This window comes from Pan paniscus, chromosome 12 (assembly GCF_029289425.2).
Source record: "Pan paniscus chromosome 12, NHGRI_mPanPan1-v2.0_pri, whole genome shotgun sequence".
NCBI lineage: Eukaryota > Metazoa > Chordata > Mammalia > Primates > Hominidae > Pan > Pan paniscus.
Genome location: NC_073261.2, coordinates 25,842,985 through 25,964,880, shown reverse-complemented (window position 1 = coordinate 25,964,880; position 121,896 = coordinate 25,842,985). Strand labels below are relative to the sequence as shown.

General features: G+C 41.4%; 1 protein-coding gene and 1 pseudogene across 6 annotated transcripts; one reads left to right on the top strand and one right to left on the bottom strand.

Annotated features, from left to right (window-relative positions):
• Positions 1-329: 329 nt before the first annotated feature.
• On the top strand, positions 330-81,211 carry LOC129397124 (ranBP2-like and GRIP domain-containing protein 4). 6 transcript variants are annotated; one of them, XM_063594707.1, is made up of 26 exons: positions 338-1,168; positions 7,395-7,480; positions 12,599-12,842; positions 17,864-18,203; positions 25,303-25,370; positions 26,951-27,062; positions 27,506-27,658; positions 31,710-31,940; positions 32,286-32,431; positions 37,009-37,204; positions 43,261-43,348; positions 45,482-45,691; positions 47,807-47,988; positions 48,072-48,247; positions 48,416-48,539; positions 49,463-49,621; positions 49,888-50,025; positions 50,288-50,434; positions 51,379-51,558; positions 51,645-51,728; positions 54,888-55,023; positions 58,570-58,664; positions 59,388-61,611; positions 68,650-68,789; positions 71,342-71,543; positions 79,386-81,211. In XM_063594707.1, exons 4-26 carry the CDS (start codon positions 18,129-18,131, stop codon positions 79,418-79,420), a joined length of 5,301 nt encoding a protein of 1,766 aa, XP_063450777.1. In that variant the 5' UTR covers positions 338-1,168; positions 7,395-7,480; positions 12,599-12,842; positions 17,864-18,128; the 3' UTR covers positions 79,421-81,211. The 6 variants fall into 6 exon arrangements, with proteins under 6 accessions (XP_054963498.1, XP_063450777.1, XP_054963496.1 ...); XM_055107521.2 differs by lacking the exon at positions 12,599-12,842; XM_055107523.2 differs by lacking the exons at positions 12,599-12,842; positions 68,650-68,789; positions 71,342-71,543; positions 79,386-81,211 and adding an exon at positions 61,951-64,879 and having other exon boundaries at positions 330-1,168.
• Positions 81,212-98,906: 17,695 nt separating this feature from the next.
• On the bottom strand, positions 98,907-99,394 carry LOC129397127 (cilia- and flagella-associated protein 144-like; annotated as a pseudogene).
• Positions 99,395-121,896: the final 22,502 nt, after the last annotated feature.

Below are 121,896 nucleotides of genomic sequence, written 5' to 3'. Positions count from 1 at the left end.
CAGAAAGGGTGTTGAATTTTGTCAGATGCTTTTATTTGCATTTATTGAAATAATTACATATTTTTATTTATTATGTGGTGAATTATCTTGATTGGGTAAAAAGAATTAAAATCATTGTCTCATTAAACATTTTGCCTGTCGGCCATGGGTTTCCCTTTTCCTTTTGTTAAATAACAGTTCTGCCACAAAATAAAAATCTAGAAACACACATTCCCCTTTGGCCTCCTTAAAAAAAATTAAAACTTCAACAATTGCACCCCTCTCTATTACTTCCCTATAGTGAACTCCCATCCTTCTGGGAAAGCAAAAAGCCTGGGGCGCATTTGTGTACTTGAGACGCGGAGCCCCTCTCACCTTCGGCATCCCCCGGGGACCCCTCTTCCACCCTCAGCCCTCCCCTCCTCTTCCTCTGAAGAGCGGGGCGGCCGCTGCGGCCAGCGGTCCTCCCTCCTGGCATCCTCTGCTGTGAACCGCGGCCTGCAGGGTGCTTGCGAGCGGCCCGGGCGCGCCCCCTTCCGGCCCCGCAGGTCACCCGGCTACGGCCCGGGTTTTCCCGGGACCCGCGCCGCGCGGCTGGGGAGGAAGCACCAGACGCCTGGGGCCCACGCCGTCCGCGGGAAAAGGGCAAGGCGCTGGGTTTTCCAGCAGCAACCTTTGGACCCCGCGATCCAGTAGCTCCGGTAACTCCACGCGGGGCGTCTGGGTGGAGGAGCCGGTCCTGGAGCACGGCTGCGAGGAGCACCCGGACCGGAGGGTCCCCAGACCGGGCCCCCGAGTCAGGGAGGATTCTACGCCAGGGAGCGCCCCAGACTGAGAGCGCCCCAGACCGCTACACTCCCGGACCCGGAGCTTCGCCCGACCGCGGGCAGTGCCCACCTGCAGCCTCCACTGGCCGGGGTTAGCAGCCAGGAGCTGCCAGACGCCTGACATTCTTCTTTCTGTTCCTACTTTTTTTCCTTCTTCTTTTTTTCTTTTCTTTTTTTTTTTTTTGTAGCCCTCTCTGGGTGCCTTATCTCTTTAATCACACCTCTCTTTCACTTTCCACGGTAGTCAGGAGGCGGAGATCGCTGCTTCTCACCTACTTTCTGAACTTGGCCTCCGCAGTCGCGACCTGGCGTGAAGGAGGAGCTGCCGCCCCCGCCCCAGCCTCGGGGACGCCTCTCTGAAGGTAAGGGTGGGCTCCGCTGCCACCCGCATCCCCTCCCCACCCCCCAGAGGAAGGGAAGACCACCATCCGGGGAGGGATTCTCAAATCAAGATCAATTAAGAGAGAGAGAGAGAGATAGTGTGTGTGTGAATACGTGTGAATAATTGATGAGACAGCATCCTGTCTTTCTCTGAAAGTATAGTTTTAGAAATTAAGACATCCCCAATTATTTTCTGGAGAGGTGAGAACGACTGAAATAAATGATAACAATAGTTGTCATTTTTTAAGTGCTTACTGTGTGCCTGACACTGTAGAAAATTTTTAGATATCTTATTTTCACATAATCCTCCTAAGGGCCACATGAAGTAGGAACTATTATTATGCTTTAATAAAAGGGAGGAGGAATTCCGTCATTTACCCAAGAGTGTCCAGCTACTAAGTAGTAGATCCCAGACCCACACCTACAGTTTTTCTGATTCCAGAGCCTTTATCTTTTTTCTGCCCAGCCTTGGGAAGTTAAAATGCCCAGCACGTTGCATCGTAGTTATCAGACAAATTAATGAGGTGTCAATTGCAGCCAGATACAGAGATCCAAGATTTTTGTATTCATTTCACTGACTTCCCTTGCTTCATTCTCAAGACCCTTTGCAAATACTGATTTTGTGTCATACACAGTGCTGCTATTGGGAGCACACCTGTCAACCTCAGGGCCTTGGATGGGCTAGGAGGGGTAAATTTGGGGAATTGGGTTTGTGCAGGTTCTGGGGACGGTGTTTTCCCTCTCCCTGCACAAATATACATCCAAAGGCTGAGAACTGAGGCTAAGGCCTAGGAATGCGGATTGAAAAGGCGGGGTCTAAATCCCAGCACTTGGGAGGCTGAGGTGGGCGGATCATGGGGTCAGGAGATCGAGACCATCCTGGCTAACATGGTGAAACCCCGTCTCTACTAAAAATACGGAAAATTAGCCAGGCATGGTGGCATGCATCTGTAATCCCAGCTATTCGGGAGGCTGAGGCAGGGGAATCCCTTGAACCTGGGAGGCAGAGGTTGCAGTGAGCGGAGATTGTGCCACTGCACTCCAGCCTGGGCGACAGAGCGAGACTCTATCTCAAAAAAAAAAAAAAAAAAAAAAAGAAAAAGAAAAAAGAAAAAAAAGAAAAGGCAGGGTCCCTGCCTTCAGGGACCTCACCAGAGAGTGGCAGCTAGTCCAGGAGTGATGGAAACACCTGCAGAGTGATGGAGACGGGCTTGGACATAGGCATGTGCCATTTGGGGCTGTTGCAGTTGGAGAGCTTCCTTGAGAAGGCAAATACTGAGCCAAGTTGAAAGGACTCTAGGGACCTGGCATCTGGGAGAAGTGGGGAGGGTGGCCCAGGTAGCACAGGCATAGGCAGATTTGGGGGGAAGCATAAGGCTAACAACAGACACTTGTGTGACAAGGACTATGAGGTGGCATTGATTTTCTTGGCCTTACAGATGAGAAGCCAGATTCCACACAAATTATTTTGTTTGTTAGAGTTTAAGCGTGTGTGTATGTTATGCCCCAAGATCATTTTCTCCTCTTTGCATTTGGTTGTTTTATCATCTCACAGGCTGAGTAAAACGACTATGCATGGAACACTGTAGAAGAAAAATTATATTAAAAAAAAACTGGTGTTATGATTTTCATCCAGGCATTTTGTCTCAGGAGTTGCTCGATTGTATGTGTTGCTAATGAGTGATTTATATTGAGGCATCTACATTGATTCATGTGTGTCCTTGTGAATAGCTGTAATCTGAGGCTGGCCATTTCACTTCCTCAAATCTCAGGTTCCTCATTAGAAAGAGCTTTGAAATGGCTCTTTCCCTGTACATTATGTGTTTCTGTGAATTACTTTTAGAGAAAGGTCAGTTTCTCAGGGTGGGACCCATAAACAAGGGCAACTGGGCAGAGCCAGGGGTTCAGGTGACTGTTTGGACCCTCTGGAAGGGCTTTTTACTGTGCTGCCTTGGGAGACAGAGTGGTCAGCTTGGAACTGACCTTAAGCCTAGGTCACCCAATTTTTGCAGGAAACTTTTTTTTTTCATTTAGAGAAAACTTCATGCCTTTGGGTGATTAGGTAAGTTTGTGACTATTCGTTATGTGTGTGTACACACACGTACGTACATATGTACATGCACAAATATTTAATATGTCTTAGACACATCAAATATATGCATTTAAGATGTATTAAATGTACTTTCCTAAGAATACAAATAAGTGCCCTACGTCGGCGGCTCCCTACCTGACTGTACGTTAGAGTAACCTGCGGAGTTCTGAGGACTCAAGATGCCCAGTCTGTCCTCCAGACCACTGGGTGGAGCCCGGGCATCATTATTTTTTTCCAAACTTGGGTGAGAGCTGGTGGCCTAGACTTCACATTAGTTGCTAAAACATACTTTCCAAGATATCATGCTTTAAAAAGCATTTCAAAAGTAGATTATGCAGATGTGCCAATGGATCAGATGATCACCTGGATTCAAAATTATGTATATTTTATGGATATAATTCATTCAATAATTCAGCAAATAACAAAGAAACAAGCAGACATAAAGTGAAAATATGACAGTGATAAGTGCTATGAATAGAAAAACTAAACACGGGAGGGTAGAGGAACATTGGTGTGTGTGAGCATGTGTGTGTGTGTGTGTGCATGTGCGTGTTTGCATTTGTAAAAGCATGCTGTGCTAGACTTGCAGTAGAGTGCTCAGGGAGGACCTGTACATTATAAGCTAGTGTCAGCAAACCGTAGGGGAAATACAGGATTATTTAATTAACAATAGAGAAGTAATTAGTAGGTATTTGAGGAAAGTAAGTTTAGTTACTCCCTATCTTCATGTCAGTCAAGAAAATTAATTGTTGGTGGATGAAAAAAGTGAAATATAAAAACAAAACAAAACAATACTGAGCCATAAAAATGAAGAAACTACGTAAGCATCTATTTGACCACCAACAGGAAAGTATATTCTACACTTAAAAGCAATGAAAATATCTCAAAGCAAAAGAATGATCGGTTTGACTACATCCATATAAAATTTGTCATATATTAGCATAACAAAAGAGAGAAAGTAAACAAGTTAGACAAACATCTGAGAACTGGACAAAAGACATAAAGAGATGGTTCATAAACATGAAAATAAAATGGCTGATAATAAGTGATTAATATTTGCCTCATTTATACCCAAAGAAATGCAAATTCAGAAAACAATGAGCTACCATTTTTCCATTTTGGCTGTCTAATTACATTTTAAAAGTAAAGCTGCTCAGTGTGCTTCTGGGTGTGGTCGATAGATGCTGTCTTGTGCTATTGAGTGAGAGAATATGAATATTGCAACATTTCTGGAATGCAGTTTGTCAGCATGCATCTGTCAGGTTTCAATGTAGTCTTCAACTCAATCACTGTACTGCCATCGAGTAACATCCAGGAAATAATAAGAAATGTAGACAAATAATAATAGCTAACATTTAAGTGGTATTACCATTCACCAGACACTTGGAATAGTAACTCATTTAACTTTCACATCAGCTCCAGGAGATGGTATTATTATTATCCCCTTCTATAGATAAGAAAATTGAGGCACAGAACAGGCAAGTCAGTTGCCCACAGTCGGTTAGCTGGTAGAGGGTAGAATGGAGATTCAAATCCACCCAGGCTGCCACCTGAGCCCATGCTGCAAAAAAGCTGAGCCATTCTGCCTTACCTGTGAAGACGGTCATGTGATTATCTCATAATACATCTGGTAAATGATAATATATCCACATGAAGTAATATTAGGTGGCAATTAGAATGGTTTTAACAAAGAGTTTTGTGACACAGGAAAAATGCTCATTATGTAATATTAGGTGGAAATGCAGGATATGCAATCATTTAAACACCTTTTTTTTTTTTTTGAGAAGGAGTCTTGCTCTGTCGCCCAGGCTGGAGTGCAGTGATGAGATCTCAGCTCACTGCAAGCTCCGCCTCCCGGATTCACACCATTCTCCTGCCTCATCCTCCCTAGTAGCTGGGACTACAGGTGCCTGCCAACATGCCTGGCTAATTTTTTGTATTTTTAGTAGAGACGGGGTTTCACCATGTTAGTCAGGATGGTCTCAGTCTCCTGACTCATGATCCGCCCATCTCAGCCTCCCAAAGTGCTGGGATTACAGGCATGAGCCACTGTGCCCGGCCAAACATCTTAATTATGTGACAACATTTATAAAAAGTACAAGAAAACATGCTAAAATATTATACATGTTGAGATTATTTTCTTCGTTCAGTTTTTGTTTTGTAAATCTCCTACATTGAGTGTAAATTGCTTTAGAAATCAGAAAAACTTTAAAAAGAAAGAAACTTAAGAGTTATAGAAAAGCAAAAATATTGATGTTAAACATAACAATTAAAAACCCTTAAAATTCTTACATGTGAGACATTTAATATTTATATTCTTCTATGCCTATTTTATTAATACTTGCTAGAGTATCTGTTACATTTATCAGAATAGCTCTTTTTCTGGAAATGAATTCATTATTTAATATAACCTTTATCTCTTAAATTCACACATAAAACTTAAGTACATTAAAAATTTTACATACACACATCCACATTTGCAGAATGGTGTGCAAATACCAGCTAATTTTTGTGTACTGAGATCTTAATATGTTTCATATTGAGACTCAGAGTTAACTTGTCAGTTTGCTGAACCATCTCCTGATAACTTTGTCTGTTGGTAGATATTGAATTTTTTTTAAAAGTGGTGCTTTTTATAAGGTTACGTCAGTCTTAATCAGAGTGACATAAAGGAAATAACATTTTTTATTCTATCCAAGATAAAAGAATAGGCAGAGTTAATAATAAAATGTGTGTGGAGGTAGCGGGGGAGGTTTCAAACCATAGAACCGGTCTAATTTGATTATGCACAGTTGGTACTTTCCATTCATACTTGTTTCTTTGGCCTTTACTTTATTGATTATTATCTCTTGGAAATTCCACCAAATATTTGGTGATTTTTCCATAAGGATGTATGTGAATGGTTTGGCAGCTTAGCCATTAAGCTTTATCCTGGATTCAGGCATTGACAACCCTGTTTTTAGGATGGAAGATGAGTAGTTGTTGGTGAGAGGGGCATTATTCTGAGCTGAGAAGCTGCCATGCACTCAGGAAGTCTCCATAAGCCTTAGATGGTTTAATCACTCAATAATTCCAGAAGCAGGCCTTCTTATCATCTCCATTTTGGTAATGACCAAACAGGCTCTAAGACTTGCTCAAGTTTTGCACAGCTTGTCAGGACTCAAACTGGAGTGGCAGCCCAGGTTTGTGTGTTTCCGAAACCAGACTCTGCCATCAGGCTGTGCTCCCTGCACTCAGGATGGTAAACAAGGGATATGGTGTTGTTTATGCAGTATTTAGACTCTGAATGGTCTCCACTGTGGGGGATCCTTCCTCCACTGGGCTCTTAAAGTTGTAATCAGAAGTCCGAATGCTAGGTTGTAGTAGGATCAAAGTTCAATGCAGATCTTAGTTCCACTGGGTCACAGTCAATGTAAAGGAGGGGTCTGGACTGTAGGAGACTGTCACTTCATCTCTCCATTTCCCTAAAGTAAACTCATATGGGCAGCCACAGACACACGCAAACACAGGCATACACACCTATGCCTCAGTGACACATGTTAGTGAGTGCTGGCCATGTGCTAGGCATCGTGCTGGATTTTAGTGATACAGTGAAGAGCAAAATAGACTTAGTGCCTAGAATTATGAAACCTACATTCTGAAGGAGGAAGATGGATTTTTAAAAATTCAACCCTAAATGAAGATCTCATTACAATTCAGGAACGTTTTGATGTGAAAACACACACACACTCTGTTACATGGGCAGAACTGCCATACATAGCTCAGCATGTCACAGATTGTTTATCCATAGAATGGTAATATTTGTAGCAGTACTATTGTTCTGAACTTTGGCCTTGGAAGCAGGATTTAGTAGACCAGGCCTGAAATTCTTCAGACTCTGTTGTATCAGAGAAATAAATTATTGGGGATTTCTTCCAGAAGCAAAACTTCATTTGAAATTTTATTAATTTTATATGGCTGAAAGTTCTGAGAATTGGTTACTATATTAAGGATTATAAAAATCTTCTAGGTTGTTTTTTTAAAAATCTGTGTGCCAGAAGATTTTTAAACCTTCATAAGATAGGCACGCTTTTGTTTGAAAGCTTTGGCTGAATCTGTTTTATTCTGTTTTCCAGAGAAGGCATTTGAAGCAGAATCCAAACCATGAATTGTAGAGAATTACTCTTGACCCTTTGGGTGCTTATATCTGTAAGCACTGCAGGTAAGTGACCTTATACATATTCTCAAACATATTTCATGAGTAATTGAGGAAGAATGTCAAAGTTTTTTTTTTTTTATGTGGTGGCTACTGAAGATGCTGAATTTATTCAGAAAAGAAAAGATTCTGCAGTCTGAGTTCATGTAGTGAGAGCAGAGTGAAAAACTTGCATCTTGAAATAAATTACATTTGTCTGAGGTGAAAATTTATTTCATGTTATTTGAAACTGAGGAGGTGGCAGCCATCTTTATTATTGGGTTTTAGGAAGTTTGAAACACACTTTCTCCTTCCTGAGAGGGAGGCAAAGATTCATCTCATTATTTAGGTAATAATGAGAAAAGTAAATGACAAATATATTAGACAGCTTAAAAAAATTAGAGTGAGACGGAATATACAACAAAGAGACTGGCTAGACCAAGGAGCTCAAGTAGGCTTCATAGTAGATGTCAAATACCAATTTTAACTTATTAGCAGTGATTGCCTAGAGTTGTTTTTTTTTTTTAATTGAGAAGGATTCTGAGACTTCATTCTTTAGCATTCCATGATTGAACAGCAAGGCATTCCTTAGGCTTTGGGGGAGAAAGTGGGAGCACAAATATTAATTTGCCTTGATCTATTATCTAGGAGAGGGAAACACATGGGCTCATTTCCCTACTTTGATAATTACTGCTGAAGAGATAGCTGAATTAAGCTTTTGGTACTTTCAAATAACACAGGTCCAATCTCAGGGTATATTTACTTACGTGAATCCATTTATTATTGAGATCCCTGCAATAGAACCCTACCCAGATGATAAAAGAATGAGGTAGATCTTCATTTTTTTATATGTAATGATCTGTCAGAAACAAGTGAGTGGAAAAGCAAGGTACAGGAAAGTGTGTCATGAGTTCCATGTCCTGTGGACATACACTAATAGCCTTACTCCTCATTATAATGAGAGCATGTTTCAGGCACAGAAACAGCCATGCAGCCAGTTGTGCAAAGTTGCCAAGCTCCCAGCTGCCTGCCCTGGAGAGCACTTTTCATGAATGTTTCACTCTAGGGAGACATGACAATGTTCTACATGTAGGATTCACTGAACCTAGTTGAGTTTAAGTGACAAAATGCTATGATTGTCCAAACTCAAGACAGTTTCAAACACAGACTTTATTCCAAAGGGCATTTGTTGTTGGCACTGCTGGGTTCTTATACTGTGTTTATGGAACAATAGGAGTGCCTATTTTGGCACTTGGAACTCCACAAACCTTGAATTCCACTTATTTATCCCATCAAGAACCATTTCCAACAAGCATTATGGTAATCAACAAAGCCTCTAATGGTAAACCATGATTAGATATCCAAAGCTTCTAGCTGCCTGAGGAGGGGGGTGGTGTGGACTTTCAATTATCAACCTCCTACCTCTGGAGAGTGTGTAATTCACATTAAGTTTCTTCAAATGATAATATTTCCAGAGAGCACATGTCCATCCAAACACAGTCATATGTGTTTATAGAAGCTTTTTAAGACAAGCATAAACCTGAAAACCTAGAAATAAGCCAATATCCAATAGACATTTGTTTAATAAACCAAATCCCCAACATGCATCCTTTTATAAAATGGATAAATTGTGAAATGGTAACACGATTAGATACTACATTACAATGAGAAAAGACCACATCACTGCTACAGCATGAATGCATTTATAACAATCATGTCGAAATAACACAGACATAAAGGAGCACATATTGTATGGCCTATGCACTTTATTATATTAACTCTAAAACAGGAAAATAAATGAACTGTTAATGACTCACCAGGGTTTTGCATGTCAATTGAAGCTGACACCCACATATACACATGTATCACACCTTCTATGTTGAAGTGTTAGTATAAAATAGAGATTGTATTGCAACCAGAAAACATGAAGTTGGTGCTCCTTAACTCTTGTGTTTTGTGGTATATTCAACATCCATGTTTTCAAAGAATGTGTATTAGTCCATTCTCATGCTGCTAATAAAGGCATACTTGAGACTGGGTAATTTATAAAGGAAAGAGACTTTATTGATTCACAGTTCTGTATGGCTGGGGAGGCCTCAGAAAACTTACAATCATAGTGGAAGGGGAAGAAAACATATCCTTCTTCACATGGTGGCATCAAGGAGAAGGCTGAGCAAAATGGGGAAAAGCCCCTTATAAAAACATCAGATCTTATGAGAACTCACTCACTATCAGGAGCACAGCATGAGGGTAATCACCTCCATGATTAAATTACCTTCCACCAGGTCCCTCCTATGACACATGGGGCTTATGGGAACTACAATTCAAGATGATTTGGGTTGGGGTAGAGCCAAATCATATCATTCCACCCCTGGCCTCTCCCAAATCTCATGCTCTCACATTTCAAAACACAATCATGCCCTTCTAACAGTCCCCCAAAGTCTTCACTCATTCTAGCATTAACTCTAAAATCCAAGTCCAAAGTCTCATCTGAGACAAGGCAGGTCCCTTCCTATGAGTCAGTAAATTCAAGAGCAATTTAGTTACTTCCTAGATACAATGGGAGTACAGGCATTGAGTAAATACACCCCTTCCAAATGGGAGAAATTGACTAAAACAAAGGGGCTACTGGCCCCATGCAAGTTCTAAATTTAATAGGGCAGTCATTAAACCTTAAAGTTCCAAAATAGTCTCCTTCAACTCCATGTCTCATATCCAGGTCACGCTGCTGCAAGAGGTAGGATCCCATGGCCTTGGGCAGCTACGCTCCTGTGGCTTTGCAGGGTACATCTTCCTTCCTGGTTTCTTTCATGGGCTGGTGTTGAGTTTCTGGGCTTTTTCAAGTGCGTGGTGCAAGCTGTCAGTGAATCTATCATCCTGGGGCCTGGAGGATGGTGGCTGTCTTCTCTTAACTCCACTAGCTGTACTCCAATGGGGACTCTGTATGGGAGCCCCAACACCACATTTCCCTTCCACACTACCCTAGCAAAGATTCTACATGAGGGTTCCACCCCTGCAGCAAACTTTTGCCTGGACATCCAGCGTTTCCATACATCCTCTGAAACCTAGGCGTAGGTTCCCAAACCTCAATTCTTGACTTTTGTGCACCTGCAGCCTCAACACCTTGTGGAAGCTGCCAAGGTTTGGGGCTTGCACCCTCTGAAGCCACAGCCTGACCTGGTATCTTGGCCTGTTTTAGCAATGGCTGGAGGGGTAGGATGCAGGGCACCACGTCCCTAGGCTGCACACAGAAGGGGACCCTGGGCCCATCCCAGGAAATCATTTTTTTCTCTTAGGCCTCTGGGCCTGTGATGGGAGGGTCTGCCATGAAGATCTCTGACATACCCTAGAGGCATTTTTCCCATTGTCTTGGCAATTAACATTTGGGTCCTCATTTCTTATGCAAATTTCTGCAACCAGCTTTAATTCCATGCTCCCCATTCCAGCGAACATGGATTTTTCTCTCCTACCACATTCTCAAGCTGTGAATTTTCCAAACTCTTATGCTCTGTCACCTCTTGAATGATTTGCTCTTTAGAAATTTCTTCTTCCAGATAATCATCTCTCAAGTTCAAAGTTCCATAGATCTCTAGGACAAGGGCAAAATGCAACTAATCTCTTCGCTAAAACATAACAAGAGTCACTTTTGCTCCAGCTCCCCAAAAGTTCCTCATCTCCATCTGAGACCACCTCAGCCTGGACTTTATTGTCCATAACATTATCAGCATTTTGGTCAAAGCCATTTAACAAGTCTTTAGGAAGTTCCAAACTTTTCCATATTTTTTTAATCTTCTTCAAACTGTTCCAACTGTTCCAAACTGCCCTCCAAACTGTTCCAACCTCTGCCTGTATGCAGTTCCAAAGTCACTTCCACATTTTGTGTATCTTTACAGTAGCACCCACTTCTGGTACCAATTTACTGTATTAGTCCATTCTTACACTGCTAATAAAGGCATACCTGAGACCAGGTAATTTATAAAGGAGAAAGATTTAATGGACTCAGTTCTGCAGGGCTGGGGAGGCCTCAGGAAACTTACAAAAGGGGGAAAAGCCCCTTACAAAACCATCAGATCTCATGAGAACTCACTCACTATCATGAGAACAGCATGAGGGTGACTGCCCCCATGATTAAATTCAAGATGAGGTTTGAATGGGGACACAGCCAAACCATATCAGAATACTTCTATCACATCACTTCCTCTTTATGTTGTGGTTAACAATTTTGAGTTAAAACCAGACTGCTGCTTTGAGAAACAAACCCTGACTATAGAGAGGGCATTTTGTCCATGTCCTAAGGGAAATGTTTCGTTCAATTTAAATACTCTCATCCTCAAAATGCGGTAAAAGTGCACCCGAGAGTCACTGGAAGGTAGATTATGAGAAAGACCCATTAATGCTGAACTTGAAGTACCACAAGTGCAGAAAGAGGGGAAGGAGCACCTATCCTGTGTAGACGATGGTTCAGATATATTTCCAAAGCCAGAGAATCTGGGTCAATTGAGAAAGAGGGAAAGTGACAGATATGCAAATTTGGATTGATATTATATTAATGAATTCTTGATTATCCACATGGTGACCTACAGTAATAATAAATGTACACACACTGTAAGTTACATAGGCACACCTTTAACCATCCCCACACTTGCCAGGGAATGTTAGATAGGCAGGGTGAATGCAAGGTAAGTGAGATTTCTGATGGTGCAGAGGAAGAACGCCAAGGTTGCTAGGTTTCTTGTTTTCTTTTCTACTGAGACTCCTCAGCAGGGTATATTTTGAGGTAGGTATGGCAGCACTGTGACTTCTGTGGCTTTCCCTGTGAAGAAGTTGTAATGTGTAATATTTTCTTCTAAGAGGTGACACAATTATCAGTCTTCTAGCTACGGTTGGTTAAGTTCTGATACCTTTCTGTTCGGGAGAAACTGTCAGAAGTTGTGTTTTCATCTATGTTCTGAAAGTGCCTTATCCTTTCTAGTGTTGGAAAGATTGATGCAAAAATAAAGAACCCACAGGAAATTGACACCGAGATTTCTCAGGACTTTCTTGCTAACCTTGCTTCTTCACCTAACGCATTAGGAGACCAAAAAAAGTTACCTTTGTCATTTTGGTTTTTGTTTTTATTTATTTTACTTTACTAATCTTTTGAAGAATCTTGTACTTCACGTCCCCACATTACTGTGGTTGAAGGGGAACTTTTCTATCTGAAACATTGCTCGTGTTCACTTGCACATGAGATTGAAACAACCACCAAAAGCTGGTACAAAAGCAGTGGATCACAGGAACATGTGGAGCTGAACCCAAGGAGTTCCTCGAGAATTGCTTTGCATGATTGTGTTTTGGAGTTTTGGCCAGTTGAGTTGAATGACACAGGATCTTACTTTTTCCAAATGGAGTGAGTAACCCTTTCTTTTCAAAATGTATTTCACAGCCCTCTTGTCCTTTGTTCAGCAACTCAAATATGCAGTAATCTGAAAGGTCAGATAATCAGCACATCTTTTTCTTTCCTACTCTTCCTATGACATGAAATACATTCTTTGTTATGGAACAAAATAAGTTTATCTCTCTCTGCTTATTTTCTTAGTGATCTTAATGAAAGGAGATTACTTTGATAGGATTTCCTTTTAGGGGATCCTTACCAATGACAAGTGACGATTGCATGAAAGTCAGTTTTAAAATTCAGCTGCTCATGTTGTCTACATGCCCCCAGTCAAATGAAATCAGCAGCTCGGACTTCACGATAATATTAATGTGTTGTGAATGGGGCAGTGTCAGCTTCCTGGGTGGCATCCTTGGTGGGGAGCAGGGATGGGGTTGATGCAGACACACACTAGTCCAGTCTGCAGGGGCTCACTGGGAGCCAGGTGGCAGTGCTAGTGGAGGAAGTGTGTGTCTGGCAGCCAACCGCAACCCACAGCTGGCGGCAGTGAGAGAGGGCAACACGGAAGGGCTTTGCATTTTACTCATGAGGTGGCCCTAGATTGTGCCAGGATACTCGAAATTGGGTTGCATAACTTCCATGAAATGAGCACAGCCAACTGAAAGCATCACCCACACTTACCGAACACGTTTCTTTTTAGATGTACCTACCTACATATGTAGGTAGTTTTATAGAGACTTGAGACTGACCTGTAAGAAATAGCTCAGGGCCAGCTGAAGGTGATGGTGTGTAGATTTCATATGTAGCAGATTTCTTTTAGAAGCACTTCTAGAGTGAGTCCTGATCATTATCAACCATGCTGTTGAGAGCAGAGTGAGCTACCACTGTGAAACCTTGGTAGCACTTCTGTGGTTTTGCACCAAATCAGGTCATTTTTGTTTGTTTTTATACATAGGAACTCCCAGTCATCAGAAAAAAATTAAATAAATCTTTTGATAAAAACCAATACATTTTTAGATGACCTTTTAAGAGTGATAATTACAGAAATGGGTCACAACTGGGATTTTTCATAACAAGCTAAGGAAGAATGAATACTCACAAATGGGGTAAAGGAAAAAGAACAACAAACACCGCCCCCCCCCCCCACCACAAACTTCCAACTCCTGATTGAATGAAGGCACAATTTAAAGGAATAAGGTATTCTGGACAGGCCTGAGAGAGCACGTTGAGAGGAACAGCCAGGCATCTATGATCATCACTTGGAGATAACAGAAGCAAATGGCATTGGCCATCTTTCTGATATGGGTAGTAGAGAATACAGCAACAATGGAAGCAAGAGATTGAGGCAGGATGTCAGAGAGAGGTGTGGAGAGGCAGGGTAGCAGATAGGAGATGCTAAGAAAAACGAGGTGTCCCAGAGTGGATATTGGAGACTGATCACTATGAGAGTAAAGTGATGAGGAGAGAAGCAGCTTTGACAATGGCCTTGAAAATAAATGGGATTCTACATGGAAGCAGGTTGTTTTAGACACCCAGGAGCATAGAAGATACAGACATATTCAAATATAGCATAATTAGTAAGCAGTATTTACTGCAGATGTGTGTGTATACACATATGTGTTCTAACTTAGGTGTGTAACCCTTTGTAGTTTGATGTGGGATCTATCAGTGAACAGACTTTACACCTGAAAATTTCCCATTAGAACAGTAATTCTTTAATTTTTAGGAGTACATTGCTAATAATCAAATGCCACTGAGGACTGATAATTTAATCCTGCAGTGAAAATCACTTTATCCCACCAAATTTTAAGAAAGAAATCAACTAAGAAGGAAGGGGATACAAAAGGGATAGTTTTCAATGATAGAGATGAAGAAATGAAGGTAGAGGGAAATGTACACACAGAAATCTAATAAACCAATCCTAGGCTGACAGGCAGCAAGTTCAGCTTGGTGAGCAGCCTCGGAAGTGGGGGCTGGTGTTTATCCCCTGGTGTGTGTGGACAAAAATGAGTGGTTTTCATAACCAGGATGGGCTGGGCCTGCAGCAGGAAAGTGTGGTCACAGCTTTGGGTCAGTTGGCCTCAGTGTTAACCCCAGCCTTGGAGCTCCTGGATGGCAGGTGCAGTGTGTTGTTGATTGTTTCAGTGTTCCCAGCGCAGTGTCCTGCACATGGAGTGTCATCAGTCCTCTAGTATTTATTGAGTGTTAGGAATTGAGGATTACAGAGGTAGAGAACAATGTAGTCTGAAAAAATGGGGATATTCATGTACCCTATTCCTTTTAAGCAACAAGTCATAGAGATCCAGAAATCTCTATCTCTCCAATTCATTGAGGTCAAAGCTGGGGAGACATTACAAAAACACACTTGAGAAGAAGGTGCTGCCAATGGGATCCTGAATCCATTTCAAGGGCCAGGTAGCTCTATCATGTCCCATGGCCATGGACCCTCTGCCTATAACTGTGACAACAGCCTGCCACATTCTCCAGTCATGGCCAATGTTTTATAAATTCATGCCCAAGGTGAAGGGGCCAGATTCATTGGATTGTGAAAGTGTAGAATTGTGCAGAGCACTTCTGGCCTCTGGGGCCAAATAGATGTGCATTTGTACCCTGGCCCCATCTTGTAGCAAGTGTGTGGCCTGAGTGAGTTGTTTAACCTGTCTGAGATTTAGCATTCTCATCTGAGCCTAAGGAAAATAGTCATCTCCCTTGCATGTACATAGTCTAATACCTGGAACTCAGTAAGTGTTAGTCTTTTCTTCCTTCTATCCTATTGTAGACCTAAAGGGGAACTGGAAGAGCCTAAGGTGGGCACAAATGTGTCAGGCATAGAGGATAACTTAAAAACACGTGTCTGCTGTATTTAGCAAATAAATCTATACATCACAGGTGCAGTGGAAGCAAACATGAAATTTGAAACATTTTCTCTTTAAAAACTTCATTTAAAAAATACTGTATTGTTTTCCAATTCCAGATCACCTTTTATTGTTGTTGTTGTTGTTGTTTTGAGATGGAATTTCGCTCTTGTTACCCAGGCTGGAGTGCGATGGCGCGATCTCCACTCACTGCAACCTCCGCCTCCTGCCTCAGCTTCCCGAGTAGCTGGAATTACCGCACCCAGCTAATTTTTGTAGTTTTAGTAGAGACGGAGTTTCACCACATTGGCCAGGCTGGTCTCAAACTCCTGACCTCAGGTGATCCACCTGCCTTGGCCTCCCAAAGTGCTGGGATTACAGATGTGAGCCACTGCACCTGGCCTAGTGATAGTCCTGATCACTAATTTCTGATCAGGAGTAACAACTATAAAATCTATTCACACTCACTTTTAGTCAGTAAGGCATTTAAAGAGCTAATTCAATTACACTTAGGGCAGCGACTCCAGACTTTGGTTTATTCAACAGTAAAAGAAGGGGATTGGAACAAGTTGCCTTGAGAAACAAAACCTAATGCATATATACACATATTTAGAAAACAACATCAGGAGTTTATAGACCTTTTGAAACCAAAGCCACCCTCCCATCCTGGGCCAAGACTCTCTGAACTTATCCATCAGTGAAGATCACTGAGGGTAATTGCTGAGAGAGAGTTAATCAGTGAAGCAACCCCATTAACCTGTCTATAAACCCCAGAGCTCATTCTTGAGCTGCTCCTGCATAGATCTGGTCCTGTTCAACCCACCAAAGATTGACAGCTGAACTGAGAGACCATCACCCACAGACACAACTGGCCACTGGGTGGTGCACAAGTCAGACAGAACTGAATAGTCCTGTGAAGACTTTGGACACTGAACTGACTTTGGAACCAGACTGCAGAATGGAGGGGTGGGAACTTGTGGCTTGAACCTAATCAGGTAGATTGCCTGGCCAAAATGAAAATACCTATCATCTCCATAGGATTTAATTTCATTCAATGATTTTTTTTTTTTTTTAGTAAATTTGCAATGTTTTACAGCCTTCCCCAAAATCTAATTCCAAAATATCTCTATCACCCCAATGAGAGACTCCATTCACATTGGCAGTCACATGCACTCCCGGATTTCCCCTCCGCCCAGCCCTTGGCAATCACTAGTCTACTTTCTGTGTCTTTGAGTGTGCCTACTCTGGATATTTCATATAAATGAAATGATATATGAGGTTTTGTGATTGGCACCTTTCATTTAGAAGAATGTTTTCAAGGCTGATTCATGTTGTAGTATGCATTGGTACTTCATTATTTTTTATGCAAAAGTAATATTCTATTGTATGGCTATACCACATTTTTCTTTGAGACAGAGATCTCACTATGTCGCCCAGGCTGGAGTTTAGTGGCTCTTCACAGGCCTGATCACAGCTCCTGCATGGATCAAGGAGCATCACTGCAGCTGCAAACTGCAGCTTCAAACTCTCCGGCTCAAGTGACCCTCCTGCTTCAACCTCCCCAGTAGCTGGGACTACAGGCACGTGTGTCTGTGCCCAATAATACCACATTTTAAAAATCCATCTTCAGTAGATGGAAATTTGGATTGTTTCCACCTTTTACTAATAAAAATAGTACTGCTATAAACATTCATGTATAGGTTTTCTTTTGTTTTTGTTTTTTCTTTTTTTGTAGAGATGGGGGTCTCACTGTGTTGCCCAGGCTGATCTCAAATTCCTGGACTCAAGTGATCCTCCCATCAAAAACTCCCAAAGTGCTGGGATTACAGGCGTGAGCCACCATGCCTGGGCTGTATACAAGTTTTTGTGTAGACATGTTTACATCCAATTAATGAACACGGGATGTCTTTCCATTGATTTAGCTCCTCTTTAATTTCTTTCAACAGTGTTGTGTAGTTTCCAGTCTACAAGTCTTACACGTTTGGGTTAAATTTATTCATAATTATTTTATTATTTTTTATAATATTATAAATGGAATTGTTTACTTAATTTTACTTGAATTGTTCCTTGCTAGTGTATAAGTAGACAACTCATTTTTTTAAATTGACCTTGTATGGTACAATCTCTTTGAACTCATTTATTATCACTGATAGTTTAGGTCTTTTTTTTTTTTTTTTTGAGGTTTCATTAAGGTTTTCTATACATAAGATCATGTCAAGACACCCTCAGACCACAGGGGGCTGCCAAGAGCCCTGCCGAGTGCAGCTCCAGCGCCCACGTCGCCAAGGATACACAGTGCTGAGGCAGAACGCAAGTTCGTCACAGTGGTTCTCCAACGGCTACACCGCTGTGTCACTGGCTTGTAGGCGCTTTCCTCTTGGAAGTGGCGACTGCTGCCGGGCTGAGCGGTGCTCTCACGCGTCTCAGGAGCCAGGTTGGTGGCGCGATGACGCGCAGCAACGCCGATGTGGAGCCGTACGTCTCCTCCTCGTTGCTGGGCTGCAACCCGTCGCCTCCAGAGGTGAGTGGATCTGGAAGAGACCGACGGCCCCGACCCGGCCGGGCGATGGGGCGGCGGCGGCGGCGGCCCCGACCCGGCAGGGCGATCCGGCGGCGGCGGCGGCGGCGGCCCCGACCCGGCAGGGCGATCGGGCGGCGGCGGCTGCGGCCCCGACCCGGCAGGGCGATCGGGCGGCGGCGGTGGTAGCGGCCCCGACCCGGCAGGGCGATCGGGCGGCGGCGGCGGCGGCGGCGGGCCCCGACCCGGCAGGGCGATCGGGCGGCGGCGGCGGCGGCCCCGACCCGGCCGGGCGATCGGGCGGCGGCGGCGGCCCCGACCCGGCAGGGCGATCGGGCGGCGGCTGCGGCCCCGACCCGGCCGGGCGATCGGGCGGCGGCAGCCTCCATGGTTCAGGCGTCATGGTTCCCGACGGGCGCTGCTCCCTGGCGAGCTCTGTTGAGGCGCCGGCCGGCTAGCGCAGTCCTGTGGGCGGCCTGGCGCTTGCAAGCGCAGGAAGAGTCCTGGGGGGACCGCGGTGGGCGGGAGACTGTTGGCGCCGGCGCTTCCTCTTTCTCCCGGCTTGTTCCCGACGGGAACGTGGCGGGATCGTGGCTCACTGCAGCGTTGACGTCCTGGGCTCAATCCGTCCTCCCACCTTAGCCTCCTGGGTAGCTGAGACTACAGGCATGCCAGCTACAGGCATGCACCACCATGCCCGGCTTTTTTCTTTAATGTAGAGATGGGGTCTTACCATGTTACCCAGGCTGGTCTCCAACTCCTGGGCTCAAGTGATCCTCCCGCCTTGGCCCCAAGTGCTGAGATTACAGGTGTGAGCCACTCTGCTCAGCCTGATTTTTTTTTTTTTTAAACAAGCTTAAAAAAAAAAAAAAAAAAGCAACCTTAGAGCCTTTCTGAGATTCTTAGTGGGGACCTTGGCTTCCAAAAGATTAAAAACCACTGGTCTAGACAGAAGTTAGAATGTTCTTTCAACTACATAACTTTTACATTAAATAAAGTGGAGTGGTAGCAAAATTTTGAGGATTGGTTATTATGATCACCTCTCTTACACTTACAGAGTCTTCCCCCCCCCAAATTTAAAGTCATTTACATTAGAACCTGGGGATTTCAGCGGAATATGGATTAACTAGTGAGTAACTTTGGAACATGTGAAGCTATTCTGTGAAGTTAGGTTTGAGTGAAATGACAAAACAGGGTGCTTTGGATAGAAGGTAAAGAATGGAGGGAGAAGAGGCAGTGGCTGTGAAGAATATAAAGAGGTTAGTATTCTCCCCCAGTTTGGCAGAGGCTGGCCATCTGTGAACTGCCCATGCTTTCTAGAATGTCTGAGTTTTGGAGTGTGATGATGTGTCTGTATATCATATCTTTCTAGTCTTCCATTGTGCTTTCATTTGTTAGTCTTCTCTTGTTTTGCCATTTTTCTACTCCCTCACATGTGCTTTTGCCCTTCTTAAAAATATTCTTCGTCTGTAATCCGAGCACTTTGGGAGGCCGAGAGACCAGCCTGACCAATATGGTGAAAATCCGTCTCTATTAAAAATACAAAATTAGCCGGGCGTGGTGGCAGCGCCTGTAGTCCCACCTACTCGGTAGGCTGAGACAGGAGAGTTGCTTGAACCCTGGAGGCAGAGGTTGTGGTGAGCAGAGATTGCGCCACTGCACTCCAGCCTGTGTGACAGAGCGAGACTCTGTCTCCAAAAAAGAAAAAAAGAAAAAATATATAATTCTTTCTCTAGTTTTTCTTTTTCCAGATGGCTTCTGTTTAGTTTTTCTATGTTCTGTCAAGTTGGTTTCTTATTCTGCAGCTGATTCCTACTTCTCAAAGGCTACTTGACAGCTCTTATTTTTATTTATTTGTTTTTTAGAATAGGGTCTTGCTGTGTTGCCCAGGCTGCCATCAAATTTTTGGGCATAAATGATCCTCCTACCTCTGTTTCCTGAGTACTTAGGACTACAGGCAGGCACCTTTGACAGCTGTTAGTTGTTTTTTTCTGCCCTTTACATCTATACTTCATACTTCTGAGTAACACACGTATATACTTTTGTTATTTTTAATTTCCTTTCTCCCATTTTAGACATTTTCTTTTCTTTTCTTTTCTTTTTGAGACGGAGTCTCGCTCTGTCATCCAGGCTGGAGTGCAGTGGCGCGATCTCGGCTCACTGCAAACTTTGCCTCCCGGGTTCACGCCATTCTCCTGCCCCAGCCTGTAGCTGGGACTATGGGCACCCGCCACAACACCCGGCTAATTTTTTAGTATTTTTAGTAGAGACGGGGTTTCACCGTGTTAGCCAGGATAGTCTCGATCTCCTGACCTCATGATCCGCCCGCCTCAGCCTCCCAAAGTGCCGGAGTTACAGGCGTGAGCCACCGCGCCGGGCCCCATTTTAGACATTCTGTACTGGCTATTATGCTCCTCCAAAACTGTCCTCAGACACTTTGGTTTGCCCCTCATTCTTTCAGTACTGTTATTGCAGTTTTTGTTTAAATGAATATTTAACATTTATATAAATATAAGGTAAATATTTTTGCATTTGAATTGCCCTTGTTGTGCAGTTTTGTTTTTCCTGGATTGAATAATTGCTTTATTTTTTGGTTTGCTTGTATGTTGTGTTACTACTTGCTTACTTAAACTCAGCAATTTACACCCTCAAATGTGGTCAAACTGGTCACATAATCCCATCAGTTGCAGCTTAAAACATTGATTGATTGATTGATTGTCTGTCTACCTGGAATACCCTTACTAACTGACTTCTCCAACCAGGATTGGTTTTTCTTCCTCTTTGCTACACAGCTGTGCTCTTGGGACTTCCCTGTATCATCAGTTTGAGAATTCCCTTCATCTTTTTTCTGAGTTAGACCCTTTGTTTCTTGTATCTCATGTCCTCTTCATTTACTTTGTTTGGGTGTAGCATAGTCTCACTTGCTTTGAGGAAAAGTGGATGAGAGGTTTTTTTGTTTGTTTTTGTTTTGGGACAGAGTCTTGCTCTGTTGCCCAGGCTGGAGTGCAGTGGCATGGTCTCAGCTCACCGCAACCTCCGCCTCCCGGGTTCAAGCAATTCTCCTGCCTCAGCCTCCCGAGTAGCGGGATTACAGGTGTGCACCACCACGCCCGGCTAATTTTTTCTATTTTTAGTAGAGATGGGATTTCACCATACTGTTCAGGCTGGTCTGGAAACTAATGGTATGTCTTTAAAACGTCTTTACTTAATTTGGTTGATCATTTGGTTATCGAATTCTGAGTTTGAAATATTTTTTTTCACAATTTTGAAAGCATTGCTTCATTTTCTAGAAGTTCTGTTGTTAGGAGTCCGATGAGATTCTTGTTCTTGGTAACTTAAAGGTTTTCTGGAAGTGTCCTTTCAATTGGGAAACTCATTTCTTTCAGTTCTGTAGCATTTCTTGTATTATTTCTTTGACCATTTCTTACCCTTTTTTTAATGATGTTTACCTGAAAGCTGGAGTTTCTCTAATTTTTCTCTTATTCTCCTCTTTTGTTTGTTCTGCCTTTTGAGAGATTTCCTTACCCTTATGTTCCCGGGGAAGAAGATTGGGGAACTCATGGTTCAGTATCTAGACTTTTCCTCATTGTCCTGTATAATCACGGCCCTCACCCTTGTTGGGACTCCACAGATTTGGAGCTGATCAGATGGGTTTGTTGAGAACAGCAGCTTTTTTGGAGGATTTTAGGGGGAGGGAGATTCATTTGACTGTGCAAGATGGGTGACAGAGCAAGACTCCGTTTGAATTAAAAAAAAAGAGAAATTTAGAACTGCATAATGAAAAAGTAGGCCACAAACATTAAGTTTTGGACAATTACAATTACATCTCTATCTTACTGTGCAAGATAGCGATGATGTGGCATCTCTTAGGGTCTTACTGTTCCTGTTTTGAGCCCTGCATCAGTTCTTGATATTTGGCAGCTTAAGTGAATTCAGGTATTTGCTTATAGTGACATCTGCTGTCATGTAAAGAAGTACTGCTTGAATCAGATATTGTCCTGTTTACATAACATGGGCTGTGCTCCTTCCTAGCTGTGTATCTTTAAACAAGACATTTACCTGATTGAGCTTCAGTTCCCTTGTAAAGTGAGCAGGTTAGAGGCAAAAGATCATATAGAAGAATAATTTGTAAAGTTGTTTAATTATCTTAAGATTGTCTACTTTAATAACATAGTTGGAAGCAAAGAAGGTAATGGAATTATTTTTCTATTATGTTTTGGCATTGTACCTTGAATCTATTTCTTCATTTTGAAAAGGGGGAACTGGCCGGGCTCGGTGGCTGACGCCTGTAATCCCAGCACTTTGGGAGGCGGAGGAAGTCAGATCACAAGGTTGAGAGATCGACACCATCTTGGCCAACATGGTGAAACCCCATCTCTACTAAAAATACAAAAATTAGCTGGGCATGGTGGCGTTGCCTGTAGTCCCAGCTTGTACCTGGGACACAGAGGTTGCAGTGAGCTGAGATCGAGCCACCGCACTCCAGCCTGGCGACAGAGCAAGACTCCATCTCAAAAAAAAAAAAAAAAAAAAAAGGAAGGGGGGAACAAGCCTTGTTCCTTTATGTGCTGTCCGGACTGTTGTGTATTATTTTTGTTAAGATTGCTATAGTTCTTTTTTTTTTGAGACGGAGTCTTGCTCTGTCGCCAGTGCTGGGATTGCAGGTGTTAGCCTGGCATTGAGCAACGTTTTGTAATTTAAGCATACAAGTCTCTCACCTCCTTGTTTACATTTATTCCCAGGCATTTTTTTCTTTTAGATGCGATTGTAAATGGAATTGCTTTCTTAATTTCCTTTTCTGATTGTTCGTTGCTGGTACAGTAGTCCCTTCTTATCCACGGTATTGCCTTACGTGGTTTTACTTACCTGCGTCACCCGTGGTCCAAAAATATTGAATGGAAGATTATATAAATAAACATTTCATGAGTTTTAAATTGCAAACAGTTCTGAATAACATGATAAAAATCTCACGGCCTCCTGCTCCGTCCTACCCAGGACACGAGTCATCCCTTTGTCCAACATATTCATGCTGTATGTGCTCGCCACCCGCTAGTTACATACTAGCCGTCTCAGTTATCAGATCAGTTGTTGGAGTATTGCAGTGCTTGTGTTCAAGTAACCCTTATTTTATTTAAAATGGCACCAAAGAGCAAGAGTAGCGATGCTGGCAGTTCACATATGCCAGAGAGAAGCCATATAGTGCTTCCTTTAAGTGAAGAGGTGAGTTTTTGACTTAGGAAAGAAAAAAGATCATATACTGGAGTTGCTAAGATCTATGGTAAGAACAAATCTTTTGTCCATGAAATTGTGAAGAAGGAAAAAGAAATTTGTGCTAGTTTTGTTGTGACACCCCAAACTGCAAAAGTTACAGCCACAGTGTGTGATAAGTGCTTAGTTGAGATGGACAAGACATTAAATTTGTGGGTGGGGGACACAAACAGGAAACATGTTTCGATTGATGGCAACCTGGTTTGGTACTATTCATCGTTTTGGACATTCACTGGGGTCTTGGAATTTCAAAAATAAGATGTTTGAGTAGCTGTATACTCTTTATCACATGGATGGAACATACTCTGGTTGTATCAGCATTTTTTTTTTGGGGGGGGGGATGGACTCATTCTGTTGCCCACGATGGAGTGCAGTGGTGCGATCTTGGCCCACTGCAGCCTCTGCCTCCCGGGTTCAAGCGATTCTTTGCCTCAGCCTCCCAAGCAGCGGGGATTACAGGCGTGTGCCACCATGCCCAGCTAATTTTTGTATTTTTAGTAGAAAGGAGGTTTCTGTATGTTGGCCAGGCTGGTCTCGAACTCTTGGCTTCAAGTGATCCACCTGCCTCAGTCTCCGAAAGTGCTGGGATTACAGGTGTGAGCCACCGCACCCAGCCTGGTGTGCATCAGCATTTTGGACTTTGGAGTTTATGTAACCAAGGAGCCAGGCTGTGGACCTCATTTATTACTTGAAGAATTCAATATTTATTTCTGCCTTTTTGACTCCTTGACTGTAAAATACTGATCTGATCTGTAGAGAGAACAGTACATGGACCAGGGAATCCTCAGTGCCTTAATAGATCCTAAGTACTTACTTATTCTTTCCCATAGAGGCTTACACATGGTAGGAGAAGAGATTTCTGGAATACCTTTCCCCCCCAAAGAAAGCTGGTTTCTTTTGTTTGTTAAGTGAGAGAGTGGTACCACAGGGTTTCCAAGATTTCCAAGGCTGATGAAAATTCTTAACTTCTGTTGTCTGCTTGTCTTTCTTTCTTGAATTTATTTTTTGTATGTTATGTATTTATTATTTAGAGAGAGGATCTCCCTGTGTCACCCAGGCTGGAGTGCAGTGTCACAGTCATAACTCATGGCAGTGTCAACCTCCTGGGCTCAAGTGATTCTCCTTCCTTGGCCTCCTGAGTAGCTAGGAACACAGGCATGCTCCACTATGCCTGGCTATTTTTTTCCCCCTGGAGACAGGATCTTGTTGTGTTGCACAGGCTGGTTTCAAACTCTTGGCCTCAAAGCTAGCCTCCCACCTTGGTCTCTGAAAGTGCTAGAATTAAATAGCATTAAAGTTGTGACCAACTGCACCCAGCTTATTTATGATGATGATGATGATGATGTTTGGGAGATTGGAGTCTCTGTCACCCAGGTTGGAGTGCAATGGCACGATCTCAGCTCACTGCAACCTCTGGCTCACTGCAACCTCCACCTCCTGGGTTCAACTGATTCTCGTGCCTTAGCCTCCCGAGTAGCTGGGATTACAGGCACCCCCCATCATGCCTGGCTAATTTTTCTATTTTTGTAGAGACGGGGTTTCACCATGTTAGCCAGGCTAGTCTCAAACTCCTGACCTCAGGTGATCTGCCCACTTCGGCCTCCCAAAGTGCTGGGATTACAGGCATGAGCCGCTGCACCCAGCTCTATTTTTTGTTTTGTGATAGGAAATTATAAAACATGGAATTATGCTTTTGTCAGGCTTTAAAAAAAACTTTTAAGTGAATGAAAATGGCGTATTTGAACATAAACTTAGGACAGATTTTTACTACTTTTGAAAAAATGTTGGAAAATATTTCTGTATGAAACGTAAAACAACTTTTAATTTTTTTTAGAAGTCAATGAGAGAATTCTATTTTGCAAAGCTGCATTATGAAGCTAAAGAATATGATCTTGCTAAAAAGTAAGTACAAACTGTAACATGTATTCTTTTTTTTAAAATCAATGCCTTTTCTCATTTTCTTCTTTGAAATAGGTAAAAATATGTTCTTAGTAGTTCTTCCTAAGTGTATTCTGGAATAAGGGATTTATCACTCAGACTGATGCTAAGGACCAGCCTAGATTCCATTGAGATTGAAACTGCAATTAGTGTTTTCTGCATGCTGCTGCTTTATACCAAGGGCAAGAAATTGTTTGGCTTAAAACACTTTTTCTAAAAATTGTCTTCTGTTGGAGTAAAAGAGGACCATGCCTATATCTTAATTTGTTTTTGGTTAGATATCTGATACCTTAATCAGATGGAAAATAGCAATGAATAAAAAATTAAACTGTAATTGTAAGGCAGGAGAATAGCTTGTATAAAAGATCTTTAATTGACACAATATGTGATGCTGTAAGGCTCTATCCTAGGGATAAGAAGCTTGGTGATTCTGATTTCCTGACTGGGAGTGGATTAAAGCAGGAAATTAAGAGGGAGGCAGGCTTTTTTTTTTTTTTTTTACGCAGTATCTGTCTCTCTTGCTCAGGCTGGAGTGCAGCAGCTGGCTCCATCTTTGCTCACTGTAACCTCTGCCTTCTGGGCTCAAGAGATCTTCCCACCTCAGCGCCCCAAGTAGCTGGGGATACAGATGCGCACCACCACGTGGACCTGGCTGAGGTTTGCATTTTTTGGTAGAGACAGGTGTCACTATGTTGCCCAGGCTAGTCTTGAACTTCTGAGCACAGCAGTCTGCCTGCCTCGGCCTCCCATAGTGTTGGGACTACAGGTGTGTGTTACTGCTCCCAGCTGGGAGGCAGACTTTTAAAGGCATCCAAAGGAAGTTGGAAATGCTGGTAAGAAAGGAAAATGGTGGTACATAAATTATGTAACTAGCAGCACTGTGACTGTTAACTCTTGTACCTTTTTACTGTGAGACTTTAATCCCTTAGTTTGGGTCTGGCCTAATTTCTCTGATCGTAATACTGTCAAGGAACCTAGAGGATATTTACTTATTTTAGTTGTTACTTGATTTGAGAAATGGAAATTTCCTGCATTTGGTACTGTAATTAGTAATTTTTCTTCTGTTCGATTTTAGCTGGATATAGTACTGTTAGAAATTACTTTCTTGCTTAAAGGGTAAATGTATTTCCCTTTGTTTGGGAAATTGTTGCTGTTTAGTATTTTGCATTATGATAACTTTAAAAATGTTTATTATAATCACTTCTAATTTATTGGCAAAACTGTTAGTGCTTTATTAAAATGTGATCAGGAAGAAAAAGCAATTGATATGTTCATTTATTATGTGTGGATAACACTGGAGAAAAATTTGGTAAATGTGACATTTAATGGTAAAACGAGTATGTGGTCAACTCTATGTACATGTTTTTAAGTATTACCCATTTCTTTCTATGAATACTTTTGAGTTATCTGTATGAATAGTGGTAGTTTTGAGTAACAATATAAACGAGTTTAGTGGTTGCTTTGGTTTAAGATGTATTCTTCGGTTAGCATTTAAAAGTACAGTTCTAAGTTTAATTTACTTTTGTATTATTTTTAAAAAACAGATGCATATGTACTTACATTGATGTGCAACAGTGGGATCCCAGAGCTCACAGATTTCTGGGTCTTCTTTATGAATTGGAAGAAAACACAGAGAAAGCCGTTGAATGTTACAGGGTAAGTTATAGGATTCAAATATAGCCTTTGCATAGCCAAACACATGATGCCCAGATAAATTTATATAAGTAAGTCAAATATATTTTATGAATATCATAAAACAGGCATTGGTATCATAGTACAATTATGTGACACAGCTTGGAACAGATTTAGAATTGTTTAACACCTATAAATTGTAAGTCTAACACGGTCAGAAATGGTGTTCTTTTGTGTTTTTTGTATTCAAATGACACAAATATAATTTTTATTTGATTCATTTCTAGAAAATTCCAAGACACTTTTATTTTAACACCTTTGAAGTAACATGTTTTCTCTAGAAGTAGAATTTTTTAAGGGTTGGAGTGATAATTTTTAACCTTTATCTATAAGTATATAAGTATATATACTCCTACTTACATACATACAATTTATTTACTAATCTTTAATTTCTTTTCTGATATTAGCGTTCAATGGAATTAAACCCAACACAAAAAGATCTTGTGTTGAAGATTGCAGAATTGCTTTGTAAAAATGATGTTACTAATGGAAGAGCAAAATACTGGGTTGAAAGAGCAAGTAAACATTTCCCAGGAAGTCCTGCAATTTATAAACTAAAGGTAAACAAACAAAACATAAAGGGAGAAAACTTAAGACATAACCATTTCTAATATTTGGAGTTTAAATTACTTTTCAATAGCAAACCTTAAGCCCAGGTGTTTGTGTTTCCTTTAACATTTTTCTTTTAAAAAGTGTATTAAAACCTTTCTGAGCATCTACTGTCTTATTAGGCATTGTTATACTTTATAAGTGACATCTCATTTACCCTTCTGGAATAATTAATATTTTAGGGATTTTACAGTTTAGTAGCTGTAAACTAAGTAGAGCTAAGATTTACATTAAGTTCTGTCTGGTATACAATTTTTGCTTCATTAAGTGAAAATTACCTACAGGATGACAATTTAGGGATATTTTAAAGAAGTGTTTTCTAATAACTATTGTCTGAAAGTGGAAGGGATTGTATTTTGAGATAGTAAGGTTTTCAAGCAAAAGATAAAAGGTGGTTTCTCTAGTATATAAGACGTAATTACTAAAAATGGTAGGAAGTTCTTGCTAGTGTGTTGACTGGTCCTGATATTCTTTATAGAGTAAAATATAGTTTACTAAGCAACTGTTCTGGAGAAAATCTACACAAATATGTTTGGCAAACATTTAAAATGTATATTGTAATGTTTTATATATTAATGTATACTTTATTGTGTATGTACAATATAAAATTATAAATGTATATTTGCCTTTAGCTTCCTCCTACCCCCATTATATATGTTTCTGATAGAAATTTAAAGAAATTTAATTTTGAAATAATTATAGAGTTTTTTCACAGGAAGTTGCAAAGATTGCACAGAAAGATCCTATATGCTACTTCATTTTCCCCCAATGCTTATACAGTTTGAGCATTTAAAATCCGAAATCCTAAATGCTCCAAAATCTGAAATTTTTTGAGCGCTGACATGATGCTCAAAGAAATGCTCATTGGAAAATTTTGGATTTCAGATTTTCAGATTTGGGGTGCTCTACCTGCTAAGTATCCTGCAAATATTCCAAAGTCTGAAAAAGTTCAAAATCTGAAATACTTCTGGTCTCAAGCATTTTGGATAAGGGATACTCAATCTGTTTAACCCGACCAAAGCACAATATCAAAATCGGGAATTTTGACATTGGTACAATGTGTATGTATAGTTTTTCTTTCATTTTAACATGTGTAGATTCATACCACCACTGCCGTCAAGATACAGAACTACTCTATTACCACAGAGATCTTCCTCATGCTGCCCCTTTTGTAGTCACGCTATTTACTTCTCTTCACTATGCCTGACCTCTGGCAACCATTAATCTGTTCTCCATCTTTATACTTTGGTGATTTCAAAATGTTATGTAAATGTCATCATGAAATGTGTGACTTTTTTTTTCTTTTTTCATTGTTTTTGAGACAGAGTCTCGCTCTGTTGCCCAGGTTGGAGTTCACTGGCGCAATCTCGGCTGACTGCCACCTCCGCCTCCCAGGTGCAAGCGATTCTCCTGCCTCGGCCTTCCGGGTAGCTGGGACTACAGGCACATTTTACCATGTCCCGCTTATTTTTGTATTTTTAGTAGAAACGGAGTTTCACCATGTTGGCCTGCCTGGTCTCGAACTCCTGACCTCATGTGATCTGCCCACCCCAGCCTCCCAAAGTGCTAGGATTACAGGCGTGAGCCACCGCGGCCAGCCAAGCATGTGACCTTTTGAGGTTGGCTTGTTCAGTCAGCATAATACCATTTGTGATCCATATTAAGTTTTGTATATCCATAGTTGGTTCCTTTACTTTTGAGTAGTATTTCATGGTCCACAATTTAACCATTCAGTTTTTTTATTTTTATTTTTTTGAGACAAGAGTCTTGCTCTGTCACCCATGCTGGAGTGCAGTGGTGCTATCTCGGCTCACTGCAACTTCTGCCTCCCGGGTTCTCAGGTGATCCACCCACTTTGGCCTCCCAGAGTGCTGGGATTACAGGTGTGAGCCACTGTGCCCAGCCTTAACCATTCACTTTTGAGGGGCATTTTGGTTATTTCTAGGTTTTGGCTATTGTTCAACTGCTATGAACAATCATGTACAGATTTTTGAAGCTGAAAAAGCATTGAAGATGCTTCCAAAGATAAATATTACTGATAAGTTTTTCTCCCCAGTAATAAGCAGCTGGATTTTAAATATTAGTCTAAAACGTGAGGTCTAATTGTGCAGATTTCTTTACTCTCTTAGGTGTTATGCCTCAAACATAACTCCCCTATTGGGCGTGGCAATCCAGTTAATCTGGTGTCAGTAGTGTTAAAGAACATATGTAATGGCAGGAGATTCTTTTCTTGCAGTGTAACAAGTTAGATACTTTGAAGCATTCTTTAAAGATTTTCTTTAATAACTTGAAGGCACTGTTACACCTTTCCTGTATCAGATTTTTTTTTTTTTTGGAATTGAAATCCATGAGATTTATAACTGTCATGCAAAGTAATTCCATTTCTCCTAAAATTTAAGGCTTGCTAAGGTAAACAGTTTCTGACATTTGTTTAATGAATGAGAGTATTACTGTTGAGAAGGCTTTTTCTCTCAAGTATGAGATAGAACTTTTTAAAAGCACTCATAGTGGTTTTTAAAAAAATGTTTAACATAGAGTCAAAGACTAGGGCTTTTGCAATAGGGAGAGACCAGGGTATCATCCATCTCATCCAGAAGAGGAGAAATTGATAAAGGAGAGAGGGGAATGAAATACAGAGTACTAATGGGCAGCTTGGTCTTGAGAGCTGGGGAAAGACGAGTTTAAGTAGGTAAGGTAAAATGGAATTTATATGTGATAGCATCAGGTTTCTCAGTGAAGGATGAATCTAGGTTATAAGTTGAAAGTGAGGGTCAAAGGAAGGTATGGGGAAGTTGAGGAAATAGGAGGAGGTGTGAAGTGTCAGGGAGTGGAGAAAGTGAGTCTGTTAGTACTAAAATGGTATTTTGTTTTAGGCAGCACCAGTTTGATGGTTGAGATAATGCAAATGAAATCAGTTAGCTTGGGGTTATGATTTCCCAAATCTAAGCACACAGAAACCAGTTGGGAGGGTTCTTCTGAGGAAAAGAGGGAATTAGTTGGAGGGCTCTGTAAGCAAACAGTAATTATGGATATAAGGGATTATAGCATTTTTTGCCTGACAGAAGAAAGTGTGTGTATTTATATGTGTTTACAGGTGTTTAAAACTTGATGATGTTATTGTCTTGAAGGGAACTTGTCATATGGTGGAGAAGTATATTTCTGAAAGTAAGGGTATGTAGGCCCTCAGTGAGGTGGAAGAATAAGAAGGGTGGTATGGTGGTTTCGGTGGTATGACCAAAATGCAGATTTTGAAGACCTGTGTCAGTGGCAAGTGGATGGTTGAGGTTGGAGTAGAGGATAACATCACTGGAGATGAGGTGATTAAGGAACTGAGTAGTCAGCCTGGGCAACACGGCAAGACCCCATCTCTACAGAATGTTAAAAAAAATTAGCCGGGCATGGTGGTGCATGCCTATGGTCCTAGCTTCTTGAGAGGCTGATAGAAGAGCATCGCGAATGAGAAGCGAGTGGCCACTTCCTCTCCTTGTATGTAAGTTCAGAGAGAAAAAGCCATCATGGTAGTGGGGGTTGTCCTGAGATGATACTGTCTTCATTTAAGGTCAGGAGGTGATGACAGTGCTTTGAGATGATGATGAAGGTAACAGAACAGTGGGAGGAGAGGGGATGTGGGATTGAGTCAGATTTAAGGAGATACAGAGCAGTTTGAGCATAAGGACCTTGTTGCTGAGGATTGACTGGGGAGGTCTAGGCTTCTGGTGGTGACTCAGACAGACAGGGATGTGTGGCAATAGTCCTCGTAGTCTCTGAAGAGAGTATGAGCTACTGCAGTAATCACAGATGCTTTTCTTCACATACAGTTCTTGAGGCTTAGTTTCTGGGTTGTAAGCAATCTCAGAAGGGATGAATAAGGTATATAGGATGGTGTTTTTGGTGGCATCATCATAAAACTAGACATAGTGGAATGGTGCTCTTTGGGAGCATGACTTGTTTAAAATTGCACAAGTGTTACTCTAATAATTTTTCTTTTTCCCCTCTAAATAGGAACAGCTTCTAGTTTGTGAAGGTGAAGATGGATGGAGTAAACTTTTTGACTTGATTCAGTCAGAACTTCATGTAAGACCTGATGACGTCCATGTGAACATCCGGCTAGTGGAGTTGTATCACTCAAAGAAAAGATTGAAGGATGCTGTGGCCCACTGCCATGAGGCAGAGAGGAACATAGCTTTGCGTTCAAGTTTAGAGTGGAATTCGTGTGTTGTACAGACCCTTAAGGTAGATAAAAGCTACTGGGTCTTTACATTTCTATGTAGGCAATTAGCATACATCTTTTTGTACTAAAGCAGCAGTGCCCCGCAGGACTTAAATTTCTTTTATTTAGGTAGAACAGTTATAAAATGAAATTTTTACCAGGATCAGCTAAATTTATAATGGGAAAATTGGGGAGATAACTATGATAAATGTATATATTTTTGGTGTTTTCATTTATAAGGTTGATGTAAAAATCAATGTAGTTTCACAAACGTGGTTGGAGTGAGAAAAGGAATTTATAGGCATAAAATGGTTAATTTCTTAACACCTGATTAAGTTTTGTAACTTACTATTCATTCCACAAAATAGGAATATCTGGAGTCTTTACAGTGTTTGGAGTCTGATAAAAGTGACTGGCGAGCAACCAATGCAGACTTACTGCTGGCCTATGCTAATCTTATGCTTCTTACGCTTTCCACTAGAGATGTGCAGGAAAGTAGAGAATTACTGGAAAGGTGCGTTGACTTTGAGGAGAATGCTTTAGTATAAATTGCAGTTTTTCTTTTTGCAGTAAGTTCATTGCTCTAAACTTCTTTACTGAATCATTATTTCTATAATGTACCTAGGAGTTATAGTTAATACAGTGAACCACTAGGAGGCAATCTTATTTTTCTTCTTTTACGGGGAAGTTCTAATTGGTTTTATATGACTTTCCTTTTTAGAGAACTCTTATAGTTCAAGCTTGATTAAAATTAGCCTTATGGTTAAATACTCAGTTTTGTCATAGTCAAGCTTAAAATGAATGTTCTAACTGCTATTTCATATTTTATTTTTTTATAATAGTATAATCTTGAGTGAAAATTAAAGTTCATCTGTCATCAGATGGCTAGGTTCACATGTACTAGTATAAGCACTTAGCATCACTGGTATTTCAGAAAATACTGTTTTAGCTAAGAAACAAAATAACTCAACTATGTGATTTACCTTTTTTCCTAAATTTTGATTTTGAAAACCAGTGTCTCCATTTTGAAAATAAATTCCATTGAACAAAAACATCACTTGGATTTGTATAAAGATGTTAGTTTAGAGCAGGGGTTGATTAGAACTTGTGGGCCAAATATGGCCCCTGCCTAATTTTGTTAATATTTATTGGAATACAGCATGCCTCTGTTTATGTATTGTCTGTGGCTGCTTACATACTAAAGGGTTGGAGTTGAGTGGTTGCAGCAGAGATTGTATGCCTGTAAAGCCAGATTAGTATTCTCCTCCTTTTTGTAGAAAAAGTTTACTGATTGCTAGTTTAGGCTGTCCATTTGTTTGGAAGTTAATTTATTTCCCCATCTGGTATAAGGAAAGAAGTTCATTTCACTGAGTGCAGGGAGTAGGTAATTTTCTTGAAAAAGTACATAGTGTCCTAAATTGGTAGGGTAAGAGCAGTATCTAAAAGAACTAACATAACTTTAAGATTATTTTAGAAAACATGTAGGATGTTTTATTTTGTGTTCTTTGTATACTCAAATTTTTTGGTCACAAGTTCCTTTTACATTTTTCTTAAGGACATCAAAGATCTTTGTTTGTGGGTTCCTTTTTTTCTTCTTTCTTTCTTTCTTTCTTTTTTTTTTTTTTTTGAGATGGAGTCTTGCTCTGTCACCAGGCTGGAGTGCAGTGGCACGACCTTGGCTCACTGTAACCTCTGCCTCCCGGGTTCAGGCGATTCTCCTGCCTCAGCCTCCTGAGTAGCTGGGACCACAGGCACACACCACCACGCCCAGCTAATTTTTGTATTTTTAGTAGAGATGGGGTTCAGGATGGTCTCAATCTCTCTTTTTTTTTTTTTTTTTTTTGAGACTGAGTCTTGCTCTCGCCGGGTTGGCATGCAGTGGTGCAGTCTCGGCTCACTGCAACCTCTGCCTCCTGGGTTCAAGTGATTCTCTTGTCTCTGCCTCCTGAATAGGTGGGACTACAGGTGCCCGACACCACACCTGGCTAATTTTTTTTTTTTTTTTGAGACAGTCTCGCTCTGTCACCCAGCCGGGAGTACAGTGGCACAATCTCGGCTCACTGCAAGCTTCACAATTTCCTCTCAATGCTCTGAATAAGAGCTTATCCTCCTGCCTTAGGTTGTTCCCCACCAGGAAGCCCCAGGAGGGCCCTGAGGACAGCCCTTGGCCCTCAGAGGGGGAGGCTCAGGAGGGGAGATGACCATGGGGATGGAGTCACTCAGGGGAGAATCTGGACCATGAGTGGGTGACTTGGGGGCCTGAGGGGAGGACCCTGAGGAAGATAAAAAGCTGGTGCCACCCTAGGCAGTTTCACAGTGTGGCTTAGGGCTGTGGGTGACAGATGGTTTGTCAGATCAGTTAATCAGGCCTCATGGGCCCTTTGTTATCCCCCTTGTGAACCTCCCAGGTTCACGCCATTCTTCTGCCTCAGCCTCCTGAGTAGCTGGGACTACAGGCGCCCACCACCACGCTCGGCTAATTTTTTTTTAGTTTTAGTAGAGACGGAGTGTCACCGTGTTAGCCAGGATGGTCTTGATCTGACCTCGTGATCTGCCCTCCTCGGCCTCCCAAAGTGTTGGGATTACAGGCGTGAGCCACCGTGCCCAGCCCACACCTGGCTAATTTTTGTATTTTTAGTAGAAACAGGGTTTCATCATGTTGGCCAGGATGGTCTCGATCTTTTTTTTTTGAGACGGAGTCTCGCTCTGTTGCCCAGGCTGGAGTGCAGTGGTGCCATCTCGGCTCACTGCAAGCTCTGTCTCCAGGGTTCACGCCATTCTCTTGCCTCAGCCTCCCGAGTAGCTGGGCCTACAGGTGCCCGCCACCACACCCAGCTAATTTTTTGTATTTTTAGTAGAGATGGGGTTTCACTGTGTTAGCCAGGATGGTCTTGATATCCTGACCTTGTGATCCGCCCACCTCAGCCTCCCAAAGTGCTGGGATTACAGGCATGAGCCACCGCGCCCGGCTGGTCTTGATCTCTTGACCTCTTGATCCGTCTACCTTGGCCTCCCAAAGTACTGGAAGGTCTCAATCTCTTGACCTCGTGATCCACCTGCCTTGGCCTTCCAAAGTGCTGGGATTGCAGGTCTGAGCCACTGCACCCAGCCGTATGTGGGTTATTTCTGTCAGTGTTTATTACATTAGAAATTAAAACAAATAAAAAATGTAATCCATTAAAAATGTAATAAGCCCTATTGTGTGTTAATAATAATAGCTTTTTTTTTTTTTTTTTTTTTTTTTGAGACAGAGTTTTGCTCTTGTTGCCCAGGCTAGAGTGCAACAGTGTGATCTCGGATCACTGCAACCTCTGCTTCCCAGGTTCAAGCGATTCTCCTGCCTCAGCCTCCCAAGTAGCTGGAATTACAGGTGCCCACACCACGCCTGGCTAATTTTTTGTATTTTTAGTAGAGATGGGGTTTCACCATGTTGGCTAGGCTGGTCTTGAACTCCTGACCTCAGGTGATCCACCTGCCTCGGCCTCCCAAAGTGCTGGAATTACATGTGTGAGCCACCACGCAGGGCCAATAATAGCATTTTTTATGAAAAATAATTATTTTCCAACAGCAAAAAAGTAGTCAGAAAAGTGTCATTGTTTTTGCATTTTTGTAAATCTTTTTAATGTCTCGCTTAATAGAACATAGCTAGATTCTCATTTACTTCCTCCTTCAGTCTGTAAAATTATTATGTCATGAAGCCTCTAGAAAACTCAGGTCAGCGGGGCGCGGTGGCTCAGGCCTGTAATCCCAGCACTTTGGGAGGCCAAGGCGGGTGGATCACGAAGTCAGGAGATCGAGACCATCCCAGCTAACAATGGTGAAACCTTGTCTCTACTAAAAGTACAAAAAATTAGCCGGGCACGTTGGTATGCGCCTATAGTCCCAGCTGCTCGGGAGGCTGAGGCAGAAGAATCGCTTGAACCTGGGAGTCAGAGGTTGCAGTAAGCCAAGATTGTGCCACTGCACTCCAGCCTTGTGACAGAGTGAGATTCTGTCTCCAAAAACAAAAACAAAAAAACTCAGCTCTACATACATAAGAAAATGAGTATGTAATATATAAATTTTTTTTGGTACTATTGTAAAAGTAATTTTAACTTCATGGATCCCCTGAAGGGGTTTTTGAGCACCCTCAGAGATCTTTAGACCTCACTTGCTCTGGTTGCTTTATTGTAAGCCACTTTAAAATCATGCTTCACGTTTAAGTGTTTGCTTTTTGCTTTTAGTTTTCTTCCAAAGTGAGGATTTGGAGAAACATTAGGATTTAGAAGAACTAATTTAGAATATAGATTACAAATAATAGGCCAGGCATAGTGGCTCATGCCTGTAATCCCAGCACATTGGTAAGCTGAGGCGGGCAGATCGTGAGGTCAGGAGTTCGAGACCAGCCTGGCCAACATAGTGAAACCCTGTCTCTACTAAAAATATAAAAAAAGTTTAGCGGGGCATGGTGGCAGGTGCCTGTAATCCCAGCTACTCAGGAGGCTGAGTCAGGAGAATCACTTGAACCTGGGAAGTGGAGGTTGCAGTGAGCTTAGATCGTGCCATTGCACTCCAGCCCAGGCGATAGTGAGAGACTCCATCTAAAAAAAAAAAAAAGACAATTTATTTAACGCTGTAATGATCTATATAGTAAAAAGAGCAATTACTGTATTGATACTCAAATACCTGTCAGTTATTTACTTATAATTTGGAAATGGTATGTCTAATTTGAGAAATTACAACTGTTAATTAAATAATGAAATTATATGATCAGGAAGAAACTATAAAATAGTCTCCCAACTTTATCCTTGTTTATTTTGAAATGTGCACCTATAATCACTAATCTTATATTTATCCTGTGATTGGAGGGCTGGAAATAACTGGGAATAAGACATCATTTGAGAGGTTAAGCATGAAGTATAGGAAGTAGGCAGGATAAAAATAAGCATTAGATGATTCATAGTTTATAACATGGGGAATAAGAATTATTAGAAGTTGAATGTGGAAGATGAAGCTTGAAATAAAATTTTTATTTTGTTTTGAATTAAATGAACCATGATTATTCACAGTGCAGTAAGTGTGTATCATCTGTTTGATATTTTCATATTACAGTTTTGATAGTGCTCTTCAGTCTGCGAAATCTTCTTTGGGTGGAAATGATGAACTGTCAGCTACTTTCTTAGAAATGAAAGGACATTTCTACATGCATGCAGGTTCTCTGCTCTTGAAGATGGGTCAGCATGGTAATAATGTTCAATGGCGAGCTCTTTCTGAGCTGGCTGCATTGTGCTATCTCATAGCATTTCAGGTAAGTCTTCCACTTGTAGGAGCAATTGACATTTCACGGAGTCTTGATGTGTTTTAAATGAAGGTGTGCTCTGGTATGTAATGACAATATGTGAACAAACCTGTGGAATTAAAGTTAAAATGAAATAGTCAATTTGATACAGTGGAAAATAACTAAGCATACACAATACTGGTGAGGCTGGTGAAACAGGGATGTTGAATGCACTCTTGTCGAAAGCCTGCATTGCCATGATTTGTTTGTAGACAAATTTGAAGAGTTTGATCTTTTTACTCTGCCATTTTTGGGAACATGATAAAGATGTAATCTCGTATTATGGGTAAAGCTTGATTCAAAAAGATGTGTTACTTGGACAAAATCCTAATAAGTAGACGTAGGGCAATGGCTTTATAGCCTATGATAGAAGAATATGATTGCAATTTAACATGTTAATTGAAACACATGTATATAACATTTATGACTGTATTGTGTATATGTAACAGTATATCTATTAATCTTTGAAAACATAAAACCTTTTCTTATTTTTTATTTTTTTATTTTTTTTGAGACCAAGTCTCTCTCTGTCGCCAGGCTGGAGTGCAGTGGCGTGATCTCGGCTCACTGCAGCCTCCACCTCCTGGGTTCAAGTGATTCTTCTGCCTCAGCCTCCTGAGTAGCTGGGACTACAGGCCCGTGCTACCAAGCCCAGCTAATTTTTTGTATTTTTAATAGAGATGGGGTTTCACCATGTTGGCCAGGATGGTCGCAATCTCTTGACCTCGTGATCTACCTGCCTTGGTCTCCCAAAGTGCTGGGATTACAGGCGCGAGGCACTGCGCCTGGCGCGCCTGGCCTTTTTTTTTTTTTTTTTTGAGACGGAGTCTTGCTCTGTCACCCAGGCTGGAGTGCAGTGGCACGATCTCAGCTCGCTGCAAGCTCCACCTCCCGAGTTCACACCATTTTCCTGCCTCAGCCTCCTGAGTAGCTGGGACTACAGGCACCTGCCACCACGCCTGGCTAATTTTTTTTTGTACTTTTAGTAGAGACGGGGTTTCACCGTGTTAGCCAGGATGGTCTCAATCTCCTGACCTAGTCATCCACCTGCCTCGGCCTCCCAAAGTCCTGGGATTTACAGGCATGAGCCACCATGCCTGGCCTTTTTTTTTTTTTTTTTTTTTTTTTTTTTTTTTTTAATGAGCTTGCATAACTTTTGAAAGGAAAAGAAATAAGCAGTCTTCCAAAAAAGCATTAAACCAGGCTTAGAAAAATGATTAATTTTAGAGAAGGATTTTTTGCTTGGGGAGGGAAAAAAAAGGATTAATTACTTTTAGAGAAGGCCCCTCCTTCTAATATAAATCTTTTTTTTCTTTTTGAGATGGGGTTTTGCTCTTGTTGCCCAGGCTGGAGTGCAATGGCGCCATCTGGCTCACTGCAATCTCCGCCTCCCGGGTTCAAGCGATTGTCCTGCTTCAGCCTCCCGAGTAGCTGGGATTACAGGCACACACCACCACGCCCATCTAATTTTGTATTTTTAGTAGAGACGGGGTTTCTCCATGTTGGTCAGGCTGGTCTTGAGCTCCTGAACTCAGGTGATCTGTGCGTCTCGGCCTCTCAAAGTGCTGGGATTACAGGCAGTGAGCCAGCATGCCCTGCCTAATATAAATCTTTTTATTTTTATTTGAGACAGAGTCTCGCTCTGTCACCAGGCTGGAGTGCAGTGGCGCAATCTCAGCTCACTGCGACCTGTGTCTCCTGGGTTCAAGTGATTCTCCTGCTTCAGCCTGTCACGTATCTGGGATTACAGGCACACACCACCATGCCTGGCTAATTTTTTGTATTTTTTAATAGAGATGGGGTTTCACCATGTTAGCCAGGATGGTCTCGATCTTCTGACCTCGTGATCCACCCGACTCGGCCTCTCAAAGTCCTGGGATTACAGGCATGAGCCATCGAGCCCGGCCTGTAAATCTTTTAAAAACACCGTTGATAGACAGTTTACATGTTAAGTGCTAATATTTGCTCAGTAGAAACTTCCGTGTTCATAAGGAATGGATTAGTGAAAATTGATGGATTTAGTGAGGTTCACTAGGTAATACAAACATTAAAAGGTTCTTATATAAATTCTCAAGTAACTGATAGTTCTTATTTTTATTTATTTTATTATTATTTTTGAGACGGAGTCTCACTCTGATGCCCAGGCTGGAAGCACAGTGGCACGACCTCGGCTCACTGCAAGCTCCGCCTCCTGGGTTCACGCCATTCTCCTGCCTCAGCCTCCCGAGTAGCTGGGACTACAGGCACCCACCACCACGCCTGGCTAATTTTTTTGTATTTTCAGTAGAGATAGGGTTTCACCGTGTTAGCCAGGATGGTCTCGATCTCCTGACCTCATGATCCGCCCACCTTGGCCTCCCAAAGTGCTGGCATTACAGGCGTGAGCCACTGCGCCCTGCCAATAGTTCTTATTTTTAATGGAAACTTTAAAATTTATCTGTCTGTGTGTCTATTAGAGTCTTGCTGTGTCACTCAGGCTGGAGTGCAGTTGCGTAATCGTAGCTCACCGTAACATTGAACTGGGCTCAAGCTTCCCAGAGTGCTGGGATTATAGGTGTGAGCTACTGCGCACAGCCTAAAATTTTTTGATATGTGGTTTTGGGAGGCAGAGTCTCACTCTTGCTCTGGCTGGAGTGCAGTGGCATGATCATAGCTCACTGCATCCTCGAACTCCTGGGCTCAAGTGATCCTCTCCTGCTTCAGCCTCAGCTCAGTAGCTGGGACTACAGGTGCCTGCCACCGTGCCTGGCTACATTGTTAAATTTTTTGTAAAGACAAGGTCTTGCTATGTTTCCCAGGCTGGTTGGTCTTGAACTCCTGGCTTCAAGTGATCCTTCTGCCTTGCCCTCCCAAAGTGCTGGGATTACAGGTATGAGCCACCACACCTGACTGTGAACTTTTAATCATAAAAAGTTAGTTTCCCTCTTAATCCATTCACTCAGGTCTCCTTTCCTAGATGACAGCTAGTGTTAGGAGTTTCTTGGGTTCAGAAATATTTTTTGCATATGCAAATGTGCAATACATTCTTTCTCTGCTTTTAAAAAATATTGTGCCTCAATGTGGGTGTGCTTTACCTATTGCCAGATGCCTTGCTTTTCTAAATGTTTCTTCATTGTCCCACTTCAGCACAGAGATACCTACCTCAGTCTTTATTAACTACCACATATTTCTGTAGAATGCATATATAATAGAAACATCTTAGATGCTTGTATTTTATTTGATCAGTTTATTTTAAAGCTTAATGATCAAATGATTATAAGCATAAAATGTAGGTTATGTGCTGGCATTTGGTATGTAAGAATTGGCTAACTTTTATGGCAAGATTTTCAGACTCTTAATCAGAGGAATACTGTGGTTCTAGTAAGTGCATCTGCATTGCAGCTAGGAAGTTAACAAAGTATCTTGAAACCTTTTAGTTAAGATGAGGAAATAGCCAGGCACGGTGGCTCATGCCTATAATCTTAGCACTTTGGGAGGCTGAGGGGGGCGGATCACTTGAGGTCAGGAGTTTGAGACCATCCTGACCAACATGGTCAAACCCCATCTCTACTAAAAATACAAAAATTAGCCACGCACGGTGGCGGGTGCCTGTAGTCCCAGCTACTTGAGAGGCCGAGACAGGAGAATTGCTTGAAACCAGGAGGCGGAGGTTGCAGTGAGCCGAGATCGTGCCACTGCAGCACTCCAGCCTGGTGACAGAGCGAGACTCCATCTCAAAAAAAAAAAAAAAAAAGGAAATAGTGAATTGAGATGATTTGATTGAGTGGATTCACAACTAATTAACTGGTCACAGATTCAACTGTTGAATAATTTTGTAAAAGAGGCCAGGTTTATGAATTGAGGTCAGTTTCAAAACAAAAAGAATGATGTCAACATTTTGTTTCTTATTTTGTGTGCTCTTTTCAACATATAGATGACAAACTGACATGATGTTTGGAAAACTTGTGAGTAAAAGGATAGGCGATACGAATATTTCTAAAATTCAAAATCAGAAGCTTTTAGGTTCATAAATCATATATTTTGAAAAATGAGCATGTTTGGAAAGAATTATATATACATGGTTTAAAATTCTGGCGGCTCTTAAGAATATGCTATGAAGACTCCTTTCTGTTCCCTAGTTATTTACTTTCTCCACCCCCAAAGAAACTAATGTTATTGCTTTCTTGTGTGTTCTTCAGGAAATGTTTTATGCATCTCCAAGTAAACACACATATATCCCCTGTCTTTAAAAGAAGGAGGAAAACATTTGAACATTGCATTTACTTTATTTCCATTAACTGTATCTTGGAGATGTTTCCATGTCTGTATATATAAAGGGCATTCTCATTAGTTTGGATGCTTGCATATTATTCCATTGTATGGATGTACTGTAGTTTTGGAGTTTTTAAAACCAGGGTCCTAAAGCCAGGACATTAGCTTGCTTTTACTTTTTTTTTTAATGCTACTTCAAGTAATTTAGCAATGATTAACTTGTGCCATGAATTCCTGAAAGAATTGCAGTATCAAAGTATATCTGTGCATTTATAATTTTTAGAGCTGTTGCCAAATATCTAACCCTAAAGAGGTTGTATCAAATTACATTTCCACCACCAATTAAGAAAGTGGTGATAGAATTAAAAGCCGATGCTCTAGTCACCCATATAGTTACTTTTGGCATGTTTCTAGTAAGCGGGCATTGCCTATGACTGGACGTTTTCAGTGATGGACATTCATTACTTTTCAAGATAGCCCAGTGCATCTTTAGGTGGTTTGGCTCTTGGTACTTCCTTATATAGAATAAAAATATTCTTCAAGCCTTCTACCTGTTGGTCTTGTTTCTTCTTTTGATGATTTCTTTTATAAAATAATTTTAATATTTGAAGGCAGCTGTCACGTCTTCCCTTCGCCATTCTATTCATCATGCTTTTTTTTTCCCCATAGGTTATTGCATTAGGATCTCTTTAATTTCCTGGTTGTCCCATTTATTCTAGTGCTATCCCCTATTATCCATACTCTGAAAATGTGTTATCTACAATGTGGCATTTCCAAGTGTCATTTCACCTGTACTTTTTAAAGTAGGGTGTCATATCTACTCAAATAGGACAACATCTGCTGTTGTCCTATTTATGCAGGGTAGAAAAGTAATGTAATTAAATTTTCCATTTCTCTGAATGTAACATGAATGTGCTTTTAGTAGAAACTAATTTCTCAGAGCTGCTCTGTGTATGCTTTTTTTTTTTTCTTTTTTTGGAGATAGGGTCTCACTCTGCCGCCCAAGCTGGAGCACAGTGGCATGATCATGGCTCACTGCAGCCTTGACCTCCTGGATTTAAGTGATCCTCCTGCCTCAGCCTCCTGAGTAGCTGGGACCACAGGTGTGTGCCACCACGCCTGGCTAATTAAAAAAAAACTTTTTTTAGAGATAGGGTCTCACCGTGTTGTTCAGGCTGGTCTTGAACTCTGGGCTCAAGTGATCCCCCCACCTTGGCCTCCCAAAGTGCTGGGATTACAGGTGTGAGCCAACATGTCTGGCCCCTCTTTTTTTTTTTTTTTTTTTTTTTTTTTTTGCGATGGAGTCTCGCTCTTTCACCCAGGCTGGAGTGCAATGGCACAGTCTCGGCGCGCTACGACCTCTGCCTCCCAGGTTCAAGCTATCCTTGTGCCTCAGCCTCCCGTGTAGCTGGAATTAACAGGTGTGTGCCACCACGCCTGGCTCTTTGTTTTTTTTTTATTATTTTTAGTAGAGACTGGGTTTCACCATGTTGGCCAGGCTGGTCTCGAACTCCTGACCTCAAGTGATCAGCCCACCTTGGCCTCCCAGAGTGTTGGGATTACAGGTGTGAGCCACCACGCCTGTACCTGGCCTATTTTTCATAGGTTATATAAATTCCTTGGTTCCCAGTTTTTGCAGTCTTTTCCAATTCAGTTTAATTAATGGTTAACTGTTTATTCATTATCAAAAAAAGTACAGTGTAATAGATAAGACCATGTTACTATTAGAAGTATGGGTATCATCAAATTAAGATTTTTGATTCTAAAATTATTAGGTTCCAAGACCAAAGATTAAATTAATAAAAGGTGAAGCTAGACAAAATCTGCTGGAAATGATGGCCTGTGACCGACTGAGCCAATCAGGTAATAGTAATATTAAACTAATTTAATTTAAAAAGAAAAAGGAATTTCTGTTAAGGCATATCTTATGATAAAATCTTCATCTGTCCAGGAGATAATTTGTCAAAATTATTTCTTTTCGCCGTATCAGTTAAGAGCAATAGGTATGGAAGAGATGCGAAGAAATAGCACATTCTTTAAAAAAATGAATATTTGATATTGTTTGTTCCTATGTGGAGAGGATTTCTTAACTCTTTCTTCATCTGGCTGCTAGAGCCTCTATCCTGAATATTTAGTCACTTCCTGAACTAAGTATAATTATTGATTTGCTAACCATTTAACACCAGCTGATTCTAAAAACACTGCTGTGGGGATATAAAGATGAAGAAGATACGGATCTGTCTTAAAGAGCTGAGAGCATAGTGAGGAAGATAGAAGATATATACTTACCTTATATTAGGCTCTTGGAATTTGTGGATTTTTTCCCCCCATTTTTGGCTTGGGATGAATCCTAAAGGTCTGTTGCGTATTACCTGTGATTTTGCTAAGATACAAACTTTAAGGTAGTTAGGTGGCCATTGAATCAAGCAGTGAACTGAAGAAACATAATGCTTTCTATAAGGAGCAGTTTTGATATAAAATTGGATGAATTTTGTAAAGAGCAAGATGTAATATTAAATCAAAGTTATTATAAGCTTTGGTGTATAGTTAGGCTGTTGGCCAAAGCTCACATTGCTCTTTTATTCCATAGCCCACTTTTTTTGTGGGAGTTAGGCTTTCAGTCCTTAAAGTGACTTTCTACTTTTTTCCTTTTCTCTTTTCCTTCTACCCTTGCAGGGCTCTCATAAGTGCCTTTGCATGGTGTCACAGTTGGATGAAAATTGCCTGTATTTTTTTTTTATGTCTTTGATCTGGGCATCCTGAGGGTGCCTCTGTAAGTGTGCTGAGACACAACTGCGTAGTGGTAACCAAACCTAATTGCCCAGCAGAATTAACTCGAAGGAGGGTTTTTAAAAAAAGTTCAATTGAAATATAATTCATGTACCATACGCTTCACCCATTTAAAGTGTACAGTTCAGTGGCTTTTACTGTGTTCGTAGAGTATTACCACTGTCACCACAGTCAGTTTTAGAAGATTTTCATCACTCCATGAGGAATTCCTTACCTGTTAGCAGTTACTCCCCATTTTACCCAAACCTCTCAGCCTTGGCAACCGCTAATCTGTCTCTGTAGGTTTGCCTCTTCTGAACATTTCACATAAATGGAATCATATAGTATGTGGTCTTTTGTGACTGGCTTCTTTCATTTAGCAAGGTTTTCAAGGTTCATCTGTGTTATAGCATGTATCAGTACTTTATCCGAGACTATGATTTTTTGATTGCTTACTGTAAACCTATGGAATAAAAATCTCTGGGAACGAGGCCTGGAAATAATTCTTTTTTTTTTTTTTTTCCTGAGACAGTCTTACTCTGTCACCCAGGCTGGAGTGCAGTGGCGTGATCTCGGCTCACTGCAAGCTCCGCCTCCTGGGTTCACGCCATTCTCCTCCCTCAGCCTCCCCAGTAGCTGGGACTACAGGCGCCCGCCACCAGGGCCGGCTAATTTTTTTTTTTTTTTTTTTTTTTTTTTTTTGTATTTTTAGTAGAGACGGAGTTTCACTGTGTTAGCCAGGATGGTTTTGATCTCCTGACCTCATTATCCACCCAGCTTGGCCTCCCAAAGTGCTGGGATTACAGGCATGAGCCACCGTGCCCAGCTGGAAATAATTCTTAAAAGCTGTTTAAAGGAGGATTCTGATCAGCCAGGTTCAGAAATCAGTGTATCAGATCAGAGAATAAGAGCTTGTCCCGGTTCTCCTATGGCCACTTAAATCCAGACCTTTTCATCTAAAATGCAAATATGTTTGGCATTTTTCATACACATTCCTGTCTTTTTTACCCCTTCTGCTGTCTTATGTAGATACTGAGAATATTAAACCTGTACTCTTTTCATTTGCTACATAAGCACCCGTTTTGTTGTCCAGCTGTATTTTTTGGGTTGGAGGGTTAGGTCTGCAATAATCATGTTATTTCCCCTTTGGGTATACAAATGAGACAACGTGAGCAAATACAATCTGTATTTTTAAAGTGATGGAAATAACTTAAATTTTTTTTTCAGGGCATATGTTGCTAAACTTAAGTCGTGGCAAGCAAGATTTTTTAAAAGAGATTGTTGAAACTTTTGCCAACAAAAGCGGGCAGTCTGTGTTATATGATGCTCTGTTTTCTAGTCAGTCACCTAAGGATACATCTTTTCTTGGTAGCGATGATATTGGAAACATTGATGTACAAGAACCAGAGCTTGAAGATTTGGCTAGATACGATATTGGTAAGTTATATGTTTCAGAGGAAATGGTCTCCGTCTTAATTCTTATAAATTGCCCATAATCTTATTACCCAGAAATAACGACTTAATATTTTCCTGTATTCCTTTTGTGTGTGGGTTGGGCTGGGGGGAGTTTGAATGTGGTGCTGTGGGGGTGGCATGTATTTTTTGTTGTTGTTGTTGTTTTTGAGACCAAGTTTTGCTCTTGTCGCCCATGCTGGAGTGCGGTGGTGCGATCTCGGCTCACTGTAACCTCTGCCTCCCGGGTTCAAGTAATTCTACTGCCTCAGTCTCCCAAGTAGCGGGATTACAAATGCCCACCACCACGCCCGGCTAATTTTTTGTATTTTTAGTAGAGACGGGGTTTCATCATGTTGGTCAGGCTGGTCTCAAACTCCTGACCTCAGGTGATCCACCTGCCTTGGCCTCCCAAAGTGCTGGGATTACAGGAGTGAGCCACCACGACCAGCCTTGTTGTATTTTGAGACAGGGTCTCACTGTGTCACCTGGGCTGGAGTGTAGTGGCGTGATCGTAGGTCACTGCTGCCTTGAACTTCTGGGCTCAAGGGATTCTCTTGCCTCAGCCTCCTGAGTAGCTGGTACCATAGGCACATGCCACTTGGCCCAGATAATTTTTTTTTTTTAATTGGTAGAGACAGGGTCTCCCTTTGTTGCCCAGGCTAGTCTCCAACTCCTAGGCTCAAGTGATCCTCCTGCCTAAGCCCCCCAAAGTGTTGGGATTAGGCCTGGCACAGTGGCTCATATCTGTAATCCCAGCACTTTGGGAGGCCGAGGCGGGCAGATCACCTGAGATCAGGAGTTCGAGACCATCCTGGCCAACATGGTGAAACCCCATCTCTACTAAAAATACAAAAATTATCCGGGGGTGGTGGCATGTGCCTGTAGTCCCTACTCAGGAGGCTGAGGCAGGAGAATCACTCCAACCCGGGAGGTGGAGGTTGCAGTGAGCCAAGATCACACTGCTGCACTACAGCCTGGGCGACAGAACGAGACTTCGTCTCAAAAACAAAAGTGTTGGAATTATAGGCATGAGCCACTGCATCTGGCCATATTTTTCATCTAAATGGTTGTTTATGTATGATTTATCTTGCTTCCTTCATGAATTCTCTCCCATAGTCTCTGTATTAAAACTATAAATATCACTTTTATTGGCAATATAATCTTTTTTATGAAGTAGTCATAATTTTCTTGCTACTTTCTGTTATTGGGCATCCAAGTTTTCTCAACTTTTCCACTGTTAATAATCATACTCTGATAAAAACTTCAACAAAAAGTGTCTTCATTGCAAGTTATTTCCATAGAGATACCTAAAAACAGAACTACTGAGACAAAGGACATGAACATCTTTAAGTCTTGCAAATTGCCAAAATGACGGAAAGATTATACCTCTTCATGCTTCCAGAAGCGCATAACCTTTTCTTTTCTTTTCTTTTTTTTGAGACAGAGTCTCGCTCTGTCACCCAGGCTGGAGTGCAGTGGCGCAATCTCGGCTCACTGCAACTTCTGCCTGCCAGGTTCAAGCAATTGTCTTGCCTCAGCCTCCCAAGTAGCTGGGACTATAGGCACGTGACACCGTGCTCGGCTAATTTTTTGTATTTTTAGTAGAGACGGAGTTTCACCATGCTGGCCAGGCTGGTCTCGAACTCCTGACTGCACATAACCTTTTCAATATTGACTTTCTTGTAGAAAAACAGATTTCTTTACTGTACCAATGGATTAATGTAGTGGTGTTCCATTGCTTTAATGACTTAAAGGAAAACCCATTGTTTTGGGGTTTCTTATTAGGTTAGGTGTTCTTTATTTGGCTTTTGTCAGTTGATTTTGGTTTATTGAGTTCTAGTCAGTGTCATTTTTTAAGATGGACTTAAACATTCTTCATCACTACTATTTTTATTAAAATTTCTAGAAATAATCAAGTGAGAATGCATTTAATAAGAACATGAGATTTTGCCTAACATAGAATTCCCTCCAGCTTTGATATAGAAAAGCAGTTATATAATTAAGATATATATATAATGTGAATTGTTTATGTTGGCAAAACTAATGGCACAAAGAAAAATTTCAAACCCTTAAGCCAATTTTTAAATTTTATTTCAGGTGCTATTCGAGCACATAATGGTAGTCTTCAGCACCTTACTTGGCTTGGCTTACAGTGGAATTCATTGCCTGCTTTACCTGGAATCCGAAAATGGCTAAAACAGCTTTTCCATCATTTGCCCCATGAAACCTCAAGGCTTGAAACAAATGCGCCTGAATCAATATGTATTTTAGATCTTGAAGTAAGCAAAGATTTTAACAAATTAAATATTCTGAATTTTGTTTAATTTTTTTTTCTAACTTAACTTTTCCTTAAATAAAACAGGTATTTCTCCTTGGAGTAGTATATACCAGCCACTTAGAATTAAAGGAGAAATGTAATTCTGACCACAGCTCCTATCAGCCGTTATGCCTGCCCCTTCCTGTATGTAAACAGCTTTGTACAGAAAGACAAAAGTCTTGGTGGGATGCGGTTTGTACTCTGATTCACAGAAAAGCACTGTAAGTAGTAAAACAAAAATATTGCTTTCACTTCGTGCGTAGGTTTTACCAGGGATTTAATCCTCATGTGAAGATTTAATTTGTCATGTGACCCATTAACATATATGTATGTAAGCGCTGAACTGTGTATTTAGAAAGCAATTTTAGTATATTGAACTATTTTTTTAGACCTGGAAACTCAGCAGAATTGAGACTTGTAGTTCAGCATGAAATAAACACTCTAAGAGCCCAGGAAAAACATGGCCTTCAACCTGCTCTGCTTGTACATTGGGCAAAATGCCTTCAGAAAATGGTGAGTTTTAAAGTATAAGCATTTTTAAAGAACATTACCTTAATTTTTTAAAATCATGCACTTTTTATTGAAAGTTTTTTTGTTCTGAAAACAGCAGCTTGGTCATATTATGACAGATGTGTTTTTTATTGCTGCAAAATAGTTAATGTAGTTAAATATAAGCACTTAGAGGAGCAATGCCTGGCACACAGTGAATGTTACATATTAGCTGAGCTGTTACTGTTATTCCTTAATAATTAAGTTCTGATAATTATTCAGCCTGAAAATTAAAAACAAATTAGCACAAGGCTTTGTAGATAAGACCATTATAGATCTTTCTAAATATTTAAGGTTTGTTTTGTGTCACCATTAGGTGTAGATGGTCAGCCTTTTGAACAAACTGACACTACAGAAGAGGCAGGTTTCAGCTATCTAAAAATGGCAACTGTTAAAAAGTAGTTGGGATTGCTACATTAGGGTGGTATCATTAGAAGTGTTTAAAAGTTGAGTGTAGAGGCCGGGTGCGGTGGCTCACATCTGTAATCCCAGCACGTTAGGAGGCCGAGGCGGGCAGATCACAAGATCAGGAGATCGAGATCATTCCTGGCTAACACGGTGAAACCCCGTCTCTACTAAAAATACAAAAAAAAAAACTCTACTAAAACTACAAAATTAGCCAGACATGGTGGCAGGTGCCTGTAATCCCAGCTACTTGGGAAGCTGAGGCAGGAGAATTGCTTGAACCTGCACGGCAGAGGTTGCAGTGAGTTCACTGGTATTAAGGTGGTTTAGTTATTACAGTATTTGGAAGTTGAACAAATGACTATTGAGGTACCATTTGGTTTTGACTTGAAATTTTAGTCAGTTCTTACAACTTGTAAATGAACTTTAGATCTAATCATGCGTGTTCCTTAAAGTTGTGTGCTTTTAACTTTCTTTTTTAGGGCAGCGGTCTTAATTCTTTTTATGATCAACGACAATACATAGGGAGAAGTGTTCATTATTGGAAGAAAGTTTTGCCATTGTTGAAGATAATAAAGAAGAACAGTATTCCTGAACCTATTGATCCTCTGTTTAAACATTTTCATAGTGTAGACATTCAGGTAACAGAGTTCCTTTATGAATTTATTGGAGATGGGAATTTCCAGTTTATAAACAAAGACGTGGAGCTATAAACTGCTTAAATTAATTGCCTTGTTATTTAACGGTAATCTTGTTTTCTAAATTCACTAGCTCTCACAGATAAGATATGACAGAGAAGAGTAATGAGATGTTTGTCTCTTAAGATCATATAAAATCTTTGGAAAATCATTTGGGTTTTATATTCTGAGTATAAACAATTTGACTAAAAACTATTCTGTGCGTTTAGGCATCAGAAATTGTTGAATATGAAGAAGACGCACACATAACTTTTGCTATATTGGATGCAATACATGGAAATATAGAAGATGCTGTGACTGCTTTTGAATCTATACAAAGTGTTGTTTCTTATTGGAATCTTGCACTGGTAAGTAGATGCGGTACTTGAGCTAAAAGTTTTATTTATTTATTTATTATTTCTTTTAAAAGACGGGGTTTCTCTGTTGGCCAGGCTAGAGTGCAGTGGCACAATCTTGGCTCACTGCAACCTCTGCTTCCCAGGCTCAAGCGATTCTTGTGCCTCAGCTCCTGAGTAGCTGGGATTACAGGCATGAGCTACCATGCGTGGCCAAGCTGAAAGTTTTTTGTTTTAAAAAGCTAATGATTTCATAAAAGCACTGTTTGTATAGATTTTTCACAGGAAGGCAGAAGACATTGAAAATGATGCCATTTTTCCTGAAGAACGAGAAGAATGCAAAAATTATCTGAGAAAGACCAGGGACTACCTAATAAAGATTATAGATGACAGTGATTCAAATCTTTCAGTGGTCAAGAAAGTAAGTAGCAGGTTGTTGTATGTACGTTCTTACTGATAACCCACTGGTCAATGTTTTTGCGTTGGTCTTATATTTTGGTAATTTCAAAAATACTCAGTAATATGTTGCTATTAATGCACAGAAGGGATGTGTGTATCTAAATGCTTATATTTGCTTGCTTTGTCTTAGGTTTGGTGTGTCTTTTTAAACTTGGGAATCTAGGTATATGCTCTTAAAAAGTACTTCTTGGGGAATTAGAAAAGATTTCTAAGATAAGACATTGATTTTGTTATCTTAGCAGTGTAATCAAAACAAATATTATAACCTCAGGACTAATTCTTAATGAACTTTGCTGAAATCGAAAGTTGTTGCTGACAACTTAAGAGCATTTCTTCTCATCCTCATCAGCCATTATGAACGCCCTTGTTTTCTTGCTGTCAGCTGTTTGAGATTGTCATGATGATGTTAAATTATGTTCAGTCTTCTGAGTGTTTTGTTGATTAATTTGTGTTACTACTCTTTTATTAGGATTTATGTTGTCTGGTGTATTGTAGCATCTGTATTTCTGTCACCATTGAAAATCAGTTAGAAAACATCAGTAACTTATTTTGTTCACTTGGAAAAGCTTTCCAAGTTAACATTCCTCTACAATTATCATGGTTAACAGAAGTAATAGAAAGAGCATGGACTTTAGAATCAGAAGATGTTAGATTGTACAACACTTTTCTGTGTTCATGAAGAAAAAAATAGAATAAAGACAAAAAAATAAAAATAATAATACAAAACAGCAGAAAAACAAAGAAAAAAGATAATTAAAAAACACTTTCACGTGTATTATTATTTAAAGTGTAAAGTGCTTATTAAAATGACAAAAATGTAAATAAGATAAAATATATCATTTTAGAGTTTTTACTTTTGGAATTTTTTGCAAATGAAAGCCCTTAATTAATGTCTTTTATTTTTAGTTGCCTGTGCCCCTGGAGTCTGTAAAAGAGATGCTGAAGTCAGTCCTGCAGGAACTCGAAGTCTATAGTGAAGGAGGTCCTCTCTATACAAATGGTTCTTTGCGAAATGCAGATTCAGAAAGAAAACATTCTACACCGTCTCCTACCAGATATTCACTATCACCAAGTAAAAGTTACAAGGTAAACAGGAAAGAATGGAATCGTTTCATTGTGAAATTGTTTCTAAGTGTTTTAAATGCTCTTTTGTTATTTTTATTTTTTTTTAGTATTCTCCCGAAACACCACCTCGATGGGCAGAAGATCAGATTTCTTTACTGAAAATGATTTGCCAAGAAGTAAAGGCCATTAAGGTAAGTCACTTAATTTCTCTAGCTGTACTTTTTATTCCAAGATTCCTTCCCTGGCCACTCTCTCACTTTTTTTCTGAAGCTGGTCAGAATGTCCCCTTGCCATCCAAATAGTATGGCAAGCGGACATTTTGGTCTTTTTTTTTTTTTTTTTTTTTAAGGCAGGGTCTTGTTGTGCAGGCTGGAGTACAGTGGTATGATCACAGCTTACTGCGGCTTCGACCTCCTAGCTCAAGAGAGCCTCTTGGCTCAGCCTGCCACGAAGCCAGGACTACAGACAGTCACATGCCACCAGGCCCAGCTAATTGTTGTATTTTTTGTAGAGATGGGATTTTTCCATGTTGCCCAGGGTGGCCTTGAACTCCTGGCTCAAACAATCCTCCTGCTTCAGCCTCCCAAAGTGCTGGGATTGCAGGTGTGAGCCACTGTGCCCAGCCTACATACCTTGGTCTTGACCCTTTACCATATTTTGTTTTGTTTTGTTTTGAGATGGAGTCTCACTCTGTTGCCCAGTCTGGAGTGCAATGGTGCGATCTTGGCTCACTGCAACCTCCACCTCCCAGGTTCAAGCGACTCTCCTGCCTCAGCCTCCCGAGTAGCTGGGATTACAGGCACCCACCACCAGGCCCAGCTAATTTTTGTATTTTTGGTAGACACAGAGTTTCACCATGTTGGCCAGGCTGGTTTTGAACTTCTGACCTCAGGCGATCTGCCCGCCTTGGCCTCCCAAAGTGCTGGGATTACAGGTGTAAACCACCGCACCCAGCCCTTTACTATATTTTTGAAAGTACTTTATGTGTCTCTCTCCTCATCTTCCACAAAATTTGAGACCTTCAAAGGTAGAAACTGTTTTATTTAAAATATAAGAGTTCCTGACACAGAGAAGGTTCCCAAGTGATTGAACTGCTACAATGTACTAATCATACTCTGGTCTATGAGTTCATTCCCAGATTAGCTGTGGATTACATGTGTTCAAATATATAGCTAGGAATTGAAAAGTGGTCTGAGCTTCAAAAAGTCTTACTATATTTTAATACTTCCATATGAATTTGACTTAATTATGTAAGGAAATAGTTATGTATATATATCTTATTTTAACAATAGGGTTCAAAGGAGCTTGACTTTTTTGGAATTGGAAATAAAAGTAGGTTCTTTCATGTTTATCACGCAAGAACTAAATTATACTGCTAAAGTTACATCAAGGATATGCTGATGTGTGGCGATTATTACAGTGTGATCAGCAGTATTTGCAAATTAAGAGAATACTATTTGGTGGGGAAGACATTTTTGAATTTGCACAAAAATCTTGAATGTTAATTCTGTGTAGTCATGGCCTATGACAATTACATACAATTTTGACTTAACATACAGGTTTCAGGCTCCCAACATTGTATTCTGTGGAAGCATAGTGGAGCACTAGTCCATGAGCTTGAAAAGCTTGGTACTAGTACTGACTCTGCCATTAATTAATGATCTTGGGCCAGTCACTTCCTTTGTGACTGTTTGGCTTCTTATCTTTAAAATGAGAGAATTATTGAAGCCAATTCTCATCACACTGAATGTTAAAAATTACAGTTACAGCAGTGATTGCAAATTCAAAGCTCTGGTGTGGATACCAGCAGTGACCATAAAGTTTTCTAGGTGATTCCACTAGTTTCTTATTTCTTGGATGTGTATGTGTAGCATCTGGACTAGGCACTGTAGATGGATGAATGGGGGAAATTTTATTTAGCTTGAAAATTGAGATAGTTTTGGACCTCATGGTTAGGTCTTTCTGGGAAATTTTTATTTGAAACACTTGTAGAAAAAGAAAGCAGACATGCTAGATCTGTCCCTGACCTCGCTTGTTAGAACTGATCGGATTCCTGGGCTGATACAGAGAAGTTTGAAACTTTTCAAAATTTACCTGTTTTCTGATACCACTACAATTTCTTTGGAAAAAGAATTTCCTGTTAAGTGTCTGTTTTGTAAGGGGACATTTTGTAGGTTCTAGGGTTGGGTATGGTGCTGTCATTTAGTTTTCTTCAGCGGAGATCAGGTAGCCACATAGCTACACTAGACGGCATTGTATCTATCTGCCATCTTGTCAAGGCAGCAGAGTTGTGTAAGAAAACATTTTTGGAGTCAGATGTGGTTCAAATTCCAGCTGTTATTCCCTGCATCCCTTTTTCTCATTTTAAGATAGGAGCTAATATTGTTTACCTAACAGTGTAGATAGTATAAAAATTAAGAGTTTAAGTGCATTGGATGTATTATTATATACATAATAAATTATCTGCAGCTACTGCTTTTTTCCCTTTCCTGGTGGAGCATTTGAACATCACCTGGAGAATTAGTTGTATTTTGTTTCAGCATGGGGTTAAGTGAAAAGCTAATTTGGGGAGGTGATTTGGAATGTCAGGTATTCCAGATTGCAGTGTAGAAAGAACACACTGAAAGGATGGTCAGTGTAATGTTAGAGGACTGTGAAAGTTGGGGAAAGAAGTTTAGTTTGTAGGTACTTGTTTCTTTGAGCAGGGAATTGTCTTGGCTGGAGGTGAATGTCAGAAAGGTTAATGTAGGCAAGTGTAGAATGGAAATGAAGGTGTGATCATTTAGGAGGTTATTTGTTTAGGTGAGAGAGTTAATGAATTAGGTTTTGTATTAACGAATGAAAATGGGAGCAGATAAATTTTTAACAAATTAAGAATCATATTTTAAAATCAGCACCAGGTACCTAGAACTCATTGGCAAATAGAAACTTTCAAAAGATGTAATCAGGTCCAGGCGTGGTGGGTCACACCTATAATCCCAGCACTTTGGGAGGCTGAGGTGGTGGATCACTTGAGGTCAGGAGTTCAAGACTAGCCTGGCAAACATGGTGAAACCCCATCTCTACTATTATACAAAAAATTAGCCGGGCGTGCTGGCTGATGCCTGTAATCCCAGCTACTCGGGAGGCTGAGGTGGGAGAATTACTTGAGCCCAGGAGGTGGAGGTTGTGGTGAGCCAAGATTGTGCCATTGCACTCCAGCCTGGATGACAGATCGAGACACCATCTCAAAAAAGAAAAAAAGAAAAAATCAGTTATTTAAATTTAAAAGAGTAAGTTTCCCCAGCACTGTTTCTGGCATGATATAATTAAATGATTAAAATTATTTGATTTTTTTTTTCTTCCAATAGAAAGAAATGCAGGAGTTGAAACTAAATAGCAGTAAGTCAGCATCCCATCATCGTTGGCCCACAGAGAATTATGGACCAGACTCGGTGCCTGATGGATATCAGAGGTCACAGACATTTCATGGGGCTCCACTAACAGGTGAGCTGGCAAGTGGATAATCGCATATTTTAGTAAAACTACTTTACTTCCCTCTTTTAAGTAGATAACGTGTGAAATCACCTTGTTTATATATGTTTGTTAATATACATGTCAACGTCTGTTTATCTGTGACTTCAAAAGCTGTATTTGATGTTACGGAGATTTTTATAATCCCAAGCAGAAAAAACGAGCCGTATGTGATCACGTGTATATAAAGGCTTAAAGAACACTTAATCCACACCTCGGATGAGCTGAGATGAGATTATTCCTTAAATTGAAAAATGTTATTGAATAGAGTTATGCACTAAGAAATGCTTAATTAAGAACCTACACCTCTGGGGAATTATTTTGATGATAATGATGAGAGGCAGGACGTTATATAGGAAATCTTACTTAATTTGAAATATTATGGTTATATAAAGAAAGAAAAGGAGTTTGGACCTGAATCATACTGGGTTTTTAAGTTCTGCTCTATCACTTACTATAATAGCTGTGTAAGTTAACCTGTCTGAAATGTGGAGATAATACTTGCCTTACATAATTACTATGAGCATTTGTGTATGTGCAGGTGGGCGTGGGTGTGTATCAGACATTTATTAGAGTATAGAGTAAACAGTTAATGAACTAAGGTTACTAATAGTGTTTACTGTGGGTTGGCTATGTGCAAAAGTGCTTTGTGAATGTAATTTGATTTAATTACAGTAACTTAGAATGGCCGGTACCATTATTAATCCCTTTTTTATAAATAAGGAAATGGATAAAGAAAGGTTAGGTAACTTACTCATTATTATACAGCTAGTTATTGATAGAGCCGAGATTCACACTCCAGTGGTGTAACTCCAAAGCACTTGCCAGTATAATACATTGCTCCCAGGCAGCCAGAAATAACAAAATTGTTCCTTTTACGTACGACAGACTTCTGAAATGGTAGTAGTAGTGCCCTTTTTTTTCTCTCTTTTTAGCCCAGGAAAGATTTAGAAGAAAATGTAGTTTAGATGAGCACATTTGTGTGATGGTTCATATAGTTAAGGCAACCCCACTAACCTTTTGTGATAGTATCTTCTCAACACAAGCAAAATAACAGAAAATCTTTGTGAAGTCAAGCTTATTAAATGTCGTAAGTCATAGATAAGTATATGAAATGTCTAACGTTCAAACCTTGTTTTCTTGAAACCTTACACATCATATAGGTCCTTGTAAGAGGATAAACAAACCGGCTAGCCTTTCCTGGGGCTTTTTTAGTGATGTGTGCAGTCAGTTATTTGGTGCCTTGTGGGTCATGATTTCCATTTCTTCTGTGTACAGGCATAAAAGGTCTTCTGTTCTTATACAAGCATGTAAATCCAACATTCTCATTGTCTCATTTTATTCTTGCAATGACCCTGTGAAATGTGTAGAAGCAGCACATCCTCATTTTACAATTGAGAAACATGGAGACTCCAAATGGATTATTTACAGGTTCACAAAACAGCTTTGTGGCACTGAAAGGGCGAGAGCCAAGATCTCCTGATTTCTGTTCCTGTGTTCATAGATTCTTTTTCCTTAATAAAAGTAAACATATATCAAGATGGTCCTTGTTTTTTTAAAATAAGGTGATTAAAATTAAAGATTAATGAGCTCATAGGAGATACTCAGAAGTACTGAACAGGGTGAAGAAAACTAAAAACTAACCACCTTATTAGCATTTCTTATATTTGAGAACATTTCCTTCTGGTTCTTTCTCTATACATATAGTATTTTTTATGAGATTGTTAGCATGTTACTATGTTGTGTGTAGATGAGCTAGCCTGTTTTTTAAATGTTACTTTAGTTCTGAGCATTTTTAAACTTAAATGTTTTTTGAATATTAATGAGTTCATGGTATCCCATCACATGGAAGTACTGTAAATTCTGTTCCTTTATTTATGTTGTTTCTGGTTTATGCCATTACAAATTCTAGGACACTGTCCTAGTTTTGTAGGGTATTCAAAATATTCAGTTTATGCTCTTACCACTAGTATCTGATAGTGCCATTTTCGCACTTTTGCTAATGCTGACTTACTAGCTTATAAAATCCTTTGCCAATTTGTAGGAACAAAAGTGATATCAATTTTTAAGTTTTTTTAATACTAGTCATGCTCAACAATTCATGCAAATGGCAGTTGGTAGTTTTGCCATCTTCAACGTGGGTACCTTCCAGTTGTTTGGTTTCTTGGTAAAACTCACACAAAACAGATGGAGAAGAGTTTTTGTATATCAACATGAATGTTAATGTGATTTTTTAAAAGCCAACGAACACATTTGTGTTCCTTGTGAGATCCTGTGCATGAATTTGTCAGGTAATTTTTTTGACCTGAACATTCTCATAATAGCTTCAATTTGCACAATGCAAACTCGTCATTTTGCAGATTTTCAAGGCTCACTTCAAAAACATGTTCCTTGAGGCCCATTAACATTTCTTTCCTAAATTGTCTATTCATACGGTGCTTTAAAAAATTAGATTACTTTTAGTAGATTTATTAGAGCCGCACAGTTTAGAGTCAGTAGTCAATTAAAGTCCCTACTTAAACTTCACACTAAGATTTTTTTTTTATTTAATATTTTATTTTTTCTTTTTGCTTTCATGCAGACAGACATCTTGCAAGACTTTAAGATTCTTGGGCCATTTCTGTCAGGTTGTTCTGTGTTCTGTGCCTGCTTCCTCCCCATAGTAATTTCAAAATAGCTATCCTCACCTCTGTAAGGTTTCCAAAATCAAACTTGGGCTTCTGGCTAGCCTTTTCTAGGTCTTGATTTTTCAGTGCTTTCCAGAGGCAATTGTTTGGAACCTCTTGGCACAGTTTCTGTTTCTTCTTCCATGTACAGGCATAAAAGGTCTTTTGGTTGTTTTCTGGTAAAACTATCATAAAACAGTTCAAGCAAATGACTATTGGTAGTTTTGTCATTAACGTGGGTGCCTTCTAGTCATTTTGTTTCCTGGTAAAACAGACCAAACAGAGAGAGCAGACAGTTTGTACATCTGTATGAGTGTTGATGTGCTTTTTATTTTAAGCCAGGGAACACATTTTATGTTATTTATGACATCCTTTCCATGAATTTGTCAGGTGATTTTTGAGCTGAACATTCTCAGTAATAGCTTTAGTTTACAAAATACAACCTAGTCTTTCTGCAGATTTTCTAGGCCCACTTCAAATGCATTGACCATCAGATGGCATCTTGGTTCCTTACGTCCTTTCTGTGACTGAATGTCCATAATTCCACATCATACTGATCTTTCTTAGAAAAGGCAACAGTTACTTTCTTCTTTATTCCTTTTTTAATGCTTGTGAGGTAGTTCTTGTTGATCACAGCGATGCTATTCTCTTATTCTTCATGTCATATTTAGCAATTTTTTCTAGTTTGTCATTTGATAATCTTGATTGGTGTATTTTGATGTACAGAAATTTAAAATTTATGTAGTTAAATCTTTCTTTAATTTCTATTGCCTTTGTATTTATAGCTCTTGCCTAGATAGTCTTAACTGTAGTATAGACTTTAACAGTGTTTTCTTTCTTTCTTTTTTTTTAGTTGCAACTACTGGCCCTTCAGTATATTATAGTCAGTCACCAGCATATAATTCCCAGTATCTTCTCAGACCAGCAGCTAATGTTACTCCCACAAAGGTAACAAAGGAATAATTTATACATTTATAATTATTTTCTTTTTAAATTGTTTAGGGTTCCTTCAAATAAATTCAAGAGAGCAGTTCACTATGAAAACTTTTATGTCCCTTAAAATGTAGATATTTTAAATTTATCTCCAAATACAGAAATTATCCTTCTTAGTCACCTTATTTTTGTGTTAATAAGTGTGAATATTTAGAATATTTTAAAAATGGGAGTGGTGGTGGTGGATCCTTCATCGTTCTGTTTTAACAGAAATAGAACTGTAATGCCCTTGCTGACCCACTATGTGGTAAGTACTTTCAGGCCTGATACAGCTATATATATAACAATTGATTGAAGACTCAATATTACAGTGGTAGTTGAATGTGACAGCTTTGAGGACAGAGTGTTGGGGTGCATTTAGACCCTTGCTCTTCTGCTTATTTTGACCACAGGCAAGTTTCTTAACCTCTCAATACATCAGTTGCCTCACGTGTAAAATGAGGATAATAATAATACCTTAATTCATAGGGTTTTTGAGGATATTAAAATGAGATAATAATGTAAAGTGCTTAGAACAGTGCCCAGCTGGTGCATTAATAAATGCTCAATAAATGTTATCATCATCATCATCATCATTATTGTTAACATCATTTGATAAATTAGGAATGAAGAAGGTATTTATTTCATGACTATTTTGGGCATGTGGATCAAGAAAATTCACCTTCATTTATGTTTCAGGGTTCTTCTAATACAGAATTTAAGTCAACCAAAGAAGGATTTTCCATCCCTGTGTCTGCTGATGGATTTAAATTTGGCATTTCAGAACCAGGAAATCAAGAAAAGAAAAGTGAAAAGCCTCTTGAAAATGATACTGGCTTCCAGGCTCAGGATATTAGTGGCCAGAAGAATGGCAGTGGTGTGATTTTTGGCCAAACAAGTAACACTTTTACATTTGCAGATGTTGGAAAATCAACTTCAGGAGAAGGATTTCAGTTTGGCCAAAAAGACCCCAATTTCAAGGGATTTTCAGGTGCTGGAGAAAAATTATTCTCATCACAATGTGGTAAAATGGCCAATAAAGCAAACACTTCCGGTGACTTTGAGAAAGATGATGATGCCTATAAGACTGAGGACAGCGATGACATCCATTTTGAACCAGTAGTTCAAATGCCTGAAAAAGTAGAACTTGTAACCGGAGAAGAAGGTGAAAAAGTTCTGTATTCACAGCGGGTAAAACTATTTAGATTTGATGCTGAGATAAGTCAGTGGAAAGAAAGGGGCTTGGGGAACTTAAAAATCCTCATAAATGAGCTCAATGGCAAACCAAGAATGCTGATGCGAAGAGACCAAGTACTAAAAGTGTGTGCTAATCATTGGATAACAACTACAATGAACCTGAAGCCCCTCTCTGGATCAGATAGAGTATGGATGTGGTTAGCCAGTGATTTCTCTGATGGTGATGCCAAACTAGAGCAGTTGGCAGCAAAATTTAAAACACCAGAGCTGGCTGAAGAATTCAAGCAGAAATTTGAGGAATGCCAGCGGCTTCTGTTAGACATACCACTTCAAACTCCCCATAAACTTGTAGATACTGGCAGAGCTGCCAAGTTAATACAGAGAGCTGAAGAAATGAAGAGTGGACTGAAAGATTTCAAAACATTTTTGACAAATGATCAAACAAAAGTCACTGAGGAAGAAAATAAGGGTCCAGGTACAGGTGCAGCCGGTACCTCAGACACAACAATAAAACCCAATCCTGAAAACACTGGGCCCACATTAGAATGGGATAACTATGATTTAAGGGAAGATGCTTTGGATGATAATGTTAGTAGTAGCTCAGTACATGATTCTCCGTTGGCAAGTAGCCCTGTGAGAAAAAATCTTTTCCGCTCTGATGAGTCAACAACAGGATCTGACTTCAGTTTTAAATCTGCTTTGAGTCTATCTAAGTCTCCTGCCAAGTTGAATCAGAGTGGGACTTCAGTTGGCACTGATGAAGAATCTGATGTTACTCAAGAAGAAGAGAGAGATGGACAGTACTTTGAACCTGTTGTTCCTTTACCTGATCTAGTTGAAGTATCCAGTGGTGAGGAAAATGAACAAGTTGTTTTTAGTCACAGGGCAGAACTCTACAGATATGATAAAGATGTTGGTCAATGGAAAGAAAGGGGCATTGGTGATATAAAGATTTTACAGAATTATGATAATAAGCAAGTTCATATAGTGATGAGAAGGGACCAAGTATTAAAACTTTGTGCCAATCACAGAATAACTCCAGACATGAGTTTGCACAATATGAAAGGGACAGAAAGAGTATGGGTGTGGACTGCATGTGATTTTGCAGATGGAGAAAGAAAAGTAGAGCATTTAGCTGTTCGTTTTAAACTACAGGATGTTGCAGACTCGTTTAAGAAAATTTTTGATGAAGCAAAAACAGCCCAGGAAAAAGATTCTTTGATAGCACCTCATGTTTCTTGGTCAAGCACTCCCAGAGAGTCACCATGTGGCAAAATTGCTGTAGCTGTATTAGAAGAAACCACAAGAGAGAGGACAGATGTTATTCAGGGTGATGATGTAGCAGATGCAGCTTCAGAAGTTGAAGTGTCTAGCACATCTGAAACAACAACAAAAGCAGTGGTTTCTCCTGCAAAGTTTGTATTTCGTTCAGAGTCTGTTAAAAGCATTTTTAGTAGTGAAAAATCAAAACCAGTTGCATTTGGCAACAGTTCTGCCACTGGGTCTTTGTTTGGATTTGGTTTTAATGCACCTTTGAAAAGTAACAATAGTGAAACTAGTTCAGTAGCCCAGAGTGGATGTGAAAGCAAAGTGGAACCTAAAAAATGTGAACTGTCAAAGAACTCTGATATCGAACAGTCTTCAGATAGGAAAGTCAAAAATCTCTCTGCTTCCTTTCCAACGGAAGAATCTTCAATCAACTACACATTTAAAACACCAGAAAAGGGTAGGTACTTTGTTGTTTAAGCACAATTTTTCTTTCTTTTAATATTTAGCTTGATGCAGACTCTCTGTGGGATACTAATGTTGGGATATAAACGATGCTTTGTGAACACCCCCAAAATATTTGAGCAATTTTTTTTCTCCCTTAAGTTCACGGTGAGGTTTCAAAGAGCAAGAGAACTTAGTTAAAGACATTTCAGTAACTGGAAGATACTTCTATCATGCTAGGGCAGAGCAAAAGAACTTGGTACAGTGTACGGACTCATGCTTGAATCATGCGCATTAACGTGAGTCTTTTTTTAAAGTGTTCATTTTCATTTGTTCTGTTTCTTTTGTCACTCAGAAAACATGATATTGAGGCTGGGCACGGTGGCTCACTCCTAGAATGCCAGCACTTTGGGAGGTTGAGGTGGGCAGATCACTTGAGCTCAGGAGTTCGAGACCAGCCTGGCCAACATGGTGAAACCCTGTTTCTACTGAAAATACAAAAATGAGCCGGGCGTGGTGGTGTGTGCCTATAATTAGCAGCTACTCAGGAGGTTGAGGCAGGAGGATCGCTTGAGCACAGGAGATGGAGGTAGCAGTGAGCTGAAATCATGCCACTGCACTCCAGCCTGACTGAGTGAGACTTTGTCTCCAAAAAAACAAACAAACAAACAAACAAACAAAAAAACCATGATATTGAGATGTTCTCATTTTATGTGTTGTATGTCAGTCTTGCTCATGTATTAAATGAGCAAAGAATGAAACTACAGGGATAAATGAATATGTAAGACAGTCAGATTGGTGGTATAAATTGAGGGATTCTGGCTTTTTATGTTTTAAAAGCATATTCATTTTGTTTCCTAAAATGTTAAAAAATGAAATATTCTTTATTTTCTAGGATTTAATTTTAGCCTTTTTAAATCTAATCCCATGGCCTTTTGGACTAGCACCCCTTCCTCACAGCCTGAGAGCAAAGGTATAGAACTAGCATTCTCAGTATGAGATAACAGCAGTTTTTAGCAGCTGGTAGCCCTTAGCAAAGTATTAATAACTGTGGCTGTATGAAATGAAGTACTTACCACTACAACATGCATGTTAAAGAATGCCAGTTTAAGCAAAGTACCTTTTGACTGGTGGCATGACACCCTTGTTGGTTTGTTTTTTAAAATGTACTGGGATGCTGATTTGTAATGTACTTCATTGCTCTGCTATTTGAGGTCTGCTCAATGAAGACCTATGTTTTATCTAATGTTTATCTTTAGCCACTAACGTCTGCCAGTATTCACATGTAGTGGCAACGGCATGTATACAGTATGGAAGAGTGTCCCTGTAGGGCTGTTCTTTTGTGCATGGTTTAGAAAAATGCTGTATTTGAAAATGGACCCCATTTTTAACAGCCAGCATTCTACAGCTTGCATATTATGTATGTTGCACAGATCATTTTTAGAAGTGTGGCTTCTAGAGTGGAACAAGAAGTGGGATCTGTTGAAGGCCTTCAAGAACAGGTTAGGGAAGTGAAATCTCACCCTTAGTGACCAGTAACACATCTTAGCCATGCCAAACAAGTACAATGATAAAGTAACAATCTCTGATTTTTTTTTAAGTATACCAGTTTTATTACCAGCTAAGGTAGCTCTTAATCTTTTATTTTAAAGATACGGTCTTTGAGAAATGTGAAAAGTGTTAACTTAAAAGTGGATGTATACTTGCGTACAGTTTCTGTGAGCTCTAGGTTAGGAATCCCTGACCTAAGAACAAATGTGCCTATACACTACTGTAGAACATAGAGCCTTATTCTGTTTTGAATCTGATAATGTCATTGTCCCAAGGGACCTTAGAAATGAAGACTTTAGACATGAGTAAACTGAGGCCAAGAGAGGCTGATTTACCCAAGGGGTCTTTACTGAGTAATAGCAGAAGTGGAACAAGAATCTGTATCTTACGGTGTACTGTTATTTCTCCTAGCTAGGAAATGATACTAAGTTTTTGTTTATAATGAAGGAGAGGGACAAATTTCACATTGTAAAAGGAAGGGCACTGGTTCTGCAGAGCAGTGTCATCCAATAGAAAGAAAATATAACCTGTGTATGTAATTTAAAATTGTCATTTGGTGCAATGGCTTGTGCCTGTAATCCCAGTTACTTGGGAGGCTGAGGCAGAGGGATCACTTGAGCTCACAAGTTCCAGGCTTCAGTGAACTGTGATCACATCACTGCAGTCCAGCTCTGGGTGACAAAGCAAGACCGCATCTCAAATAAATACATAAATAAATAAATTTTCTAGTAGCCATATTAAAAAGAATAAAAAGAAACCGTTAAAAAGGGAAACAGATGAAAGTAACTTTATCGATAGATTTGATTTAACTCATTATGTCCAAAATATCATTTTAACTTCTAATTAATATAAAAAGTAATGATATTTTACATTATTGTTTTTCACCAAGTCTTCAAAATCCAGTGTGTGTGTTTACACTTACTGTTAGCATGTCTTGATTTGGACTAGCCACCTTGTGAGGTTTTAATAGAATGTGGCTAGGCTACCATATTGGACACCATAGCTCTCAGAATGTTTCCCTGTCACCAGTTGGTATACATGGCATGCTTCATAACTGGCTTACTTTATTAAACTCCTTTAGCCAGAAGTTCTTCTTTACATTAATAGATCAGAACAGGTTGCATATAGAAGTTTTTTCTGTTTCTAATTTTTTGCCCTTTGCATTGATGGTGGCTGGGGATGGGTTGTTTTCAGCCATATGAATGGTCTTAGATTTTATAGTGTTAGCTACCCATAGAGTAACAGTTTTTATTTAATTTTATCTAGTATCATGCTTGAACACAGGCAAACTAGACGCAACTCTAGTCACCTTCCATTCTTGGCAATTGTTAACTTTCCTTACAGGAACTAATCACAGTTGGCTTTGGATTAGTTTCATATGTATACTAATACTTGCTTATGTTTTAAGATTTTTTTCAATTGCTGCAAATGCATGGATATTTTGGTAAACTATTGTATGCTAAGTATAGTTAGGCAACACTTTAAAATTTTTAAGCTTTTTAAATTCTAGAAATTTGTAGTAATTCTTTTCAATGACTATTAAGTAAACACAAGATTTTTTTTTGTTTTCTTTGGTTTTAAATAGATTCTGTGTTCACTTAGGGTTTTTGGTAGAACACTAAATCAGGATGCTAATTCTAATTCATGATTATCGTACATCTCTGCATCAAAGTATATGTGTTTTTTTTCAGTATGCTGTATTAACCTATAGATAGGTTCCATGGTTTTTATTTTCAGGTAGAGTATTAACGTCAATACTTAATACCTTATCCTTGTCAATTTTTTTGACTGGTGTTACAGCAAAAGAGAAGAAAAAACCTGAAGATTCTCCCTCAGATAGTCTCGGTCTCCTGACCTCGTGATCCACCCGCCTCGGCCTCCCAAAGTGCTGGGATTACAGGCATGAGGCACTGCGCCTGGCTGACACATGTCTTAATTCTGGTATTCACCAGATTTGTTTCGTGTTCTCCGTTGTTAGTCATCAAATTTGTCTACTTTTTAAATAGAAACATTAGCTAGAGCAAGGAACTTAGAAACACTCAAGCGGCACTGAATGTGTAGAATTGCATAACCAATATAGCTTCTTTGCTTTCACATTTACAACTAGTTGGAGTTTTAGTTCAGCCGCACCCAGTATCTTCCATTCTGCTTCCAGGAAGAAATGGAAAAATGTCAGCCATGATGATGCAGTATTTTAGTAGCAAGTTGATGGTGTTTTGGTTTCCCATGGGAAATATTGTCACTGGAGCATTAGCAGCTATCGGTCACTTATTAGGGTAAAAAAGCAACTTCAGAAGAATTTAACATATGCCAAAGAATCAACAAAGGAAGTAATCAGCCAGGGCAAAGGTCGCACAAGAGATTGTAATCTAGCAATCAGCAGTGGAATAAGCAGTCAGCTTACCAGAAACCCAGGAAAATGCTTCAGAAAGGGCAGTCAGGACTAAGGCAATTTAATGAAATGCAAAATAAATGAAATCTGAAGTTTAAAAATCTAGATTGCAATTCTGGTTTCTAACTCAGTTATGAGACCTTGGGCAAAGTCATTAAATTTCTCTGAACTTCAGATTTTTGGGAGTCAATAAACCAATACATGTCAAAGGGCCTGATAAACTTGACAGTTTAGACCAGGCGTGGTGTCTCACCCCTGCAATCTCAGCACTTTGGGAGGCCAAGGCGGGTGGATCACGTGAGGCCAGGAGTTTGAGACCAGTCTGAACAACATGGTGAAATCCCATCTCTATTAAAAGTACAAAAATTATCTGGGTGGGATGGCATGCACCTGGAAGTCCCAGCTACTTGTGGGGCTGAGGTGGGAGGATGGCTTGAGCCTGGGAGGCAGAGGTTGCTGTGGGCCAAGATCGTGCCACTGCACTCCAACCTGTGTGACAGAGTGAGACCCTGTCTCAGAAAAAATAACACTTTACAGTTTATCAGCAAACAGGAAAGTCTTGCTAGGCAATGTAATTGATTAGTTCCGTGCCCTGGATTCTGGGCTCTTAACTGTATGAGCACTGTAGGTGTGAGCAGCAACAATTAAGAAGCTGCAGAGGTAAAGGTATAAGGGCAGTGATTGAGGATGTCTACCAAGCAGATTTCAGCAAGTGTGTTTCAAGAAGTATGCAGCAATCTGAAATACCTAATCCTGAAAAATTGCTAGAATCTAATCTTTTAATTTTGGCCAGTATTTAGCAGTAGTTTGGCCCTCTACTCTAAATTAATAAAAAATAAGTAGTACTATATTATGAGCTGTGTTATCTAACAGTTTATCTTAGCTAGTAGCAATTAATTTATAGCTGCTATTAAAATGACTAACGTAGTTAAAAGTTTGATGACTAAGTTTTTTTGTTTGTTTGTTTTTTTTTTGAGCTGGCGTCTCGCTCTGTCGCCAGGCTGGAGTGCGGTGGCGTGATCTTGGCTCACTGCAACCTCCGCCTCCTGGTTTCCAGCAATTCTCTGCCTCAGCCTCCCCAGCAGCTGGGATTACAGGCACCTGCCACTGTGCCTGGCTAATTTTTGTATTTTTAGTAGAGATAGGGTTTCACCATCTTGGCCAGGCTGGTCTTGAACTTGCTGACCTCGTGATCCACCCACCTTAGCCTCCCAAACTGCTAGGATTACAGATTTGAGCCACCATGCCCGGCCTTGATGACTAAATTTTAAGAAATGTTTTAGCAATTCTTCATACACCTTTCACTTATCTTATAGTTACTTAATTCCTCTACTCTTATCATTTGATATTTTCATTTTATTGTGTATCTCTGTAAGGCCGAATCAATAGATTTTGAACAATCTCACACTTAACCTTTAAAAAAAATCTAATAGGCCCAGTTTCCTCTCAACAATCTTTGAAGAACCTTCGAGAAAGGAGAACACAGACCTCCCGCTTCTAGACATGCACACTGTAACCCGGGAAGAGGGAGAAGGCACGGAGACAACTGATACGGAGTCTGTGTCTTCCGCCAGCACATACACACAGTCTTTAGAGCAGCTGCTTAATTCTCCCGAAACTAAACTTGGTCTGTTACTCTGTCTAAATATGTTCTTCTTCTTTAATTTCACAGTCTTATTTAATTACTATTACTCTAAGGTACATATGCTTTTTTGGGCTGCTCCAATAAAATTTCTTTCAATATTCCACTACCTGTTTGTATTAGGGTTCTCTAGAGGGACAGGGCTAATTGGATGGTTGGATGGATGGATGGGATGGATGGATGGATGCTTATTAAGTATTACCTTACACGATCACTAGGCCATCTGCAGACTGAGGAGCAACGAGAGCCAGTCCAAGTTCCAAAACTGAAGAACTAGGAGTCTGATGTTCAAGGGCAGGAAGCATCCAGCACAGGAGAAAGATGTAGGTTGGGAGGCTAGGCCAGTCTCGCCTTTTCAGGTTTTTCTGCCTGCTTTATATTCGCTGGCAGCTGATTAGATGGCACCTACCAGATTAAGGGTGGGTCTGCCTTCCCCAGCCCACTGACTCAAATGTTAATCTCCTTTGGCAACACCCTCACAGACAACACTCAGGATTAATACTTTGCATCCTTTAATCCAATCAAGTTGACACCCAGTATTAACCATCACACTGTCCAAATGGAAAAATTATTAAACAAATCTTTTTAAAAATAAAATGCTAGCTCTTGCCCTAGGCTTGAACCATAAATAAGTGGTGGGAAGTTTATAGTCACAAATAGGTGGTGGGTATTAGACAGCAGGATAAACTATCCTCTCACCCTTCCAAGAAACTGACAGTTTCAGTTTATTCCTCTTGATGAAGTAATGCTAAATTTTTGTAGTGATGTTTTGGTATATTTTATTACTTGTAATTAATATTACTGTTCAAAATTTAGGGGGAATCTGTCATCTTCCTGAAACTTCAGAATCACCTGGAGTAAGGGTCATTTGTATTCATGGTCACTGGCCACGTGGGGTAGAAACTGCAAGTCATGGTTCCTTCAGGCAAAGTTAATAATGGTGACATGGAGGCATCATGATAGAGCAGCAGACTCCAGAAGCCAATTTGACTTTGTGATTTCTGAAAAAATTACCTGTCAACTGTGAGCCTGTTTCATCATCTGTAAAGTTTGAATAATGATACCTACCCCGCCTGATAGAAGATTCTTATGAGGGAACATGATACATGACCAGTAAATGTTAATGCTTTCCTTATACGTGAAATGACATAAAATCTTGGAATATTAATAGATGGGAAGAAGATGTGTAATAAAACTGTCTATAAACACAATTCTGACAAATTTCAGAACTGGGACTCATAGGGCTTTATTCAGTTAGATGACATGCTTTACAACAGAGATACTGTTTTATTTGTGTCACCTACAATATATAATCTGTTGATTGAGGTATGCTGAATAGATGAATGGCAAAGAAAGCAGACCTATAAAATATCACATAGTAAGATATTTATATTTAGATTTTTCTTATTTAGAATCTTCATCTGTAATGTATGATTTTGAAAATTAATTCTTGGAACAACATCTTGCAGAGCCTCCATTATGGCATGCTGAATTTACCAAAGAAGAATTGGTTCAGAAGCTCAGTTCCATCACAAAAAGTACACATCGCTTAATCGGCCTGCTTTGGGAAACAGAGGCAACCAATACAGTCCTTATGGAGCAAATTAAGGTGAGATCAGAAAACCTGGCCACCGTGAAAACCGCCAGTTTGGTTTTCTGGACCCTCCATACACATGCACCCAAGTTTAAAAATTCACATTGCAGATGCATCTATAACGTCTTGATCTTTATATTAGATTCCTGATGGTGAGAAATATTGCCTTTTTTTTTTTTTTTGAGACAGTCTTGCTCTGTCACCCAGGCTGGAGTGCAGTGGCACGATCTCGGCTCACTGCAAGCTCCACCTCCCAGGTTCACGCCATTCTCCTGCCTCAGCCTCCCGAGTAGCTGGTACTACAGGTGCCCGCCAACATGCCTGGCTAATTTCTTTGTATTTTTAGTAGAGACAGGGTTTACCATGTTAGCCAGGATGGTCTCGATCTCCTGACCTCGTGATCCACCTGCCTTGGCCTCCCAAAGTGCGGGTATTACAGGTGTGAGCCACCGCATCCAGCCAAAATACTTCTTTTACACCTATTACATAAAGATTATTTCTTAATTCCTACTTTTCCTAAGAAACCCTAATAGATTTAGAAACTAGAGAGATGTTCACAAATCATTGTTCACATATGCTTAAATAAAAAATGGGTGTGAGTCTTTGAATTCTAAAGATAACCAGTGAATTTAAATTATTCAACTGATATTTATAGTACTGAACTACTAAACAGTTTTCAGGTGGAGATGGCAAAGTGGCATGGGAAGTTTTTCCTGTTTAAAGTAGACACCAGAAACATCTAGGAATGTTGCAGAACAGTTGAGGATTACTCAAATGAGGTATTTCCACCCTGGCTCACTGATAAATCACCCCTCAGAATATAGTCATACTGCTTATTGCGGAGTTCTTATGACCCAGGCCCTGGGCTCTACATACATTATTTAATCTCATCACTGGTTGAGAGAAAAATTGAAGCTGGTAAATGGTGGAACAAAATTCAAACTCATAGCTGTCTGAAAAGTACATGCTTTTCCCCTGTACTTTGCTGCTCCTAATAGATCTGTCCTGCCACTGTGCAAGGCCACTAGCTATCCTTGTCAGATTATTTTAAAGCCGAATTCAGTTATTTTCAGTAAATTGTATATATCATGACATTCCACCATTAAATACTTCAGTGTGCATCTCTATAAAATAACATTTTCCCACTAATAAAAACATTATCATAGCTAACAAATCACTAGCCCAGTAAACCTAAATGACTTATTTAAATGTTATATTTTCTTTTTTTTTTTTGAGACAGTCTCGCTCTGTCACCAGGTTTGGAGTGCAGTGGTGCAATCTCAGCTCACTGCAATCTCCGCCTCCCAGGTTCAAGTGATTCCCCTGCCTCAGCCTCCCGCGTAGCTGGGACTGCAGGCACGCACCACCATGCCCGGCTAATTTTTTTTATTTTACTAGAGACACGGTTTCACCATGTTGGCCAGGACGGTCTGAATCTCCTGACCTCGTGATCTGCCTGCCTCAGCCTCCCAAAGTGTTGGGATTACAGGCATGAGCCACCACGCCTGGCCAAATGTTATATTTTCATAAATTTATACTCTCTTCATGATTTCTTCGTCTTCTTTATTGTCACTTTTTTAAATGGTCCTAGGTTTGAGGACAAAGTTCGCTAACTTTCTTGCCTAACCTAAAATGAAAATATACTAAAAGCTATGGCTTGGTTTCAACCTGGAAATCTTCCTCAAAGACTTGAACATGATATTACCTTTTTTATATCGTTCTTTGCCTCATTTCTCTGATAGTGTTTTACATTGTCTTATATTCCTGAATTTTCACTGTGTCTGAACTTTTGATTAAGTGCCGTTCACTGTGGACGTCTTAACTGCCTGGGACTTTAGGAACAGCGTAGGGGCAGAGGGTTAGTGGAGGCTACCGATGTTCCCCTCAGCCCATTTTCAGAGCCCCATGCCAAACTGGCTTAGTTTCTATCGAAAGTAGAAGGCAGAGGGAACATCTTGGTACCAACCCATGGCTCCAGTTAGTTGCTCCTCATGGAGATGTTCCATCAGTTCCCCAGCTTTCACCTCCATTTCCATGATACCCTGTGCTTCTGAGACAAGAACTCCAGTATTTACACAGGATGCATCCTCTCCTCTTGTCAGTGATACTTGGTAAGCTGCTGGACTGACTCATTTCCACCTCTTCATCTGTTTCTCGTGAGAATTTCTTGATGTGTCTCATCTACTTTTTCTCCTCTTGTATTAGCTTGTTGCTTTTCTACTTCACCCGTCTTCCTTCCAACCCCAAATAGCTTAGGACAATGGAGTCATATAGCCCAACACTTGGTTCATATGCAGCAATCCACTTTCTAGGCAAATGCAGCTTTGAAATTATCTCATAGTTGGAGTTCCGGTTTTCATGTCAAATGGATTTTATATGGTGATGTCATAAACTCCTTTGAAATGCTTCACATGCAGCTGCTGTAGTTAACTGAATTCCTTCCTTTATTGCCATATGGAGGGAAGGGGGAAATTTGGGGGGAAGAGAAGAAAAATACATGAGTTCAGTCTGCCATATTTAATCAGAAGCCCCTAAAGCCCATTTTTAACTCATTTCTCTAACACCAGCTTCTCAAAAGTGAAATAAGAAGATTGGAAAGGAATCAAGAGCAAGACGAGTCTGCAGCTAACGTGGAACACTTGAAGAACGTCTTGCTGCAGTTCATTTTCTTGAAGCCAGGTAGTGAAAGAGAGAGACTTCTTCCTGTTATAAATACAATGTTGCAGCTCAGCCCTGAAGAAAAGGGAAAACTTGCTGCGGTTGCTCAAGGTGGGTAAAAGGAGAGTCTCAGAACTTCTGACTTCTAACTTAAACTAAACAGCCTGGTGGTTGAGAAGTTGTCTGTATGTGTAACTTTTCAATTTTGCTCATTTGAATTGGGTCTGTCATATGAGTAGGCCATGACTAGATTTGAAAAGCTGACTTTTTAACATCTTGAGGCAACTGTAGTACATTTATATAATTTTAATGTTCAGCAAAATACAATAAGTGCTTAGCTTGATCTTCTAGCTCTTTGAAAATTGGATTTTTATCCTGGTGTTGAGTTCTGGTGTTCAGCTGAACGTGGTTTTGTTTTAAATTCTACTTTTTAAAAAACATTTATTAGCTTGTTCCTTTTCTACTTCACCCCTCTTCCTTCCTCCAACCCCAAATAGCCTAAGACAATGGAGTCATATAGCCCAACACCTGGTCTATATACAGCAGTCCACTTTCTAGGCAAATGCAGTTTTAAAACTGTGCCACAGGCCAGGCGCCGGTGGTTCATGCCTATAATCCCACCACTTTGGGAGGCCGAGGCAGGCGGATCACAAGATCAAGATACTGAGACCATCCTGGCCAACATGGTGATATCTCATCTCTACTAAAAATACAAAAATTAGCTGGACGTGGTGGCATGCGCCTGTAGTCCCAGCTACTCAGGAGGCTGAGGCAGGAGAGTCGCTTGAACTCACGAGGCGGAGGTTGCAGTGATCTGTCACGCCACTGTACTCCAGCCTGACGGCAGAGCGAGACTCCATCTCAAAAAAAAAAAAAAAAAATGATGTAGTTAGAGTTGGTTTCCATGTCAGATGGATTTAATACTGTGATGTCATTAACTTCTTTGAAATGCTTCATATACAACTGCTATAGTTAACTGAATTCAAGCTGCATCTTAAGAATTATGGTTTCATTTTTGTTTTAGTTTTAAATTACTTTTATTTTTGACATTTACAAGCACAAGGAAGACACTATAATCTCTCTTGAGTTGTCACCCATCTCTAACAGTTTTCAACTCATGGACAATCTTTTGGCGTAAATAGGGGAGAGTTAGAGACTTAAATCCCACACATCATTTCTTTCCTCAGTGAATAATTCAATGTTTATTGGATTTCTCTGTCACCTATACCTAGTTTATGTTCATTTTGCCTGTGTTATTGTGAATGTCTTTTTATAGTATCCTAAATAGGGCTCATATATTGCATTTGGTTGATGTTCCTTAAGCTTTATTTCGTTGTTATGTTTTTGTTTGTTTGAGACGTAGTGTTGCTCTGTCACCTTGGCTGGAGTGCAGTGGTCCGATCATGGCTCACTGCAACCTCCGCCTCCCGGATTCAAGCGATTCTCCTGTGTCAGCCTCCCAAGTAGCTGGGACTACAGATGCACGCCAGCTAATTTTTCTATTTTTAGTAGAGACGAGGTTTCACCATGTTGGCCAGGATGGTCTCAATCTCCTGACCTTGTGATCTGCCTGCCTTGGCCTCCCAAAGTGCTGGGATTACAGGTGTGAGCCACCACGCCCGGCCATTTTGTTGTTTTTTTATCTATAACAATTATATATATAAGTATATTTTTAATGTGCCACTTATTAATTGAAGAAAGTGGTCGTTTATGCTATAGCAGTCCTATATTTGGGTTTTAATCATTACAGGGTAACACTGAGCTTGTTCCAATTGCCTATAAATAGGAAGATCCAGGTGCAATTGGGTGGGATGGTGGACAAAAATACATCATAGATGGTATTGTGTGCTTTCTAAGACATCAGGAGGCCCAGAATGTCCAGACATCTTACTTTTGACTGATTGACCTTATCTAGTTGGTGCTCTTTAACATGTTCCCCATCCCCTGTAAATCCTAATAACTAAACTGATAACAGTCATCCTCAAAATTGAGCAGGCATCTGAATCATCTGGTATACTTACTAAAATTCCAATTGCTGGTCCCCAATTTCTGACCCAAGATTCTGCATTTTTAGCAATTTGTTGCTGATACTTCTGGTCTGGGGCCCATACCTTGAGAACCCCTGGTCTAGAGGCCTGATAAGATTCAGGCTTAATTTTTTTTATAGACATACTTCATAAGTAGTATTGATAGTTTCTTTGAACCTGGTTTTTAATAATCTTTCTAATGATGAAGGAGGAATGTTCTCAATACTGACAGTAATCTCAGTTCTTCAAACTATAGGATAGGTTTCTATAGCCACAATAGTATTTTTTGTCACAAGGGCCCAAATAAGAATACATCATGTATATTTTTAGTACTTATTCAAATTACAAATTCACTGTCTTTAATTTATTCTAACAAAAGTAAGCCTAATTTTATAGTTATAAAAAAGAAGAAATCTACTTCTAGTCACCTAAGAGTAAAACTGCCCCTATAAAAAACAAGACAGAAATCTCAAAATTATAACTAATTTTATAGTTATAAAATTAACCAGGACTTTAAGAACGTTTGCATTTTAAAATTAAAGTTTTCAATAGTTTTCAATATAACAATGATACTATCTCAAAATACTCAGCATGTCTAACAGGCCTCTTTTAAAAGCTCAGCATGTTTAATGTAGATGTTGCTAACGTCCAGGTGGCTCCTATAAGTTAAGGGTCCATTGATTTAGAAGTTCTAAAAGAGACTAACCTAAGGGATACCAATAACAGATATTTTTAAAGAATTTCATAGAGGAGATACACATTAGAAACCCAGAACTCTAAGATGTGCATTGCTAAGTCCTGTAAACAGACAGGAAAACACATTTACATTAGTTTGCCCTTTAAAGATTATTTCCTACTTGTCTCTTATCAATGTGAGTACATAAAAGAGAACTTATTACAATTAAAAACAATGATGGTTTAGCAGCAGATTTAGATACCTTACATTCTCTCTTTAAGAGAGACAATGTAAGGCCTGGTGCGGTGGCTCACACCTGTAATCCAGCACTTTGGCAGGCCGAGGAGGGTAGATCACCTGAGGTCAGGAGTTCGAGACCAGCCTGGCCAACATGGTGAAACCCCGTCTCTACTCAGAATACAAAAATTAGCCAGGCGTGGTGGCGCATGCCTGTAATCCCAGCTACTTGGGAGGCTGAGGTAGGAGAACTGCTTGAACCCAGGAGGCAGAGGTTGCAGTGAGCCGAGATGGTGCCATTGCACTCCAGCCCGAGCAACAAAAGCAAAACTCCTATCTCAAAAAAAAAAAAAAAAAAAAAAAAAAAAAAAAAAAAAAGAATGTAAACTACAAGATGGTTCAAAAGAAATTACACAGAATTCAGCATGGGAGAAACAAAAAACAATAGTGGGAAAAGACATCAAACATGTTTTTACTAATCGAAGCTCTAAAAGGAGAGACAAGAATACAGCACAGATAATATATGAAGAGAATGGCTGGAAATCTTTCAGAACTGTTGAAGGATATCTATCCACAGATTCAAAAACCCAATAAAATCTCAAGCAGTATTAAAAAAAAAAGAAGAAATCTACTTCTAGTCACATAAGAGTAAAACTGCCCCTAAAAAAGACAGAGAGAAATCTCAAAAGCAGGCAGAGAAAGAAGACACATTGCCTCACAATAGACTTCTCAACAGCATTGGTGTAATACTATCTCATGTACTAAAAGAAATAACTGCCAACCTTTTATATTTTCCAAGATCTCTTCTGGAAAACAAAAACTTTAAGAATCTGCCCTCACTGAAAATTCTTAATGATGTACTTCAAGCAAAAAGAAAATTTCCTAGGTAAAAGGTCTAAGATGCCAGAAAGAAAGACATGCAAAGGAAACTTACCACCATATTACAGATATGGACTGTCAGTCTAACTGGTCACACTAGGGGCATTTTGTTACCAAGGCCTTGAAAATAATAACCAACACTGCATACATGAGGGATGCCAGAAGAAAGGTCTGAGAGCCACTCTTCCTGGCACTGAAGGAAACAGGGCCCATCAGAGCAAACAAGTACCTTTTGCCTCTCTCATCTCCTTGGAAGCAAATGTTTATAATCTCTGGTTTTGTCTAAAGTTTATAACAGTATTTTTCATTCAGATTGCTACCTATTAGTGGATGGTGAAATTAATTTGGTGGATCACATTCAGAATATTTTTTTTTAAATCAAAAGAATACAAGCTGGGCTCAGTGACTCACACCTGTAAGCCCAACAGTTTGGGAAGACCAGGCAGGAGGATTGCTTGAGAACAGGAGTTCAGAATCAGCCTGGGCAACATGGCGAGACCCTATGTCTACAAAAATTTTAAAATATGCCAGATCTGGTGGCATGTGCCCATAGTCCTAGCTACTCGGGAGGCTAAGGCAGCAGGATTGTTTGTTATAAGGAGTTCGCGGCTGCAGTCAAACTTCTGGTCAAAATCCTGGTCACGCCACTGCATTTCAGCCTGGGTAACAGAGTAAAACCCCATCTTTAAAAAAATATTAAGAAATAAAAATAATATGTGAAACATTAGAATATGTTGAATCTGGTAAGGATAAGCAATTATTTCTTGAAACTCTACATATATACATGAGTGTTGGTAAATACCTGACTGTATCATCAGCTCTAGATATAAAATGTTTATGATGTTGGCTGTGAGTTAATGAGGAATGGTTTTCCTTTCTGTGGGTTTGGGTGTATTTGGGAAACATTAGCTTAGGGGGTAAAGTAGGTTACCCAACTCTGAAAAGCAGCATCAAAATCTTTAAAATAAACACATATTAGGGGCCCAACTTAAATTTCAAGCAGATGTCATGAGCTGCTCAGAGTAGCGTGTTACAACTCTGCGTTATAAGGTAAAATGACTTAGAGTGTAGCAGTAGTCCCCAAACAATGTCAAATAGACAGTGGTAAGTATAGATTGCTCTTCTCCTTGCATCACAAATGTTAATTCACCCTGCCCCCACACGCATTAAAACTCAGCATATTTCACAAATTGAGTGTTTCATTTCTATTTGAGATAGACTTATGGTAAGTCAGCTTTGCTCCCCAAAGAAGTTAGCCATATAGTACTTCTATATGCAAAATTTGAATCTCAATTTTACTACTCAAGCCGGAAGTAAAAGTCATTTTTCTATATCTTCTTTGCTCCCAGACTGGGTTACAGTTTACAGATCTGAATATTGTCACTTGTACACCATACATACACAGAGGTCTAAAACTCTCTACAAGTAAATAAAGAAAAAAAGCCCAGCAACCCAATAGGAAAATAGGCCAAGCCTGTTATAGGCTTTTTGATCATCTCCAGACTGGCAGGAAGAGAATGCATACTCACACTGTAAGTGCCTGATTTGATTTGCAGAGGATATAGAACCTTATCAGAAAACAGCCTTCCAAGGCAAGAGCAAATGCACCCTATCTAAGCACAGCTTTTCTCCAATTCTTATTTACCTAAGGAGATGAATAGCTGCCAGGAACATTGTTTGCACAAGGGCAGGAGCCTGCCAGATCTGAGAACACAGCAAAATTTTTATTTTGTCAAAAATCTTATATTCAGCTTACACCATTCATTTCAGGTGAACATACAACAGTCTGCATTTCAGTTTAGGGAGATGTTTACAGTCGTCTGGTTCTCTTTATTCTTGGGAACAAGGTTACCTCACTTGGAACACATAACCAGTGCCAAGTTGTCCATCCCTAAGCAATATCGCTTCCTCCTACTTTCTAGAAGTTCTTCAGATTGTGGAAGACAGACTTTTCAGAATTCTTTGCCCTCATTCCCTCCTCCAGAAATGCATGCCTTTGTATAATCTCTTCCCCTTGAGGGCCAGTAGGCTAACCTGATGAGTTATTTTTAACCAGTAGAATACAGCAAGAATGATAGATTACAAGAGATTGTGGCTTCTATCTTGCTAGCGGACTCTCTCTGTCTTCTCTGCTTGCACACTTTTTTGAAGGAAGCTACCATCCCAGAGGCAAGGAACACAGGCCATCAGTTTAGCAGCCTTGAGGAACTAAATTCTTCCAACTACCACATAAGTTTGGAAGTAGATTCTTCTCCAGTCCAGCCTTCAGATGAGACCCCACCCATGCCAACATCTTGATTGCAGCCCTGTGAGAGACCTTGAAATAAAACCATTTCTGATCTCCTGACCCACAGAAACTGTGAAATAAATATGTGTTAAGGTACTAAGTTTGTAGTAATTTGTTACGCAGCAGATTGTAAATAACACGCAGATAAAACCAGACAGAACAGAAAAATAAAATGGCTTTAACTCTAGAAAGTTTCCCCATGTAAAATTTTGAAAATGCTACTCTGCCTAAGGTCAAACTGTCATACATATATATGTATGAAAACACAGAAAGGTGTCTGGAAGGGTAATACCAAATTAAATCTTTATCCAAGAGGAATGAAAACCAGTATTCACACAAAAACCTATGCACAAACCTTGTGAATATATTAAAAACCAGTGAATTATGCACTTTAAAAAGGTGAATTATGTGGTATATGAATTATATCTCCAAAACATTTAATTAAAAACCTGTACACAATTATTCATAGAAACTTTCTTTAAAATTGCTAAAAACGAGGAAGATCTCAGTTATCCTTCAACTGGCAAATGAATAAACAAACTGGTACAGCCATGCAATTGAATACTGCTCAGCAATAAAAAAGAATGCACTGCCAGTTCAGCAACATGGATAATTCTCAAATGCATTATGCCAGTTGACAGAGGTCAGACTCAAAATACTGTGTACAGTGTGATTCTACTTATATGACACTCTGAAAAAAGCAGAACTATAAGGACAGAAAACAGGTTAGTGGTTGCCAAGGAGTGGGAGAAGCAGCCAGGGAGAACTTTGAGGAGGTAAAAATGTGCCAGGCCTTGGTCGGTGGTGGTACATAACTGTGCATTTGTCAAGACTCAGTGCTATATGCTGAAAAGGGCAGGTTTTACTCTAAGTAAGTTGTACCTCAATAAACATGATTTTTAAATGATTAAAACTTTGGTTTTTGTTTGTTTTGGTTCAGTTTTAAGGTTTACCATAAATCTATTGGTTTTAGATTCTAAGTTGTATATAAGCTTCTGTTTTAAAAGAATTTTTTTTAAATCCTCTTATCGTCAACAATATTTAGTTGTGCTGGAAATTTTATTTTGGAATTGTTTAATAGAGAAAGACAATAAATAATGTTCAAGAACAGACATTGATTCATAACATCAAAGTATATTGTGAGAAGATGGTATTTCAGAATAGAGGAAGAATTTCTTATGTGCTGGTAAGATTGTTTGTAGATAATCATTTCTGCATAATTTTCATAGCTGGATTGCTTTAATAAAGCCATTTAAAGGTTAAGTTCTAGATTGCTTCATGTTGCTTATCAATGTTTAAAAGCTAAAATAGAAAATTAGCTGTTAAGTTGGCTCAACCGGAAATTCAGTATATCCTTTAAAAAGAGAAATTTAGTAAGCAATGTGTCTAAAGAATGACATATGGTTGGGTACAGTGGCTCGTGACTGCAATCCCAACACTGTGAGGCTGAAGTGGGAGGATCACTTGAGCCCAGGAATTTGAGACCAGCCTGGAAAACAGTGAGACCTGCATCTCTACAAAAAAACAAAAAATTACCCAGGCATGGTGGTACACACCTTGTGGTCCCAGTTGCTTGGGAGGCTGAGGTGGGAGAATCACTTGAGCCTGGGAGATCAAGGCTGCATTGAAGTCTCATCACGCCGCTGCACTTGAGCCTGGGTGACAGAGCAAGACCCTACCTCAAAAAAAAAAAAAAAAAAAGAACCCCCCCACCAAAAAAGGCATGTGATCAGTAAAAAAGACATTATTTGCTTATATTGTAGAGTGGTTCTAAAATATAGATTTTACATTGAGAAATTTTAATACTCTCTTTTTTCTTTTTTTTTTCTTTGTTTTACTTTCCAAAGATGAGGAAGAAAATGCTTCCCGTTCTTCTGGATGAGCATCCTATCTTCGTAGTTGGTTTGGACTTCCGATAGGTTGATGGAAGGAATACTGTTATTAACCAAATAGAATCTGTTTACAAAAATGGTTCGTGTGTGTTACCATCATTCTTTCGTCAAAAAGTGTGTATATATGTTTGCATTTACATATATTTGTACATCTGTATGACAGATGTATTTTAAAAGTTTCAACTTGAAGTAAAAGTACAACAGCTTGAAGTGTTGATACCAGGCCACAGCCCTCTAACTCATGTGATCTCCCATGCATGCTGCCAGAATAAAACCACCAGGAATGAATTCACTCCCCACTTCTCTGGAACCTCAGGACCCGCCCATTTCTCGGCAGTACTGTGAATTTTGAAGTTAAACTAAATTTTGGTACCATACCAACTGGAATTTAGGCTTTAAAAATAATGTTTCAAGGCCAGGTGTGGTGATTCATGCCTGAAATCCCACTACTTTGGGAGGCTGAGGCTGGAGAATCGCTTGAGGCTAGTGAGCTGTGATTGTACCACTGCACTCCAGCTCGGGGAACAGAGCGAGATCTTGTCTCTAAAAATAATAATAGTAATAAAAATAACGTTTTATGACTATTTATTGCAAGGTCAGAGTTACAGATTGTTATAAATTGTTGAGAAACTTTTGTGATTAGAATATGAAGGAAAAAGCTTTGTTGGTAAAAGTGACATGTTAAGGGGCTATGAAGTAAATATGCTGCAGTGAATTATGCTAAGTTAAAATACAGTTTAGTTATTTGCTTTAAAATAAACTCTTCTTTTTTTCTTTAAAGTATACTATCTCAAAACTCATTATGTTGTCAGAGCCCTAGAGCTGGCTAGTGTAACACTGACTATGAATAGGTGGGCCCACCACTTGAGTTGAGGTGATTTCATGGTGTCTTTCCAGGCTCTTGATAGGGTGTCACTGCATGCAAGCCATGAATCTGTTTTGAGAATCCTCTCCATTTTCCCAAATAAAAACCTATCCCAACAGTGACTATATCACTCAGCATTGGATCTAAATATAAAACTGGTGCTTTCAGTGTTTTTGGCAGATAGTGTTCCATAAGCTTTCCATCAGAAGGGATTTTAGACACCTTAGAGGTCCGTGCTACATCTTCACAGTTCCTCCGAATAACCTTAGGTGGTAGTGTTAGTTGCCTTTGACACCTGTGCATATGTTTTAATGACTAGATCCAAACTGTGTTGTTCTTAAATCAAAAATTGGATAATTTTTAATGTTTATGTATTAATCACACAGTATGCTCTCTGAAGTTCTCTTAAGCCTTCAGTTTATACTCTTAATTTTCTTTCTGAGCTGGGGAACTGACTTTGCACTTTGGTTACACAGAACATTGGTTTCCAATTTAGTTTAACTGAAATTTGCTGCTGATATGTTGAGTTTGTTCTTTAAAAAATATCTCCTATATCTCGTCTTTCCTCCTTAGAAGAACAGACCTAACTAGCGAATGTATGAATGAAAAAGCATCTATTTCAGAGCCGACATGAAGAGTTCAGTTTTTTTACTTTATAAACTGTGAATATGAGTATGCCAGCTGCATACGATGTAACTAATCATATTTAAATATATTTCACTTTGATTTTAGACCTTGTGAAGTCTGTATAAACTTGTTTTGAAATACAGTCTCCACTTACGAATGTCATAACAAAATACTTTTTTGCATGATAAAAAATTACTTTGATTACAAAAGGCATATTCTTTCATGGTTTCTGCAATGAGAGGAAGTGTAGTGATTATTTTAATATTTCTATTAAATATGTTTAACTGTATATTTTTATGGCTGCTCTTTTATGTTACCCACTGTCTCTTTGGGGTTGTTAATTGGTTTCTGAAAGGGAACTTCAAACTCCTTTACTACTGGCCTTCCATGGTTGGTCCCTATTAGGTTGTTGAGAGAATGTCGACCAACTCTTTGATACCCGCCAGGTAGACTGTAGTACCTGCCATGTCTGATACCCTGCATCCAGCTAAAACCAGAAACAGCGCTGGGCCTCCCTGTGGACAAGACATTGATTTGACCAGAAGCAGATGTCTGGCTAAGGCTGCCAACCAAAGGGTGGCCTTAGATGAAGGGCTTTGTTCAGTTAGGGGCAGAGGTCATTAATTTTTTTTTTTTTTTTTTTGAGACAGAGTCTTGCTCTGTCACCCAGACGTGAGTGCAATGGCGCGATCTCGGCTCACTGCAAGCTCTGCCTCCCAGGTTCACGCCATTCTCCTGCCTCAGTCTCCTAAGTAGCTGGGACTACAGGCGCCCGCCACCATGCCCGGCTAATTTTTTGTATTTTTAGTAGAGACGGGGTTTCACCGTGTTAGCCTGGATGGTCTCGATCTCCTGGAGGTAATTGATTTCTTTGGATGTTTGGACTAGGAGATGGGGAGAGACAGAGCAGAAAGAGAAACACAGATGCCACAAGGAGGAGGAACAGAGCTAACCCTGGATAGGACTGGACACAGAAGCCAGACCAAGAGAGGCATCTAGTGAGAAGCAGCTCTTCAGCCCTGGGCCTGGTGCACACATCACTCCTTGGTTTCTAAGAACCAAATTTGGCCCAGCACAGTGGCTCATGCCTGTAATCCCAGCACTTTGGGAGGCCAAAGTGGGTAGATCATGAGGTCAAGAGATCAAGACCATCCTGGCCAACATGGTGAAACCCCGTCTCTACTAAAAACACACAAAAAATCAGCTGGGCATGGTGGCGTGCACCTGTAGTCCTAGCTACTTGGGAGGCTGAGGCAGGAGAATCACTTGAACCCAGGTGGCAGAGTCCAGTGAGCTGAGATCACACTACTGCACTCCAGCCTGGTGACAGAGTGAGACTCTGTCAAAAAAAAATAAAATAAAGCCAAATTCATACAGTCCCTGAGGAGTGGGAACTGATGCACATCTCTTGTATACAATAAGCTATGCTTGTGCTCTGAACCGTGTAAGATTGAGAATTGTATTCCTTTAAAGAAAGTTCGGCAGAACTGTAACTGAATTACTAACAAGGCACTGAGAAGGCATACCGTACTTTGTATTCTTTTTAAAGTCCCTGTTAGGTGGTGATGTAGCTGGAAGTGTATAGTATTGAGGATGTAAAGTTTCCCCTAAAAAATTTTTGGTATTTGGTGAATGGCATAACACATCAAAAAATTGGTTGTATTGTATGATTAAATTGCAATGTGATGATTTCAACTTGGTGGAAGACTTCTACTTTGTCTTGGTATGTGAAAATCCCCTTTGCTTCAAACTTAATACACACCAAGGAAAACAACCTGATACAATTTTGCAAGTGTCTTTGAGCTAATGGTTTTTCATGGGTATTAAAAAGCATTGGGTTATTTATGTATAATTATGTAGAAAGAAAATATTTGTTCCATTCAAGATACGGTTACACGAAAAGGCATCTAGTTGTGACCTTCAAATTATTACTTATATACCTATAGAAAATTCCTATAAATAGGCTGGGTGCGATGGCTCACACCTGTAATCCTGGCACTTAGGGAGGCCAGGGTGGGCAGATCACCTGAGGTCAGGAGTCCAAGACCAGCCTGGCCAATATGGTGAAAACTTGTCTCTACGAAAAATACAAAAATTAGCCAGGCATGTTGGCCCATGCCTGTAGTCCCAGCTACTCAGCAGGCTGAGGTAGGAGAATCGCTTGAACTCGGGAGGGGAGGCTGCAGTCAGCCAAGATCACACACCACTGCACTCCAGCCTGGGCAACAAAGTGAGACCCCCATCTCAAATAAGGAAAGAAAATTCCTATGAAGAAACACTATACCTCTGAGTTTCAATAATAGAGATGATTAACCCAGTTTCCCTGCAAGGATGTGCTCACTGTGAACAGATGTAGTGGTTACCACTCCAGATGTCTGCCTAGCATTTGAGACAACAGTCTCTGTCACCCCTGCCTCTCTCTGGGAACTTCTGCCCCACCACCATACAGAGGGGCAGTAGGCCCAGCCATAATCAACTGAAACAGACACAAAGTTATGACCTGAGCCTAGGCAATTAGGTTTTCTCAGGAATATGGATCTGGGACTAAAGAACTCAGCATCTTCCTGTGACTGGAATTGTAGCATGTAAGTACAGAAGCTTTGGAGTGCCCAGAAAGAGCAGAGAAAGCCAGCCAAGAGAGTGCCAGGTTTAAGTTGACATAAGAGGTCAACAAAATCGTGAAGTGAGTGTTCTGGGGACCTGAGAGTCAAGGGACTGGATTCTGTACAATGTCTCTGCATCATCATAGTAAACTTCCTACACATGCTTTGAAAGTAAATATCAGATAATTTGTAGCACAGTATAATGGTAAAGTATAAACTGTGAACTTACACAAGGACACCACAATTTCCGCCTCACTGACGAATAACTTGGGGCATGTTCTTGACTGCTCTGAGGCCCCATTTCTTTATCTGTAAAAAGGAAATAAATTACGTAGTTGTGAGTTATTGGATGACAAAATAAAACCCAGCACAGAGGGCTGGATGCAGTGGCTCACACCTGTAATCCCAGCCTTTGGGAGGCCAAGGTGGGCGTATCACAAGGTCAGGAGATCGGGACCATCCTGGCTAACACGGTGAAACCCCGTCTCTACTAAAAATACAAAAAATCAGCCAGGCATGGTGGCGGGTGCCTGTAGTCCCAGCTACTTGGGAGGCTGAGGCAGAAGAATGGCATGAACCCAGGAGGCAGAGCTTGCAGTGAGCCGAGATTGCGCCACTGCACTCCAGCCTGGGTGACAGAGCAAGACCCCATCTCAAAAAAAAAAAAAAAAAAAAAAAAAAAACAGCACAGAGTAGGCATGCCAGCATTCTCTCACTTCTCAGCCTGCAAAAAGATTTACCAATTTACCTCATTTTCTTCTGTTCCTTGTTCTGACCTCAGTGCATGACCCATAGCACCAAGTGTTACTGTCGTTTATGAGTGAACAATTGTGTTAATAAGGAAATAAATGGAATGTTTTCCAGCATTTTGACCTTATTTTTTAAAACTTTGTACCTCCCAGAGCTGGGAAGAGATTCCAGATTTCCAGACTTAGTCCAGAGTCATGACTAGTGCTGGACTTCGTCTATAGCTCTTATTGAAATGTCAGAAAACATTTTTTGCCCCAAAAACTATTAACTGATAAATTTATAGCATCAAACTGCATTTTTTAAAGGAGGCTTTTTGTTTTTTCTTTTTTGAGAGAGAGAGAGAGTCTTGCTCTGTCACCCAGGCTGGAGTGCCTTGGCATAGTCTCAGTTCTCTGCAATCTCTGCCTCCCAGTCTCAGGTGATTCTCCTGCCTCAGCCTCCCAAGTAGCTGGGACTACAGGTGTGCACCACCACATCCGGCTAATTTTTGTTTGTTTGTTTTTGGTAGAGACGAGGTTTTGCCATGTTACCTAGGCTGATCTTGAACTCCTGGACTCAAGTGATCCACCCACCTCGGCCTCCCAAAGTGCTGAGATTTCAGGTGTGAGCCACCACACCTGGCCAAAAGAGACTTTTTTTTTTTTTTTTTTTGAGACGAATGTCGCTCTGTTGCCAGGCTGGAGTACAGTGGCATGGTCTCAGCTCACTGCAACCTCCACCTCCTGGGTTCAAGCGATTCTCCTGCCTCAGCCTCCCGAGTAGCTGGGACTATAGGCACGCGCCACCACGCCCAGCTAATTTTTTGTATTTTTAGTACAGATGGAGTTTCACTGTGTTAGCCAGGATGGTCTCGATCTCCTGACCTCGTGATCTGCCCACCTTGGCCTCCCAAAGTGCTGGGATTACAGGCATGAACCACCACGCCCAGCCCATGCCCGGCTAATTTTTTTTTTTTTTTTTTGATTTTAGTAGAGACAAGGTTTCACCATGTTGCCCAGGCTGATCTTGAACTCCTGAGTGCAGGCAATCCGCCCACCTCGCCCTCCCAAAGTGCTAGGATTACAGGTATTTGGTTTTTTGTTTGGTTTTCAAGCAACCTTTCTAAATTTTGCTATGCTCACTCTTTCTTCACATGTTGGTACTGGCTAGATACAGATTTTGCTTTCCTATTGGAGACTCTTTTGAGAGCTGGCTATCCCCTCTTGCTCCTTTTCTTTTTTCTCTTCCCTACTTTCAAGTTTCTTGCTCTTTTTCTTACCCCATAAGTTACCAGAAATTCATACCCCCTTGAGAGGGCTTTTTGTTTGAACTTCAGTCTTTAGTTTCATCAACTTTTCTAAGGAAATTGATCTGTTAATGAAAGTTGGCTTGCTTGACTTCAGAATATCTGTATTATTCAGTAATGTGTTTTTCTGGTTGCTTTGTTTGAGCATAGTGTAAATATCACCCATTGCATAGCTTTGGCAGTGACATAAATCTAGCAGCGTAAGACTGAGAAAAGCTAGAAGTCCCACCACAGATTGTATTTCAGTGAAAGGGATTCTTTTTAACTGCTTATAAAACTAAAGGAAACCTATAAACATGGGAAACAATTATTAAACCCACCATATGCTCATACTGATATTAAATGGTGTGCCAGATTCTAGAAAGAATTACCTTTTGGTAAGAGCACTGCTTGTTAACTATAGTTGATTGCTTTAGATGTCTAGTGTGTACACAAAAGCATGAATTTTATTCCTTATAACCAAAGTAGAAACCTACTCTGAGCAATTTGACAAAAGGTTTACATTATTTATTTTAGTGTAGTTTAAGATTACAGTAAGATACAATTCCCAAAGAGTGAAATATAAGACTGGGCGTGGTGGATCACGCCTGTAATCCTAACACTTTGGGAGGCTGAGGCGGGTGGATCACCTGAGGTCAGGAGTTCGAGACCAGCCTGGCCAACATGACAAAATCCCGTCTCTACCAAAAATACAACAATTAGCCAGACGCGGTGGTGCGGTGCGCACCTGTAATCCCAACTACTAGGGAGGTGAGGCAGGAGAATCACTTGAACCTGGTGGGGCGGAGGCTGGAGTGAGCTGAGATCATGCCATTGCACTCCAGCCTGGGCACACTCTCAAAAAAAAAAAGTGCAATATAACTTTTCACAAAATATGGAACTGTGGTAGTCTAGAACAATGTCTCAATATACCTCCTACACTAAGTATAATAGTAAATATCTGTATTTGGTGGCATAATATGTTCTTAGTATAAACCAAAAACACATGCTGAGCATTGGACATTGTCCAATGTTTAATTCATATGATTCATTCTGAGTTTCTGACTGAGATCATTCTTTCAGACTATGTGTATTTCTCCTGGGATCCATAAAATATGCAGCCCTAACATGATTTCATTTTTGTTTCCTTTCCTGGAAAAGGAGAAATCATTCAGATCAGCTTTCATATTGCCTTATAGACGATGACTTCAAAATAGTTTGAAAGGGACTCCTTTGTTCTAGAACTGCTCTAACACAGTAGCCACTAGCCACATGTGGCTATTGAAAGATTGAAATGTGGTTATTCCAAATCAGGATGTACAGTAAATATAAAATACACACCAGATTTCAAAGGCTTACATGAAAAAAGTAATGTGAAATATCTCACTAGTAGTTTTTATAGTGATTACATGTTGAAATTTTAACATTGTGAACATATTAGTTTAAATAAAATGTATTGTGAAAATTAATTTCACGTTTCTATTTACTTTTGATAAAAGTACTACTAGAGGCTGGGTGTGGTGGCTCACTCCTGTAATCCCAGCACTTTGGGAGGCTGAGGTGGGAGGATCACGAGGTCAGGAGACCGAGACCATCCTGGCTAACAAGGTGAAACCCCGTCTCTACTAAAAACACAAAAATTAGCCATAGTTTTTTAATACTATGAATTAGCTGTAAACCCTCATCACTCCTTTCCAAGACCCTGGCTTGAGGGAATTAGAGACTCCCCTGGGAATCCCCAGGGACTGACCTGGAGGTAGGGCTGCGAGCGGAGATTGGACCAGAGAGGTGAAATACAGGTGCTGAGTTGCTGGGTTACCTTTACATTCACCTTCCCATAATGACTGAGTCAGCCACAAAACCCACTACCTTTGGTATCTCCCCTCAAATACCCTGAGTCAGCTCATGAGAGAGGCCCTGGGAAAGACCCAGTCACATTAAATAAAGGGACCGGGAAGGTGTGGTCTTTCCCCGGAGGACCAAGCAAGATGAAGATATACATGCGAAAAGTGCTTGGCAAACCGTGGGATGCCATGAGGAGCTGGCCTGACAAAATATGGAATGTGCTCAGGGAGCCTCAGTCCCCAGGGCCCCCCACACCCATCAGCACCCCATAGTGATGCAGACCACTTCCTGCCACATCATGGTTGACCTTTCCTCGGCACTTGGTCCTGTTTTTTATTTATAAACTTCCCTCCAACACATGCTTGTTTGGTATTGATCTGGGGCTGTGTAAAGTGGAAAATTCCTTCCTGGTTTCCTTGAAGAACAGAGGCTGTTCCAGATGAGGTCTGGAGTGAGCTACAGAGGGTGATGCTGGCTTTAGGAGTGGTGGCTGCTGGGTCTGAATGTTAGAGGCCACACATCTCCAGTAGTAGTATTATTCTGGGAGATGGGAACTCTGTGTGTGGATGTCCCCTCCCATACACCCAGGGACTTCTGAGAAATGCTGCTGTTCACTAATACAATTCCACCCTCATCTCCCAGGCTGTCCCTGGAGAGGAGCTCTCCACTTGAGAAGGACCTCAGAGCCCTGGCTCTTGTCATCCAAATTCACCTTTCCTCTGGGGCTCTTATAGGAAAGGTGAGATTTGCCACTACTCACCTGTGATCCTCTGGCATAACCACCTTGCAAAGATAACCCAAGAGAAATGGAAGCCTCAGGGATATACCACCAGATGAACTGACAGCAAGGTAGAGGTTTTCGCATTCCCATGGCAGGTTTCCTCATTAGCCCCCATCTCCCACCACATCAGAAAAGGAGAAAATAGATCTTTCCTGATTTCAGGCCCAGAACTAGGCTCAAGAAGAAAGAAGTGTACTCTCACGACTGGCTAACACTTGCTGGACTGACACCTATGGCTGGAAGATGACTTGTTTTGCTCCATGTCTCCTCATTCCTACACCTATTTTCTGCTGCAGGATGAAGCTAGGGTTAGCATTCTAGACACCCAGTTGAGCTCAGGCGTAGAGAAGAGGAGGATGGGATAAGAGCTGGGGCCATCCCCATGTCATGGTGGGTGAGAGCTGGGGCCATCCCCGTGGTCATGGAGGGTGAGGTGAGAGCTGGGGGTTATCCCCATGGTCATGGAGGGTGAGGGCTGGTGGGGGGAGGCATCCCCACGTCATGGTGGGTGAGAGCTCGGAGCATCCCCATGTCATGGTGGGTGAGAGCTGGGGGTCATCCCCATGTCATGGAGGGTGAGGGCGGGTGGTCATCCACATGGTCATAGTGGGTGAGAGCTGGGGGTATCCCTACATCATGGTGGGTGAGAGCTGGGAGCATCCCCATGTCATGGTGGGCGAGATCTGGGGGGTATCCCCACGTCATGGTGGATGAGAGCTGGGGGAATCACCTGTCATGGTGGGTGAGAGCTGGGGGGATCACCTGTCATGGTGGGTGAGAGCTGGGGGGATCACCTGTCATGGTGGGTGAGAATTGGGATTCATCCCCATGTCATGGTGGGCTGAGCCCACATGGAAGCCTGTGCTTGGACAGCGTATGCCCTTTTCTCTGTTTTTCCACAATGAACAATTAAACTGTAAATGTTAAAAATATCAGTAATTTGTGAAATAAATTTTATTCTCATTTGAGCCGCATAAATCACAATTTTGTTTGTTTACCATGCCTGTCAAAATCATAAACATTTTCTTATCGGTTTAAATAATGAAAACTGATTTCTGCTAAAATCATCTGACAATTAGCTTGTCAACATTCAAATATTTTTCACCTTAAATCCACTACCTTCGTGGTGTGGTCCACTGAAAAGTTGGGCAAAACCCAATCTGTGATTGAGGCTATAGAGAAACATGAGGGTCATGCACAATAGCTTTTTTTCCCCACACTTAGTAGATGGACTGTTTCTCAGTCTGACAGCCACCAAAGCTTTATGTCCTGATGAATATTTTCGTCCTCTCATCTTCTCTGATGGCCTCATTTCTCCAAATTTCTTCTTCTCCTCCTTTTTTTTTTTTTTTTTTTTTGAGACAGAGTTTCGCTTTTGTCACCGAGGCTGGGATTACAAGCATGAGCCACCGAGCCCGGTCAAGGCTTTCATATTTTTAAAACTTTGAAGTACAATGAGAAACATAATTTAGTAAGCAACTCAGTATGCACACACGGAATGGAAAAAGCTCTGTTCTATGTTATTTGTTCTATTTTGTTCAAGTCTAGCTCAATTTTTCAAAATGCTGGTCACAGCTCGCCAACTTGTTTTAATAACCAACTTATGCCTTTCCACTGCAATCTGGAGAGCTCAGCCTCTCAGGCTGCTGGTCCCCCTGTCAATCACGATACTTTGGCTACTTTGCTTTCTTCAATCAACAAGGCTTTATCAAGAATTTATGGCTCTTTTAATTATCTGACTTCCTGGTCAATCAGCTTTGTTTGTGGTTTTAAATGACCACAGGATAGTAGAAGTGAACATAATTTCCTGCCTGTGTAAAAGGATGACATCAAGAGGAAAAGAAAGCAGCTCACTGGGTGAAGAACCTTGAGAAAGAGATGAACATTTCCTCTCTTGAGACACAGGACAAACAAGATCACGCCTGAGCTCGGCAAACAAGGACTTCGGTGCCTGCCTACGGCGCCATTGCGCCCTCTAGTGGCTGCTGAGGAACCGCTGTCCAGCCCGAAGCTCACAGAGCCCCGTTCAGGCTGCCGCAACCTACCTAGGCGGCCAGAATGGAGCCTTATAGGTGGGCGGGCATCCCGGGGTGCACACATTACCTTCTCGGGGCTCTCCAACTTAAGGCCAAGGATATCTTTCTTCTTTTTCGGCTGCTGAGAAGGTGGAGATAGTGCCATTTTCGAATGTGTTCCTAACTCTTGGGCTTCTGAGACTGCCGCAGTCTGTCCAAGGGTGGTGAGTGGGGATCAGCAGGCCCTGTTTACTGTGTGCTTGCAAGAGGGGACTGCGGTCATAGGGATTTCAGAGAGGTGGCCCTGGCGTCGGGCCCCTGGACTCCAGTCACAACTCAACCACTTGCTGAGGGAGTATGCTAGCTAAATCCCTCGTGCAAGTCAAAAACCCTGTGCCCCAGTTTCTTCCTCTGTAAAAAAGGGATAATACGATGTTGGTATCCTTATTGCCCACTACAAAAAGGGCCAGAGAATATGAACAGGACATTTACAAAGTAAGGATTAATTCGTACAAAAGCCCGGTGAACGGAAAATGTGTGTAACATCACAAATGATCTGATGCTGCCAGGTAGGGGGGCATTTGCCATGTGCCAGACCCTAAGCTAAGCTCTTTAAGTACATTATCTCATTAACAGTCAATTATCCTATATCCTCTCCATTTTAAAATGAAGAAAGTAAGTGTGTAAGAGATTAGATAACCCACCCAGGGGTAACACAGTTGTTAGACATGGCCCCAGGGAAGTGTATCACTGGCTGGGTATTTCACGATGTTACAGCATTCCTTTTAAATTGTTAGGCATGATAATGGTAGCATTGTTATGTTTCTAAAAGCATCTTATGTGTTAGAGGTGACATACTGAAACATTTGTGAATGAAATACTATGATGTCTCGGATTTACTTCAAAATAATCCAGTGCAGGGAGTGGTGGAGGACATGAGTTTGTGAAACAAGACTGCCCATGAGTGAAGTTCATTCATGAAAACATACAGCAGTAAAAAAAATTTTAAAAACAAAGAAACTCACAACCCTCAGACACTTACGCAAGTCTGCTGTGAAATAAGACATCCTGGCTATTCTGAAGAGCCGGATGAAACTAGGGATGGAGATTTTTGTTTTGTTTTCAAAATATGAACAGCTTTTTCCTCCCTGATTATTTGCTCGTTGGGTAAATTTATGAAAACAGGAAGTTATAAAAATATTCATTATCCTTTTGGTGTATATATGAATATTCACATAGATTTGATCTTGCAATACCAATCTTAGATTTATGAATTGCGTTAGTCAGGGTTTTCTAGAGAAACAGAATCAATATGACTTTTATATATATACAAAATTAAGAACTGTCTCCCATCATCATGGAGGCTGAGAAGGCCTACAATCCACTCTCTGTGGGCTGGAGACCCAGGAAGGCCAGTGAAATATTTCTTTAGTTGGAGTCCAACACCCTGAGAACCAGTGGCGCTGATGATATAAATCCTGGTCTGAAGGCAGAAGATGAGATGGTTCAGCTCAAGTAGTGAGTGAGGCAGATTTTGAAAAGGGGTGGAGAAGAATTCCTCTTTCTTCTGCTTTTTGTTCTATTCAGGCCTTCAAGGGATTTGGATGATGCCCACCTGCTCTGGGGAAGGCTCACTGTCTTACTGAGTCCATTGATTCCTGTGCTAATCTCCGCTGGAAACACCCTTACAGACACGTCCATAAATAATGTTTAATCTGGGCATCCTTCAGCCCAGGCAAGTTGACATATAAGGTGAACCATCACATGGATGTTTAGGTTTGTTCTATTTGTTACTTTTACAAACAGAGTGCATTCATCTGATCATTTGCCTTAGATAAATTACTGGAAATAGAAGAATTTATCTTTTAAATAGATCTATTTATATCTGATCATTTGATGCATTCTTCCAAATTTCCCTCCGGAAAGCTTGTACCAGTTGTGACTCCCACCAATGCTGGCTGAAGATGTCAGAAAGAAAAACCTATTCTAAGGTGTCCCAGGCTCAAGCCTGAGTTCCTAGTTTGGTAATGACACTGGGGAATTTCTTGTTTTATATATTTTTTGTGCATTCCAAAAGAAATGATCAACAAGCTGTGATGGGATGTTTTTGGTCTTGAAGGACCTAGTAATACACTTCTCTGTTTCAAGGTGTGGCTGTGCAATTCCCAGCCCCACTAGTCCCCTGTCTTGTATGTTTATCCATTGTACCTTCTCTGCTGCTGGTGATTCTCAGTAGGGCACGTTCTCAAGCAGGCCTCCCTAGGGGTGGATGGTGCCATTGCTTCCATCCAGTTGGATGGATCCTAAAAACTTAACAGGCCATAACACAGGGGTGGAGAAAGCTCAGAGCTCCTAACAAAAGGGGAGAACCATCTGGCCTTTCCCAGTACCTACTCTAGTAGAGCAGGTTAATTAAAAACAGAAGCAACCATAAGACCTGACTGGTGTTATCTCTTTTCCCAGCCCCAACCAAGGCAAAACAACAAAAAAAGCCCATACTGAGTCTCAGGGTCTTTTGTGTTTATGATTCCCATGTGTGTGGTCCCAGAGAGAAAGAGGTTGGAGGAGGCAGGGGCTTGAGGTCAGCAGGCTGCAGTGGAGAGCTGCTTTCCTGTGAGGAGGCTGAAGTCCCCTAAAACGAAGAGAAAGCTTGGGATGTTGGGCTATTCCCGACCCTGCTTTCATGTCACTCTCTCTGATTTCATTTCACATATCACAGTTGACAGGGCACAGATACTCTCGAGACTTTTTTTTTTTTTTTTTTTTTTTGAGATGGAGTCTCGCTCTGTCACTCAGGCTGGAGTGCCGTGGCATAATCTCGGCTCACTGCAACCTCCACCTCCTGGGTTCAAGTGATTCTACTGCCGCAGCCTCCCAGGTAGCTGGGACTACAGGTGCATGCCACCACACTCAACTAATTTTTGTATTTTTGGTAGAGACGGGGGTTTCACCATGTTTGCCAGACTGGTCTCAAACTCCTGACCTCAGGTGATCTGCCCACCTTGGCCTCCCAAAGTCCTAGGATTACAGGCATGAGCCACCACACCAGGCTCTAGAGACATTTCTAAAGGGGATGCTTGGAATCTTGAGAAGCCTGTAGGTCTTCTTGTAGGCAATCAATTATCTGCTCATTGAAGTAAGAAAGCCAAGTACTTGATTGGGGGCAGGTGGGTGGGCAATGGTAGGACATTTACTCCCAGCCCCCATGCTTGAAAATCAATTCTCTTTCCAGTTTTCCAACTTTTCTGTTTCAAGCAACATCAGTCAGGTGTCAGAATGCCCACAAAGCTTTTCTGATTGAATGAGTAATAGGTAGGCTCTATTTTATTCTGTGTGAAAATTAAGGGTCTTTATCTCTCAGCTCTTACCATGGCCAATAAATAAATGCTTTGGAAGGTACAGCCGTGGCCTTCTCTGGAATTGAGGACCCTCAGAACACTGCTGGCACCCTAGACCTTCCACAGAGCTTGGCCCAATGAATGAATGATGGGAACTTGGATGCAACAGCAGTGGTGAGATTTGCTCGGGTCTCTCCTGCCCAAGTTAATTTGCATATCTGTTGTATGGCTTCCAAGCAAGGTAAGGACCATTTGGCCTAATTTTATTTGTATCTATAATCCAACCTAGGGGTTTGAAGGACAAATATCAAACAGTGGCAGATTTCTGTTTCGGTGTTGAGCACCGGGTGTCCCTTCAGGCCTTGTTCAAGGCAGCTCCCAAGAGACCAGTGGGCAACCTAGCGTTAGGAGGGTGCCTGTTCCACCTCTCTAGGGTATGAGACCAAAAGATGGGCTTTGTTTGGTTTCCTGGAAACCTCGCCTCTGTGAAAGAGCATTCAGGGATCTCAAAGGACCAATCTTGTACTTGCCTCCATGCCACCTGTCTACCTTCCAAGCCAAAGGTGCATGGTAGCCACTTTAGGGGGAAATGGGAGAACTCAGGTAGTCATTTAGCCATGCTATTGCAAAAGTCCCAAACTGGCCTTTTGTAGTTTTGTTGTCACCTTCTGCCACTCATTGAACACATGGGCCTCCTATATGGATACAGAGGTGAGCATAGAGGCATGTCTCTGCCCTGATGGCATGCATGATCTAATAGATGGAGGAGACAGCCACAAGGAAGGGGTGGGAAGATGGCTGGGGGTAGGGGAGTGAGGAGATGCAGAGAGAGAGCAGGAGGAAAATCATGGAAGAAAGCCATTTGATGAGAGACTCTCTTTTTCTCTTTCTTTTTAAAAAATGCAACACTAGTCACAAGGGGTTGTGGCTGACCTGACTGTGACACCCCCAGCCCCCACCTGAGGAAGAGGCAACAGCTCCGGCACCTGTTTCTGACCTAGGGGCCAGGTGATGGCCCGGCTCCACACCACATCAGGCCTGAGTGTGGGAAAACATTGCGGCCAGGAGCCATCTGGGAACTTGAAACAGAGCCGTGCTCTCCTCCGAGCTGTCTGGTTTCAATTAAACCCATGGCTAAAACCTCCACCAGGCATGTCCATTTGGGACGTTGTTTTGGCTTATTTAGAATAAATAATCTATAGTGGTTTTCCCTTGGTACTCAGGGAAATTGTCATCGGGTGAAACCAGCCTGAAATAAGTACTGAGATCATGCTTGGAGGTCCCGCTGGCCCGTGGGGAGGGGTGGCGGGGGCGGTGGCGCGGGGTGGAGGGAGGGTCGGTCCTGCTTTGCTGAGGACGGAGCGGCCTGGGAAAGAACGGCCTGTCTTCAGGGCTCGTCCTCGCCTCACTCTGTCTGCCCCTGAGGGTCTGTCCACCACAACACGAACCCTGTGGATGTTCCAGGGAGGTATCTGGTAGTCTGACCTCAGTGACAAAGAAGGGACCTTACAACCCAGGCAGATGAGTAGCGTTAAGTCCCAAACCCAAGTGAGGGCTCCAGCGATTGCCCCACGTGTCCCGCAGGGAGCGCCCTGTTGTTTTTCCTTCACTTCCTAAAGGGATTCTAAAAAGAACATGCAACCTTGATTTGTCAGAAAGCAATAAAAATGCATGCAGAGAGCTGACTGGAGCCCGGATTCTACATGCCTCCTTCTTGCCTCAGAAACACAGAGGAATGAATGAATTAAAGACACAACACTCAGCCCTAGGCTTCAGGATTGGATGGGTGAACATTTTGGGGTAGGCTTTTCTAGAGATGTGCCATCAAGGTGGGAAGAGTGTCAAATGAAATCTCACTTTATAATCACAACAGCCCCATAGACTGTTGTGGCAGGTGGAAGAGAGGTGTAGCCAGGTAATTGAGTTCAAGGCAGCATGGTAGAAACATGATTTTTTTCCCCAAAGTCAAGCCCTTTTTTTCCATTAGGTAGAAGCTCCCTTCAGTTATTTCTGCTAGGTTTCATAGTTTTGCAGTCACTTCTGGTGCTTTGAAGAGTCATTTGGTGTTTATCAGATTCAGCTCTGGTTCATGTTAAAACTTTAATCATTTGATTCCAAGCTTTTCTTTTCCTCTACTCTGCTCATGGGATATGGGAGCTGAGACTAGTGGGTGGAATAAAGGTGGTGATGGGCTGCTGTCACACACCTGTCCTCTTCCTCCATCTCTCCCACCTCATTTGGAGCAGTGAGAGATGAGGGAAAAAACCATGTCTACATCTTTGACTACATATGATGGCTCTGCCTGGGGTACCACAACTGCCATCCCTGCTCATTGCCCAAGGGCATCAAGTGGATGGATGGTGACACCTTCATGTCCTACAAGGGGCTCACATCTGAGGAGAGACCCTGGCAAAGGTGGGTTTTGGAGGGACCCAGCTGTGCTTTCAGGCTGCCATGCAGTGGGTGACCTCACACGCACACCTGTGGGGCCTGTGCTGCTTTGTGCCTGGAGCTTCTAGCTCAGTTTCCCACCACGGTCTACCTTCAGGTCTGCAGGTGCGCTGGGGCTCCATTTCCCTACTTCTTAGGAATCAGAACCTCTGGTGGCATGTGCCCAACTTTGAGGGGAGCAGGCATTCATGGCCCACTCCATTGGGCAGGGCCTCACCACACCACCTCTTCTCAAGTCTACTTTTCTCTAGTTCAGGGACTCAGGGACAGACAGTACAGTGAATCTACCAGCTAATCAGGTGCACAGCTGGAATCAAAATCCAGTCCCACTTTATTGATGGCACTCAAAGTTTTGGAATAATTATCTTGGGGATCTCCCCTCACCCTGGTAGAGTGAGGAAGAAATAAGCTCTTTTCATGAACCAAACACAAAGGCCCAAAGACGACCTGTGAGCTCTCCTCATATGTGGAGTGGTTGCTCATTGGGGTGGGGTTGTGGGTGGGGCCAGTTCCTAGGGAACGTCCCTCTCAGTGGGCTTGTGGCTGGTGCTCAGCATGTTCTGTCTTCAGCCTCAGCCTCTGCTGAAGATCTTGAACAAGAGGAAGGATACTGTGTGGCATCTGACACCACATTTTCTAAAAGAACTTCTGAAAACCAAAGAAAAAAGACAATAGAAAAATGGACAAACAATATAAACAGGAAATTCAAAGCCACAGGACACCAAATAATCAAGACCCATAGGAGAGCCCAACCTCACTAATAATAAGGGACATGTCATTACACAATAGTTACTGCTTTATATCTTGCAGATTAGCAAAGTTTAAAGGGCCTGGCAATGTTGGTGAGGTCATGGGGCAGTAGGGATGCTTCTCTGTTGAACTTACTGCTCACTGGTAGAATCACTGTGGAGAGAGCATTTAGCCATAATGCTCATAGCTGTTCTAGGCACATAGCCTAAAGAAGCTCTTATTCATGCAAATAAGGGCATGTGCATAAGAATATTTATTGATGTGTTATTTGTAACTGTGGAATTTTGGAAGCAGACTAAATATGTCCGTGGATAGGAGTACAGAGAAGCTGTGTACATCCCCCAAATCCACTATTATCTGCAGTTTAAAAAGAATGAGCTTCAGATACATGTATGAACATGGGTAAACTTCAAGCCATGCTGATAAAAAGTTTCAGAATAATATGCACAATATTTATATTAGTTATATATAGCAAAATATAACATACAAAACAGAATCTAAGATTGTCTCACAAGGTTACTTGTGAGTTTATCATAGTCTTATTCACTTCCAGCTTTAATGTAGGATGCTTTTGTTACCTTATTCTGGGCTCAAGCTTTTGGGAACAGCTTATATCTGAAACATCAAAGGCCATTGATTCTATGTCCCAAATAAAAGCCTGCTATTGGCTTGAATGACAATAACAGACTTTTATTATTGACAACAGTAATAAAATTGATGCCTATTGCTTGATGCTGTGTCTCAGCTAGACCTGGCTTTCTATATAGGCAGTTACCTACCCAGTAACATTTTAGAGATGCTGGAAAGTTGTGTTGCTCTAAAACATCTCTGGGGGAGACCAGTCTACTACTACATACATTTCTAGAATTAAAATTTTAAAATAGTTAATGTATGCAATCAGCAAGAGTATTTTATTAATGTCTCCAACAGCTTCATTCACACACTTGCAAGGGTACATTTATTTGATTGCATTTCAATTTGATGGCTGAGATAGAAAGGAGACAAAATGGAAGCTTTGTTATAGGAAAGGAGTACAGAATTGACATTTAGTGCGGGCTGCTGTGAGAAGAAGGCATAAGTGGGCACCACTCTGGGGATGATGTTACAATGTTCTTTGGACAAAAGGACAAGGAAGGACAACGTTGAATGAATGCAGGTGTTTTGTCTAAACATATAAACAAGTCACAGCAAACTACACTCGGCATCATGAAATGGTGCTGCTGACCACTATAGGGATTCATGTTTTGTTGAGCATTTAGTATGTGCCAGGCAGTGGCTGTACAAGCCTTTACAAGAACCTTCTGAGGTATATTTTGCACATGCCTATATATCAGGCTTTAGAGAGTTTTGATCGCTTTCCCTAGTACTCCATAGTATTTGAACCCAGGGCTGGCTGACTCCAAAATTCAATAAGCCATAGTGCCCCTAAGTGACAGTTTCCCTCCTACTCTATAGTTTATTCCCGGAGAATGTGTAAGTTTGTAATAGACTACACTTTGGGTATGAGCAGTACATTTTCTCACCCTTCCTTTGATTCCACTAGGAAGCTTCCTGTGTGCATTTGGCTCCTGTGAGTCCATGCCCAGGCTTGGTCAACCCTAACATGGTACAGCTTGCACAGTTTGTAGGCAGCTTTGCAACACAGGATAGATGAACCTAAATCCTCGGAGATTCTTTTCAGCTGGATTAGGTGGGAAAAATTGTCTCTCTCTTGCTCCCTCTCCTACTCTGTCTCTGAAATGTGGGTATAGCTTTGCTAGTAGCAGTCTTTCCTTCCACAAGGATAGATTTTGTTAGCGTCAAGAATGAATCATGTCAAAAGTGAAGAGTCAAGAGATAAGCAGAATCAGAGAAGGAAAGAGAGACCAAGAGAGATCTGTGACATTGTTTGAGTCCCTGGATCCTGTCATGCCTGAATTCCTTGGAACTCTGAAGTTTAGGAGTTAACTATTTCTCATTTCTGCTTAAATTTGGTTTCTGTTTCTCACAATGGAAATAATCCTAACAAATACAAGCCTCAATATGTTAGTCTTTTCCGGCAGACTTCTTTCTGATTGATATCACCGTAGCAATGTGAATTTTTCTATGAAATCATGTAAGTTTCTCTCCTTGGAAAAGAGATTAAAAAGCCATACTAGGTTTGGGGTTCCTATCATAAGTGTGTTTGGGTATAAATTATACAATGGCTCAAAAGTAACATAAAAAATTTATTTTTGGGGGCAGTGCACACTTAGGGCATGAAATCCGGCGCCTCAGTCCACTGCTGGGATGCCACTGGTGGCCATCATCTCCTCCCAGGCTCCACATCTGAGCCTTGTACAGAGCGATGTCATTGCAGACCCTGCAGTGGTTCAGCCTGCGATCTGGGCATTCTGGGTTGAGGGAGGGCCCTGAGTCCCATGCACTTTCCTGGTTTTCGGTCTGTGTCTGGGTCCCTCTTCCTTGGTCCCTGGGCAGCGTGGTGAATGAGATTCGGAAACCTGGCGTCTCCAGGCTCCTCCAGGTTACCATGCCAAGACATGGGCTTCCTGGTGATCTGTGGACCTCGTGGAGGGGTTCACGTGATACCGCGCATAGACGTTCTGGGCTGGTAGCCCTTTGAGGTACAGCTCCTGCAAGATCTGGTTCTGACGGACCTCATCCTGGATCACCTTCTCCCTGGGGTGTCCCGCCATGGCCTTGGCATTGCTCCATCGGGTTCGATGCGCTCTCTGCTCCCTTGTGCCTCTCTCCCTGGCCCCGGGCTTCTGCCTTCTCCAGGCAACGGTGTCCCACACGGTCTCCAGGCTACAGCACTCCCACAGCCCCAGCTCCTGGCGACCCAGCCCTTACCCCAACCGCCCGTGGACACCTCCAGGAAAGGGCTTCCTGTCACGGGACAGACCCGGAGGTCATGGGCATGTGGTTAGGCCTCACCTTGGCCAGTCGTTTCTCTCCCAGCGAGCAGAGGCGCTGCTTCCTCGTGCTCTCCCTTCTCTGTCTCGGGCCTGTAGTTTGCTCCGTGGTTCCAGACCAAGGCCCACGGGGAAGCCATTGCCAAATGCAGAGGCTGGCCCGGCTGGCTGAGCAGGCAGCGGAGGCCGAGGGTGGGTGTCCGTGGTCCTGCGTCCCCGTGTCCACAGCCAGGCCGCGGGGACCCCAGGGTCCGCTCCTTCGTTGCCCGAGCACGGCACCTGCAGGGGCCCCTCCGTGGGGTCGTGGATCGTCAGGGCCGCGTGGGTGGCTGGGTGGGGGCGGGCTGCAGGCAGGCTCTAAAAGCAGGGGCTGGGCGGGGGCGTGGGGGGATAGGGAGGGACGTAGTGGAAGTTGGGGCCCCAACGGACATGCGGGCGGCAGATGCAGCGCTTATGAAGATTCAGGCAGGAAGAGCTCGGCAGGGCGATGCCCACGACGGGGTAGTGGACGGGGACGAATTGGTTCAGAGACGGGTAGCAGATGGGGCAGAAGGACGAGTAGGTGGGATGGAACAGGAGCGTAGTCTGCGGGTCCAGAAACGGGGGACGGATGGGAGGAAAGAAGAGCCGACCGCCAGGGCGCTGCAGGGTGGCGCCGAGCGGGCGCCAGGGTTGGGAGGCGGAAAGGCGGGGCAGCTTTCGAGTCATTTTCAGCGAGTGCAGCGCTCCCTCGTGGGAACGGTCGGAGTGCGCGGCGAGCGCGGGGCCTGCGCGGCTTTTATCTCCTCAGGGCGTTCCAGGGCGGAACGTGCTTTGTGACCTGCGCCCCCCGTGAAGCCGGGAGCCCCTCGCGAGTTGGGGCCCCATCTCAGGGTTTAGGAGCGAACGGGGAAATGGAAGACAGAGGAAATGGGGGGACATAGCAACCCCTATTCTTGTACCCTGTAGTTTTGCCCTCAGTAGGCAAAGGCTGATCAGAGGGCTAGGATACAGTTAGAGGCCGGGGGCCTGGGGGAGCGGCTCTGAGCAGGATCTGGGAAAAGGGGACGAAGTCAGTGCCCCAGGCGCCTTCCCTTAAGACAGCGCAGCGTTCAAAGCCCTTCAGTCCTTCACATCACTGCGGGAACATGCGCAATTAGACATGCTAGGTCCATTTTACCCATGGGACAGGAAGGACCAGAGAGGGAACCTCCATAGGCTGGCGGTGGGTGACAAAGCAGGTGGGGCTAGAACTTGGGTCAGGAGAGGGCAGGTAGGAGGGAAGGCAAAATGCCCCAAGCGCGCACCAGCGGCCTTGCCTCTCCTGCATGTCTGGACGGGCTCCTGCAGGGGGCGCGTCAGAGCAGACCTGGGCGTTTCCTAGCTTACCCTTGGTCCCCGTGTTCCTTGGTTTGAAGCTTTACTCTTTAAAATACTTTTTAAAAATCTTTAAATATTTATTTTATTTCATTTTAGATTCCTGGGTACATGTGCATGTTTGTTACATGGATATATTGCATAATGGTGAGGATTTGGCTTCTAGGGTACCCATCACCAAAATATGAACATTGTACCCAACAGGTATTTTTTATCCCTCACTACCATCCCACCCTCCTCCATTTTGGAGTCCCCAATGTCTGTTACTTCCATCTTTATGTTCATATGTAGTCATTGTTTAGCTCTCACTTTTAAGTGAGAACATGCAGTATTGTACTTTCTGTTTCTGAGTTATTTTACTTAGTATGATGGCCTCCAGCTCCATGATGTTGCTTCAACGGACATGATTTCATTCTTTTTTATGGCTATATAGTATTCCTTACCATATTTTCTTTATCCAATCAACTGTGGCTGGACATTTAGGTTGGTTCCATGATTTTGCTATTGTGAATAGTGCTGCAATAAACATCTGAGTACAAGTGTCTTTTTTAATGTAATGATTTCATTTCCTTTGGGTAGATTCCCAATAGTAGGATTGCTGCGTCAAATGGTAGTTCTATTTTTAGTTAATTGAGAAATCTCCACACTGTTTTCCATAGAAGTTGAACTAATTTACATCCCCACCAACAGTGTATAAGCGTTCCTTTTTCTCTGTGTCCTTGCGTTGTTTTTTTGACTTTTTATTAACAGCCATTCTGACTGGTGCAAGATGATATCATTGTGGTTTTAATTGGCATATCTCTGATGACGAGTGATGTTGAGCATTTTTTCATGTGTTTTTTGGCCGAGAAACAACTTTTAATGTATCTACTTGGCATAACCTAGCCAGACAAATGCTTTCTATAGTTATGAAAGCGGAATTAAATTTGAACCAATAAATGTCATAATCCTCTACTACTCCATCACTTCTCCCCACTCCTAGACACACAAGCTTTAGGAATAAGTGAAAGAGTGAGGGCTGATCCCTAATGAGGCAGTGTGGAGCAGATGGGCTATCAGTGGGTCTCTTCAGGCGATTGGCTGGTGCTAGAGAGGAAGGGCACACCCAGGAAGGGACTGGGGCTGTCACTGGTACACTTGGGTTGTTCCGATGGTGCTTCAAAACACAAGAACAAGCCAAGCAACCACACAAATGGGGGCTAAGCACAGCCATGCTTTGGGTTAAGCGGGCATATTGTCATCAAAGACCTCTCCACCTTTCTCTGTCCTGAAGAAGGTTGCCCAGATTGTGAGCACAGCCCGTCCTGGTTCCATTTGGGGAGTTTGGGATGCTTAGAAAATTTCCTTTTCATACCTGACATGCCCAAATAAAGAGAGATCTCTTTCTTTTTCTCTTTTTAAAAGGCCTGATTTAAAGACTGCTTAAATCAACATAGATGAATTAGATAAGTCATTATGCAACAATGCCTTTTCCATAATGACTCAATTTCTGAACATGGTGTGACTTGGTGGGTTGCGTTTTGCTCTGGTTGTTCTAAGGAGGGGAGCTTAGGGCAATGACCTGGGACAGCTCTAAGATTTTGCCTTTTCTTTTAGCTGGAACCATGTGCTAGAACTATCAGAGTATGACCAAGTTTTCCTTTTTTGCTTGGTTTGACATTGCTGCCTAAGATAAGACATACAGTACAGGCTGCAGAAACACACAAAAATTCTGCTGATAATACACACTTGTTTCTATGGCCAGGAAGCCCCGATTTGCTCACCTCCTCACCACCATGACCAGGTGTGAATTCACAGGTAAAAGGGCAAGTTTGTTTACTCCTAGTTGCTCTTGAATAGAGAGTTGACTTTTTCACCCCCTTGGCTTGTAACTGCTGAGTTCACTAATAAACCCTTCCTTTTAAAATGGGGGAAAATAAAACTAATGAGAAAATATCGTAGGAGATAAAGAAGAATCATAAGAACCCATTGTGGAAGTTCAAAAAGAAACCGTTGAAGGTCTAAAAGCTCAGAAAAATATTTAGATCACTGATGCTATAATAGATTTAAGTAAAACAGACAGGGGCCACAAAGGGTAACATTCTAGAATATTTTGAACAATAAAATTTAGTGTAAGCCACTTGAGGGCACCCTTTCTGCTCTGCATATCTCAATAGAGGCTCTACTTATAAACGCTTTTTAAAATCTCTGGGCTTTCAATTTCTTTATGCCAATTTTCAAACAGATTATTGAAATCTGACTGAAGAATAAGCTTATAAACATCCCTAGTAATATATCCAAATTGTGTTTAAAAAGTATTTTTGAGTTGAGATCAATAAACTGGTTTGAAGTCTAAGGTTTCAAACATAAGTAAGACATGAATCTTGAAAATAACTCAATTAAGAAATAAGTAGAAAAGATTTCAACATAAGGCAATAAAAGATACCCTCCTTCCACAGCGAAATATCACCTTCAACCAAAGTTTCTTTTTCTTGAATCAATTTTATTATGTTTAATTTTCATATTGTGTAGGAAGGGCAAGGGAAATGGGGCATGGGAGGTCAGAGAGAACTTTCTGGAGAATGTGATCCCCACATAAAGGAATGTCGGCTGGAAACGGTGGATGGGGTGGAGGTGGATGTGGCCGAAGACCTTGTCTCACACGAAGAAGAAGCATAAAATCATGAGAAGTGTTCAGAGCCCCACAAAGACTTCAATTTCTCAAAACATGAAGTCAAGAATGAAGGGGGGACTAGAAGGTGGAGGTTGGGGTGAAGAACTCAAGAACGAGGAGAGAGGGAAGGGTGTGGGAGCCTTGAACAGGCACAGCTGGAGAAAGACTTAGTGGTATTACATTTTTAAATATTTCTCTGCTCATAAATACTTGAAAAAAAACTTGAAAATGCAAAAAGCACAAAGAAGTCATCCCCAATCCTGGAATACAGGCATAAACACAGACTATTTTTATTTTATAATGTATTTTAACATCTGACAATACCAGCCACCTTTATCGTTATACTTTTGTCTACACTTTCTTGACTCTTTTTGTTCATTCATTAGTGTCTTAAGTTTCTATTGGTATTTTGATTTTAATTGTTTTGAATTTATGCTAACTTACAATTTTATGCCTCTCTAGAAACAGGTACTATCTCTTAATACAATATTTCTCTAATATCTCTTAATATAACAGTACTTTTTCACATAGATCCTGGCTTAAGTTTCTTTAAAATTTCTTCTCAGAAATTGTTTTGTTGTTGCTATTGGGAATGTTTTTTTCCATTTTTTTTTCTCATAGTTACTTCCAGGCTGATGAAATCCTGGTTTTTCTACTTTTATTTTAACTTGTCAACTGCTGTTTATTTTATTTTATTGGCAGATTTATTTTGTTTATATAGACAATCATAACCGGAAATAGTAATAAACTTGTCTTTTTCTTTCCATTATTTGTGGTGTTTGTTTCTTTTTTCTGTCTAATTTTTAGACTGTCTAAAATTTTGCTTAATAGGAATGAGAGGGGACATCTCTATGGTTTTACTCTTAGCTATGATGTTGGCTGTTTTTATTTTCTTTAAAAATTTTAATTATTTTACATTTAAATTGTTTTAAATTAAATGATCTTCTAGGCTTAGTTGACTAAAAGCTTTAAATTTTGAAAATTTGTATTGAATTTTGTCATAGGAGTCTTCGGCATATATTAAGATGATTATATGATTTTTCTTCTTTGACTTTTTGGTATGATGAAGCATATTGATACATTTCCTGATATTAAGCCATCTTTGAATTCCTGAGTATACAGTGTACTTATATTTGTTAATGTGCTTCATTTATCTAATTTTATTTGTAATTTTCATTTATATTTGCAAATGAAATTACGAATGAATCTTTACATTTACTAACTCTGTCCTGTAGAAATTATGCTGGCTTGCCAGGTGTGGTGACTCACACCTGTAATCCCAGCACTTTGGGAGGCTGAGGTGGGTGGATCTCCTGAGGTCAGGAGTTCAAGACCAGCCTGGCCAACATGGTGAAACCCCATCTCTACTAAACAAAACAAAACAAAAACAACAAAGAAACAACAAAAACAAAGTAGCCAGGCATGGTGGCAGGCACCTGTAATCCCAGCTACTTGGGAGGCTGAGACAGGAAAATCGCTTGAACCCAGGAGGTGAACGTTGCAGTGAGCTGAGAAAGCACCATTGCACTCCAGCCTAGGTGACAAGAGTGAAACTCTGTCTCAAAAAAAAAAAAAAAAAAAAAAAAGAAAAGAAATTATGCTGGCTTTATAAAGCAAATTACACACCTTTTCATCTTTTAATAAGCTCTGGCAGTGTTAATATAGGCTGGAAATTATTTCTTCTTTACAGATGTGAAGGCAATTATCTGAGTCAGGTACTACTTTGGTGATTATTCTTAAATTATATTTGTTATTTCTGACACATTTATTTATTTGATTCTTTTTTATTTCTTTAATAATAAATAAAAGTTTGGTAATTTACTCTTATCTAGAAATAATGCACATACAATTTTCTAATTAATTACTATATGGAGATATAATCTTTCTAAAAGCAGTTAATGTTCTGAATGTATATTGTTCTTTGTTTCATCTCTAACTTTGTTTACTTTCACTTTCACTTCTCCCTCCTGTGACTTAACTAGGCAGAGATGCCTATTTTACTGTCTACCCTCTATTCCACTTGAATTTATCAATGCAAACATTTTCTCTTAACCAATTAATTTTATCTTTAAGTCCTTCTCCCTCTTTTTTTTCAAGTTTATTTGTGACTCTCATGATTGTTTTCTAAATTCTCAGGATAAGTACTTAGCAACTTCATTCAAATACTTTATTTTTTTTTAAGAATTAAACAATTGCCCTCCCAGTACAGCTTTGGCTGTATTCCAGAAGTTTGCTATGCAGCATTCTTCTGGGTATTTTATTAATATTGAGATACTTAAGTTTTGATTTTTGATTTTTGAGTTTCATTTTAAACAATGTTGTTGCCTTTCTTTTTTCCTAGCGGTTCAGTTTGTTTGCATGTAACATTGTTAATTATTTCTAGCTATATTTCATCGTAATCAGAAAACAGAGTCTTTACCAATCATAATATAATGTTAAGTAACCTCTTGGCATAACTACTGTACTTCTACTGGCATTAGAAGCAAGATGATAATTTTCCTATTATAACTTTAGTGTCCAATTTCCACATTCTCACATTTCTTTACTCACCAATTGTTAACTGTACGGGACAATGTTGAGCCAAGCATGACGGGGACATAATTGAGGACTGCAGTTAATGTGCTGTTGCCAGAGAGCAAATGTAAAAGGGATCTTCACCATTAGCCTGTCTCACCCTTTGCCCCTCCCCGCTTAGGGGCTGGTAAGGGTACTGTCACCTCAGGGGCAAGAGATGATGAGGATTTGGGCTATAGGTGTTGAGGATTTGGGACTCTGTTGTAAGTAGAAGCTGGCTAGGATGGCTGAGGGTTCAATCTCCTTGGTGGAAGACCCAGGGAGACTGTGGCAGTGAGGGGTGAGTCTCAGGGAGGTGAGTTGCTACCCATACAAGCAAAGCTGCTTCTGGAGGGCACACTCAGGATATCACAGAGGAGGCTGGGGTCCCCGTCTTGGTGTCTGGAATGAGCACTGGGTCAGGAGCTGATCGAGTGTATGCCTCTGTCTGCCCTGGTCTCGCTGGCCATTAGCAATGCCACTATGTGGAGTCACTCTCTTTCCTTAGGGCAATCAACACTTTTTCCCTTTTTCCCCTAAACCTACCCTTCTAAGGAAGACACTGTTGGTGCTTCAGAGGTGGTGTGACTTTCTAAATGAGGATGGCCTCTCAAGAAAACACGTGTGATTTTTTATCCTAACTTATCTTACATCATAGTAGAAACTTCTCTCATTTTAAAGGACTGCTGCTAGCACACAAACTCAAGTTCAATTTCTGGGTAGGGTCCCTCTGGTAGGGTCACTCATTACAAAAGAATAAAGAAATATTTCCTGCATCTTTATTTTCTCTTATGTTGGGGCCACAACAAAATAATCACATTTATGCCTTTAAGCTTCTAACTGCACCCTAGTTGATTTACTATTTGTATATTCTTCTCTAATATTGTCTGTGCCTGTTTAACCATCTCTGAGCACTCTTTTCCTAAAATGTACATTCCTACACAAAGCCAATATCCCATTGCCTATTAAAAAGTATCCAAAATTTATTGAGAAGAATGTCATTTGCATTTAAAAAGTCAACTCCTTGCCTGGCAATCTAAGACCCTTCTCCCTTATCCTGCTCATAATTCTACTGTCTATCATTAGTTCTTTTCAGCTAATCATGCTCCAGGGGACATGATGACATTTGGCAACTGGAGATCAGTTTCATGGAGGTCGGGTCCTGTTACATATCCCACAATGTTCAGAACAGCTGCCGCCCACAACAAAGAAGTGCCAGGCCCCAATGTCAATAGTTCTGAGGCTGAGAAAACCTGCTCTAGACAATGAGGGAAAGGGATGCCCTCAGAACCACCTGGGGGATTCCCACCAAATGATTCTGATGTGCCCCATTCCTGGTTTAGCATAACTGTCCTGGAACAGAGTAAGATCATCTCCTGAATGAAGTTACTCTCGTTTCTCCAAACACCATTAACTGCTCTTTCCTTTGGCTTAATTATATCACTGTAGAATGGTTTCCAGGAATGGCAATTTTCTTTATTCTCTCCTACATGCACACTCTTTCCATTGGAGGGTCTCCTTTGGGAAGATTAAGTGATGTGAGAATCATGCAGAGCACCTGCCTCATCACCCAGAGTGTGAGATCCTCCATGAAAGGGAGTCTACTCTCCTTCCTTTTTCTGTAGTTTAAGCACTTTGGAATCTGAGGCCATGCCTCATGCAACTCACAGCAATGCAGGAAGGCACTCATCTACAGAGTTACCCAGTGAGTCATTCATACTAAAGTAATATCTCTTTTCATTTCACCATCAGGAGTAGTAATGTGGATTCAGTAACAGGCAAGTAACACTCTCAAAACCACAAGTATCTCCTGAGAGCAGCAAATAACAGAGTTAAAAACTTTCCTTTCTGAGAACATTGCCTTTCTCAGAAACGAAGGTGCTAAAATCACTTTTTCTTGTAAAGTGGTGATTGGAAGTAACCATTGATCACAAATGCTAATTCAGCTTCTCTAAAAGACATGTCGTCTCAGACATGGTCTCTAGGCTATTGTACCCTTCCTCTCACCAAACACACATGCAGGTAATCCTCTCCATGTGCTCAAGTCTGGAGAAATGGCATATCTCACAAGTTTACACCTTTTCTTTAACCTGAAATAAATGTAACCTGAAATCAACACAAAATCCAACCATGTCTTACTGTTATTCACTAAAGGTTTTTAGAACCACAAGATTACAGTATTTTGTGGTTACTGGGAGATATTTTCATTTCTTTTTCACAAAAAGACCCAGTTATTTGACTGGTACCATCAGGGTTGACTTTTGTGTAAAATTGTGTTTTAGTGTCTCTTACACCCCACACATACATAGTTAATTTATCAGGGTCCTTGTTATTATCTCCTCTTCTTTGTAAAGTTAGACTAAAAATATACAAGTTTTGAAATGAACAAATGGCTGTGAATTGATTGGCTGAGAATGGTTTCTTCATGGAATAGAAGAAAGACAAGCGCTCTTTTCACTCTGTGTTCTTAAACAGTCTTCATGCTTAGAATATGATTTTAAATTTAAATACCTAGTTCTCCTATCCATAATTAACTTGAAATGATTACTACTTAATTTTCTACCTGAATACATCATTTTCTTTTCCTTTATCTTTTGGATACATTTTTATTTGTGTACCTTCCATGGGTCAATTTAGGAAAGTTATGTACCTTCTTTGGCTCTTAGTTTCCTCAAATCTAGAGTGAGGGGTTTTGACTACATTAGTGGTTCTCAAACCTGACTGCACAGAATAATTAACTGAGGAGCTTAAGGAAATACATAATGCCCAGTTGATTCTGAGTGAGACCCAAGGGGCAGATCAACTCTTAGATTATTTCCAACCTTAAAATTCTGTGCTCTGACAATACCCATTTTGGCGAGGCTGGTGAAATTGGCGAGCCATTGATCTCAAATGGAATGGTTAGCTTGATGATTCCAAGGGCCCGTTTCATTACAGGTATCAAAAAATCTTTAAAAAGTGCCTAACTTTGGGCCAGGCATGGTGGCTCGCACCTGTAATCCCAGCACTTTGGGAGCCTAAGGCAGGAGGATTGCTTGAGCCCAGGAGTTCGAGACCAGCCTGAGCAATATAGTGGGACCCTGTCTCTACAAAAAGTTTAAAAATTAACCAGATGTGATGGAGCCCGGGGTATCAAGGCTATAGTGAGCCATGATTGCACCACTGCACTCCAACCTGGGTGACAGACAGCGTGATACCCTGTCACAAAAAAAAAAAAAAAAAGAAAGAAAGAAAAAGAAAAAGAAAGAAAAGAAAACAACACCCAATTTTTGACCCTGCAGTTCTACTTCTAGGCATTTATTCTTAAGAGATTATTAATGGTGTGCCAGATATCTAGTTATAATTATGTTGACTCCAGTGTTATATAAAACAGAAAAAATGAAATTCAGGTAATATTTAAATAAATTATGGTACAAGCATACAATAAAATATGATGCAGACATTAAAATAATGTTAAAGAAAAGTATTTATGTCATGAGAAACTATAGTATAACACATGAAAAAGTTGGTAATTTATTTTAAAAATTAAATAATATGGCCAGGCACAGTGGCTCATGCCTGTAATCCCTGCACTTTAGGAGGCCAAGGCGGGCAGATCACCTGAGGTCAAGAGTTTGAGACCAGCTTGGCCAACATGATGAGACCCCATCTCTACTAAAAATACAAAAAAATTAGCCGGCTGTGGTGGCATGCGCCTGTAATCCCAACTACTCGGGAGGCTGAGGTGGAAGAATCTCTTGAACCTGGGAGGCGGAGGTTGCAGTAAGCCAAGATCACACCACTGCACTCCAACTGGGACAGCAAGAGTGAAACTCCATCTAAAATATATATATATATATATATAATAACATTTGTAAGGTTATAGAGCAAAATGATGACAAAGGTTTGAGTGGTGGGATTACAAGTAATTTTGATTTCTCTCTTTTTTGGTTATGTTTTCTATGATGACTATTATTGCTTTAATTAGGGTTATTTTAAAATCATTCTCTAATCTAGCTCCTTCTAGATATGCATGTTTAAGCCTTAAACTCTTCTCTACACCTTTGTGTCCCAAACTGCACCGTTATAGTGCTTAGCTACAATCCCAGGTTTACAAGAAGCACTGAACTCAAACCAGCAAACATGGGTGGGCTCCACTCAGGGTCCTGACCTAAGGTCATCCAACACAAATGGAGGAGGCAGATTCCTTATCAAAAGTACAATCCAAGACAAACTGACATAAGTGCTCTATAAATATGTAACCAGGATGCAGGACTCAAAGGGAAGTCCCAAGCCAGGAGGAATGCACAGAGCCCTCCCAAACCAAGTGACATCGGAGAATGAGAAGGTTTCCCCTGGCAGAGAATGGGAGGACAAAGGGCTGTAGAGATAATGGGAACATAAACACTGATTTCTTAATGTACACAGCATATTTGGGAAAAATAGAAGATTTGGGCCTGAGTGTCAAGTATGAGGATAAAATGCATGTGTTGAAGAAGAAATCTGGGGAAGTCCCAGCCCTTACTGTACCTTTGTGTGAAAAGAAAGGTACCTCCTTTGCAGAGAAAAGTACCTCCTTCTCTGAGCAGACTCAAGCTCAGCCCAGGTCGTGGGACGGACTTAGTGATTGGAGGATGGGTTGGGTTTTAGTTGCCACTTGCTCCATCAGCTGGACACACTCCTGCAGTGTACAAACTGAACAACGGTTCCTACCACAATGCTGTGAGGTAAGGATACAGAGCTCAAAGAAGGTAAATAATTTGCCCATATTTTGAGCAAGGACATGCATCCAGAGTGAAGACTCTTAAGCAATGAATGTGGACATGATTCCATGGGCTGTGGGAACCATTGCTGGTTATTGAGGAGGAAATGAAATTGAATGCACTAAGACTAGGGCACACATGGAGAATAAACAGGAAGCTATTGAACGCTCCTGGTGAGACATGATGAGACCTGAATTTGGACAGTGGTAGTGAGTAATGAAAGAAGTGAAGAAGTGTGATGGATATGTTGTAGGTAGCATGAGTGAATTTGCAGGTGAGGTGAAGTGAGGAGGGGGAGAAGGAAGACTGGCTTGATATGGGTCTTGAAGCCATCGGCATTTGCTGATAGTTGAAATTATGAGAATTTATGAGAGTCTCTAGAAAGAGAAGGAAAGACAGATCCTTAGAAAATGCCTACATTTAAGAGGAATCAGTGAATGAACCCAAAAATAGCAATCAGAGTGATGGAAGGGACACAAAGAAGAAAGTCGGGTGTCATGGAGGCCAAGAGTAGAGTGTCAAAGAGGAAGTGGTCAAAGTGTCAAATGGCACCAGTGTAGAACAGATGAGAGCTGAGAAGATTTCATTAGCAAGTCAGTCAGAAGGCAATCCGTTACCTTCAATGAGCAGTTCAAACCCCAAGGTTCCAGGGGGTAGGGGGGTGGTGGGGGCGGTGAAGGCTGGAGTAGAGCTCTTTTGTAAGAATTTGGGTAGAGAAAGGAAGGAGAGAGGTAGGGCAGTGGTTTCATAGGAAAGTGAAGATCAGGGAAGGCTTTAGTTATAGGGGCATGTGTGTCTAGAACATGCTTAGAGAGCGAGTGATACAGACATCACTATCTGAAGCTGATAGATACAGACGTCAGAACTGAGACATAGAAGAACCCTTTGAAAGGTGAGACTGCATTGGGAGCTGGGAGGATTGAGAAATCAAACCTAGAACACAAGTGGAGGGGCTGAGTTTGGAAAAGAGGCATGCTTTTCTTAGGAAGGAGGAGTGGGGATGAGGGAGGAGATGGGTGAAGGTTCTGGGAAATGTTGAGTTGTGCAAGAGAGGTGGTGATGGTGCACCAGCAAGAGTCCCTTTTGTCAATGGTTAGGAAATGAAAGCAGTGGCTTATAGCAACGGACATGATCATGCATTTTCACATCTGAGCCAAATAGAACATCTGAAAAGATGCTGTTGGAATGGAAAGGAAAGAAGCTTTGGGTGAGTAGAAGGGTCAATCAGAAGAACTCTGACTGCAGTTGAATAACTTGAGGTTGTTAGATTTGTGAGGAGAAAAGTCATCTTTATCTTATTCACCATTCCATTCCCGTGATATAACACAGTGCCTCGCCAGAGCAGATGTTCAATAAATATTTGTTTAATGGATGTCTTCTGTACTTCTGCTAATCAGTAAAATGAGGTAAATTTCACCAGCACATATTTCGTACCCAATGGAGAAAACAAAATTAGGGAAAGAGAAGACAGGGGCCATCAGAAAGGCAGGGTCATTTTGCTGTTGATGCTGGTTAACATCCCCCCTTATCACTTTCAAGTGATAAAAGAGGGAGATATGTCACCCTGGGTTCAAAGACATTTTCCACTTCAGTCCTTTTGTCAGTTTCCTGTTCTCAAACCTGTCCACCAAGCTCAGTGCAGTCCATCATATGCACAGACAATTTCTGTTACTTGGTGGTGGGGGTGCATGACTAGCACGGGCTACCTTGGGCTGGGATGAAGCATGGGCAGGGGACCTCCCACCAGCTCAGCAGACCTGTGAGGCCCATCCATAGCCCCAGTCCTGGGACTGCTCTTCATTAGGGGCTGCCCTTGAGTATCCTCTTTGCAAAATAAGATTTTTCTCTTTTAGTTTTCAGTTCACCTTTAATTTCTATCCTGTAATTCTATACCTATCTATTCTCTTTGGTATCATCACTGCTCCTCCACTCAACCCCCATTTCTTTTCTGGCCTTTGAAGCATGAAGACTTTTCCCTTGCCTGGGGTCTACACTGGCTTGTGGTCGAAACATTTGCCCCAGGGACCCATGGCTTCACCAAGGTAGCTGATGTTCCCTGGAGCTCATCTTACATGAAAATATGTGAATCTCATTTCCATAAGGGGTATTCTCACCCTTGTTCAGTTTTCCTGTGCTGAGTTACACATTTCCAAAATGACTTTTAGGGCATGATTCTCCTGATTGAATTTCCTGGGAGGCCCCACTGATACTCTTCTAGCAAGTGAGTGATTCTCCCAGCCCCTTTTCTTAATGCCAGGCTGGATGTCTCTCCGGCATTCTCTGGACTCACACCTCCACCCCCAGCCCTCTGCATACTTTTGAACTCCTTTCAGGTCATCAGCTTTTCTGTTCCATCTTGATGGCTACATTTTAGAATTTCCTATGTGTCTTAGAATGGAAAAAAACAATGGCTGATTTTTTTACTTGTTTTTCTGAAAAGCAATCATTATATACAGATTATGGCACCCACAAATGACAGTGTTCAACACAAAGACATGTGTAAGAATTCCTCTGTATTTGAGGTCAGAGTGTCTTGCAATTTTAATAAGGAGGCTGGTGACTTCCAGGTGGTGGAAGCTCATTTAATGGGTCATGTCACTCACTCTGTGAGTCTTTTTCCTCTCCTAGTTCCATAAAGCAGCAGGCTAGAGAGAAGCGATTCACGTAGTTGGTGAAGACATTACATTTTTATGGTGCTGCTGGGTATGAGAGTTTGTGCAGCTTGGTTAGAATAAGGTGAGGCCAGGTGCGGTGGCTCATGCCTGTAATCCCAGCACTTTGGGAGGCCGAGGTGGGTGGATTATGAGGTCAAGAGATCGAGACCATCCTGGCCAACATGGTAAAATCCTGTCTCTGCTAAAAATACAAAAAATTAGCCAGGCATGATGGTGTGCGCCTGTAGTCCCAGCTACTTGGGAGGCTGAGGCAGGAGAATTGCTTGAACCCGGGAGGCAGAGGCTGCAGTGAGCTGAGATCACGCCACTGCACTCCAGCCTGGTGACAAAGCGAGACTCCGTTTCAAAGAAAAAAAAAAAAGAATAAGGTAAATTGGGCCAAGGAAACCACAGACATGCCGGTTGTAGTGTTGTGTTAGTGGAAACTCAAAATGTTGAAAGAACATTCTTTGCCTGTCCTCATGGTGGACTTAAAACCCACACCTCTCTCTGTATGGTACATAAATGTAGACTACCAGTGACTACTGTCCTCCTTGCCACAAATAAGACTGAAAAGGCATTACTGCCAGTGGGAGAGGCCAGTATGTGACAGTTCATCCTATCTTGTGACACAGAGATCCCTGTCTGTATTAACCCACTCAGGCTGCCATAACAAAATACCACAGTCTTTGTTGTGTAAATAACAGTTTGGTTTCTCCTGAGGCCTCTCTCCTTGGCTTGCAGACAGCTGCCTTCTTGCTGTGTCCTCATGTTGTCTTTCCTCTGTGTGTTCCCATCCCTAGTGTCTTGCCCTCTTATGAGGACACAAGTCCTATTGGGTTAGGATTCATCCACATAAGCTTATTTTACCTTACTTACATCTTGAAAGGCACTATCTCCAGATACATTCATATCCATATATACCGGGGGTTAGGATTCCAACATGTGAACTTGGCGGGGACACAGTTCAGTCCTCACACTGCCCTTAGTGGAATCAAGAGTGTAGGCCTAAGTAGCAGAGTGGCACAGAGGAAAAACACCAGCCCCACAACCCAGTGGTCATGGCATTGAAAACATTCTCTCCCATGACTCTGCCTTATCTTGAGGACATTCTGTGAAGTGAAATAAGCTAGTAACAAAAAGACAAATACCATATGATTCCATTTGCGTGAGGTCCCTAGAGTAGTCAGATTCAGAGATAGGAAATAGAATGGTGGGTGCCTGGGCCAGTGGGGTGTATAAGGAATGGACGTTACTGTTCAATGGATGCAGAGTTTCAGTTTAGGAAAATGAAAAAGTTTTAGACATGGATGGTGGTGATGGTTGCACAACAGTGTGAATGTACTTAATGCTACTGAGCTGTACACTTACAAATGGTTAAGAGGGTCAATTTTATATTATGTGTATTAGTCCTCACAAATTTTTGAAAAGGTTACGAGCTGCGGAATCAGACCTGAGTTTTAGCTCTTTGTCTTCCTTCAACAATATGCACAACTCTTTATTTTTCTCTAGTAAGCCTCAGGTTTTTGAACTGCAAAATGGGAATAATGTTTCCTCCCTGGGGACTAAAGGAGATTGTGAAGCTAAGATGTTTGGTAAAGTCTTTTGTCATATAACTAGCATTTGGCCAATGATAACTAATAATAGTAACAATGATAGAAGAAGAGAAAATGCAGGGTTCCAGCAGATGATGGCATTTGCTTTTGAGTGTTTTGTCTCTTCATGGGGTCAAAGTAAACTGGAACCTTGCCTGGGCTCAGAGAACTAGGATCAGCCTCCTTGTCACATCAGGGGCCCCTGGGACTAAGACTAAGAGTCTCCGGCAAAACTTCAAGGGAGGCTTTTCAGCACTCTCAAAAGAGTATGTTGCTTAATCATGCAGGCAGTAAATCCAAGAACATGCGGGAAGAGTTTGACAGTCCTGGATGACACCCTAGCTGCATTCTGGTCTCTCTGCTTCCGGCTTCCACAACTGCTCACTGGGTCCTCTGCTGGCTCCAAGGCCAGTCCTGCCAGGCCACAGTACGTGACGAACTTGGCCTCCTGCTGGGACATGTTGTCTGCCAGTACAGTGGGTTTTGAGGCCCCTGATCTGGGCCCATGGAAGCTTCAAAGTCCTGGCTCTCTCCACAACTTCCTTTTCCCTCTTCCCTTGCCATGGTGGGCCACCTTCTGAGCCCTGAGCTGCCTCAGTATCCCAGGTCTTGGCTGTGGACTGTTACTGCCACCCTGCCCACAGTTTCTAAGAGCCAGCCCAGAGCCTGACACAATTCACTCAGTAAGGAGTTTATTGGGATATTAAGAAATGCAAATGTTCTTGATAAGAATGCAACCCAGAACTTCCACTTGATACTAGAGGAGTGGCTTTCAAACACTGGTGCAGAGCAGAATTAAGCATCTTTGGGTCTTTTTCCTCCTTCCCATATGAGGTTAGGTCCTGATAGACGGGGTTTGGTGGATCCTGAGAGGAAACTGTCCTGGGGAAGGCAAGGTGGGAGAAGGGCTGGATAGCTGGACTGGGCTGGGCTGTTCCTGAGAACATATTGCCGTGGGGTTCCTTCTTTATTGTGGGCACCACCCTTTAATGCCATACTGCTCCTCCAGGGCTCCAGCCATGGCATGCCTCCTGAGAAGTCCAGGTGGGCCCTGGTCCCTGCCCTGGGGTCAGGCGTCCTTCCCCTACCCCCATCCACGCAGGCCCAGCTCAGTTTTGCAAAGGTTACAGCTCCAGTGACTAGCGAGGACTGCTAATGGTGCAACTGCCTTGGGGACACCATGGGAGGCTGCATTTGGGAATGATCCCTGAATGCCTCCCCCATGGCCCTGACAGTTCCTTGCACCATGTGTGGGGCAACCTTTATAGGCCCTCCAGCCTCCTGAGCTCCTTGGCTCAAGAGCAACTAAGCCCAGCATAGTTAGAAGAAAAGCCTCCTCCCAGCCCTGCTGACCTCCATTCACAGGGGCACGGAGGGTCCCTTGGGCTTGGAGTAAGATGGTTGCTCCTGCCTCCAAGCCTTCTATGAGGGGTCTGACTCCTACTCTCCTTCCCCTGCTCTCACGCCGTCACCACCATGGTCTTCATTGAGACCTCAAGTCTAAGCTTATGATCCCTTTTATCCCTGGAATGCCATGCACCCCCGGATCACCCCTCATCTCCCACTCATTACATTACCCTGCTCTCAAAATCTCCGTAACACTCTGGAAATACACAATTCCATTTCTGTCCTCCTTCCCTCCCTCATTCTCAGAAACCTTCTCCAGTTTCTCAAGAACTCACCCTGCATCCTGGCAAAATCCTCTGCATCTCACACTCTTCTGTGCACAATTTCCCTTTTGCTGGGTCTTCCCTGGATGCTGTGCCCTGCTGCCCTCTCAGAAGGGCTTTTTTCCCCAGTCCTCCCATCACGGGGGCTGGGGCTGCTGCTGATGTTTTCCCTGCTGCTTTTGGTCACAGATGAGTCTCCTGGCATTGGGCAGCAGCACCCCAGCCCCACTCTGCCTGGCATTGCTCCTCTTCAGCTCTCAAAGGCTCTGGCCCTGGGTCACGGCCACTCCACTTGACATTCACTCTGCTTGTCGACTTCAAAAGCCACATAGATGATCCCCTTCATGTGACCTCTGTCCTGTGCCCTCAGCCAGTGATCTCACCCTCCATCCGGTCTCAGGCAGGCCCTGGATCTCCACAACCTCTGCCATCATCTCAGCTTCCAGCCTTGCTCTCTTCTACCTCTGTCTCTTTCCCTCCTGGCCCTTTCCTCTGCTACCTCAACTCCAACAGTCAACAGAAAATCCTCTGACCCACACATCTCTTCACGGTCCTTCCCCATTTCATGTTTTCAAGTGAAATTCCATCCTCCTAAACCCCCGTTGCACAAACCCCAACTCCCTCACCTGTGTCTTGCTTTCTGCTGCCCCTGGCTGAGATATCACCTGGTGATACCCAATTCCCACCTCCATGTCTGCAGCTTCGTGGCTGGTGGGCCTGGAGGGAACCACGCATTCACCCTGAGGGTCGTAACTTCAAGTTCATGCTCACGGACCTCCAGGGCATCCCTGCTGTGGCATGACTGACCTCCTGCATGGACTGAATTCTTTTTCGCTCCCACCATCCTAGAGGATGAATTCACTACCACTCTTTCTCTCTTTTCAAACTGCCAGCACCTCCTCCCATCCTCATCCTGAGCTGATGACCTTCTGAGAAAGCAGAAGCCACTGGAAAAGTGCTTCTGCAAACTCCCTCCAGCATCTGCACCAGCTCCCAGCATCTGCGCGCCCTTGCTCAGCCTTCTCATCGCTTACCAAGGATGGTCCAAGCACATTTCTGCCCAGGCTCAGCTCTTCCCTTGTGCACTAGATTGAGGCCCTGCTCACCTGCTCCAGCACTTCTCCCTTGCCTCTGGGGCATCCTCTTGAGTGAACACATTGATTGCCATTTCTTCCACTAAAAGCAAACATTGCTTTCTGTTCCTATTCCCTACCAGATTTTCCTTCATTTCTTTCTTATCCTTTACAACAAAATTCCCTGAAATAGTTCTATTTACTCATTATCTTTAATTCCTCTCCCCCTACATTTTCTTGAAACCACTCTAAACAGGCTTTCATTCCTACCATTCCAGAAACACTAACTTCTCAAGTTTCCCATGGTATGGTGTTGCTAAATCCAGTGATTTATTCCCAGTCCTCATCCTGCTGGCTGATAGCATTTAATGTGGCTGGTCATTCCTTCCTCTTTAAAAGATTCCTTACTTTGTTTTTAGATTCTGCAAACTCCTGGGTTTCTTTCTATCTAACTGATCTCTCTGTCTCCCTTGTTAGTTCCTTTTTTTCCTACCCAACTTCTTAATGTAGGAGGGCTCATTTCTTGTTTCTCTATCTTGGTGATCTCATCTAGTTTCATGACTTTAAATAAAATCAATATGCTTATGATGTCCTTTTTTTTTTTTTTTTTTTTTTTTTTGACACAGAGTCTCACTCTGTCACCCAGGTTGGAGTGGAGTGCAGTGGTGCAATCTCAGCTCACTGCAGCCTCCACCTCCTGGATTCCAGCGATTCTCCTGCCTCAGCCTCCCAGGTAGCTGGGATTACAGGCACACACCACCATGCCCAGCTGATTTTTGTACTTTTAGTAGAGATGGGATTTCACTATGTTGGCCAGGCTGGTCTGGAACTCCTGACCTCAGGTGATCCACCCACCTCGGTCTCCCAAAGTGCTGGGATTACAGCCGTGAGCCACCACCCCTGGCCCTGATGTCCAAATTTATATCTCTTGCCTGTACCTGTCCCCTGAGCTCTAAATAGCCCATTTAACCCACCACTTGGATATTTTAAAAACTCCTCAGACTTAATATATTCCAAATAGAGCCCTATGCCAAATCTCCTCTACCTACAACCTTTATTTTCTCAGTAAATGCCAGTTCCATCCTTTCAGGTGTTCAGGCCTGAGATCTCCCTTTCCTCCTTCTTTCTCACCCAAACCCAATTCAATGACAAATTTCATCAGCTTTACTTTCAAATTATATCCAGAATGTTACCACTTCTTAGGACCCTACCTCTATCGCCCTGGTCCCAATCTGTCCTTCGGATGACATAATAGTTCCCAAATTCCCCCTTTCCATTTTTGACACCCTCCCCAAACCAACCAGCCAGAGGAAACTTTTAAAGACCTGTCTCAGGTTTTAGGTCACACTCCTCAAGACTCCAAAGGCTCCCATCTCTGCTAGAGGAAAAGCTAAATCAAATCCTTACAACAACCAACGAAGCCTTCCCATTGCATCCCCTTCAGCTTCTGATGCAGATCCTACTTGCCCCTCCCTCCCTCTCTCTGCTCCTGCCTCACCTGATTCCTGCCTGCATCCTAAACATGCCAGGGACTTGAACATTCAAGACCTCTGCATCAGCCATTCCTTCTGCCTGGCATGCTCACCTCTAGTCAATTTTTATGATGTGCTTCCTTACATTCTTTGTCCTGCTCAAGTGTCACCTTCTTAGTGAGCTTTTCTCTGGCTCTTTCATCTCAAGTTTGTCATCCACCCTCCTCAGTTTCAACATACACACACTCCTCACTCTTCTTTACTGTTTGACTCATCTCAGCACTCATCATCTTCCATTATTCCATTTTATCTTATTTATTGCCTCTCCACCAATCCATGAGGGGAGGTTTTGTCTCTTTTGAACCCTAGGGTATCATTAATACTTAGAAAAATGCCTGGCCCTCAATAAGATTTGAAGAGTGGACACTTAGATAGATGACTGGATGAATGGATGGATGGGTGGGTGAATGGGCAGGTGGATGGATGTACAGATGGATGGGTGGATGAAGGGACAGGTGGGTGGGTATACAGATAGATGGGTGGATGAAAGGACAGGTGGGTGGATGTAAAGATGGATGGGTGGATGAAAGGATAGGTGGGGGGATGTACAGATGGATGGGTGGGTGAAGGGACAGGTGGGTGGATGTACAGATGGATGGGTGGATGAAGGGACAGATGAACGCATGGACAGATACATGGATGGATGGGTGGATGGATAGACAGACGGACCTTAACTTGCTACCCTTTAGCCAGGTCTGAACTTAATTACCAATATTGTGTTTGAAAATCTGGGCAAAGACCTTGGGACACCGTTTGTACCATGATTAGTGAACATTATCCAACCCTGGATATTACTTGAAATCTTCGAAAGTATCAACACAGAACTTTCTTCAGACTGGAATTATAGGTAGAGTGCTGAAACTAGTTAATACCTTTGTGCCTCTCATCCAAGTTCTTCTTCATCCCAAACTAAATTCCATGTCCCTCTGAGTCACCCACTTTATCCTACTCTCATTCCCATACCTTATTTTGCCCACCAACCCACTCATTCTCCCACTGGTGCCCCCTGGACCAGCCACGTGCACTCTGCTCTCTGGAATCCCTATGGATTGGTTGATTCATGTATTCATTCCATAAATTATTTACTGAGTTACCATTATGTGGTGATACAATAGTGAATGCAGTAAATTCATTTCCTGGTCTCACCGGGCTCATAGCCTAGAAGAAAAGAGATATTCAACAAATATATGAGTGAAGAGTGGCACAATGGGAGACTATCCTGGGTTATTGGAACATACAAAAAAGGAAATGCTTTGAGCCCAGAGAGTTCTTGAGGAAGTCATTTCAGCAGAACCTTGAAGGATCAGTAGGAATTAACTAGTATGGGGTACTTGGGAAGCAGGGCTGAGGGCAGAAGGAACACTTACTGTTCCATTGTTAATGGGCTTCCTTCACCCCTACATTCTTCAGAGAGAACACTCTTGACTTCGCTGAGACCTGCATCTCCTCTGAGGACTTGGTGCCTGCTGCAGGGATTGCTACTTCTGCCCCTTTTTATGCCTCTGAGGCGTGGTTGGAGAGGCCAGCAGTCTTTTTCATTTCATTGTCATTTTCCAAACAGCATGGAACTTTCTGTTTTCACTTTTTCTAAAATTCATTTCCAATCCCTGTGTCCGGCCCACACCACCCTCCATATCTCTGAAATAACTTTGAAAAGTCATTTGCAACTGTATTTATGGCTGATGGAAACTTCCTTGTCCTTTTCAAACTTCACCACTTGGAGGCATTACCATTACTGTACTTACCACCGCCTCTTATACCAGCTCTCTCTGCCCTCTCTTTGTGCTCCTTCCTGTCACATCGGCAATATTTTTACTTGCCTTTGTGGGTACCTTTTCTCCTCTGGCCTCTGAAAAGTTTCTGATCCCAGGGCTCCATTCTTGTCCCTTGTGTTTCTTGCTCTGTTCTCTCCGCCTGAATGACCTCAACTTTAACTGTAGTTTTTGTATATTGACAAAATTTGTATATTGGCAAATTACTAATGAATAGGTCTAGCCTAGAATTTAGCTGACATGTATTTCTAAGGGTATAATGTCAAGGCAGCCCCTTAACATCATCACATTCAAAGCTGAACTCACCATGCCTTTTCCCTTTCCTACCAGGTGTTCCTCCTCCAATATTTGGTATCTCTGGGAATGACTTTTTTATTTTTGTTTTTATTTATTATTATTATTATTATTTTTGAGTTGGAGTCTTGCTCTGTCGCCCAAGCTGGAGTGCAATGGTGCGATCTTGGCTCACTGCAACCTCTGCCTCCCAGGCTCTAGCAATTCTCCTGCCTCAGTCTCCCGAGTAGCTGGGACTAGCAGGTGCACACCGCCATGCCCAGCTAATTTTTTGTATTTTAGTAGAGATGGGGTTTCACTGTGTTGCCCCAGGCTGGTCTCAAACTCCTGAGCTCAGGCAATCCACCTGCCTCGGCCTCCCAAAGTGCTAGGATTACAGGCATGAGCCA

Bases quoted from the DNA above. Each gene is read 5' to 3' on its own strand.
- LOC129397124 (XM_055107521.2), top strand. From the start codon at position 18,129: ATGACGCGCAGCAACGCCGATGTGGAGCCGTACGTCTCCTCCTCGTTG. The intron at 61,612-68,649 runs GTAGGTACTTTG...AACATCTTGCAG, and splicing joins ATTTAAAACACCAGAAAAGG to AGCCTCCATTATGGCATGCT. The intron at 71,544-79,385 runs GTGGGTAAAAGG...TACTTTCCAAAG, and splicing joins ACTTGCTGCGGTTGCTCAAG to ATGAGGAAGAAAATGCTTCC.